Source organism: Corythoichthys intestinalis, unplaced genomic scaffold (assembly GCF_030265065.1).
Source record: "Corythoichthys intestinalis isolate RoL2023-P3 unplaced genomic scaffold, ASM3026506v1 HiC_scaffold_28, whole genome shotgun sequence".
In the NCBI taxonomy this organism is placed as follows: domain Eukaryota; kingdom Metazoa; phylum Chordata; class Actinopteri; order Syngnathiformes; family Syngnathidae; genus Corythoichthys; species Corythoichthys intestinalis.
Genome location: NW_026651597.1, coordinates 1 through 137,994, shown reverse-complemented (window position 1 = coordinate 137,994; position 137,994 = coordinate 1). Strand labels below are relative to the sequence as shown.

At 41.4% G+C, this 137,994-nt stretch overlaps 2 protein-coding genes across 2 annotated transcripts; both read left to right on the top strand.

Annotated features, from left to right (window-relative positions):
* Positions 1-81,509: 81,509 nt before the first annotated feature.
* On the top strand, positions 81,510-137,990 carry LOC130911336 (A disintegrin and metalloproteinase with thrombospondin motifs 12-like; the record flags this gene model as incomplete). Its single annotated transcript, XM_057829219.1, has 24 exons — positions 81,510-81,769; positions 81,910-81,996; positions 92,037-92,224; positions 92,972-93,321; positions 117,023-117,200; positions 123,647-123,837; positions 123,935-124,018; positions 124,093-124,217; positions 124,302-124,451; positions 125,216-125,359; positions 126,330-126,474; positions 126,544-126,636; positions 126,698-126,843; positions 126,918-127,087; positions 127,373-127,506; positions 127,660-127,780; positions 134,511-134,755; positions 134,895-135,036; positions 135,467-135,593; positions 135,673-135,883; positions 135,955-136,902; positions 137,484-137,636; positions 137,696-137,872; positions 137,940-137,990. Coding segments are annotated over exons 3-24 (4,179 nt in total), but the record flags the coding sequence as incomplete, so codon positions are not given.
* Positions 104,960-108,762, top strand: LOC130911341 (uncharacterized). Its single transcript, XM_057829223.1, has 2 exons — positions 104,960-107,485; positions 108,579-108,762. The coding sequence occupies exons 1-2, from the start codon at positions 105,380-105,382 to the stop codon at positions 108,606-108,608; spliced, it is 2,136 nt and encodes a 711-aa protein (XP_057685206.1). The 5' UTR covers positions 104,960-105,379; the 3' UTR covers positions 108,609-108,762.
* Positions 137,991-137,994: the final 4 nt, after the last annotated feature.

Sequence of the window (137,994 nt, the reverse complement as noted above, 5' to 3'; positions counted from 1 at the left end):
TGCTGGTGCTATCGTCAGTGAGATGTATTTCCGGTTTACACCATGTGGGGGCCTATTGGCCAGTGAAAGAGGGGGATTGGGGTGGGGGTGTCTATAAGCCTATAAGCCAAGTGATTGAAAGGGGTAGAGTGTACACAAATCAGTTCTGTGATCTAGAACCCAGTAATCGTGTGAATCTCTTATGAGTGTAAGCCCGTTGGCGACCAACCCTACGCCGCCGCATCGCCAATCCCGGCACGGGACCCCCAACCCGAGCATGCCCTACCACATCCAGCAGCACGCAAGCCCCACCAGGCGCGCGACAGCCACGCAGACGGGTGGAGAAGCCGCGCGGGCGCCAACCCAGGGCCACGGCCCGACCCAGCCAGCTCGGGGAGGGAGGGCGGGCGGGTGGCCGGGGGGCCAAGCGCGGCCCATCCCTCCTCCCGCAGCCCAGCAAAGGAGCCGTCGTTCCCCCCCCCCGGGACCCAGGGTGGTCCCCCGGGCCACCCGCGCACCCATCAACCGGCCTTCAGGGATGGCCGGAGGGGACACACCACCAACCCCACGCCTACCCCCAAGGGGCCACGAGCCACAGCCGCAGCCCCCCAACCGGCACAGCACGCCACGGGACCCCCAGCGGCCCACCAAGCCCCAGGCAAGGCAGGGTCCCCCCGCCGGTGCAGGCGACACCCCGCTGATACACCGGCGCCCAGCCAGCGACCCGCGACGGAGCGCAGGGCGGATGCCCAGCCAGAGAAGAGGGGGGGAGGCAGAGGCAGGAGAACGCCCAGGAACAGCCACGGGGCGATGCAAGATCGGAACCCCGACCCCCCAACCCACTCTTGCGGCCGGCAGCCCAGGCAGAAGGGAGGCCACACCCCAGGAGCCACGCCATATGGAAAAAGTGTGGGACCCACCTACCACCCTATTACTGTGGCTGCCAGGTTCCCGACTGGCAGCCATCACCCAGCACCGTGATGGGAATGTGAGGGGAGGGTAGTGCAATGTATGCATTAAAATAGGAGAGCTTGGCTTAGGGCATGGAGTTTCTGCCCAGCCGCCCGTCCCACCACCCTTTGCCGGAGCTCTCCTGTGGATGATGTGTGTGGTGCATTTAAAAAAGGTGCAGGGATGGCGGGGCCTGTGGTGAGGAGGCAACCGTGATGTACCCCCCCCAATAGGTCCCAACCATTCCACAACCTTGATTTGTGGTGCATTAAAAACAGTGGGGAAGCCGGGCCGGGACTGTAAAGCCAACTCTCTCCGGAGAAATGTATGAGCATGTAAGTGCCAGGGTGAAAAATATTTACAGTGCCGAAGTGAGAAGTGCGTGAGTTAAGAGGCAGGCTCCCGCGGGCGTGGCCCCGTCCACCAGAACCACCGGCCGCAGGGCGGAAGAAGCGTCAGGGCCCCAGACCACCCACGGTGCCTCCGCGACAGCCCCCCCACCGAGCACCCACCCCGCACCCCGAGCAGGCGCCACACCAAGCGCCGGCGACCAGGGGACGTCCGCCCCACCGGCAAGGGACAGCAAGCCCCACCCAAGGCCCCGTGGGCCCCAAGAGGCCCTGTCGACGACCCCGCCGGTCGGGGGGCAGCGGCGGCCGCCGCGGCCCAGGAAGAAGGACAGGGCCGGAAACAGACCAAGGGGACGGAAGCGCACCCCCCCGGGCCAGGAGGGGCGCGCGGTATGACACCAGAGGGCACCTCCCCGGCACCCGGTAAAGGGAGACGCGGCTCCGACTGGGCGGACCCGGGAGGGAACCATGGCCGCCGCATACACCCCCCAGCCCCCACCCCGGCTGGCCGGGGAAGGGCCGCGGCCCCGGACCGGCACCCGCGCGGCACCCCGACCCGCCCACGACACCAGCACGCGCCCGACAGGACCCCCGCACAACCAGATGCAACCAGACAAGCCCCGGCCGAAAATCCCGGGGGCCAAGACCGGCGACGGGATGGCCCAGGGCAGGACGCCAACAAACTCCACCTGTAAAGCTGACAGAAGAAGAGGTTTATTAACCCTTGAGAGTCGAAGGACGCGCCGGCGCGTCCTCAGCGCACGTCGTCTTTGAAGCGCCCTCACGTTTTAAATACGTCACCCACATGGCGTTGGTTGGTCTCGTTTTAAAGTGCGGAAGTTGCGGTTTACTCTCGTTATTATTTGAAGTCAATCGACCAATTAAAACATGAGATATTGTCATTTAAGTTTTATAGTTTTATTGTCCTCTCAAAAAAACATTAAAACGCTGCATGGATCATTTGTTTGTGTCTATATTTCCATCATTTCTTGTCCTTTTTCAAAACGGAAGCTCCATGAAAAAAACACAAATCAAACGAACCCTTTCGAAGTCACAGTGGACGCACTAAATGCGTTTTTTAAGTAAATATAACTGCCATGCGAGGTTCCACCGAACGAGAGGGAGGAGTGTTCTGAAGCAGCGAGGTGGCGAGCCGACGGCCGTTTGGATCGAGCAGCGACTTTGTGTGACTTTGAGAATGAACGGAAAACTAAATTTAGCGCAAGCAATTGTGCTATTTGATCAACTTGAGGAAGAGGATGGTCCAAATTCGTCATCGTCTTCTTCGGAAGAGTCCTCGAGTGAAGATAGTGACGTATTTGAACACGTGGGTGACGCCATCGACGAGCAGAGGTAAGCAAACTCACTTTTTTTTTTTTAGGCTGGAAAAAGTTTCTTTTGAAAGTTTCTTTTGATATTGCAAGACAAAGTTAATTTTGATGCAATATAAGTGTGTGTTTGTGTATATAATAATAAAATGTGCATATCAGATCAAAGTCGTACGTGAACTGTGTGTATCCAAGGCAGGAATTTATAATTGTGGTGATCTTCTTTCTATATGAAGATTAGGGATGTAGCACATATTCAGCTATGGTATTCTTTCTATTGTCATACATATAGATTTCCAATATTATTTATTGCTGTATATATTTTTATTTTATACTTTATTATTTTCATAAATACTGACTTTTTTTCATGTACATTTATAGTGACAATGAAAGTAAAGTGAAATGAAAATGGAAGGGTGGAAAGAGGACCAACACCCCATGGAAGTGTGGGCTGTGTGATGTCGCCCTGTTTCGAATTCCAGGACGAAACTGCTTTTCGGAGTGGCATGCCTGAAAAAAAATTAACTTGTTTATTGTAAATATTTTTGAAAATACTTTTTTCCCCCCCAATGTTATATATATATACATTTTTTCCCACAATCAGTCTTCTCAATTTGTGTATATAAATGTGTGTTCAAGAAGCTTGATTGTGTGTACATAGTTTTCATCAGGTGATGGGCCGCAATACCTAAACTCATAAAGAGATGGCCTCTAAACACTTTTTGTGTTAGATGGTATATATTTTTTCACTGTTCGGTCTGCTGTATATAACCTGTTTTGACTAGAGCATGTATAAAGGCAAAAAACGCCTATGCTATACCTGTTGTTTATGTTGAATTGTCAAATATAAGACTATTTATTCTAAATTTTTTTGGTTGAATGTTCATCCTAACATGTTGAATAAATATTACAAAGTTTCAAAACGGTTCGTTACGCATGTTTGGTTGTCAATTGGACATCAAAATTAAAAATTTTGACAAAACGATTGTGGAATTTTTGGTCTTTTTGGGCCCAAAATGATGATTTATAATTGGTCAGTGACGGAAACAACAGTTTGGACATGAAGTTCAAGGTGTCACAAAAAAAGGGACCAAACCAGGCCATCGTAAACAATTCTTTCTTTGAAACATAAAGGCAACTTCAAAGGCATGCAAAATCAGACAAAATAGGCCCAGACCTTAAAGGGTTAAACACCATTAGATGTATGCCAAGGACCGGTGAAGTGTATTATTTACGCATAGTTCCTTAATTGTACCAAGTCTGATAAGTAATATTTAGGGTGTTCCAAAAAAAAAAAAGTTGCATACGTTCCCCAGCAGCTGGAAACCAAATTGTCTATGGGTTTCTTTGTAAATGTTACGAGTACCCCTGGTGGTCAGGGGCCGCGGCGTAACATAAGACGGCAGGTGTGCAATGAGGAGGCAGTGACAAGTCAAAATTGCAAATAAAAAGTTTATTTAACAGAAAAGAAACAATGGACACAGAGCACACAAACATTTACCCAACCCCCTGCACTATGCAGCAAACACCAAATAAACAGTTCAAAAACCCCAACTAAACCTAGAACCCGAGCCTATACAAACACAACCGTCGAGCATAAAAGGTTCGTAAGAGGAACCCCCACCTTCATGTACTCGAACCGGTTCAGAGCGCACAGCGCATAACCCAATCGGGGAAGATTCAGGCTTACAGTCATCATTTTTCCGCTCTGGACAGTTGGCTATTAAATGATCATTTTTATGACAAAGAAAACAGCGACGTTCTGCCGAAGGAGGCGGCGACCCCCGCCCTGACCAAGACCGGCTTTTAAAACTCGATTTACTTTTGTCCCGTTTCTCAAAGTCATCTTTTTTGTCAATGCGCTGTCGGTGAGTAATCACATACTCATCTATCAGCACAGCTGCCTCGGACACATTAGTGACCTTCTGCTCATTTAAATAAGTAGCCAACCGATCCGATAGACTATTCTTAAAATCCTCCATCAAAATTAAATCACAGAGCGAATTGAAATCCGTGACTTCACTTGCCTTTAACCAACGATTGAAAAGAGTTTGCTTTTCACTAGCAAACTCAACAAATGTTTTCTCCGGGGCCTTCCTGTGAACACGGAAACGCTGTCTATATGCTTCAGGAACAAGGCTATATGAACGCAGGACAGTCTCTTTTAACGTAGCATAAACCATGCTATCCCTCAGAGGCATTTTATTCATCACGTCACGAGCTTTCCCAATCAACTTGCTCTGCAGCAAGGGCGCCCACGCCTCCGGTGGCCATTTAAAAGCCGTGGCTATTCTTTCGAAGGTCTCAAAATACTCGTCCACCTCCGACTCACGGAATTCGGGGACGAGACCAATTTGCCGACTAGCGTCAAATGGTTTATGTGATGAATTATCACCCTGTGTTGCGACCAAATTAGTTCCCGATGTTACATCAAGCCTCTTAATTTCCAGTTCCAATTCCTTCAATCGGACAGCATTTCTAGCCTCGAGTTCTAATTTATACAAGGCCTGCTGATGTTTGTACTCGAGCTCACGGTCCCTCTCCTCTTTCTCAAGCTTCAAACGAGCTAAGCGAACCCTTAACCGAGGGGACGAACCGGCTCCATCCAACGATGACCTACGGCTAGTGGGAGGAGTCGCACTCCCCACAACTCGAAAAACTGGAGGGACTTGAGAATCCGACAGACCCTCTACCCCCTCAACGGACACGCCCTCCATGACCAGCAACTCAACGACCGACGCCTTCAGCTGAGCCCAAGATTTAGACATGGGAAGCTCAACTCCAAAATGCGCACCGATTGCACAAAAATCCGCTTTTCTACAATGGTCCAATTGTCCCACCGTGGGACCCGCCAAGAAATCCTCAACACTAAAGCCTGTGGCCATCGTCTACCAGGGCGTGCAGGGAATTACCAAAAAAAGTTAAAGTTAAATAAACAAAACTCGCAATCCGACCGCCACTGCACACCAACACACCTGCCGCCCCCGCAGAACCACAAAGCTCCCGGACGAGCCCCCAAATGTTACGAGTACCCCTGGTGGTCAGGGGCCGCGGCGTAACATAAGACGGCAGGTGTGCAATGAGGAGGCAGTGACAAGTCAAAATTGCAAATAAAAAGTTTATTTAACAGAAAAGAAACAATGGACACAGAGCACACAAACATTTACCCAACCCCCTGCACTATGCAGCAAACACCAAATAAACAGTTCAAAAACCCCAACTAAACCTAGAACCCAAAACAACCCCCAAACTAAAACACTACAGTGACAGGCACCTATTGTGCCCCAAAATACATGGGTGGTGTTGCCGCTCTATCTAATGGACTAATACAGAGAGTTGGTACCTACGTGAGGTGGGAGACACGATGTAGACCTGCAGGTGTCTAACTAAAGTCCCTACCTCTGTGCTCTGCGCCAACCTAAAGAAAAAGACAAAAGAGATCATTAATAAACAAGTGGCAGAAAGCAAACTTCACAAACGGAATCAAAGTCAAATCATAACAGGCTTCAACAAACCAATACAACCAAAGTGAGAGCTGCCACCGCCTCTCTTGAACAGAGCAAACAATTCAACTTATATAGTGGCAGGACGAACAGATGATTGGATGATTGACTAATGAGGAAGTGGTTCCAGCTGTGGAGGCCTTCTGAGATCACACAGGTGGAAACTACTGCAAATGAAAAATACAGGTGAAAACCAACATAAACCAGTACAAAGTAAAAGGAAAAACATACATACCTGAACAAAAGGAAAAATTACTCCCCATCCGTAACAGTAAAATAAGCCCATTGACCGACTAAACTGTGACGGAAGAAAAATTATTTATTACATGCTGCTGGGAGTGTATAAAACAGTTCGGATTTAAACATGTCCAGTTTGCAGCTGCAGAAGGATGCATACAACTTCCCTGGACACCCCACATCAATTTATGTATACATTTTTATTATTTTTGTGGCATTCCATCGCAGGTGAGAGAGAATCCTTATTCTATGTTCATCATTCTTGCGACCGTTTCCCACTGTTGTTCGTATTTGTCCATTTTATTTGTCTGTTTGGCAGATATTTTCTCTAATGTTATATATTCAATGATTAGATTTAGCCATTGGTTAATGCTAATGTTTTGTTTGTTTTTCCAATTCAACAATATTGTGTTTTTTGGCTATCGTTAAACTTGCTAGTAGTAGACGGGTTTGATGGATAGAGATGTTCACTGTATTCAGATCGCCAAGCAGACAAGGAGTTGGAGACAATGGAATCCTGCAGTTCAATAGGAAAGAGAGTTTCTTCGTTACCTGTGCCCAGAAATCTTGTAATGGTTTACATTGCCAAAGAGCATGAACGTATGTATCTGAAGTATCTTCGTTGCAGCTTGTACATTTATCGGATTGGGAGAACCCCATTTTGTGCATTTTAGATGTAGTGAGTAATATGCCATCTGTGCAGTATTTTGAACTGTATAAGCTGAAGGTTCTTATTCTTTGTCATTATAAATGTATTTTTACAGATGTTGGACCAATAGTTATTATCTAATTTTACCGAAAGTTCATTATTCCATTTTTCGATTGGTAGGCAAGTAGAGTTGTTACATGAGAGGGCTTTATATACTTTTGAAAGTATTTTTTTTTTGTTGAGGATGTATATTTATTATTTTATTTACGAAAGGTGGTGGGTCTAACGTACCCGTTAGTGATGGAAATTTGCTTCTGATGGCTGCTCTGATTTTATTGTATTGAAGGAAATTGACCCCTTTGATCTGGAAATCCTTTATTATTTTTTCATATGACATGAATGTATTATCTTTAAACAAATGCTGTAACTGGTTTATTCCTGTATCATCCCCTGTGCTGAAATAGATAGGAATTTTATTAACGCCAAAGTCTGGGTTGTGCCAGATTGGTGAAAATTTACACAGGGCTTGTTGTGATTGCGTAATTTTCATACCTCTCCACCAGGCTTTCAAGGTACATGCTATCATTGGGTTTTTGAAGCAGCTATGGTATTTAATACTAGAACTAATAAAGGGGAGGTTTGCCAATTGTATTTGGTTGCAGTCTGTTTGCTCTAATTCTAGCCATGACTGTTGTTCAGTGTTAAGATATAACCACCTAATAAGATATTGTATTTGATTTGCGATATAATAGTGTTGGAAATTAGGGGCCTCTAGACACCCCTCTGGTTTATTTATTTGCAATTTGGCAAGGCTAATTCTGCTTTTCTTGTTTTTAAAGTAGAATTTTGTGACGGCTGAGTCTAGGTCTTGAAACCATTTTTGAGTGGGTTTAAAGGGGATCATTGAGAACAAATAGTTTATTTGTGGTAATACTTTCATTTTGACTGTTGCTATCCGGCCCAAAAGTGAGATGGGTAGATTATTCCAGTGTGTCAAATCTTCACATATTTTTGCTTAGAGGGGTGTATGATTTAGTTTAGTTAATTCGGTAAGTTTTGGTGAAATGTTGATTCCAAGATACTTTATATTCCTTATTGGAATATTGTGATTTTGATCTTGATCTGTGGGGTGGCGTGGCTCAGTGGTAGAGTAGTTGTCCCCCAAACCAGAGGTTGTGGGTTCAATTCTCCGCCCTGATGAACTCGCCTAAGTGTCCTTGAGCAAGATACTGAACCCCATGTTGCTCCTGGTGCTGCATCACCAGCAGGTGGATGGCGAGATAGTGTAAATCGCCTTGAAAGGTGGAAAAGCGCTATATAAGTATAACACCATTTACCATCTGCAGGATTCCATGAGTTTGTTGATAAGGTCATTATATTTGATTCTGATCAATTTATAGCATAATCTGATATTTGTGAAAATGTCTTTATTAGTTCAAAAGTCTCATGTAGGGAGGATTCTGTTTTTTCTATATATAATAGTATATCGTCTGCGTATTAATTAATTTTGTGTTCTGATGTTTGCGAGCAGATCCCTTTGATATTAGTCTTATTGCTAATGCAATTGCTAATGGTTCAATAAATAGAGCGAACAATAGGGGTGAGAGTGGACAGCCTTGTCGAGTTCCCCTTTGAAGACAGAAACTTTGTGAAATGACCCCGTTTGTGTTTACCGTGGCTTTTGGGGCGTTGTAGAATATTTTTATCCAACGGATAAATGGCTCACCGAAGCCAAATTTTTCCAAAATTTTGAAGAGAAAAATCCAGTTGACTTTGTCAAATGCTTTTTCTGCGTCCAAAGAGAGGATAATTGCTTTCTGTTTATACTTCTGTGCAATATTAATAAGATTTAACAAGCGTCTTATATTGTTTGTAGAGTTACGTCCTTTAATAAAGCCGGTCTGGTCTTTATGAATTATAGTGGGAAGAGTTTGTTCTAATCTAGTAGCTAAAGCCTTTGCAATAAGTTTTATTTTGGTTTCATCTGACCATAACACATTCTCCCAGTCCTCTTCTGGATCATCCAAATGCTCTCTAGCGAACCGCAGACGGGCCTGGACATGTATTTTCTTCAGTAGGGGGACACGTCTGGCAGTGCAGGATTTGAGTCCCTGGCGGCGCAATTGTGTTACTGATCGTAGCCTTTGTTACTGTGGTCCCAGCTCTCTGTAGGTCATTCACTAGGTCCCCCCGTGTGGTTCTGGGATTTTCGCTCACCGTTCTTGTTATCATTTTGACGCCACGGGGTGAGATCTTGCATGGCGCCCCAGATCGAGGGAGATTATCAATGGTCTTGTATGTCTTCCATTTTCTAATAATTGCTCCCACAGTTAATTTCTTTACACCAAGCATTTTACCAATTGCAGATTCAGTCTTCCCAGCCTGGTGCAGGTCTACAATTTTGTCTCTGGTGTCTTTCGACAGCTCTTTGGTCTTGGCCATAGTGGAGTTTGGAGCGTGACTGACTGAGGTTGAGGTATAGGTGTCTATTATACCGATAATGAGTTAAAACAGGTGCCATTACTACAGGTAACGAGTGGAGCCTCGTTAGACCTCGTTAGAAGAACTTAGACCTCTTTGACAGCCAGAAATCTTGCTTGTTTGTAGGAGACGAAATACTTATTTTCCACTCTAATTTGGAAACAAATTCTTTAAAAATCAAACAATGTGATTTTCTGTTTTTTTTCCCACATTCTGTCTCTCATGGTTGAGGTTTACCCATGTTGACAATTACAGGCCTCTCTAATCTTTTCAAGGAGGAGAACTTGCACAATTGGTGGTTGATTAAATACTTATTTGCCCCCCTGTACTTTGAGCAGGTTACAGTTTTCATTTTTGTGGTACTGTAAATCCACAATTCGGAATAAGTTCTGGCCAAGGTTGTTGAATATTAGTAGTAGACTTCTCTGACTACTCCCACACTCAAAACTATGCATTTTTACTGTACAAATATAATGCAAATTTGAATTAAAAGTAGTAAATGTGGACTTAGATTGGGTTCCAGGGTACAGCTCTCAGATTTGTGGTATTGTAAATCCACTGTTCTGAATAGGTTCTGGCCAAGGTTAGTTGATATTAAGCCTGTCGCAATATGCAATAATTCTATTTATCGCGCGATATATAAACATTAAGGCGGTAATTTTTCCGCTGCGATTTATCGCCTCACGTGCACGTGTGTGCGCGCGTGCGGCAGACGTGCTGTTAAAAGTTCGTTACCAACTGCGCAAAATGCATCTTCGTTCCAGGTCCGGCAAAAACTAGCGCCAGAGCCAATCTCTTCCCATTATATCTTATTGTTCAACGTATACCGGCCGCGTCAGTGCTCCGGAGTGACTGTGGACCATCTATGGCGCGCCGGTGTTGTTGACTGTGGGCGCTCCCGTCAGGAGTGACATTTCACGCGGGGCGGCTATTTTTCGGCACAACGCTGGATATTTACAACGAAGTCCGCCAAAACATTGTTACCGACTTGGCTGCTACGAATAACCTCACTTTGACAACGAACAGCTGAATGAAATTAAGAGCGCTGTGCTTCAAACTCGTCCTGTTTATGAAAGCCGTCATATGCTTGCGCGCACACACTAGATATCATGAAATGGCAAACTAGATGTGCTACGTCCCATGCCATTGGCTACGTGAGCCCAAGAGTGATTATGGGACATGTAGTCCATATACTACATCGATGAATTCTAAACTGTCATTTGTCACATGAGATTAAGAAGGCCAAATCAATCCATACCAGTGACTATAGATAATGTTGCAAATATTGCTAACTCAGTACGTGACACAGATGGATTCGGACCATAAATAGGATGTCTTGCTCATGTAGTAAACCTAGCTGCTAAGAGAGCTGTAGCAATCAACGGTGTGCCCTGCCTCACTTTACAAACAGTAAAGATTGTTCTCAGCACTTTTATACCATTTTTTTTCATATCAGTAAGAAGTAAGCACATAAATATTATGCACTAAAATGCATGTTTATATGATGGCAATTTAATTTTTGCTTGTTAGCAAAAAAAAAAAAAAAAAAAGAAACAAAAAATACAATTGTTATTTTTTTTTTTTACAGAGCATTAAATGTTTTGAATCGGCTCAAAAATCGTGTCCCCCGTATCAAAATTCGTACCGAACCATGACTTAACTGTATCGTTGCATTCCTATGGAACACCATTGCAGAAGCTCTGACTTGAAATTTTTTCATTTTCCTAAATGCCTAAGTTATTAAGTGCAATTTTTTTTTTTATTAAACACATTTATTCTGTGTTTCTGTGCGGTATCAATATTGTTGTTTTTTACTTAAGAGGCAGAGTCTATTGTTTTTAGTTGTGATTTCTTAAAAAGTGTATTTGAATTTAAGAGTAAATATTTATTGTGTTTAAATGGGTGTACTTGATCTATTAATATATACTGTATTCGCACTGTGTTATTGTAAATTGGTTAAAAAAAATTGGGGGGGGGGCGCAATAATATCGCATATCGCAATAATTTATGAGAATAATTATCGCACACTAAAATTTGTTATCGCGACAGGCCTAGTTGATATTAGTAGTGGACCTGTCTATGTTGCTGGTTGGATGGCTTCCAACACCATCCATGAAGTGGGCCGGTCTTTGTATGACTCCCGGATCACTTCGCACCTCCCAGTCCGCCGCTACCAGGGGTCGGCAACTCAAAATTTGAAAGAGCCATATTGAACCAAAAAAACAAATGTGTATGATGAAGGCAGCACAGGCTCTATGTACCTATATTAGGCTACGATCAAAATTACTAAATTGGCTACAAAAACATAATGAGACTTCATGATTAAATGTATATTTTCACGGCAGTGAATCCTAGAGAAGGATGTACCACATGACTCCTCTGTTGTATGATGCCGCCTGAAGTTTAAAGGGCAACTGAAGAGCTTTTCAGATTTCGCTCTTGAGTGTTTTACTCAGTTGAATTGTATTAAATGCATCATTCGCTGTCTCAAAAAGTCACATAAAAAAAAAATTATAATGACTGACTGCGTAGTTTTTGAGTTATGGCCATAGCAACACCATAGCAACGAGGGACGCGCCGCCCTGCCGACCGCTACCTGATGACGTAACTTCCAGGGAGCTTCGCCACCACTCTGAACACAGAAATATAGTACCATGCTATCCTCGCCATATATTGCAAACATTTGCTGGGTTTTACTCGCGAGATTCGTCATGCCATCTCGATGTGTAGCGATGCATTGCTCACAGGAAGACTCGAGACTCTATGAGTGGTCCAAAAAAACTTCTCCTGCAAAGGTTTGGACCGATTTTGTGAGCATGCATACAGGTCTCCAATCGGCTCATTGTTTTCATTATTTCAGCGACGACAGCTTTGAAAACCTAAAACAATGCAACCTTGGTTTTACAAAGACGTAAGTAGACCCTCTGATTCTAAAATTTGATGCACTTCTGTTGATAAATGAGGGGGACTCCTACTGCCTGTTTGTTGAAGCGCGACATTTTTTTTTTGTTGCTATTGCCCTGTCATAAGTAGATAGTAGGGTTGTTCCGATCATTTTTTTTTGCTCCCGATCCGATCGTTTTAGTTTGAGTATCTGCCCATCCCGATATTTCCCGATCCGATTGCTTTTTTTTTTTGCTCCCGATTCAATTCCAATCATTCCCGATAATTTTTCCCGATCATATACATTTTGGCAATGCATTAAAAAAAAATGAATAAAACTCGGACGAATATATTTCAACATACAGTACATAAGTACTGTATTTGTTTATTATGACAATAAATCCTCAAGATGGCATTTACATTATTAACATTCTTTCTGTGAGAGCGATCCACGGATAGAAAGACTTGTAATTCTTAAAGGATAAATGTGACTTTGTATATTGTGACTAAATATTGCCATCTAGTGTATTTGTTGAGCTTTCAGTAAATGATACTGTAGCCATTTAACTGTTATGCCCAAATGCATGATGGGAAGTGCAACCATTACTGTGCGTAGTGGTACCAATTGATGTATCTTCTCTGCGTTGGGAAATAATATAGGGTGTTAAGAAATAGATCAACTACTACCCTTCTTCCCCACATTGTTTCTCACGATATTTCTAATCGTTGGGAGAGGGATTGTAAGGCTTTAGCCAATTAGAAAAAGGCTCCAAAGGCTGCCATAATTCACTCTACTCATTTTACGCCGCCTTTTAGCTCTATATATTGGTAAAACGGCGCCATTATATATTGAATGTGACAATGCGTGAGTAGTGGGTCGTGCAGCGCATGCGTTAATTGCATTAAATATTTTAACGTGATAAATTTTTTGAAAATTTATTACTGTCATCAACGCAATAAATTTGATAACCCTACCTTAAGCCTAAACCAAAGACTCTGGATGGGTGTAACAATTTATGTCTGTAACGTTAAATACAATTAGAAAACGATTTAATTAAAAAACATATATACTGGACTGTCTCAGAAAATTAGAATACACAATATTCTAATTTTTTGAGACAGTCCTGTGTATATATACAGGACTGTCTCAGGAAATTAGAATACACAATATTCTAATTTCCTGAGACAGTCAGGAAATTAGAATATTGTGTATTCTAATTTCCTGAGACAGTCCTGTATATATACACAGGACTGTCTCAAAAAATTAGAATATTGTGTATTCTAATTTCCTGAGACAGTCCAGTATATTAAAAAAAGGCATGTCCGATATTTTTTTGCCGATTCCGATACTTTGAAAATGACGTGATCGGACCCGATCGATCGGGACGACCGGGGCATCTCTAATTTAAACCCTTGATGCCTATTTTCGCGAAATAGTGACATTACAGAACAAAAGATTCAATGGCTTTTAACCATGCTACGGAATTTATTAGTTTATGATGATGATGATGTCCCGATCGATCGGCATCCCGATCGATCGGGACATCTCTAGTAGATAGGTTTGCTGACAGGTCTACTCATGTGATTTTATTACTATATCAATAGGTATTATGTAAATTCAAATGTCCCCAGCACCAAATAGGTCCTTGGCTCGTTGTTTTTTGGCCTGTCATAAGGTAAATATAAAGCCTATATATAAAACTACCCACCTGCCAGGCCCTAATGTATCAAATACATCTCAATACAACAATAACTATTGTACTGCAACATCAAGGTCTGCCTATTTGAAGAGGGAACAATAGCATCAAATAGATGTTGCTTTGACTGGCGCATTATTATTTGATCACCAAGAAATTATTATGAAATTAAAATTAGGATTCATCCAATATTTTCATGCTGCTGTGATTTTTTTTTTCTCCACCAGTAAGCCAAACATAAAAAAATTAAGCGGCGGAAACCCAACATGATGAAAAAAGCGTTGCAAGTCAGTCGTCACCCAGTTTCCCAAACTCAAGAGGGAGTGGGTCGAGTCATATGATGACCCAAGTGATGCGGTGTCCAGCGATGACGACTGAAGAGATCCTATGAGGCCTGCCAGATGCTCAATTTCTTCCGACTGCGACATCAGATGACGATGACTTAGGAGAAATAAATGTAGCAAATTTTGATGACATGAAATCATAAACTAGTCATATATACAGTACAATTTTTTAAAAGAAAAATCTAGTTACCTTCATATTTTAATGATAATGATTTATCTTTGTACAGAGAACACTTAATGCTACAGAAAAGAGTAAATACATATTTCCCACTGCCATGATAATTTTTCAATGTTGCGCTAGTCCGTTGCTATCCTAACTTTGTATTGCTTACTAACTTAGTATTGTTTACTAAATTTATGTTCTTTGATGTGTGCTATTGTGTGCTTGATATAACTTAGCTTTCTATGTTGTGTCACAATCTGACAGCGAAAGCTGATGCTGATTCAACATAAATCTGTTATCATTTATTATTGGGGCCTATTGAATATTTTTTCAGAATGTAATATAATTATAATATATTATATGCCAATAGAATACATTAAACAGTCAACAAAATATGTCAGTTGTTTACAATTTATGGTTTTATTTTTTAAATGTAATTCATGCCCCTGTCAGTGCTTCAGCCTCCTCAAGTTTGGCTCTCACGTCTGGGATCTCCTGACGACACAGGCATACTCTTGGAAGGGTAATTACTTGACGGTTTACAGCAACACCTGAAAAATAAAAACATATCAAAAAATCAATAACATATAATTCATTTAGCCACATTTGGGCTAGCTTTACCATATTTAGATCGGTAGGAGCTGTCCCATTACCTAATATCCAGTTTTAGCTTTGTGGAGAGCATGGAAAAATATACAACCACGTAATCGCATTCTCTCAAATAAAAAATCACGATGCTGGACTTAGGCTTATCACTCACTCTCCCGTTCATGAAGTGTCAAGCTGTCAATTGGCGTCATGACGACATCTGCTGTGTCAAGTAAATCGCCGTCATCTGACGCCTCAGGTTCAAAATTGTAGGGATTAATTGTAGTTCATCTTTCCTGGGAGCCTTTGCCATCGGTAGCGTCACGAAAGAGCGATCCTGAATGGTTACCTTTGGTGGAAATATCACTTACATCGTTGCTGCTGCTATGCTAGCTGTGGATAGTCTTCTCTGTTGCGTCAGGGAAATATACGTCAGCGAAGGGACCATTAACGGACTGCAAAAAAACTAAAAAAAAAAAAAAACGCAAATTATCCTTGCAATTACGTGTTGATAATGTCATGGTTGTTTTGATGAACTCGTCCAAAGTTTATATTCGTAAAATTACACCAAAATCCGGAAAGGTCTTCAGTTGCCCTTTAACTTTATTACAATGTTAATGAATTAGAAGAATGTTTATGTCATGTTCGTCCTCCTACAGAACCATATTAAAACAAACAAACAAAAAATCTCTTTTTCCATTTTCAAATATTTTTGAAAAAGCTCCAGGGAGCCACTAGGGCAGCACGAAAGAGCCGTATGCGGCTGTAGAGCTGCGGGTTCCTGACCCCTGCTATAGGCTCTTTAAACTTATTGGGCAGAAACACTACCAATGGGGACTGTGTCAAAACTACTTGACAGGTTGGGACTAATGCGTGCTAGTATGCTTAATTAGATCAAATTTGGGCTAATAAACTGGACTTGACCATTTTCTCTGGACAGGCACTTTAACCCCTTTGTTATGTCCTCTGGTCGTATGTTGACTACTTTTTGGGTTTAATTTCTTTCTTAGATTGTACATTGTTCATCTGTCCACAGGATGTCGCTATTGTAACTCTGACTTTGCAGTTTTTCTTTGGTATTGCTGTGTGCGCTTGGCTTCCCCTAGTGGCGACTTGCTGTAAGCAGCAGGCAGAAAGAACTTTATTTCAGTTGTAAAAGAGGCTTTGAGGTGTTAAGACGTTACACACCTCCTCTGCACCATACATCGTTGGGAACCCTTGACAAAACAAAATCTGTAAGTTTGTACGTTTTAACAATGGGTTAGATGTAATTTTGTTGTCTCTATTCTGTTAATTTGTTGTTATTTATGTGGCGCGAACCCACACGTTTTTGTGCTAAGCTAAAGTAGTCACTTCATTTTATTAGCTCATAATTGAGCCAGTTTTCTGTTATTTACATAAACATGTTATTGTATAGAACCTTTTATATTGTGTATAACATTGGTGTTTTATGTATGTTTCAGTTTTACCACGCACACACACGTTCACACAAAGAAATAAATGAGAGGAAGGAGTTTGGGTCTCCATTTTTTTTGTCAGTTTAGCTCGCTGCCGAAGTCGAGTAGCCATACGCTCAACTGAGGGCAGAAGACCCTTTATGCCAAAATTAAAAAAGAAAACATGATTTAAAAATCTTTCACATAAAATCCAATTCAACTGGGATGACTGGCACTGACTAGCACATTTCACTGCCACTGACGGCAACAGACGTCCAATACAGTTTTACCTGACTCCCAGCCAAAATGGCTTGGTGTTATACTTGTATAGACCCTACTCACATGACGTCACAACCACGCCCCCGCGCCATATTGTCTGTCAACTCGTCACTGTTGATGCATTACCGCTACGTAAACTCCTCCTATTATGGCGTGTTTTTCTGCTCGTTAACATTAATAATCAAAATGGTGAAGGCGTGTGTGGCGGTCGGTTGCAATAACAGAGAAGATAGACGGAGAGACTTGAAGTTCTACCGGATTCCGAGAGACCCGGAGAGGAGAGCGAGATGGGCTGCTGCAATTCGACGAGAAAACTGGGCTCCAAACGATTACCACAGATTATGTAGTAGTCATTTTATATCTGGTAAGATGCATTTAATATATATTTAGAGGGTTTTGGGCCAACCACAATTAAGATCATTGCTAGGCTAATCGCCGACAACATACACTCAGACGTTGTAATTGAACTGAAAATATATAATTATAAGGGGATAATAAGACAGTTGTCATACAATTAATTTACAATTTCACTATTGAAGTCAAAAGCCAAAAAATAAATTCAACTAGGGACAATCTGGAGTAGTGCTATCGCACTTCATATTTATTACATATTATATATGTATGTAGTGAGAGTGCTATCGCTAAACCATATAAACATTAAAAGCCCTAGCTCCATTGACAAATGACATGAAATACATTGGACTTGACAGTGGATGTTAGCAAGAGCAAAAGATTTTGAATTGAAAATTTCGTAACTCACCTTCCCGAGCACAAGATAGATTCCTGCCGAATTTTCGTGGACGAGGACCTGTTTCCCCAGCAACAAAGTATTTATAAGCCTCCAAGCTCTTAAAGTTTTTCAAACTTTCGTGAGAATAGGCTGATTTTGTGTGGACAAGATAGTTGTAAATATCAGGGTAGCAGATGTCAGGCAGAGACAGCGGGTCGAAAAACATCGATTTAGGCATCAAATATGGATCTGGTCGAATGGATAAACTGAAGCTTTTCCACATAACGCCTTTTATGCAACGCATCAAGTGAGTTTACAGCGTCAGATAACACCGGGGCTTCCATGAATTGCTCTATAAATTGCACGACTAATTGAAACCATTGAGAATAGGGCTAAAAAATGATGGACAATATGGCGGCCAGATACAGCAACACGTCATTTTGTGACGTAGGTGAGTAGGGTCTATAGAATGGTGTTATACTTGTATGGAATTTCCACATTTCAAGGTGCTCAAAACGCTTTACACTACATTGCCTGGGTTGGGGGACAACTACTCTACCACTGAGCCACGCCACCCCATTTATGGATGGATGGATTCGACGTTTATTGCTGTCAATGAGGTACTCATCATCATCATCATGACATAAACTAATAAATTCCGTAGCATGGTTAAAAGCCATTGAATCTTTTGTTCTGTAATGTCACTATTTCGCGACAATATAGGCATCAAGGGTTTAAATTAGAGATGCCCCGATCGTCCCGATCGATCGGGTCCAATCACGTCATTTTCAAAGTATCGGAATCGGCAAAAAAAATATCGGACATGCCTTTTTTTAATATATATTTTTTAATTATATCGTTTTCTAATTGTATTTAACGTTACAGACTTAATATGTTACACTCATCCAGAGTTTAGTTTAGGCTTAAGGTAGAGTTATCAAATTTAACGCAATTAACGCATGCGCTGCACGACCCACGCACGCATTGTCGCGGTCAATCTGTAATGGCGCCGTTTTACCTATATAAAGAGCTAAAAGGCAGCGTGAAATGAGTAGAGTGAATTTTGGCAGCCTTTGGAGCCTTTTTTTAATTGGCTAAAGCCTTACAATCCCTCTACCTACGATTACAAATATCGTAGGAAGCAATGTGGGGAACAAAGGTAGTAATTGATCTTTTTCTTAACACCCTATGTTATTTCCCAACGCAGAGAAGATATATCAATTGGTACCACTACGCACATTCATGGTTGCATTTCCCATCATGCATTTGGGCATAACAGTTAAATGGCTACGGTATCATTTACTGAAAGCTCAACAAATACACTAGATGGCAATATTTAGTCACAATATACGAAGTCACATTTATCCTTTAAGAATTACAAGTCTTTCTATCCGTGGATCCCTCTCACAGAAAGAATGTTAATAATGTAAATGCCATTTTAAGGATTTATTGTCATAATAAACAAATACAGTACTTATGTACTGTATGTTGAATGTACAGTTGTGGTCAAAAGTTTACATACACTTGTGAAGAACATAATGTCATGGCTCTCTGGAGTTTCCAGTTATTACTACAACTCTGATTTTTCTCCGATAGAGTGATTGGAACAGATACTTCTTTGTCACAAAAAATATTCGTGAAGTTTGGTTCTTTTATGACTTTATTATGTATTTTATTTACTTTATTATATTAAATCTGCTGGGTCAAAAATATACATAGAGCAACACGAATTAGCAATTTTGACTTCTCTGAGGCCATTTAAATAGGGCTCACTGGATGCAAACGCCCACAAACGCTACAATGGGAAAGCTCAGCATGGATCTGAAAAAGCAAATCAATGACTTGAACAAGTCAGGAAAGTCACTTGGAGCCATTTCAAAGCAGCTGCAGGTCCCAAGAGCAACAGTGCAAACAATTGTTTGTAAGTATAAAGTGCATGGCACTGTTTTGTCACTGCCATGATCAGGAAGAAAACGCAAGCTATCACCTGCTGCTGAGAGAAAATTGGTCAGGAGGGTGAAGATTCAACCGAGAATCACCAAAAAGCAGATCTGCCAAGAATTAGAAGCTGCTGGAACACAGGTTTGTGTCCACAGTCAAGCATGTTTTGCATCTCCATGGACTGAGAGGCTGCCGTGCAAGAAGGAAGCCCTTGCTCCAAAAGCGGCACCTTAAGGCTCGACTGAAGTTTGCTTCTGATCACATGGACAAAGATAAGACCTTCTGGAGGAAAGTTCTGTGGTCAGACGAAACAAAAATCGAGCTTTGTGGCCACAATGCCCAGCAATATGTTTGGAGGAGAAAAGGTGAGGCCTTTAACCCCAAGTCCACCATGCCTATCGTCAAGCACGGTGATGGTAGTATTATGCTGTGGGGCTGTTTTGCTGCCAATGGAACTGGTGCTTTACAGAGAGTAAATGGGATAATAAAGAAGGAGGATTACCTTCAAATTCTTCAAGATAACCTAAAGTCATCAGCCCGAAGATTGAGTCTTGGGTACTATTGGGTGTTCCAACAGGACAATGACCCCAAACACACATCAAAAGTGGTAATGGAATGGCTAAATCAGGCTAGATTTAAGGTTTTCGAATGGCCTTCCCAAAGTCCTGACATAAACCCCATTGAGAACTTGTGGATAATGCTGAAGAAACAAGTCCATGTCAGAAAGCCATCAAATTTAACTGAACTGCACCAATTCTGTCAAGAGGAGTGGTCAAAGATTCAACCAGAAGCTTGCCAGAAGCTTGTGGATGGCTACCAAAAGCGCCTAATTGAAGTGAAAATGGCCAAGGGACATGTTACCAAATATTAGCGCTGCTGTATGTGTATTTTTGACCCAGCAGATTTGATCACTTTTTTCTGTTCACCCATAATAAAGTCATAAAAGAACCAAACTTCATGAATGTTTTTTGTGACAAAGTATCTGTTCCAATCACTCTATCAGAGAAAAATCAGAGTTGTAGAAATAACTGGAAACTCAAGAGAGCCATGACATTATGTTCTTCACAAGTGTATGTAAACTTTTGACCACAACTGTATATATTCGTCCGAGTTTTATTCATTTTTTTCTTAATGCATTTCCAAAATGGACAGTGAGGAGAACAAGTATTTGATACACTGCCAATGGGAAAATCCATTGGCAGTGTATCAAATACTTGTTCTCCCCACTGTATATGATCGGGAAAAATTATCGGGAATGATTGGAATTGAATCGGGAGCAAAAAAAAAAAAAAAAAAAAAAAAGCAATCGATCGGGAAATATCAGGATCGGCAGATACTCAAACTAAAACGATCGGGATTGGATCGGTGTCCTCATCAAATGGAATGCCCCCTCCCCCCAGTGTATACCATACAGTATGTGGTTAGTACATGACTACAGTACATCTTAGAGATGTCCTGATCCGATATTTGGATTGGATCGGATGCCGATATGGGCAAAAAAATGCGGATCGGTATCGGATCGGCCGACACGGAAAAATTCCGATCCAGACTTCCGATCCAGTTTTTTGGAAAATCCGGTCCGGTTTTTCCAGCACACCGATATACATAATCCATTCCAGTTTTTGCTTCGGTTTCCCTAAAATCCGATCCGCATTTTACGGCACTCCTTCAACACACTACATTACCGTCTCCCAATTTACCGAGAGACTTTATCGGTAAAAATGTCAGCTGTGTGGATCATTTCACCTTAAAGGACGACAAAGACGAAGAGGCAGAGTGCAACATATGCCACAATAAAGTCAAGCGTGGTGGTAAAGCTGTAAGAAGTTTTAATAGAACCAACGCAACTAACACTGGCAGAAACTTTTGCTATGCGTGACAAACTGGCACTCGACAGTCCCAAAGCCAAGGGAATAACAAGAGTCATTGCCGAAGAATTCATGATGGATGACAAGCCATTATCTCTCGTGAGTAAAGGCGCACCATCCAACACCTTTATGCTGCATTCCAGAGAAGTGGGAAGTCGGATTTATCCCACTCGGATGGTACCAGTTCCGACCTCAAAGCGTTCCAAGCAAATGTAAACAACAAAGATGGCTGATCGCGACGAGGTGTGTTTTATTTTGGCCATCCAAAGACATTTTGACCTCCAGCGAACCTGCCTTCCTATAAGCGATCAAATAGTAGAGGAAAAACGACGGCTGCATTATTGCCCACACTGTAAACTGCCTTTTTTTAGTTACATCCTTTGCTGATCGTCATTATAAAAACATGGCACAACAAAGATAATTCACTGTATGAGAAAAAATACATGGCATCTCAAATAAACTTGATTTACTTCATTATTGTGTTATCATTCAATACGTTTTCTTGAGCGCCATTTTGTCCAGTGACGTCAGATTGAAACAACTTGGAAGTCGGGGTAGTTATTTTTTCTCCGACTTTGCGACTTGGACCTCCCAGTTAGAGTGGCGTTCCAATGATATTTTCCTAGTCGGAAAAGTCCGACATCCCACTTTTCTGGAACGCAGCATTAGAACCACGGCACAACATGCCCAGGCGTCATTACGTCCTTCAGCGATTCAGCCGTGGAAGATTCGAGAACAATTCACAGACATCCAAATTCCGATTTTTGAAATATGTCAAGTAAAGCGGAACTAATACACAGTGCAGTCTTCGGGACACAATGCCGTCCATCATGCTTGTCTAATAGATATCATATGTATGTAGAACTAGATGCAAAATGACAGACTCGACACCGTTAGCAACACGTGCATTAAAAACTACGTGCGTTAGTAAACAGCCGCCATCTTAAAGCAGGAGACTTCCCTTGTAGGCTGTTGTAGTGAACCTTTCAAGCGAACGTAATTAACTATTTAAAATACTCCTAAATCCGCAAAATCTTGACTTGAATCTATCTTCAAAACAGTTTTAAAACTTTCACATGTTAAAAGTAGACAGAAGGGAAATTATGGAATAACGGGAGCAATTTTAACAACTTTAACAGTTGATTCGCAAAATTAAATTAATTGAATGTAATTTAAAGCTGCTGATACAGAATGGGGACTTGAGTATTTTATTTACCGTTTCAAAATGTTAACTTGATACTGAAATAGTCGTTTATTTAAACCTGAGAGGCTTTTTATACAATTATTGTAACTAATGCACGAAACATTAAAAGCATCTAATAGCTTGGGGGGGTTTGTGGGATTTTCCACTGACAGTTTACAATATTACTTGCACGTTTTATTATTATGTATTATGTATTATGTATGTATTATTATGTATTACTGACTGACTATGCCATTTCTGTTTGTTATTTATAATGTTTTGTGTTTGTCACTGAATAAACAGTTCAGTTTCTTGTTACCAATCATTGTGTGTTATTCAAACTCACCTAATTCAGCTGGCTAGTTGTTATCAAGAGTACTAAAACCCTTTTCAACATGAGTCTGACAACTAAGTAAGGAGGCTAAATAACTTTAAACTTTAATACATGCTCAGATAGGCTGGTATCGGTATCGGCCAGTATCGGTATCGGATCGGAAGTGCAAAAACCTGGATCGGGACATCCCTAGTACATCTATAATTCAATATGTACAGTATTATACAGTAAGTTTTATAAAGTGCTTTGAACAACATTTAATGTGTGTAAAAGCGATATATCAGCCTATGTGTATGGTACTCTGACAAAGTATGCTAATCTGGCAATACAATAAGAAATCTGGGACACCGACAGCATGGCAAAATCATATACTTTATCTAGGGAAAAAAAACAACGTCAACAACAACAAGCAGCACATAAATATCATCCTGCATCCAGTGTTTGTATCCATCATCTTCTACATATTTAATCCATGACATTTAACATCATGGCAAGCAAATATATGTAAAAATAGCAGCACATTCGCCATCCATCTCCTCATAAAGTTGACTATTGCACCTGCGAGTGTGTGGAGCAGGTCCACATCGTGAGGGAATAAGTTTCAAGTAAAGGCGATTGGTCCCCGCGATCAGTCGCTGTTACTGCTGCTGTCGTCTCCCACCACCATGTGGCTGTACTGCTTCTGTTGCTCCTCCTTGAACGACTCCTTCACTTTCGCTCGCTTCAGGCCTCCGTCCCTGCAGGTATTTTCTTCAATCAGTTACTTGCTTCGCTAATTGGAGAAAATTGGTATTGTGAGCTTAGGTTTAGCAGTATTTGTTCATTGTAGTTCTGTAACGATTAATCGATTGACTTGAGTAATTCGATTATTAAATAGCTTCGAATCGAATTGAGTATTCGTATAATTAGAGTGGCGTTGTAATGGTGTCTTTAGAAAGTGTTTGCATTTTGTTTCATACATTTGGGTGGATACTCTGCCCTTTAGTGGCAACAGTGAATATGACACAACTCATCTAACATGGCTGGATCCAGCTGCTCCCTGTTGAGACCAACATTGGTTTTAAGTTTTTGTTGGAGCTAATATGATTGTTTATGCATTCGTAACTTAGTTCGTAACTTCGTAACTTATTTTGCAGTTTTTTTGTGTAAATTGGCATTTGAACGATTTAAGAGCTTTTAAAAAATAAAGTTAGCATTTTAGCTAGCTGACTTTTGCTATGCAAGTTAGCCACTTGTTTTGTTGTACTTTGAGCCTCATGATTATTTATCACACCATATGAGGCTAAACTCAGGTATAGACCCTACCCACGTGACGTCACAACTCCTTCCTCCTGACTGGTGCCGCCCACTTGTCCGTCAACACATCATGTTTACCTGTTACGGCTACGTACATTCCTCCTATTTACGACGTGTTTTTCTGCTCGTTAACATTAATAATCAAAATGGTGAAGGCGTGTGTGGCGGTCGGTTGCAATAACAGAGAAGATAGACGGAGAAGACGGGGAGACTTGAAGTTCTACCGGATTCCGAGAGACCCGGAGAGAAGAGAGCGAGATGGGCTGCTGCAAATTGACGAGAAAACTGGGCTCCAAACGATTACCACAAATTATGTAGTAGTCATTTTATATCTGGTAAGATGCATTTAATATATATTTAGAGGGTTTTGGGCTGACAACCACAATTAAGATCATTGCTAGGCTAATCGCCGACAACATACACGTATGTATGTAGTGAGAGTGCTATCGCTAAACCATATAAACATTAAAAGCCCTAACTCCATTGACAAACGACATGAAATACATTAGACTTGACAGTGGATGTTAGCAATAACAAAAGATTTTGAATTGAAAATTTCGTAACTCACCTTTCCAAGCACAAGATACATTCCTGCCGAATTTTCGTGGACGAGGACCTGTTTCACCGAACCAGCAACGAAGTATTTATAGGCCTCCAAGCTCTTAAAGTTTTTCAAACTTTCGTGAGAATAGGCTGATTTTGTGTGGACAAGATAGTTGTACATATCAGGGTAGCTGGCAGATGTCAGGCAAATACGGCGGAGACAGCGGGTCGAAAAACATCGATTTAGGCTTCAAATATGGATCTGGCGAATGGATAAACTGAAGCTTTTCCACATAACGCCTTTTATGCAACGCATCAAGTGAGTTTACGGCATCCGAAAGCACCGGGTCTTCCATGAAATGCATTATAAATTGCTCGATCAATTGAGACCATTGATAATACAGACACAAAATGACGGACAAGGGGGCGGAACCATACAGCCAGCACGTGATTTTGTGACGTCGGTGGGTAGGGTCTATATTAATTTATCAGGCATGAAAATCTCTCACCTTTCGGCGAAATTCGCCGTTTTGAAGTCAAAAAGGGCGACCTACGTGAATTGCGTAGATCCGAGGAGAAATTCTTTTTGGGACGAGGGGGGGGGGGTCGGGAGGTTTTATTTAATTATTATTATTATCATCATGTGATTAACTTATTACGTAAACTGAGCACTTAAGAACACAGTCAGCAAATCCTTCTAGATGCTTCGCTGACGAGAACCAATCATCGGCCCAAGCTGCGTTCCATTATTCCAAACGCGCGCACTCCTTACGCGTGTACATGGAGTGCTCGGAGAGCCTTCGGTTGCATTGCAAAGCTAAAAAGCAGGCCTTATCCACATCGGGGCACACCAGAGCGCAGCATACACACTTGCCTGTATTTGCCAGCAGATTGAATTTGGTGAGTAATGGTTTCAATCGTTTTCACGTTTTGCGATATAAAAAAGTTACTGCCATTCGTTGCAGCTTGCGTTGAACACTGCCAGAGCTAGCCAAATCTCCCATGAAAAAAAATAGCTCCCGTTAAATTGGCGTCAAGCTTGTGTATTTAACGGTAATATAAACGAAGAAACACACTGTTGAGTCAAATTAAGCGGCATTCTCTCGGATGGAGGGGGCGCCTCACATCGCTCCCGTCGTCCGCCGGAGACTCGTTATTTTCGGCTTGGATTTGAGCTGACGGCCGGTGTCGGCACAACAGCGGCCCGACGAGTGGTGGGAATGAGTCCTGCTTCTTAAAGCTTTTCAGAAATACAGGGATCCCTCGTTCTTCGCGGTTAATGGGGACCAGAACCCGCCGCAATAAGTGAAAACCGCGAAGTAGCGCCCCCACCCCCCCACCCCATTTTTTTGTGCGTGTTCAATGCATTTATTCAGATTTTACATTGGAAAAAAGATACATATATATGACATGTTTTTTCACTTTTTTCACCAAAGTACCATTTATAAATGGTTTTCAAGCACTTCAAAATGTAAGAATTATGATAAGTTTTAAACATGTTACTGCCCCACCGAATTATTTTTAAACAAGAATAAAGTAGTTAGAAAATGCTTGGCTTTATTAAAAGCTTCATCGTGAGTCTACTCAAACCCTCTCAGGCTTTGGTAAACGGTGATTGGCACATGTGCAAAGTTTTTCTTTTTATATATATTTTTTTGTTTGAAGCAACTTATTTGATTGAATAATAAAGACACAAATGTCCTAGCCAAAATGTGGCCCAAACGCAAAACATTACTTAAATGGAAACATTTGTTTCAATCAAGAAAAATAGTTTTCAAATGCTTTTTTTGTCTCAAATTTATTATTGCAATCAAAAACTTTTTTTTTTATTGAAGCTACTTTTTGGGATTAAAAGTATATACTGTATTTTGATTGAAGCAACTTTGTTTTTGATAGAAATAACTTTGTTTTTTGATTGAATAATAAATACACAAATCTAACTCCATCGTTATTGAGTGAGAAAGAAATTAAGAAAGCTTTAAAACTAAAAGCCACCGGGGAGTCTGTTTGTTTTTTTAAATATTTATATTTCATTACATAGACATGCGTCGTAGGGAAGGGAGATTGAGGGATAAAAAAAAGGAGTTAGATGAGGCTGCTAAAGGCAGTGGATACCTCATCAGCTGGGTGAATAGCAGACCTGGTAAGAACAAGTTTGCAAGGATAGTCGGGTATTAAATCCAATTATAAACACAATTACAATGTTATTTTTCTATAAGATTTTTATGTCATTACTTTATTAATCATTAGGTGCTAGAGTTGTTAAGTATGGATAATAATGAAATAATAGTTTTAAGAAAACTGTGCTGTTGGTGGCTCAGTGACCATCTGATGTGGTTTGTTCTCAGATGAACAAGTTGAGGAAGGAAGTTTTGATGCAGAGGTTGAAGGAAGAAAAGAGGCAGACTGACTGAGTCACAGCCAGAAAGTGTGGATGACAGTTTTGATTTCTATTCACTGTTGCCCCCTCCCAATTAAAGTATGTCACAGTCGCAGCCAATTATTATCTAAAGCTGGTTAAAATTGAAGTTATGTTGTTTTAAGGTGTATTAAATACTTGTTCATGTGCCCCTTTTGATCTACGAGCACCCACCCCTCCACCGGTCTCTGCATGGCCCTGCTGAAACACAGTGTGGGTCGACAGAGCTCAATATTTTGTTGGGGTATACAATACAGTGTACTGGAATATATTTCCTCCACACCCTTCTCACCTTTTTAACCCCTGACCCATTTTCATGCCTGATTTATTTTAAAAGCATTTATCGCTCTTGTGAAATGAAAGTGCAATTCTGAAGTTTGAAACAACACTCGGGAATTTTATTTTGTTTTTGCATTTAATGCTCTTTTGACAGTGCAATCTTAGTAAACCTTTGTTTTACAGCTCCTAAAATGAATTCTGCAATGCATTAAATGTATCTAATCAGATTATGCGATTATTCGAACTAACTGAAAGATTAATCGATTAGTGAAATAATTGACAGCTGCAGCACTAGTTCATTTGGTTACCATTTGCTCTAGAAATTTCAAGTGCACTGACGGCGGCGTCTATCCGCATTACAATACATTAGTACTGGGTGCTGGGTTTTTTAAATCTACAATCTCAATCTTAAAGTCACTCAGGCCTACAATATGTTCCAAATTTGCTTTACTCTCACCATTGTAGGTCCACTAGTCCGCCCTGGTGAGCGATGGCTGACTTGACTCTGTTGGCAAACTGGACAGCATCTTCCCCCTCCTGTGTGACCGACTGAAATGAGCGTCTCAAGTGTACGCGTGCAGTAATAAAACAGTAGCGATGCAATGGTGGGACATGCGCCGAATTGACTGAATTGACCTGCTGGTGCATGGCGGGGAGATACCAGACATTGCAGACCAGGGCCCAGCTTGTCATCATTCTCAGAAGGTAGTTGACCATGCTGTACTTGGAACTGTTCCAAAAGGCGTCCCCAAACTTGGGGTCATACTGAGGCAAATGGATGAGAAAAAATATATATATAGCTGGGAAATGATTACACATTAAAATCGTGATTAATCGCATGAGAAAATAAGGTAACACTTTATTTAACAGCGGCATCATAAGACCATCATACAGTAATTATGACATGACACCATCATGAGCATTAATAATTGCTTATCGCAGATATCACTAAATGTGATTGAGCAAATTATCTCACATTTGAATGGATGTAAAAGATCTGGACTGGACATCAATTGACAAAATTTGCCGGATGATACTTAATGACATCTGTCATAAGCATTCATCAATGCTCATGAGGACTTTAAGCGGACGATCTTGTTGTTTTTGTCTGACTTATCTCGTTCCATTCCTGCAGCACTCATTGAATTAGGTGATTTTAGTAAACTTTCAGGTTATAAACTGAATTTGGGGAAGAGTGAAATATTTTCTTTAAATCAGCTAGTCAAGGTATACACATTAGAAATAAAATTCTATTTAAAGTAACTAAATCAGGTTTTGTTTATCTTGGGAGTTTATGTGGCGGACACATTGAGCAACCTTAATAAGATGAATATAAAATCGCTGCTTGTACAGCTCAAACAAGACTTCAAAAGATGGCCTTTGCTTAATCTATCTGTTCCGGCTGGGATAAATTCAGTTAAATTGAACAATCCCCCTCGTTTTCTGTATACGTGCCAGTGTATTCAGATTTTTTCCAATCGGTGGACTATTATATATACATATATATATTATATTATATTATATTATATTATATTATATTATATTATATGGGATTACGGATTTTATATGGAATAAAAAGAAACCCATATTGCGCTATCAAACACTACAAAGACCCAAAGAATGAGGTGGAATGGCTCTCCCAAACATTTTGTATTATTATTGGCCAGCTAACATTAAGAACTTGACATATTGGCTTCGCTGTGAGAATACTGATAGCCTCCCATTATTGTTTTCTGCTTGGAGATGAAATGCATGTGTGGCAGCTTTGTATTTAATTTTTTTTTTTTTTAAATAGCGTTTTGACAGTTGCCGTCATATTTTCGGAATCAAAGCACCGTGTACCGGAACAGCGTTCCGACCCTGAATCTTATACCAGAACTACGTTCCTGACCGTTCCCGCCCACTTTCACCCCTGAGTATATCTGAATTCAACCGTTGCTTCATTTCAACAACTAGCTAAAAAGTTTTCATTCCCTAAATGTCTTTTTTTTTTTTTTTTTTTTTTACAGATGTCTTATGTTCGCTCACTTTGGTTTCCCAGCACTCCCTGCTGCTTCTGTTTAGATTCAACTCTGATTCCACTTTAAACACCCTTAAAGCGGTTTGGAAGTCGGGTTTGGAAATGAGTACATCTGAAAAGGTCTGGAGAGAAACTTTTTGTACGACACACAAATCTTCAATCTGTGCTAAACCCTGTTTTACTCAGTGTAGGAGTCTATACAGAGCTTATTATACCAAAGCCAGGCCAGCCAAATTAATTGATGCAGTCTCCTCCACTTATGATCGATGTGAGCAGGCTTCAACCGATGATGTGCACGTGCATGACCTTGCATGAGAATGTTTTTTTTTTTTTTTATCATGTCAGAAGCACAGAGTGTCATCTTTGTAGATTGTTTGCCTGGGGAAAAAAAAAACAACACAATATACACATATACATATTTATATATATACAGGGGTGCACATAAGTGGTCCGCATGCGCGCATGTGTACTGGACGTAGACAAACGCGCTGGCCCTCAACGGCTTCCATACGTTTTTACGTACCGATGGCTGACCTCTCCGATTGCGGCGGACACGAGAAAATCACTTCTCAAAATGTCAAAGAGGCAGGCCCCACTGAGTAATTATTTACGTGTTCTCCCACCCCCGTCAAAAGACAGACAGACGACAGAGACGTCACCAGAGCTACCGGAAAAAAGGACTTTTGCTGAAAAGTGGCTGCAGGAGGTACCATGGCTAGAAGCAAATGATGCTCGCACGGAAATGTAGTGCAACATTTGCCGTGAGAATCCCAATGTCGTTAATAAGAGCAGGGCATTTTATGTAGGGTCAAAGAATTTTAGCCATCCAAACTTTGAAACGCACCAAAAAAAACAGAGCATGTGGCATTAAGCAAACTATCGATGCCAGACTCGCCCTGTGGACAAGTGGCGGAAAAAACTTATTGAAGAACAGCACCATGCACTGACAAACGTGTTTTTGCTCGCATTTCACAAAGCTAAACATGCACGTTCAATGAGCTCTTATGAGGAGGACATCCCACTTTTACAAAGGCTTGGAGTTAATGTGGGAGCCGCATATGAATGCCCTTTATTTTGAATTAGTGCTTTTATGTTTATTTCTTTACATTTCACTTCAAAGTCATGGCAATTTTGTAGTGCCACTTGATAATCAAGCATTAATTGTTAACATAATTAATTAAAGGTAATTGGCTCTAAGTAAAGCTTGTCATAATTTTATCGCATCAGGCGGGTCGGCTCTCAAGCTCAATGAGGACCAAGTCACATCTCCAGGTCCTCCTCTGAGAACCTGGGCAAAAAAAATATGTGCACCCCTGTGTATATATATATATATATATATATATATATATATATATATATATATATATATATATATATATATATATATATATATATGTTAGGGGTGTCAAACGATTAAAAAATTTTATCGAGTTAATTACAGCTTAAAAATTAATTAATCGCAATTCAAACCATCTATAAAATATGCCATATTTTTCTGTAAATTATTGTTGGAATGGAAAGATAAGACACAAGACGAATATATACATACAACATACTGTACATAAGTACTGTATTTGTTTATTGTAACAATAAATCCACAAATGGCATTATTAACATTCTTTCTGTTTAAGTGATCCACAGATAGAAAGACTTGTAGTTTTTTAAAAGACAAATGTTATAGTTACAAATTATAGTAATTTCATATTAAAACCCCTCTTCATGTTTTCATTTTAATAAAATTTGTAAAATTTTCAATCAAAAATAGAGTTAATATAATAATAATAAGAAGAATAAAAATAACAATAATAAGAATAGAGTGACCAAAGTCTGAGTAAGTTTTACGTGTATTTTGCATAGCTATTTTGATATGGAATGCCAGTTCATTTTGCATTGTTGTTTAACTGTGAGAATAGGGCCTCATTATTACTATAGACTGAAGTGCTTTTCTTTTTGTGAACATTATTTTTTATGAGAGAGATAGGAATATTATTTTTGTTGTGCTTTTATTAAACGATACTTATGTTTGTTGTGAAGGAGAAGGGTCAATAAACGGCGCGGTCCAAAGAACGCCTGTGTCCACTCGCCTTTATAAAATATATATCTCTGTACATATCTTACCCAAAATACAACACACAAGACACATAATTGCCACTAAAAGAAAGAAAACTTACCGAAAGATGTGTGGAGCACAAATAGCAATTTGCATTGCATTGTGCATACAGTATAAACATCTCACAACTACTAATTCTCCCACGTTTAGAAGAAATAACATTTGTATGGAACGGCGCTGCCCCCAAGCGGCCGGTGGCATTCTCTTCACTCTTAATGTCCATAAACGGCCTCATTGTAATCTGTTTAAGGCAATATGCGAGCTGGTCATTCAGTGCATGCGTTGACAGCCCTAATTATATATATATATATAAATATATATATATATATATATATATATATATATATATATTAGGGCTGTCAAAATTATCGCGTTAACGGGCGGCTAATTTTTTAAATTAATCACGTTAAAATATTTGACGAAATTAACGCACATGTCCCGCTCAGACAGTATTCTGCCTTTTGGTAAGTTTTACAGCAAGGCTTTTTGTGCTGTCTAACAGCGAACTCTTGTGGTCGCTTTGCGACATGGTTTATTGTTTTCTTGCAAGTTCAATATGGCTGCACGACGTCTCGGGCTGACGCCTACGTTGTAATGTTGTGCTTATATGATCCTTGGACAAGATTTGTCCGTAAGTATGGTTGTTGTAAAGAATGTACATATTATGTTAGTAAGCGAAATGTTATATTTTTTGTATCAGACGCTTTTTGTTTATGTCTAGTGAACCTGTATAGCGTGCTAAGCTAACCTTGTTGCTAATGCAATGCTTGTGTACTTTTTTTTGTAGTTTTACGATGGTCTAAAGAGGACACTTGTTTGAGGCCATTTTATTAATAAATCAGATGAAAAAGGAAGAAGTCTGATTATCAAGGCGTCGTTCATTAGCTGTCTAGCTTTGGAAAAAGTAGACGCTTCGGAGTGAGGACAGCATAGACAGATTTAAATGACAGTAGAGTGAAATGCCCACTACAGTCCTTATGTACCGTATGTTGAATGTATATATCCATCTTGTGTCTTATCTTTCCATTCCAACAATTTATTTTACAGAATATATATATGATTTACAGAAAAATATGGCATATTTTATAGATGGTTTGAATTGCGATTAATTGCGATTAATAAATTTTTAAGCAGTGATCAACTCGATTAAAAATTGTAATTGTTTGACAGCCCTAATATATAAATATACACACACACCGTCATTTCCCGAATATAAGGCGCACCCGTGTATAATGCGCACCCCAAATTTACTTGTAAAATCTAGGGAAAATTATTGTACGCGTGTATAACGCGCACCCTAATTTTAGCACCAATAAATAGAAGAATACAAGAAAACAGAGCTCGTGCACAGATACAGAAATGTAATTTTACTGACTGGTGAAACACAGCACAAGCATAGCACATTGGTAGTTCCAAACATTACCGTAAACTGACAATATGTACGGTAATAATATGATCTGATAACTTCTTCAACCTACCAGAATCCAGGAGAAAACAAAACAGATGTGACTTGTCTTTTAAAGGCTGCTGTATAACTTGCTCGTTTCATTATGATGAATAAATGTTTCTTCCATGGATTGATAAGGTAAAATAAAAGTGAGAATTTAAGCCGAAAATCGGAAAGAACGCATTGCTGTAGACGAGAATGTACCAATAGGAACAATTCTTATTTGGATTTGAGTTTCCCGAGGGACAGATATAGTTGACGGACACAGGAAGTCTGTGTTGTGTTACGTTTATTATGGTCCGAGTTGCGGAGCTCCAATAAACGTTGACTCAGATGAGTTCAAGAAACTAAATTCTGTGCTTTATGAAAAGTGAAAAAAGCAAAATTTAACACAGACGAAATCATTCGACCGACCAGAGTAAAGTATTACCGAAACAAAATGGTGACGTCACGTACCGTAATGGTCGGCAACGGATCGCCGCATACATTTCTTCAACACAACCTGGTTTATACATATATATATATATATATATATATATATATATATATATATATATATTTCTGTCTACATCCCTGTACCCGTGTATAATGTGCACCATGATTTTACAAGTTGATTTTGGGGGAAAAAAGTGCGTTATATTCGGGAAATTACGGTATGTATGTATTTTTTCTTGATCAGTGCCTTTTTCCCCTTTAAAGGGATCAAACTATACTTTTAAATAATATTAAAATGTTTTTGGAGATACAATATGTACCGTGGGTATTGGGGGGGAAGGTTTTTTTTATTCTTTTGGCTGAATGTTTCTTTTGTTGTTTGTTTGTTTTTATTGTTGTTTTTTTTTTGTTTGTTTGTTTTTGTTTGATATGTAAAAAATGTCGTTACCTCACTTGCTTTTACAGCATGGGATCAATAAAAAAAGTTTATTAAAAAAAATATATACAGTATATATTGTGCTCATTCAGGTCACAGTAGAGCTTGAATTCATCAAGATGAATTTTGGGTGAGAGAGAGTACTTTTTGGAGTAATTATCAATCTATATGCTGTATTGAGACTAGGGATGGGAATTGATACGATTTTTACGATTCCTATTCCATTATCGATATTGCTTAACGATTCTATTCTTTATCGATTCTCTTAACGATTCTAATTTGGTGAAAAAGAAGAACAAACATTTTGATTGGCATCGAGTTTGTTTAATCAGAAGTCACAACCTTACAAACTCACAACGAGGTCAAAAGAGGCCCAAAGCCTCAATGTTAACTGTGGCAATAAGTGGCAAATGCACAAGAATGTGTAACATTTTACTGAAACATTTGTCTAATAGAAATAAAAAATATTGGTATATATTGGCATATAGGTCGTTGTTCTGCCTTTTGCAATATGTGTTAAAGCAGGGGTCCCCAAACTTTTTCCTGTGAGGGCCACATAACCTTTCCCTTCTCTGATGAGGGGCCGGGGTCAGTTTGTAACAGAAAAAGTGTGACGATTGCAGGAGTGCCTAAATGTAAAAAATTATTTGTTTTTCAGAAAGCCACAATCAAATAACCCTTTCTGGAACCTTCACGGAACAAAAGTAAATAAAATAAAAATATTAATATAATATAATAGTAATAAATAATAATAACACTATTAATTAAATAGATAATAACCCTTTCTAAGTTCCCCATGGAAAAATGCCAGGAAATAAATAACACTATTGAGGAACAAAAAAAAAAAAAAAAAAATCAAAATGCTCTCTGGTATTGTTCAGGGGGCCGGACAAAATGTGGAGGCGGGCCGGATAGTTTGGGGACCCATGTGTTAAAGTGTATTATTTACCATTATATTGAAATGCATGTAGTTTTTATGGTGCTTTCACGCTCAAGTGGGGGCGCCCTTGCGCTTCCTCACGCAAAGAAGAACGCTCTCATGTGAAGAAGAGGGCGCTGACACGCAAAGAAGAAGTGCCGCATCCAAGCGAGTGAGCGAGTTAGTGAGAGAGGAAAACACTGCTACAAGCCTACGTTCTTTGTTAATGTTTGTAAAATATCTAGAGGCAACGCCTGTATGTATCATCTTTTGTGTTGTTGTTGTTTGTTTCCACTCGTGATCTTAAATCCAGTTGTGTAGTGGTTTGAACCATGTGCTAATGCTAGCGAATGCATGCTAACCATTTGTGTTATTATTGTATTAGCAGCTAATCATCGCTGATTTACGTTGATGCAAACCTGTTTGTTCTTGGGGAGGAAATTGATTTGTTTCATTTCTATTTTTAGTTTCACTCTTCAAGTGATGGTGTCATAACGACGGCTGAATAAAGTCAGCATATTATACCAACGTCTTCTGCATTGTCATTTGGGAGTTTAGCCCGCTGTATAGCAAGGACTGAGACTTGCGTCTCGGTGAGGACAGTACTGTCGTATTCCCTCCCGACGCAGTTATCTCCACCTTGCAATGACTGCAAGTCGCTTTGTTGAAATTTTTCTTCGTGAAGTGAAGACACACTTTCGAGCGTTTGAACCTACGTGCTGTCATTGTTATGTTTACGGCTGCAACGCTCGTGCTAAACCATCGTAACCTTTTATTTTCACCCTCTTTCCTGGTGAAGTGTAGCCAAACTTTGGAGCGAGTGGTTCTTGGCGCCATGCTAGTTTGATGCGTCTGGACAACAAGACACGTCACGACGCAATATGCGTCTTTAGGAATCGTTAAAGGGATTGTTAAGGCTTTTTCATTGGGATGTCAAGGCCTCGAAACACTAGGAACCGGTTCGGAATGGAATCGGATTTCGATTCCCATTCCTAATTGAGACCATGGAAAAAGTGCTTAGAAAATGAATTTCGTTCCACTATGCATTTTTTCATGCAAATGCAATGCATTTTATACTCTATAAATATGACGTGTTCTGTCCTCAATAAGCGTGAGGTTGTTCAGCTTTACAGACAGCAAATAGGGCAATTGTGCTTTTTGAAGCTTTTGACATCCTTCACCTTTGACCATTTGTAAAGCTGTAACACACATATGTACATTGATGTTCAAAACGACTGAACAACTAACAGCCTTATGTGGGCCAAACCAGAGCGCAGCTGTACTTTATCCATGTCAGACGAGTCTGGTCGTCAGTCATACAGTCCAGCTAGACCCAACGCTGCCACCAGTGAGCAGTGTATCTATCATTAAACCAAATACGATACTTTTGGCCTTTTTCGATAGCTTTTTTGTAGGGGTGCTTAACGGGTTAATTCCAACTTACACGGAAATTCGGGTTACGTCGCGAGTGTAGGAACAGAACTCGTTCGTAAGCCGGGTATAAAGTGGTCATGGTGAGTCAACCAAAGTCTTTCCAAACAGAGCTATTCAAGACATCTGCTGAAAATTATTCTAGTTATGATATCACAATATATATTGCATACCTCTAAAAAGTCGCAATGTCATTTTTTCCCAATAACTTGCAGCCCTTATGTGAATACACAAAAAAGAATCTGGTACTGCTGTTTTTGCTTGTTTTAGGTGCTATATTAATTCTGGTGACACAGAAGTTTTTTCTAATGTCATTAAAATGTCACATACTGTACACATAGGTGAATTCAGAGTGAGAAATGTAGCTAATTTCTTGAAGGAAACGCTTCAACATACAGCCATGTGAAAAAATTAGGACACCCTATATGGAAGCCTGTGTGTTTTGTAACATATTTGGTCATATGAATATTAAATATCAATTTTAACAATCTTAAGAAATTCATATAGAACAATTAAAACGGAAAAAAAGATTTTTTTATAACTTTATGTAAAATGTAATTTTAAATAGATGCAATTTCTGTTGAGGAATGAATTAGAACACCCCCACATTCAATCCCACTTAAAATGACTAAAATCACACATAGGGATATCACATCAGCTGCACATGATTAGAACATCATTACCCAGGGTTTTGAAGGAGGCTTGCCTTATTTAAACCTCACATTTAGTTTAATGTGCCCCTGACTATATAAGTGAGAGAAAACACCATGGTGAGATCAAAGTAGCTGTCTTCAGAAGGCAAGGCAAGGCAAAGAAGATTGTAGACGCTTTTGAGTCTGATAAGGGATTTCAAAAGAATATAAAATCAGCCATTCGACTGTCCAGAAAATAGTCTACAAGTGGAGGACATTCAAAGCAACTGCCAACATGCCCAGGTCTGGCCGTCCAGGCAAGTTCATCCCGAGAACAGACCGCAAGATGCTAAAAGAAGTCTCCAAAAAGCCTAAAATGTCACCACGGGATCTAGAGCAGGCTCTTGCTACTGATGATGTGAAAGTGCATGCCTCTACAATCAGAAAGAGACTTCACAAATTTAACCTTCATGCGAGGTGTGCAAGGAGGAAACATTTGCTCTCCAAGAAGAACATGAAGGCCAGACTGAAGTTTGCCAGAGTGAATGTAGACAAAGACCAGGATTTCTGGAATAATGTTCTTTGGACAGATGAATCTAAAACTGAATGATTTGGACACCAGAACAGAGGACATGTTTGGCGTAAATCCAATACAGCATTCCAGGAAAAGAACCTCATACCAACTGTGAAGGATGGAGGTGGAAGTGTCATGATTTGGGGATGTTTTGCTACAGCAGGACCTGGCCAGCTCACCACCATAGAATCCACCATGAATTCTATCGTGTATCAGAGGGTGCTTGAGGAACATGTGAGATCATCTGTGAAAAAGTTAAAGATGAAGCGAAACTGGACCCTGCAACATGAGAATGAAGCAAAACATAGCAGTAAATCCACAATGGAGAGTCCTGGAATGGCCGAGTCAAAGCCCAGATCTTAATCCCATTGAGATGCTGTGGGGTGACTTGAAACGGGCTGTACATGCAAGAAACCCCTCGAACATCTCACAGCTGAAAGTATTCTGCGTTGAGGAGTGGGACAAACTTTTTTCAGACAGATGTCAAAGACTGGTAGATGGCTACAAAAAGCGTCCCACGATATGTATATTGGACATTCCAGTTCTTTCTGTTTTGAGTACATTTGTCATTTGAATGTTTGAATAATTTTGTTTATTTTAGTTTTTAATTACACTTGTATGAGTTAAATGTTACTTAAAACATTGTCTGTAGAGTTAATAGATGTTTTATAATGAAAATAACATAACAAAATGTCTCTGACTTTGTTATGCTGTTACTATAATAGATTATAAAAGTGCTGAACAAAAAAAAAATGCCCATGACAGTGTCATGTCATAATTATGACAGTTTTATGACGCCACTGTGAAATAAAGTCATACTAAAAGTACAGCATGGATACAAATGTAATTTTACAGAGAAACATAATAAGCAGTGCAATTAATGTATACCATGTATTTATATACACACACGTATCCAAATAAGATAAGATGATGCATTCTTAAAACTAAAAGAGGAATATAAAAGGAGTTACAGAAATACCTTAATTGCCACGGGGTAAATTGTTGCTCCTATTTCAAAACTTCCCTTCTTAAACATCATGACTGACGTGTTATTAATGCAGGTTCCTATAGACACCGGAGAGCAGCAACATCCAAAAGGGAGTTAGTAGAATTGTGTGTGGTCTGCATAACTACCTACAGTTATATACTACACGGCAGAACCTGTCATCACTCATAAATCCAATAACACCACCATTAAAAAAAAAAAAAAAAAAAACATCGTGCTGATGTTTAAACTTACCCTCTGGAAATATCAATATGGGGAGTTTTGTCTTGTCATTCACGTGATCCTTTAACCTGCAGGTGACACAGAAACAAATGGATAAGACATCTAATGCTGACAATGACACATAAAGCTGCCACAAACAAATGTATAAATACAGGTTTTCCTAAAAAAAAATTAGCATATTGTGATAAAGTTCATTATTCGACTTTCATATACAGTGGGGCAAATAAGTATTTAGTCAACTACTAATTGTGCAAGTTCTCCCACTTGAAAATATTAGAGAGGCCTGTAATTGTCAACATGGGTAAACCTCAAACATAAGAGACAGAATGTTGAGAAAAAAAAAAAAAAACAGAAAATCACATTGTTTGATTTTTAAAAATTTTTTTGCAAATAATGGTGGAAAATAAGTATTTTGTCAATACCAAAAGTTCATCTCAACACTTTTTATGTACCCTTTGTTGGCAATAACTGAGACCAAACGTTTTCTGTAACTCTTCACAAGCTTTTCACACACTGTTGCTGGTATTTTGGCCCATTCCTCCATGCAGATCTCCTCAAGAGCAGTGATGTTTTGGGGCTGTCGTTGGGCAACACGGACTTTCAACTCCCTCCACAGATTTTTGTATGGGGTTGAGATCTGAAGACTGGCTAGGCGACTCCAGGACTTTGAAATGCTTCTTACGAAGCCACTCCTTTGTTGCCCTCGCTGTGTGTTTGGGATTGTCATGCTGAAAGACCCAGCCACGTCTCATCTTCAATGCCCTTGCTGATGGAAGGAGATTTTCACTCAAAATCTCTCGATACATGGCCCCATTCATTCTTTCCTTTACACAGATCAGTCGTCCTGGTCCCTTTGCAGAAAAACAGCCCCAAAGCATGATGTTTCCACCCCCATGCGTCACAGTGGGTATGGTGTTCTTCGGATGCAGTTCAGTATTCTTTCTCCTCCAAACACGAGAACCTGTGTTTCTACCAAAAAGTTCTATTTTGGTTTCATCTGACCATAACACATTCTCCCAGTCCTCTTCTGGATCATCCAAATGCTCTCTAGCGGACCGCAGACGGGCCTGGACGTGTACTGGCTTCAGTAGGGGGACACATCTGGCTGTGCAGGATTTGAGTCCCTGGCGGCGCATTGTGTTACTAATAGTAGCCTTTGTTACTGTGCTCCCAGCTATCTGTAGGTCATTCACTAGGTCTGGGATTTTTCCTCACCGTTCTTGTTATCATTTTGACGCCACGGGGTGAGATCTTGCATGGAGCCCCAGATCGAGGGAGATTATCAGTGGTCTTGTATGTCTTCCATTTTCTTATAATTGCTCCCACAGTTGATTTCTTTACACCAAGCGTTTTACCTATTGCAGATTCAGTCTTCCCAGCCTGGTGCAGGTCAGGTGCTGATAAAACGGGTAATGGAGGAGGGCAACCAAAAAGTGCTATGCATGGGTCCTCCCCCAGATCTGTGCCAGATACGGTTTCCAGTGTGTTGAAGATCTGCCGCCAAAAATTAGTGAGGTTAGGACAAGACCAAAACATATGTGTGTGATCAGCGGGTGATTGTTTACATCTATTGCAGCTATCAATGATAGTGGGGTAAATTTTTGCAAGTCGAGCATTGGTGTAATGTACTCTAAAAACGATTTTGCATTGCAATAGACCATGTCTGGCACAAATGGAGGAGGAGTGGACCAGCTTACAAATCTGCTTCCAGCGACTGTCCGATATTTCAGTCCCAATCTCGTTCTCCCACTTGTGTTTTAAGGAGTGAGAATATAAGGGGCTCTGACAAGCTGAGAAATTATAGATGGATGAAATGGTTTGTTTATGGGCATGGTCTAGGTTGAGCACGGAATCAATCAAGGAGGTTGGTGGCCGATTGGGAAAATTTGGATAAGTAGATTGAATGAAGTGCCTAATTTGTAAAAACCGGTAGAAATGGGATTGAGGTAGACTGAATTTCTTCGATAGCTCTTCGAAATTCATTAGGCGCCCATCAAGGTATAGGTCCTGAATATTTTTCAGGCCTCTATTGTGCCAGGTTACGAAGGTGGAGTCGAAGTTAGATGGAGGAAATAAATGATTTTTTGCTATTGGTGCAAGAATTGAAGGACCCGCTAAGCCATAGTTTTTACGAAACTGAATCCAAATTTTTAATGAATTTATGGCAACAAGGTTTTGGGAGAGATGGGCAGTCTTTAGAGGAAGCTTTGCAGTAAGAAGAGACTTCAGTGACAACCTGGAGGATCTTAACTCAAGCCTAGCCCATGAAGGGCAGAGGTCTATGTCTCCCAGTAGCCAATTATTTATTTTGACAATATTACATGCCCAGTAATAAAGAATGAAATTCGGAAGAGCGAGGCCTCCCTGGTTCTTGGGCAACCGCATAATTGTTTTATTGATCCGGGGGCGCTTATCTGGCCATAAGAAAGCAGAGATTAATTTGTCTAGATTGTGAAAAAAGGATTTCCTTAAAAAAATCGGGATGTGTTGAAACAGGTAGAGAAATTTAGGGAGTAAAACCATTTTAACCAAATTAACTCTGCCAGTCAGCGACAGTGGAAGCAGTGACCAGCGTGTCATGTCGAGCTTGCATTTATCAATTAATGGATGAAAATTACTCTTGAAAAGGTCAGCAAAGGAAGCAGGGATGAAAACACCCAGGTATCGAAACCCCTCAGCTGTAACTTTGAATGGAAAAGAGGATGCTGGTATCATTCTTGATAGGGTGTTAATTGGCAGAAGTTCACTTTTTCCAAAGTTTAATTTGTATCCGGAATATTTGCCAAACTGTGTTAAAATGTCAATGACGATCGGGATGGAAGAAACTGGGTTTGACAAATATAGTAACAAATCATCCGCATAAAGAGATAATTTATGGGTGACATCATTCCTCGTGATGCCCATTACTCGTGCTTCTTCACGAAACCACATAGCCAGTGGTTCCACTGCCAGAGTAAAAAGGAGGGGAGAAAGGGGGCAACCCTGCCTGGTGCCCCGATGAAGAGGGAATGAAGCTGACCGTACCCCGTTTGTAAGGACCTGAGCAGTTGGACACTGATAAAGCATTTTGATCCATTTAATAAAATCATCACTAAAACCAAACTTTGCTAAAATATAAAACAAATACTTCCATTCAACCCTGTCAAATGCTTTTTCAGCATCCAATGATATCACAACTTCAGGTACCTCAGAACCAGGAGAGCCAATAATGTTAATAAGTCTCCTTGTATTAAACGACGAGTCTCGGCCGGCCATGAACCCTGTCTGGTCAGCAGCGATGAGAGTAGGGAGGGCTTGCTGTAGACGCGTTGCTAGGACCTTAGCGAGTATCTTCTGATCCACGTTTAAAAGGCTTATGGGCCTATAGCTACCACACTCAACTGGGTCTTTTCCCTTTTTTAATAGAAGGGAAATGTTTGCCTCATAGAAAGTCGAGGGTAGTTTACCAGTAAAAAAGGCGTCGTTGTAGACCTTGACCAGTTGTGGACAAATTACATCTGAGTAGGTTTTGTAGAATTCCACCCCAAATCCATCTGGGCCAGGGGATTTCCCCTTCTGTAGTTGGCTAAGTGCATCTTGTACTTCCAGTAGTAAAATCGGCCCGCCCATTCCGCCAACCAACTCAGCATTCATTCTAGGGTAAGTAAGCCTCTCCAGCGGGTTATCCCCATCCCAGACCTCCGGTGAGTGGTCAGACGTATACAGATCTATATAAAAATTTTCAAAAGTTTTGTTCACGAGATTGGGATCTGACACTATTGACCCAGAGATTGATTTTATTCTTGGTATCAGTTTTGAAAGGGCAACTGATCTAGCTTGATGAGCAAGGAGTTTACCTGCCTTATCGCCCTGTTCGAAATAACGCTGTCTAGAGTGTAACAATTTAATTTCAACCTTTGCTGTTGACAGTAAATCATACTCAGCTTGCAATTTAAGACGTTCATCATAAAGAACATTAGTGGGGGCAACAGAATATTGTGCGTCAATTTTTAGTATCTGATTAGCAAGCCAAGTCATCCTAGCTGTGTCGGTCTTCTTCTGATAGGATGCAAATGAAATCGCTTGTCCCCTCAAATACGCCTTGCAGGCTTCCCATAGATTGCCTCTGGAGACCTCAGGAGTATCATTAATGTCAAAAAAAGTTGTAATTTCTTGCTGAAAAAATTGTTTGAATTGTGAGTTATTTAATAGAAAATAGGAAAGTTTCCATTGCGTACATGGAGGTGTGTAATTTGGAAAATGTATATCCAGTGAAAGCGGTGCGTGATCTGAAACAACTATACTGTGATAGTTGCTCAGGTTTACCCAGTCCAACAATCTGTTGTCCATTAAGAAAAAGTCAATTCTAGAGTAAGTGTGATGGACGTGGGAAAAAAATGAAAAAACTTTGTCAGATTGGTTAAGATGTCTCCAGGGGTCACTGAGTCCAAGCTGATCTGCAAACGCTTTTAATGTAGTAGCAGATTTAGATAGAGTGAGGGGTCTGGATGAAGACCTATCCAAAATCGGATCCTGAATAAGGTTAAAATCACCACCTATAATAGGGTAGCAAAACTCTATATCGGGCAAGGAGGAAAACAGACGTATTATGAACTGGGCATCGTCCCATACTGGTGCATAGACACTCACCAAAACTACCGGGATGTCAAATAGCCTGCCAGATACTGCAACAAATCGACCATTTGGATCTTCGGTTAACTTTTTGGGCTCAAAGGGAATATTTTTACCAATAATAATGGCTGTACCTCTTGACCTCGCCGAAAACTTTGAGTGATACACGTACTTCATCCATGGTTTCTTAAGACGGGAAACTTCAGATGCTTTAAGATGAGTTTCTTGAATAAAATAAATATCTCCACTTAGCTGTTTTAAGTGTGAGAGAACTTTGCCCCTTTTTATGGTATCATTAATGCCTCTAACATTCCAAGACACAAACCTGCAGCCCTTACTTTTATATGTAGGAATGATGGACATATTAATAAGTTATTGAAATAAACAAAGCCACATTGCCCTGCACAGGTGGGGAGGGGAGGGGGGGCACACAAAACTAATGAAAGAAAAACCCAAAACAAGACAAAACCGAAATGAAACAAAAATAAAAAATAAAAAAATTACTGCAACACCAAACATCAAACATACATCTATATAGCCTCCAGTTTCTACTGTACTCATTAGTTCCCATACCAATAACGCTCCCGCCGGACGTAAGGTTAACCCTGGTTCTCAACATGGTGCCCTCCCTCAGTAATAGTTTTGTCAAAAATGATTTTTATTTATTTATTTTATTTTTCTTTTTAATTTTTTTTTTTTTTCTCCTTTCCCTCCTCTTCTTCTTACCCTTCCTGTCCCCTCGTCTTTTTAAAAGGAGAGGGGGGGGGGGATAATAATAAAAAAATATATTAAATCTTAAAGTAAACAGCAAGGATCGAGCAAGGAAACGAGAACCAGTCCAAAAAAGTTGTACCATGCACGAAATTTCACAAGACGAGATCGAGGGGGGGAAAAAAAAAATCACTCTCTATAGTTATTTCCCGCTGTGTGTTAGAGTAAAAAATAGAAGAAAAATAGTTAACCCCAATGTTAACAGGGTGCTATCTTGAAAGCATACCACTCTAGCAGTCCAAGCCTAGCAAAGGCCATCCAGTCCGAAAACGAGGGAAACAAATATATTTAAACAGAGGTCAAGGATTTCAGGAAGGCAGTAGCCTCTTCGAGGGAGGAAAATCGCCGTCTATTACCGTCTTTCTTGACGATTTGTAGCTTCGCCGGGTAGAGTAGAGCTGGCCTGAGGCCCAAGTCGTACAGTTTCGCCATTATTTCTCGATAGGCCGAACGTTGCACCAAGACGTCGGGCGAATAGTCTTCATAAATCCGAATCGGCGAGTCACGATACCTCAACGTGTTCCTCCGTCGCCGGGCTTCTCGAACGATCAGCTCCTTAGTCTGATATCGAAGGAAGCTCACGATCACGGGTCTCGGTCTGTCCCCTTGTTTCGGCATTGGAGCGAAGGTGCGGTGAGCCCGGTCCAATTCCGGCGAGGACGGGAGCAGCTGTACCCCGAAAATCTCCTTCAGGGCTTGTGCGAAGAACTCCGTGGGTTTTGGACCTTCCACTGATTCTGGCAGACCGATGATCCGGATGTTGTTTCGCCTGCTTCGTGCCTCCAAGTCTGCGTTCCGGGCTTTAAGTTTTATGCAAGTGTCGGCTAGCGAGGCGCATGAAACTTCCAGAGTGTGGATGCGTTCTTCGGCTAGGCCAAAATTGCTCTCCAGGATAGTGATTCGCTCGCCAAAGTCATTCACGGTTAACTGTAGGGAGTCTAGTTTGGCGTCGAGGGAGGAAAATGCGGACTTGAGTTCTGCCGACATCGCGGCCGCAATGGATTGTCTATGGTCTTCCAGCAAGCTAGTCAACGCCGACATGCTAATGTGGCTAGCGGTGGATGGGTCCTCCTTCCTCGTGTCTTTTTCCCTCGCTTGTCTGGTCCCAGATGCCATCAGGTACGTCAGAAAGTGACCACTGCTGATTACTCAGTGTTTGAGCAGGCATGGGTTGTGAAAAGGTAGTTGAAATGTCAGTTCGGAGCGGGAGCGTTCAACGCCTACGACCTACTCCATTCTCCTCTCCACCGGAAGTCGCAGGTCTACAATTTTGTCTCTGGTGTCCTTCGACAGCTCTTTGGTCTTGGCCATAGTGGAGTTTGGAGTGTGACTGACTGAGTTTGTGGACAGGTGTCTTTTATACCGATAATGAGTTAAAACAGGTGCCATTAATACAGGTAACGAGTTGAGCCTCGTTAGACCTCGTTAACAGAAGTTAGACCTCTTTGACAGCCAGAAATCTTGCTTGTTTGTAGGTGACCAAATACTTATTTTCCACTCTAATTTGGAAACACATTCTTTAAAAATCAAACAATGTGATTTTCTGTTTTTTTTTTTTTTACCAAGGGGTGAAAAAGGAGGGGGGGGGGCAGACAGATATGTGATTGAGAGGAGTGGAGCGTATACAAATTAAGCAATTTGAGGTGTGAAACCCAGTATTATGTGAATCCCGTGTGCAATGTTCCCTCTCAGCTGTGCGCGTGCGCAATCGCGCACTGCTTGAACATACTCTGCGCACAAGAAAATCTATGCAGCGCACAAAATAAAATTCAACATAAACGTAATGTTGCGTCACTACTACTGTGCGCCACAGTAATGGTGTGTTCGATACAGCGATGCGACGCTCCTATTGTCGCGTTCGATACGGCAGCGCGACTCGGACAACTGTCCGCGCCACTGTAATGTGTCAGCGCGACACTCCTATTGGTGCGTTCGAAACGGCAACGCGGCGCTTCCATTAATGGTGAAAAGAGAGCTAGACTCCTGTGCTAATAATGCCAATCTTTGCAAGCGCTACAGTATAAATTAATATCTAATTTTAGAACTGATATAATCTAGTTAATCAAACCAACCGATCACCTTAGAAAATAAAAGGATCACCATAAGAGCTTTGCCTCTTCCAGAGGGGCCACGAGACTAGATCAAAACTGTCACAGTTAGCCGTCACTCATTTTGGCCCGCCTTCAAGTTACAACATTGCAAAACACACGGAACAAGAAATACACCAAAATAAAAGCGTAACAGGAAGTTATGGTGAATTACAAAATAAAATATGCTCGGGAGACAGAAATTAGGCTTTGGTTATTTACACTCCCACCAAAAGTATGCATACTATTAACAACAAAAAAATGAGTAATTTTCAACAATGAAATAACCACAATTCAGTAAGCTTTCAAACATTCCAACACAAGAATTAGCTTTTATATAGGATGCTCTACAACAGAAGGTTTGCGGTCAATACCAAAAGTGGTATTGCCCTTTGCAATTCAGTCTTTTATCCCAAAGGATAGTTTCACTTTCCGTAAAAGTCCATCCTTGTTCCAAGTTTGCTTTCAAATAATGTTTTGAACAATATCTATTCTTGAATTTCTGACAAACAAGCTTATTTTAAGACTATATATATTGTGACATCAGGCGGGGACAGGTAGTGGAGGGCCGTTACATTCCTTTTCCAGAGCAGAAGAATCAAGTCAAAATGGCCACCAGCCTAAAGACTACAATTCCCAGCATGCCGCACAACGCAGCCAGGTGTGGCTGCTTAAGCCACCTAATTGCAGCTGGCCTGGAGGACAAGATAAAAGACGACCAGATGAAGCAAAGGGGAAGGCGTAAGGAGATTGACAGAGAGACTTGGAAGAAAGTATTTTGAGAACAGACCTAAGTTGCCACTTGTAAGACATTTTGAGTATTTTGATGAGAACAGACCTAGGTTGCCATTTTTGAGACATTTTAGTTGATTGTTTGCTTTGTTACTGTTTGTGCCACATTTGGGCCTTTTTCTTTTGGGGAAACCCGCTGGTTTTGCTGATTAAAGAACTGTTTGGTTGGACACCTTGGCGTCTCAAGCTGCTTCCTGGCCAGGCCTAACTCGTGTGCGGTCACAGATGGTGGAGAATGAGGGCATGTGGGCCTAGGACCAGACTACAGAGACGGACGCCATAGACGAGTTATCCCAGCTTTTCTCCCAGCTTCACACCAACCAACAGCCCAGCGGAATGGAGCGGTTAATGCAGATGCTCTTGGAGGCCCAGAAGGCACAACAAGAAACCCAGGTGGCCTTGCTTCAACAGCAAATGAGGGCCAACCAGCTTAAAGAGCAAGAGCTTCACCAATTGGCCCGAGCTAAACCCAAGGCAAGTGAATTCATTCCCAAAATGTCAGTGTCTGATGATGTGGAGGCCTACCTCCATGCTTTTGAATCCACTGCTGTTCAAGAGCGATGGCCGAAACCCCAGTGGGGTAACCTATTAGCCCCTTTTCTCTCGGGGGAGGCACTGAACGCCTATCGAGATTTAGAGCCAGAAAGTGCACAAGATTATGACCAGCTAAAGGCCGAAATATTGAGCCGCCATGGCCTTACAAGGTTTGGCATGGCCCAGCGGTTTCATAGCTGGACCTTTCAAAATGGGCTCAACCCCCGCTCCCAGATGCACGAGTTGATTAGAATAACCAAGAAGTGGTTGGAGCCTGACAAAAAGACCCCAGCAGAAATGGTAGAGACTCTGGTGATTGACCGCTACTTACGAGCCCTGCCGTTCGACGCCAAGAAGGCAGTTAGTCAGCAGAAATTCACAACGACCCTAGAGCTAACTGAGGCGGTCGAACAATTTCACGCTGCTGCGGACATGCTTCGACAGCCCCGTAGTAAGCCTGCTGCCTCAACTCCCCAGCGAACCAGCAGCTCCAATCGTGATCGGGCCCCTCCAATAGACCCGGGACGAGGACTGCCTACACTAGAGCCGTCAAAAAGCGCCCTGGCTCCTGAGGCTCGTCGGTGTTACCGCTGCGGAGAGGTAGGACATATCTCGTGGCAGTGTGGAAAGTCTGACGTGCCCATGCCTACCGCAGAGTCTTCTGGCAGCACCCCCTCCCAGTTTGCAGCCCTCCTGGGGGAAAGTGAAAGCCCACGGCCTATGTGTCCAGTCACTGTCAACTGCCGGGATGTGGAAGCCCTGTTGGATTCAGGAAGCACGAGGACCCTGGTTCAGGAGTGGGTCCTGGAGGCCCCCAACCTGGAGCGAGGAGAAAAAGTACCAGTTGTCTGCGTCCATGGGGACACCCACGAATATCCGACCACCGAGGTGAGGCTCACTACTACCAAGGGCACGTTCAATGTGCGAGTGGGGGTTGTCAAGGCCCTTCCCGTGCCTGTCCTTATTGGCCGGGACTGCCCGGCCTTTCCTAAGTTGTGGCGGGAAGCCCACAAGAGGCTCGAGCGAAGACATCGCAAGGAGATCACCCCGGCTTTTGTCGCAGCAGACCGGGGCTCAAGATACAGGCCAGAAGACTCAACTGCCTCAAGTCCACAGTCTGCCTCCAGTGACGAGGAACGAGCGATCCCAGAGGCCGAATCCTCCTTAAAGGGTCAGTATGGCACTGCTCAATTACAAGAACCCACGTTTTGCAATGTTTTAAAAAACCTTCAGGTAATAGAGGGAACGTTGGTAGGGGACCGAACCACTCCTGCCTATCCCCACTTTGCGGTAAAAAATGGGCTTTTATACCAAGTGGTGAAAGTTAAAGACAAAATTGTTGAACAATTGCTTGTACCTCGCATGCACCGCCCCACTGTTCTGCAGTTAGCTCATACTCACGTAATGGGGGCTCATCTAGGGGTGGAGAAAACCAAAGAACGAGTATTGCAAAGGTTCTTTTGGCCAGGTGTTCACAAGGACATAGAAAATTATTGCCGCAGTTGCCCAGAGTGCCAGTTAAAAGCCCCCAAACAAGGGTACCGGAATCCCCTGGTGCCGTTGCCTATCATAGAAACCCCATTTGAAAGGGTGGGAATGGACATTGTAGGGCCTCTCCCTAAGAGCGCGCGAGGCCACCAGTACATCCTTGTAATTATAGACTATGCTACCCGGTATCCAGAGGCCATCCCATTACGAAAGGCCAACGCTAAGCACATTGCTCATGAACTTTTCCTCTTCAGCAGCAGAGTAGGTCTTCCTAAAGAAATTCTAACGGACCAGGGCACCCCATTTATGGCTCGGGTCACCCGAGAGATGTGTACGCTGTTAAGAGTGAAACAGTTGAGGACCTCTGTCTACCACCCTCAAACGGACGGGTTGGTGGAACGGTTCAACAAGACTCTGAAGGCGATGCTACGGAAGGCCATTGACAAGGACGGCCGGAACTGGGACCAGCTACTTCCCTATCTCCTGTTTGCGGTAAGAGAAGTACCTCAATCGTCGACAGGCTTTTCACCCTTCGATCTACTTTATTCCCACAAGCCCAGGGGTCTGCTGGATATCGCCAAGGAGACCTGGGAGGAGCAACCCTGCCCCCACCGAACCATGGTGGAACATGTAGGGGCCATGAGGGAAAGGATGTCAGCCGTTATGCCCATAGTGAAAGAACACATGGAAAAAGCCCAAAGAGAACAGAGGGGTACGTACAATCGGACAGCTCAACCGCGGGAATTCCAGCCCGGGGATCGAGTACTAGTGCTGGTCCCCACGGTAGAATGCAAGTTCTTGGCAACCTGGCAGGGACCCTTTGAAATAATTGAAAAAGTGGGGGAGGTTAATTACAAGGTGAGACAACCGGGCAAGCGGAAAGGTGAGCAAATCTACCATGTCAATCTGCTGAAAAAATGGCACGAGAGAGAAGTATTGTTCACATGCCTTCCCCCCAGAGACCTGGACACCCCGGCTCGGGAACAAGTGCAGTTTGGACCCGATCTGGATCCCAACCAACTGCAGCAGGCAAAAGAGCTTGTAGATGGCAACCAGGATGTATTTTCGGCGAGGCCAGGCTGCACGCACCTCATCGAACATGAAATCCGCACCCAGCCTGGGAAGAAGGTAAACCAGAAACCGTACCGAATACCTGAGGCTCGCAAGCAAATCGTGGAGGACGAAGTGAAGAAGATGCTAGACATGAAGGTAATCGAGCCATCTAAAAGCGCCTGGTCCAGCCCAATAGTGCTAATTGGAAAACCGGATAACACCATACGTTTCTGTAATGATTTCCGAAAAGTCAATGAAGTGTCAGAATTTGATGCCTACCCTATGCCGCGAGTGGATGAACTCATTGAGAATTTGGGAAACGCTCGCTTCATTACCACTCTTGATCTAACAAAAGGATATTGGCAAGTCCACCTTTCAGCAGAGTCCAAGGAGAAGACCGCCTTCGCCACTCCGGGAGGCCTTTGGCAGTACCGAATGATGCCGTTCGGCTTGTTCGGCGCTCCGGCCACTTTCCAGCGGCTGATGGATCAAGTCCTGCGACCTCATCAAGAATATGCTGCAGCCTACCTCGATGACGTGGTAATCCAAAGCTCTGACTGGGAAAGTCATCTTCCACGGGTGCAGAGGGTCCTGGACTCCCTCCGGCAAGCAGGGCTGACTGCGAACCCAAAGAAATGTAAGGTGGCGTGTAGTGAGACTAATTATCTGGGGTATACCATTGGGCGAGGTTTGGTAAAGCCTCAGGAGGCCAAGCTTGAGGCCATTCGGAGCTGGCCCAGACCAGTGACCAAGAAACAGGTTCGTTCGTTCCTGGGGTTGGCTAATTATTACCGCCGATTTATCTCTAATTTCGCTATGATAGCTGCCCCACTTACAGAGCTGACCACCAAGAGACACTCTCGGATGGTGAGCTGGAACACCAAAGCTGAAGCAGCATTTATTGACCTCAAGAGAGCCCTGTGTAGCGCACCGGTTCTGACGGCCCCAGATTTCACCAGGGAATTCGTGGTGCAGGCAGATGCCTCAGAGACCGGACTAGGAGCAGTACTGGCTCAGGTCAGTGGGGGTGAGGAACATCCCATCCTGTATTTGAGCCGGCAGCTGCTGCCAAGAGAGAAGAATTATGCCACGGTGGAGAAGGAGTGCCTGGCCATTAAATGGGCGCTGGAGACCCTGAAATACTACTTGTTGGGTCGGAGATTCACGCTGGTGACGGACCATTCCCCGCTGCAATGGATGGCAAAGAACAAGGAAACCAACAGCAGGGTAACGAGATGGTTCTTGAGCCTGCAGCCTTTCATGTTTTCTGTTGTGCACAGGGCCGGGAGCAAACACGGAAACGCTGATGCCCTGTCCCGCCGGGATGCCTTTTGGGCTTCCGTCGACCTGCCGAGGACGTCAGGCCCGGGGAGGGGGATGTGTGACATCAGGCGGGGACAGGTAGTGGAGGGCCGTTACATTCCTTTTCCAGAGCAGAAGAATCAAGTCAAAATGGCCGCCAGCCTAAAGACTACAATTCCCAGCATGCCGCACAACGCAGCCAGGTGTGGCTGCTTAAGCCACCTAATTGCAGCTGGCCTGGAGGACAAGATAAAAGACGACCAGATGAAGCAAAGGGGAAGGCGTAAGGAGATTGACAGAGAGACTTGGAAGAAAGTATTTTGAGAACAGACCTAAGTTGCCACTTGTAAGACATTTTGAGTATTTTGATGAGAACAGACCTAGGTTGCCATTTTTGAGACATTTTAGTTGATTGTTTGCTTTGTTACTGTTTGTGCCACATTTGGGCCTTTTTCTTTTGGGGAAACCCGCTGGTTTTGCTGATTAAAGAACTGTTTGGTTGGACACCTTGGCGTCTCAAGCTGCTTCCTGGCCAGGCCTAACTCGTGTGCGGTCACAATATATTCACTTAAGGGAAGTTTACTAGTTTTAAGGAGGCGTGTTTTTGCAGTGAAGCTGCAATAGGAATCTTGATTGTCCTTATTGTCTGAACAGTTTTAATGTGTGAGTATATTTTACTGTACTCCCATTGTGGTTGTTCATTATGTTTTATTTATTAAGTCATCTATGCCAGGGGTCCCCAACTGCCGGGCCGCAGACTGGTACATGTCCGTGGCGCATTTGCTACCGGGCTGCACAGAAATAATAATTTATTAATGACTGCATTGTGGCCCAATTAACTTTGACCTGTGCCCATTAACACTCCAATATCCCTGTCTACTCTAGATATAATACTACAGGATAGAATGTCGTCATAGAAATCCATTGATTGGACTGCTAGCAGTACATCTTGTTTTGTATATCTACGTGCGCTTGTCCTCGATAATAACGTATGACGTAGGGCGGGCGCATCACATTTGTTCCTGGACATAATTAGCCCCTACACTAGAATGACTGAAAAAAAAGATGTCTTTGGGCAGATTTTTTACGGGGAAAAGGGCACCTAACGAGCCAGAAGATGAGCCTACAACTTCGAAGAAAACAAAATCTACGGTACTTCCCAATCACGACAGACCTGCGAACTGCAAAGGAGTGGATTTGTGACCAGTTTGTGAATAAATTGAGTGATTCGAGCATATCTGTGCAACAGGAGGATCAGCTTGCAGAGATCACAAATGACGGGGACCTTAAATGTACTGTGCATTTGAGATAACAACTCTACCAAGGTTCTGGATTAAAGTCATTCCGGAATATCCTTACATCGCTACGAGAGCACTGAAAACCGTGCTACAATATCCAACATTGTATCTTTGTGAAGCGGGCGTCTTTCACTCTCCTATCACACCTAGATGGGACCATCTCGTCTCAACGAAACAAGCTCAGGCCTCCCACTGATTCAGCAGCTGAGTTATATTTTCCCTGCACTTACACGACGGGGCTAAAACAAATGTTATGTGATATTTGCTGTATTTTTCTGCCGCACATTGCCGGTGTTCTGACACATGCGTAACGTTAAAAATGGTCACGAATTCAACGATTCCAAAGTAAACACTACAAACTTTCTTTAAAGAAAGGACTACTAACTTATGTTTGATCATGGACGGACATGTAGAAAAGAGTCCAACTGAATATAAAAGGGCTTTTTCACCGCCACACAAGTTTTGGGAGCAAAATTTTATAAGGGAGCAAAATTTGACAGAGCACTGCTCCGTGAAAAAAAAACGACCCAAATCACACCGCTCCGTGGTGCAAAAAAGGTTGGGGACCCCTGATCTATGCCACAAGTGGACCTTACCCAGGTCAGAATTCTTCCTATGGTTAAAGCAGGTCTCTCACATATAACATAGTACACATCTCATGAACAACGAAATTTTTCTCTTTTTCTTTTTATGCGGGCCAAATCAATTATATTAAAAGTAAACTAATGAAAATTGCTGCTGTAGTTTCATTCTTTTGATAAGCCATGTAATTGCTATGATCCAGGGTTTTGAACAGGCGTGTGTACCCAAGGGTACACATCTGATGTTGCTCACCGTGGTCCGCAGTGTGCTCAGGGAGCTTGTGTGTCTGCTTAGACACATGAAAAATTAGAGGGAACATTCCACGTGTGGATATGTTGACATCCTATTGTATGCTGACTGATCACTAATCCTGGCACCGATAGTTTCTCTACTTGAGTGTGTCTAATTGCACCCAGTCATGCGTGAATCCTATCAGATATTTGATAGTAAACTAAATGAATGAAAATGATTATATTCATAGGGCACTCATTGAATTCACTGGCTGTCAGTGACGGCAGTCAACAGCACTGAAAGATGTTGAAATGAATCAGGGGTCTATTGTTGTCAGTAGCGGACAATGAGTTAAATCCAATGAAATGATAAAAATAAGTAAAATAAAAATCAAATTTGGCGTGTTACTGGAGGCCATAACCAGAATATATTTCTATTTTTATTAGGAATGGGAATTGATACGATTTTTACGATTTCGATTCCATTATCGATATTGCTTAACGAGTCGATTCTTTATCGATTCTCTTATCGATTCTAATTTGGGGGAAAAGAAGAACAAACATTTTGATTGGCATCGAGTTTGTTTAATCAGAAGTCGCAACCTTACAAACTCACAACGAGGTCAAAAGAGGCCCAAAGCCTCAATGTTAACTGTGGCAATAAGTGGCAAATGCAAAATAAAAAATATTGGTATATATTGGCATATAGGTCGTTGTTCTACCTTTGGCAATATGTGTTAAAGCAGGGGTCCCCAAAGTTTTTCCTGTGAGGGCCACATAACTTTTCCCTTCTGACGATTGCAGGAGTGCATAAATGTAAAAAAAAAAATTGTTTTTCAGAAAGTCACAATCAAATAACCCTCTGTGGATTCTTCACGGAACAAAAGTAAATAAAATAAAAATAATAATATACCATAATATTAATGGCACTATTAATTAAATAGATAATAACCAAATAACCCTCTCTGAGTTATTCACAGAAAAAGGCCATGAAATACATAACACTACTGAGAAAAAAAAAAAAAAAAAAAAAATCCTCTCTGGTATTGTTCAGGGGGCCGGACCAAATGTGGAGCCGCGGGCCGTAGTTTGGGGACCCCTGTGTTAAAGTTTACCATTATATTGAAATGCATGCCTTTTATTTTTTATGGAGCTTTCACGCTCAAGTGGGGGCGCCCTTGCACTTCCTCACGCGAAGAAGAACGCGCTCACGTGAAGAAGAGCGCGCTTACACGCGAAGTAGTCCAGCATCCAAGCGAGTGAGCGAGTTCGTGAGAAAGGGAAACACTGCCACGAGCCTACGTTCTTTGTTAATGTTTGTAAAATATCTACAGAGGCAACGCCTGTATGTATCATCTTTTGTGTTGTTGTTGTTGTGTGTTTCCACTCGCGATCGGACACTTAAATCCAGTTGTGTAGTGGTTTGAACGATGTGCTAATGCTAGCGAACGCATGCTAACTGTTTGTTATTACTGTATTAGCAGCTAATTATCGCTGATTTACGTTGATGCAAACCTGTTTGTTATTGGGGACGAAATTGATTTGTTTCATTTCTATTTTTAGTTTCACTCTTCAAGTGATGGTTGAATAAAGTCAGCAAATTATACCAACATCTTCTGCATCGTCATTTGGGAGTTTAGCTAGCTGTATAGCCAGGACTGAGCCTTAGCGTCTCAGTGAGGACAGTGCAGTCTATTCCCTCCCGATGCAGTTATCTCCACCTTGCAATGACTGCAAGTAAGCCTGTCGCAATATGCAATAATTCCATTTATCGCACGATAAATAAAAATGAAGGCGGTAATTTTTCCGCTGCGATTTATTGCCTCCCGTGCACGTGTGTGCGCGCGTGGGTGCGCCAGATGTTGCTGTTAAAAGTTCGGATTCCTTGTTACCAACTACGCAAAATGCATCTTCGCTCCAGATCCAGCAAAAAGTAGCGCCGGAGCCAATCGTTCCCATTATATCCTATTGTTCAACGTATACCGGCCGCGTCAGTGCTCTGGATTGACTGCGGATCATCTCTGCCGTGCCGGTGTTGTTGACGTGTGGGCGCGCCCGTCAGGGGTGGCCTTTCACGCGGGGCGGCTATTTTTCGGCATAACACCGGATATTTACAACGAAGTCCGCCAAAACATTGTTACTGACTTGGCTGTTACGAACAACCTCGGTTTGACAACAGACAGCTGACATGAGGAACATTGAGTGGTAAATAAAGAGCGCTGTGCTTCAAACTCGTCCTGTTTATGAAAGTCGATTGTCATATGCTGGTGTTGTTGTGCAGTAATGAGCAGACGTGAATGTGGCGTTTGCTAACTTTTTTATGCGCGCACACACTAGATATCATGAACTAGCAAACTAGATGTGCTACGTCCCGTGCCATGGCTACGTGAGCCCAGAGTCATTATGGGACACGTAGTCCATATACTACATGAATTATAAAGCACCATGACTGAATGGAAGTTAAGAAGGCCAAATCAATCCATATCAGTGACTATAGATAATGCTGCTGATATTGTTAATTCAGTACGTGACACAGATGGATTCGGACCACAAATATGATGTCTTGCTCATGTAGTAAACCTAGCTGCTACGAGAGCTGTAGCAATCAACAGTGTCAGTGTCGCCTCACTTTACAAACAGTAAAGATTGTTCTCACCACTTTTATACAAAATTTCTTCAGATCAGTAAGAAGTAAGCACATAAATATTATGCACTAAAATGCATGTTTATATGATGGCAATTTAATCTTTGCTCGTTAGCAAAAAAAGAAAAAAAGAAACAAAAAATACAATTTGTTAGTTTTTTTTTTCCAGAGCATTAAATGTATTGAATCGGATCGAAAATTGTGTCCCCGTATCAAAAATCGTACCGAACGGTGACTTAACTGTATCGTTGCATCCCAATGGAACACCATAGCAGAAGCTATGAGGGGGAAAGTTTTCATTTGCCTAAATGCTTAAGTTATTAAGTGCAATTTTATCTTTTCTTCTTGAAAAACATATTTTATTTATTCTGTGTTTCTGTGCGGTCTTAATATTGTTGTCTTTTACTTAAGAGGCATGGTCTATTGTTTTTAGTTGTGATTTGTTAAAAAGTATTTTTGAATTTAAGAGTAAATATTTATCGCGTTTAAATGGGTGTACTTGATCTATTACAGGGGTGTCCAAACTTTTTGCAAAGGGGGCCAGATTTGGTGTGGTAAAAATGTGGAGGGCCGACCTTGGCTGACGTCCTTTACGTAGAACAATATATTTATGCAAATTTTAGCAAGCCATTCTGTGTGTCACATTTGCTTTATTATTTTTTTTAAAACTAATTTAGGGCTGTCAAAATTATGGTATTAACAGGCGGTTTTTAATTTTTTAAATTAATCACGTTAAAATATTTGACGCAATTAACGCACATGCCCCGCTCAAACGGATTAAAATGACAGCACAGTGTCATGTCCACTTGTTACTTGTGTTTTTTGGTGTTTTGTCGCCCTCTGCTGGCGCTTGGGTGCAACTGAGCTTATGGGTTTCAGCACCATGAGCATTGTGTAATTATTGACATCAACAATGGTGAGCTACTAGTTTATTTTTTTGATTGAAAATTTTACAAATTTTATTAAAACGAAAACATTAAGAGGGGTTTTAATATAAAATTTCTATAACTTGTACTAACATTTTATCTTTTAAGAACTATTAGTCTTTCAATCCATGGATCGCTTTAACAGAATGTTAATGTTAATGTTAATGCCATCTTGTTGATTTATTGTTATAATAAACAAATACAGTACTTATGTACAGTATGTTGAATGTATATATCTGTCTTGCGTCTTATCTTGTCATTCTAACAGTAATTTACAGAAAAATATGGCATATTTTATAGATGCTTTGAATTGCGATTAATTATGATTAATTAATTTTTTAGCTGTGATTAACTCGATTAAAAATTTTAATCGTTTGACAGCCCTAAATTAATTATTTCAACAATCACGCAACTAGCCTTTGTGGCGTTCTCTTTCGACTCTCGGGCTCTTGCGAAATACTGCTGCTGTAAAATTAAACTAGCTTCAAGTTGCTTCAATTTCTCGCTACGTATCTTCCCTGTAATCTTGTCGTACATGTCAGCGTGTCTTGTTTGGTAATATCGCCTCACATTGAACTCTTTAAAAACAGCGACTGTCTCTTTGCAAATGACGCAGACACAGTTGTTGCGTATTTTAGAGAAGAAATAGTCCAATTTCCACCTATCCTTGAAGCGTCGGCCGTCACAGTCAACTTTCTTTTTTTTGTCGATTGTCGCCATTTTAGAAATGGGGAATAAAGGGTAACACGGGTAATGTCGCTTAGAGTGCTGCTGCCTTTTAGTGGGTAAATGAGGAGCAGCATTTAGTGTGTAAGCTACTTCATATGCTGGTAGCAGTACTGCTGACCAATTTATTAAGTCTGTGTGCGGGCCAGACGCTATTGATTTTATGACAGAGGCTGGGGGCCGGATGAAATTTGACCACGGGCCGCATTTGGCCCCCGGGCCGGACTTTGGACATGTCTGATCTATTGATATATATACTGTATTCTCACTGTGTTATTGTAAATTGGTTTTTAAAAAAAATTGCGGGGGCGCAATAATATCGCATATCGCAATAATTTATGAGATAAATTATCGCACACTAAAATTTGTTATCGCGACAGGCCTAACTGCAAGTCGCTTTGTTGTAATTTTTCCTCGTGAAGTGAACACACTTTCGAGCGTTTGAACCTACGTGCTGTCATTGTTATGTTTACGGCGGCAATGCTCATGCTAAACTATCGTAACCTTTCATTTTCACCCTCTTTCCTGGTGAAGTGTAGCCAAACTTTGGAGCGAGTGGTTCTTGGCGCCATGCTAGTTCTGGACAACAAGACACGTCACGCCGCAATATGCGTCTTTAGGATCGTTAAAGGGATCATTAAGGCTTTTTCATTGTGATGTCGAGGCCTCGAAACACTCGGAACCGATTCGGAATTGGAATCGGATTTTGATTCCCTCTTTGTTTTTGTTTTTTTGTTTTTATTACCAAAATAGTCAATTAGCCTATAAAGGGTTAAGAGGGTTAAAAAAGAGAACTCTGACATAAAGTGTCTCTCTACGAGTAATCGACCATCAAAATAGTTGTTGTTTCATTTCCCAAATTTCCCCACTATGTGTTAACATTGTGACTTCAAACACTGCACTATTTCAGGACAGACTTCTTTTTGCACCGCGTCGGTCAAGTGCTATACAATCATATTGGTTCATTCGTGGAGGGCGAAACGTGAACCACTGACCTCTTGGTCACCAGGTGGCGATCTTTCATCTCAGCTCGCTCAAACCACACGTGGGGACAGGACCGCACCATTGCCCGCTGGACAACACCCATTAGACCTCCATGCACTTGGCCCACCTGACACAAACCAGTTCATTCACGACTACAAAAATGTCCGCAGGTGTGTCGGGTATTGCTTTTCCTACCATAGCATAGCAGGCATCATTGCAAAGTATGACAATGTCAATAGGGGTGGTGTGATTAGCCACGCAGATGCCGCCTTTTTTCGGTATATTTTCCCTAACGGGTCAAAAGCAAAGCAGCAAAATTCTAAGTCAAAAAAAGACCACATTTTCCTGCATTTGTCTGGATTTGTCGTACCTGTTGTGATAGCGGATGGCGGCAGAGAGGCCTCGGGCACAGATTCTGTAGCACATGACGTGGACCCACTCACTGAGCCAGAATTTCATCCTGATGACAAAAGTGGAGCACTCAACATGAAAAGTCAAATGAAGGCTTTCCAGTGTGGTTCGTGAGTGATTCGTGATTACCTCGAGTTGGGAAGCAGCCCCACTGCCGATGTGCCCATGACCAGCCAGGTGAGACCAATACAGGCTAGAGTTATCCTGAGGGGGAACACAACACATGATTTGCAACACTGACAGTTTAGTGCAATTTGGGCAATACTTTCGTATTCTTCCTGTAATCTTGAAACGGGCATGCCTAAATTAACTCATTGGCTGCTATTGATAGCGACAGATGTCCAAAGTCCATTTAAACTGGGACGGGTGGCAACACTCCCACTTTGAATGGATTGAACGTCGACTAGCGACAAACTCATTTAACACACACGCTCACACACACACACACACACACATCAGAAGAATGAAAAGAACTATATGACTGGACGTCTATGATTATCAACGACATAAACAGTTAAACATGTCATTAAATATCTATATTTTTAAGATTTATTTTTGTGTTTATTTCCATTTAATTTATTTAAAAGTTGATCATTAAAATGCATATTTACTGACAATTCAAAAAACAAAAAACCTCGGTTTTATGATCCCCACACCGAAGAGCACCAGAAGTGTACTTTGTAGACCCAGCAGCACTGCATGCGCCTCATGTTATACTGCATATTTACTGATTTCAACATTTATTTATTTTTTCATTTTTAGTCATTTTTTCAGCTTTTATTTATCTATTTCTGACCAGTTCACACCAATTTAGTTTAAGGTGTGAATAACATAAAATTATTTCATTCTACGCAAGGGAGCAAAAGTGTAAAAATAAAATCCAAATTTAATGAATAGATACACAAAAGTTAAAATAACTATATAAAAATTGAAATCAATGAAATAGATTTTTAAGATGGGGTTTAGTCTCATTGAAACTCAATGATTCTTACTTATCAACATTGTGACTACATTCAAGTTTTTTTTCCCCCCATAAAAAGTAATGGGTAACATTTTGGGGCATTTTTTGAGGTGTTATTAAACTCCTTGATAGACTAACTTATTCAAATACGAACTACTTGGAAAAAGACGATTTTCTATTATACGTCCTCTTATGTTCAAACTTGATAAAGTCAATCTTAATTGTATTTCCAAGGAATAAACCTAGAAATAGCAATATCTGGAAAAATTTGGGTGACTTCCTATTGATTTTGGGGAAATTCTGGATCACTTACTGTTGATTTTGTCTTAAACTGTCGATTTTGGAGCATTTCCGGTTCAATTCCTATTGATTTTAGATAATTAGGGCCCGAGCACTAGGCGTGCGAAGGCCCTATTGTTTTGCAAAGGATTATTATTATTTTTTTTTTTTTTCAGGGCAAATGAAAACGGCCAATTTGGAGGCCTGAACATGCGCGAAAAGTCACCAAAATTTGCACATACGTGCGGAAAATTGTAAATTTCGATAATTTAACAACGTTGCAAAAAAATGTAACAAAATGGCTCAGTGGCGCCCCCTTGAAATTTTAAAATTGGCCTATAACATTAGGGTTTGTCAGCCTAGAGCAATGAAATTTGGGGAGTCTATACCTTGTCTAAAACCGCTTCAAAAAAGCATTGGCACCCATATTCCAAACCCAACAGGAAATCGGTTATTTTGGATCGAATATGAAATTTTTATCGATTTACAGGGTGCACATTTGAGACCTTTTCGCCGAGGGAGTTAGTTGGATCATCTTCAAAATTGGTGAGACCGTTCAGGAGACATATGAGATCTTAAGTTTCTAAAATGGTGTGTTTTCATTCACGGGTCTGACCTGGGCGTGGTGCCAAAGTCGGCCATTTTTTCGGCAAAACACCAAATTCAGTAAATGGCTAATAATTCCTTGACACAACTTTCAATCTTTTTCATATCTGCCATGTATATGCGGTATCCCAGCCTGAACACGAGTGCATTGAAATATTACCCATTAGGCCTAGCGCCCCCTAGTGAGAACAGGAAATGCCTTTTTTTACGAGACAGGTTCCTCCTCCAAGGGAAAAAAATCTGTTGACCTCAAACCTGCATCAGGGGAGCCTTAAGACCTGTGTTCAGGTGCCTGATGAAAAATATTGAGGTTTCGTTGAAGCGGAGGGGTCCAAACATGAAAGTGAAAATGATCGTCAACAATTTGTCTCGCAAAATACTTTGAACAGTCATAACTCAGCAGATATACAACATATCTGCGCCAAACTTCCCATGCTTGTTGAGAGTCATACCCTGAAGGTTCCTGTAGGGGTCATTTGCATCAACTCTACAGTGCCAACTAGTGGCGACAGAAAGGAGTTTTAAAAAAGGCCTTTCCTATTGGGTTTTTTCAACGTAGAGCAATGAAATTTGGGGAGTAGATACCTTATGCCTAACTGCTCAAAAAAGCCTCTTGCACCCATATTCCAAATCCAACAGAAAATCGGGTATTTTGGATCGAATGTGAAATTTCTGTCCATTTCTAGTACAGTTTACATTTGGAGGCCTGGACATGCACGAAAACTCACCAAATTTTGCACATACATGCGGCTTTGTGTGGATTTCGATAATCTTGCAACGTTACAAAAAAATGTAACAAAATGGCTCAGTGGCGCCCCCTTGAATTTTTCAAAAAGGCGTTTCCTATTAGTTTTTTTTAACGTAGAGCAATGAAATTTGGGGAGTCGATACCTTGTGCAAAACTGCTCCAAAAAGTCTCTTGCACCCATATTCCAAACCCAACAGGAAATCAGGTATTTTGGATCGAATGTGAAATTTTTATCAATTAACAGGGTGCACATTTGAGACCTTGTCACAGAGGGAATCAGTTGGATCATCTTCAAAATTGGTTAGACAATTCAGGAGACCTATGAAATCTAAACTTTTCAAAATGGTGCGTTTTCATTCATGGGTCTGACCTGGGCGTGGTGCCAAAGTCGGCCATTTTTTCGGCAAAATGACAAATTCAGTAAAGGACTAATAGCTCCTTGAAACAACGTTCAATCTTTTTCATATCTGGCATGTATGTGCGGGATCCCACCCTTAACACGAGTGCATTGAAATATTACTCATTAGGCCTAGCGCCCCCTAGTGAGAACAGGAAATGCCTTTTTTACTAAACAGGCTCCTCCTCCAAGGAAAAAAAATCTATTCACCTCAAACCTGCATCAGGGGAGCCTGAAGACATGTGTTCAGGTGCCTGATGAAAAATACTGAGGTTTGGTTGAAGCAGAAGGGTCCAACAGGAGAAGTAAAAATGACTGAAGCCATTTCGTCTCACCACAAGTTTTGAACAGTCATAACTTCTACAACATATCTGCGCCAAACATATCGTGCTTGTTGAGTCATAGTCTGAAGGGTCCTGTAGGGGTCATTTGCATCAACCCTACAGCGCCAACTAGTGGCAATAGAAAGTCACTCATTTTTAAAAATATATGTCCAGTTCTTTTCAGGTTGGTCATTGTAGTTTCAAGACCTTTTAAAATACTTATTTTACGGCCCATGTCCACATTTCTCTGTCTGTTGCTGTGATGACCCTTTATTCGCTCCTTTTTTGTAGTCCTCTGTCCAATAGGGGTTTTTATCTCTTAGGTGTGTGAATGTAAAGAGGCAACTTTCGCGCATGTTAGGTTCTAATGAGATGATTAGAGAGGACGATCTGCCACCACCCTGACCTTCACACTGTCCGAGTTGCATGACGTCCGAGTTGCGCTAGATTGCGAGGGCCCGTTCAGTCCTGCTTGCAGGCCTAGTTACATGTTGGTTTTGGGGGCATTTCTGGGTCACTTCCAGTTCATTTATTTTTGGGCCCATTAATGGACATTTTTTGTGCGTCCGAGTTGAAAGTCAATATGAGTGAATGGATAATTTCTCGTGGGTGCTAATCAGTGACAATGAGAATTGAATTAGCAATGTCAATGTATTTTATATTTAAATGTGCCATGCAACAACACAATCGGCATGTTTTCGTTCACTATACCTGAGAGGTGCGAGAATACAGTATCTGACAAATATGCCGAGACCATAGACCAGGGTTAACCTCAGACTGATGTATTGGAAGTCATTGTTGGTGCGAGTGAGGAGATTCCAAGACAATAGCTCCTCTGAAGAGAACCGCTGAGTCACCTTGATCAAAAGTTGATTCAAAATACAAGTGTTATTATTGATGAAGAAAAAATAAAAATAAAAAAGTAACGTCATCGTACCTCATCCTCTACAATGCTCTCAATCCCTCTGCGGGTGAAATAGAAACAGTCGCTAAGTGTAAAATCGCCACCAACTGGAGGTTTGGGGCGACTTCGTCTTAATTCTTCTAACTCTTTCTCCATGGAGCCATCTTCCCTCTGGATGAGAGCTCAGACACAAATATGTACAAATGCAATAAGCAAATCTGTGGTCTACCTAGAATCATGCAATTAAGGCTGCAACAACTAATCAATTAAAATATATTAATAAATTAGTTGCCAACTAATTTAATAATCGATTTTTGGCCCATTTGGGTCCTAGTTTGTGTGTAATGTGTGGCTGCGCGCGCGTCAGTGATTAGAGCAAGGGAGAGAAAGTTCCCTGCTGCAACTGCTTTAGCAACTACTGCTGATGCTGTTGGGTTGCTGAATCCATAATATTACAAAGTGTCGAGAGTTAAAATGTCTTGTGTTGTTGGATCCAGTGTGCCTCAGTCAGAGGTGAGTATATAAAGCCAATTGTATTGTTTGTATTCTTTGTTGATGATACATTACTACTTAGCACGGAGCGCTAAGCTAGTTAGCAATTATGCTGATTAGTGTCTTCAGTGTTTGTTTATATTGTGTTTTGGAGAAGCATATTAGCACCTGAGTTATTGTTTGAGAGTAAAATTGTGTCATTTCTTTTTATAAAGAAATCACACAAATAACCATTTCATATAACATCTTCGAGTCTCATTACAAACTCAAACGAAATTGTCATACAAATGCTTCGAAATTGGATTTGGATTGTATTTAAGAACAACTATTAGATAAAGAAAACTGATTCATTAGTCTACCTCCTCCTTATTCAATCTTGTTGTTTAGTTTGTATAAAGAAATGAGTCATTGACACACTTCATATCAGCGCTTTGCCCACAAGAAAAAAAAAACTTAATTTTTTTTTTTTTTTTAATTTGAATGAACAGGATTTTTTTCTGATTTGTGTACAGAGAAATTCTTTTCATGTTTCATCCTCAAAACCTTTATTAAAAACCTTGTTTTATTTATTTAAAACAGTACAGTTGTAGACTACAGCTAAGTCAGGAAGCTGTGATAAAATATTTTAGAAAGAAATAGTCATCCGTTTTGTCTTCATTGTTACTTACAACATGCCTTCAAGTTAAATTGTGAAGGTAATTGAAAATAGTGACATTTCTCCGATTAATGTATTAATCTTCTGATTAATCGATTATAGAATTGTTAGTTGCAGCCCTACATGCAATCATGTCACTAAATGTCATCTTGATCTAACATACTATAATGTGATGGTCCACTTAAGAGTTAATCACAAAACTGATCTGGTTTCAACTGATAAGATAAAGGGCAAAATCCAAGATTAAAGATAAGCGCATGTTTTACAAATACAGTGATACCTCAGCTCACGAACATAATTGGTTCCCAGAAAGTGTAAGGCGAAAAGTTCGTCTTCCGAACATTTATTTCCCATAAGAAACCATTAAAATGAGAATAATCCGTTCCCAGGTCCTCATTAAACATAATTTTCTACTAAATAAGCCTTAAAACTACACAAAAATATACCTTATTTTCTTTAATGTCTTCTGAGGCTTAACACTAGCCTGTGGTGGGGTCTTTTTCGGTCCCATAATAGCAAAAGTACACTCAATATGGTCCAAAATGTCTATCAAACACAAACCACGTCCGCACTCAACGAAAGGGAGGGGACGAACTGGGACGCCGTGAGCGTGCGTCAGCTTCTCGTGGCACTGTTCGACCGCGTGGATTGGTTCGTCCGCCGAAAACTAGTTCGTCAGCAGAGACTATATGCTCGCGAATTTAATGTTCTTGAGGCGAAAAATTCGTGAGCTTAAGCGTTCGTGAGCTGAGGTATCACTGTACTCACACAAATGTACAATATGTGGGAGACTACTGCCTCTGAAGCGTTCAAAGTTTTTATACTGACTGAAGTCTAGATTACGTAATGATGAATATAACAGTGACACACTTTGCAAACACTGGATGCTGACGTAGCTTGTTTCTATTTTACAGCAAGGGTGGAGAAATTAGAATACATCATTTATAGCCATGCCATGCAATTCGAAGAACAAATAAAACCAAAAGGAAAAAAAAAAAAAAAAAACTACAAAATAAAATGGTATTCTCACATTGTTAAATGGCTCTCTGTGCTTTTACGGGTTATGTCTTTTTGTCATAGGGGCTTGTTGGTTGTAATACTAGTGTGGTGCAAAATGCCTGGGACAAAATTCTTTAAGTGTTTTCTAACTGCAAAAAATCAGCACATTATTATTTATTTTCTTTTTAGAGTAATTTGAATGACCGTTGAACATTTTCCTGCTTTCCCGATGTTAAGGGTCTTCCAAACCAAGCGTGATAAGAAAAATATCATTTTGTGAGATAGTTGCGATAGTTTCCTCAGCAACTTGGCCCTGTAGCCGATCATAAACGTATATGGTGACCTATGTTTATTGTGTATGACGATAGCCACATTCATTGCTACATCTTGCTTTTTGTGGTCGTTCATTTCAGCATTCTTTGCCTGACTTTAACCGCATGAGGAAATGACACGTTGCAGCATGCCTGTCGTCAAAGCTCTGTTTTTCAAAAGTGAATACATAAAGTCGAAACGCCTTTCATCAAACAATATTTTTTGTGACATTAACAAGAACGTGTGTGCAATTTGAGGCTGAAAGCTGCCCTCTATTGCCTAATTTGTCACCTACAGGTAACAATAATTCAGCACTGCCTTCTACTGGCAAATTCCTAACCTACAGAGTGCTGCCCTGAACCGACAAACTCCTAACTATAATTCAGAAATTAATTAATTAGCTACGATTAAAAAATATATTTTATAAAAAAAAATCAGGCTCCGAGGACCAATAGATACTGGCTCATTCTACATAGCTACCAAGTTTCAAGACAATTGGTTCACGAATGACGAAGGACTTGTACTCCAAAGTTAGTATCCACGAGAACTAAAACAACAGCCTGAGTGCCAACTTGACAGGACTTCAGCCTGTAAAAACAATTAGACCAAGATCAATTTCATGGAATGGATTTTCTCTGATTGCGCAATTTTGCCATTGGGAAGCATAGAGCCATTGACAGATACTGTAACCATACTGTACATCGACATAAAGGGGGTAGATGTAGTAGTCAAGATTTAGCTTTTTGATAAAATTTGTTTTTGGCGGCATACGAAGCGCATATGTCAGTAAAGGTTGTTGTTTTTCTTGTCCGTGAATGAACCGCTTTTGTTTGACAATTGTTTTGAGAGTTAAATATTGAGACATGATGCCAATTTTTTGTTACCGCGTCCATTGCCACTGCCCCACACTAGCATTAAGCTTGCGGAATTTTAAGGAACAAAAGAAAACAAAGGGTTTTCTTTGTTTTTCGATTTTCTTTTTTGTGTGCTTTTCATTTAAACCTTAACTGGCATGTTAGAAACAACTTGAAAACCATCAACATTGGATTATCTCTAAAGATGCACGATAATATCGGTTACAGATAATTATCGGCCGATAATGGAATCCGATAATTAGATACTTGATTTGGTCTCCAATTGTGAGCAATCGAAGCAGTTTTATCCAATTCTGCACCGCCGCCTCCTCATTTCCTCCACCCTCGGAAGCCCCTGTTGCATGAGTGACGCGTTACACGACATGGTTGAGGCAGTTGGATATCATGGCGGCTCTGTCACCAGCGTTGGTAGATTTTTCTGTGTGTGAAACAAACGGTGCGCTCGCCATCTGCAAAACATGCACTGCAGAAGTTCCACGAGGCAGAAAGAAAGCCTCCTCATTCAACACCACTAACCTGATCAGACATTTAAAGCTGCATCACAAAAATATTTGGAACGAATACGAGGCGGCTGCTAGCGCGAAGGCTAAAGCTCGGTCGGACGAGAGACTTTTTTTTTTTTACAGAAGTGACCCGAGAGCCAAAGCCCCGGATGAAAAAATAATGCAGTTTAAACGATCACCATTCTTCGTGAAAAATATGCCGATCACATCAGTTTCACCATGGACATTTGGACAAGTGATGTCAAGTAAGCATGCTTATCTGGACGGCCCAGTGGTTAGATGATAATTTCAACATGCACCAAACCACACTTACAAGAAGTCAGTCAGTCAGTGATGCATTCAGTAAACTATAAATTTATGACGTCTTCATCAGATAATTTTTCTTAAATCTAGACAAATATTTTTTTCTCCATCTTGTTTTGAGTGTTATAGACTAATTAACAGATGAATGGGCCAGATTATTCCACTTCCTTGAAGTAAATATTAGCATTTGTTCTTATCAAGCTTACCATTGCACAATGTCAGACAATCTGTCATTATTTAGATGTTGGAATTTACTACTTGTTCGCATTTGATGTTGACAAAACGAGCAATATATTTTATTTCTGCAAAGTAACATTTGCTCTTGTGTATACTTTAAAATTTTACATATACCTTTTAATAGAATTATCAGCTTGACATTATCGGTCATCGGCTGGGACAAGGAGGAAATGATCGGTATCGGTTGAAAAATCTATCATCGTGCATCACTAATTATCTCTGATCAGGGAGGTGAGATTGCAGACTTTTTAAAAAAACAGATCACACCCAATTTCCGACCACGTCATTGGATCGTAACATCTCTTGATTCTATTTTTTAGTAGTGATGCACGATAATACATTTTTCAACCGATACCGATAACCGATAATTTCCTCCTCATTCCAACCGATAACCGATAATGTCAAGCCGATAATTCTATTAAAAGATTTATGTAAAATTTTAAAGTACACACAAAAGAAAATATCACTGTGCAAAAATATAATTTATTGCTCTTTTTTTCAATATAAAATATGAACAAGTCGTCAATTCAAACATCTAAATAATGACAGATTGTCCGACATTGTGTAATGGTAAACTTTTGGCAACAATTACTTAAAGAGTAAATACCTAAGTTGCACAAAAATGCCTTTAAAAGTAAGCCATTCCTAACATATATAATATTAATACATTGCAAAACACACCTCCTTAAAACTAGTCAGTTTTAAGTGTAAATCTATTGGCAATAAGTGAAATTATCTGCCATCGCTTCAAGTGTATTTCTCTCAGATTTCTTGGAAGAAAAATAGCTAGCTGAAAATCTTAACAGCTTTGTTTTAAGCAATACATTATTATACTTAATCCTAAAAAAAAAAAAAAAAAAACTTAGAAGGAAAGATTTTGAATAATATTTGTGGCTACAGAATATAGATTTAAGAATTTGATTATCTACTGTGACTGTAATTGATCAGAGAAATAAGTTAAATAATTTGAAAAGTGATTGCTAATGTTATATGCTTTGTTGCACACTGAGAAAATGATTAACTCAAAAGAGCGAGATGTCATGTACCCATTCTGCAGCGCTTTGTTTACATTTGCGGCTTTCACGACATTTGCTTTACAGCAGCTAAACTGATACACGGCAGTACTATTTGGACAGAGTTGGAGCTCGCATCCGCGTGCGTGTTGTTTTGTGCCTGAGTTTTGTTAAGCCGAAAATAAAGGCAGCGTTACAAAGTCAACTGACCGCTCGTCATTTTACATTCTGAATGTATTATTGACTGGCTGACTTCGTTTTCTCCATGTTTAAATTACCATCTAATAGGAGTGGGAACCTCAGGGCACCTCACGATACGATACGATTCGCGATACAAGGCTCACGATAACGATTATATCACGATACAGCGATTATCGATGTATTGGTCAGAAATTGGATACATGAAATTCTACGATACAACTGTTGAAACGAAAAAAAGATATTTGAAAATAGAAAAAAATACTGTTTAAGTCATTTATTAAACAGTGACACCTTTTCTGTGCAACATTGCTGTAAAATATAAATCTACTGCAAATTGTGCCCCTGCACATATAGAGGAAACCAACCACGACCACTGATATCGCTTGGAGAGATAAAAAAATAAAAAGTGCCGTAGGTGTCAGCAGTTGAGCTTGGAGTGGGGCAATGATAAAATTGGTGGGTCTTTTCTTCGTATATGAACTTTGTTGCTTGGTTTGAGCACTTCCGCTATCTGCTTCAGCAATTAAGATGTCAGACTTGCTCAGTCACAGTCTTCCTCACCTTAAAAACAACAAAATATTAGCTACTTCATAGTGTTTGAGTTGAAATCCTGATTTTTTTTTTTTGTGTTGGAAGTATTGAATTAAAAAAAATATGAATTGAATGTATAGAAATTAAAAATTCAATAATTACCTATTTTTAATATGTAGGCTACATCAATAATTACCTATTTTTAATATGTAGGCTACATTAATTATCATGCACATCACTTTATATATCTTGGAACCTATTCAAACCATTTTTATAGCTTATTGTATCAAAATGACAGTAATAACAGTTTGTGTAGTAAACTAGATGGAAATTGGTTCTCAAATAAATCTGTAAATTCATGTGGGCTTGTTCGATATTCATTTTCATCCAGTTTAGGGTCCTGGTTTATTTTATATCATTCAACACCAAATGTCATCAAAATAATACATGTAAATTAAAAAGTCAATTACATTGCAAAACTTTCTTACCTCAAGTGATGAAAGCAAAACTCACAAACTCCAGTGTCCACTACGTCACCAGCTCCCAGTGAAACTTATTTTTCTTAGACAATTCTTGCATACAGCAAAGTCCTTGTTCACCTTGCTTCCTTTCTTGTTGGTGTAAAATCTAAAGTGTGTCCCCATGTGTGATTTGTAGCAATATTTTTCTCATTTTTTCCCTCCACCGTTCTCACGGAGCTTTTTTATTTTTTCAACCCACTTGGAGCTTCTCTTCTTCTCTAGACAACTTGTGCGCACTTTACCCTCACCGCCACTCCCGAGCGCCCCTAGTGGACCGCCAAGGAATTGCTCAACAAACATTGAGCAGTTTACAGCATCCATACTCCATTGTATGGCCAATATGTTAAATAAAAGTATCGATTCTTGGCGGGAGCATATCGATAACCCATCGGGTTGCAAAATATCGCGATATATCGCTGTATCGAGATATTGTCACACTCTTACCATCTAACCACTGTGCCGTCATGATAAGCTTGCTTACTGGACATCACTTTTTCATGAAAAATGGTGGTCGTATAAACTGCATTATTTTTTTTATCCAGGACTTTGGTTCTCGGGTCATTTAGGTATAAAAAAAAAAAAAAAACGTGTCTCGTCTCGGCGGCAACTACGTTCGTACCGGATAATCCGCCCGCCCCAGCCGGTTCGCCGCGGCGTATTCGGGTCCTGGCTCTGCTCGCACGCCGTGGGGGAACGCTCGAGAAACCGGGGTGTCCGCCGGAGGTCCCGAAGCCGGGGAACCGCACTCGGCCCACCCCGGCTACGGCGAGGCGGTGGCGGCCTGAGCGAGAGCCAGAGCGGGGGGCTCCGTCGGAAGACGGCTACTTGCCGACTAGCGGTCTCCAGTCGTGCCGGTGTTTAGCCTTAGATGCGAATTTACCACCTGCCTTGGCCTGCATTCCCAAACAGCCCGACTCTGTATCGTCACAAGCCCTGTAGTTTAACCCTTGAGAGTCGAAGGACGCGCCGGCGCGTCCTCAGCGCACGTCGTCTTTGAAGCACCCTCGCGTTTTAATTACGTCACCCACATGCCGTTGGTTGGTCTCGTTTTAAAGTGCGGAAGTTGCGGTTTACTCTCGTTGTTATTTGAAGTCAATCGACCACCTAAAACGTGAGATATTGTCATTTAAGTTTTATAGTTTTATTGTCCTCTCAAAAAACATTAAAACGCTGCATGGATCATTTGTTTATGTCTATAATTCCATCATTTCTTGTCCTTTTTCAAAACGGAAGCTCCATGAAAAAAACACAAATCAAACGAACCCTTTCGAAGTCACAGTGGAAGCACAAAATGCGTTGTTTTTTTTTTAATCAATATAACTGCCGTGCGAGGTTCCACCGAACGAGAGGCAGGAGTGTTCTGAAGCAGCGAGGGGGGAGCGACGGCCGTTTGAATCAAGCAAGCGAGCGAGCGACTTTGTGTGACTTTGAGGATGAACGGAAAACTAAATTTAGCGCAAGCAATTGTGCTTTTTGATCAACTTGAGGAAGAGGGTGGTCCAAATTCGTCATCATCGTCTTCTTCGGAAGAGTCCTCGAGTGAAGATAGTGACGGATTTGAACACGTGGGTGACGCCATCGACGAGCAGAGGTAAGCCAACTCGCTTTTTTTTTTTTTTTTTTTTAATGCTGTAAAAGTTTCTTTTGATATTGCAAGACAAAGTTAATTTTGATGCAATATAAGTGCGTGTTTGTGTATGTAATAATAAAATGTGCATATCAGATCAAAGTATAATTTGTGGTCTTCTTTCTATATGAAGATTAGGGATGTAGCACATATTCAGCTACGGTATTCTTTCTATTGTCATACATATAGATTTCCATTATTATTTATTGCTGTATATATTTTATTTTATACTTTATTATTTTCATAAATACTGACTTTTGTTTCATGTACATTTATAGTGACAATGAAAGTAAAGTGAAATGAAAATGGAAGGGTGGAAAGAGGACCGACACCCCATGGAAGTGTGGGCTGTGATGTAGCCCTGTGTCTAATTCCAGGACGAAACTGCTTTTCGGAGTGGCATGCCTGAAAAAAATTTAACTTGTTTATTGTAAATATTTTTGAAAATACTTTTTTCCCCAATGTTATATATATATATTTTTTTCCCACAATCAGTCTTCTCAATTTGTGTATATAAATGTGTGTTCAAGAACCTTGATTGTGTGTACATAGTTTTCATCAGGTGATGGGCCGCAATACCTAAACTCATAAAGAGATGGCCTCTAAACACTTTTTGTGTTAGATGGTATATTTTTTCACTGTTCTTCACTGTTTGGTCTGCTGTATATAACCTGTTTTGACTAGAGCATGTATAAATGCAAAAAACGCCAATGGCTATACCTGTTGTTTATGTTGAATTGTCAAATAAAAGACTATTTATTCTAATTTTTTTTGGTTGAATGTTCATCCTAACATGTTGAATAAATATTACAAAGTTTCAAAACGGTTCGTTACGCATGTTTGGTTGTCAATTGGACATCAATATTAAAAATTTTGACAAAACGATTTTGGAATTTTTGGTCTTTTTGGGCCCAAAATTATGATTTATAATTGGTCAGTGAAGGAAAAAACAGTTTGGACATGAAGTTCAAGTTGTCACAAAAAAAGGGACCAAACCAGGCCATCGTAAACAATTCTGTCTTTGAAATATAAAGGCAACTTCAAGGGCATGCAAAATCAGACAAAATAGGCCCAGACCTTAAAGGGTTAACTTAGTGTTTACAATAGCTTTAGCATTCCCGCTAGCAGCATCCTCGTATTCATTCCAAAAATCTTTGTGGAGCAGTTTTAAATGGCTGCTGGGTTAGTGGTTTTGAATGAGGACGCTTTCTTTCTGCCTCGTGGAACTTCTACGGTACATGTTCCGCAGATGGCGAGAGCGTCGTTTTTTTTTTTTTTTAGTAACAGCCGCCATAATATTCAACTACTTCTTGTCGTGTAACTCCGCCTCCTCAACCCCTCCTCCCTCAGGGGCTTCAGAGAGGGGAGGGGTTGAGGAGGCGGCGTGCTGAATTCTTCGGTTGCGCACATTTGGAAGCTAAATCAAATATATAATTATCGGATTGCATTATCGGTTGAATTTTTTTATTATCTGGATTATCTGTGTGACGTCATAATTGCCATTATCGGCCGATAATTATCGGTGACTGATATTATCGTGTATCTTTATTTTTGAGTGATTTAGTTTTACTTCCCTTCGAACTCCCAAAATACTACTTGAAAATGACAGTTTCTAGTAATTAATAAATGGAAAAAAGTTTTGAGATTAAAACTTGGTCTCATTTTCATTCCAAAATCTGTATTTTAACAGCGTGTATACTTTTTCTACCAACAGTCCACATCTGTTGCAGGCCCGGATCTAGGTTTACCCACCAGAGTGGGCACAATGAAATCTTGAGGTGTCACCCCAATGCAGGCTTTTTTTTACCCTCTGCATTTCTCCAGGCTTGCGACCGGCGCAAGTAGGACACTGGCTTGTGTCCCATTGAGGCTGCATAAATTTTTGGGGGGGTTATTTATTTATTCCCCCCCCCATCTATCTACTTATTCTCGCAGTCGGCGTGATGTCATGATGACGTCATCTCGCATAGCAACGTGTCGCCATTTTGAGATGGGGGCACGCACAGGTAAACATCTGTAGGAAAACGTCTGAAATTCATATATTTCAGCTGTGTATTTTCATAAAAACGTCTTAAACATGACTTATTATTATCACGAGTCACTGCCGACAGACGAGAGGAGGCAATACAACTTAAAATTAGCGTGTATTGGCCTGCAAATCTGCCTATACAAAGTCGCAGCTGATAGCTGGATGAACAATCCAAAGGAATTGCCTGCAGTGGAGTTCGGAAACATCTACAACTACCTCATAAAGTCACCCAGTAAGTTGACCTTCATCAATTACGTGGAATATGTACTGTGTGGAACTAAGAAAACTGGTAGTATATACGGAGTGATTATTTCTGCTGTAACCGGTAATTCGCCTCCAAGCGTTATTTAGCCGTGAACACGTCACGGCAAAATAACCAATTCCCACCAGGCCAATAATATACCGATTGACCGATCAGAGCAGTTCACGGCAAAAGAAAAATAACGCTTTGCGAGTTGTCGGTTACGGTAATAATAACCACTGCCTAGTCTACTGAATCCTAGCAGCTAATTGGGACAAAAAAACAAACAAAAAAAAAATCGATTAAAGTTTACTAACCAGTAATAAAATGTCAGCTGCAAACGTAAATGTGCCTGGATTTAGGTTCCCACTGGCGAGAATGGTCCACTAAGCCGCCTTCTTTTACTGTTCCTTGATTGATTGCTTTCAGCCATTTGCTAGTCCTTTTCTTCTCATGAGGAAGAATGAAGAACTTCAAATGCGGCTACGAACTCTTCCTTGTGTTACAACCCGCAACACGGCAACTTTTAGTCATTCCGACGGTAAAAAGACCGCAAATAAGACAAAAGTTCAACGCGTTTGTACTACAATGCACAACAGAGCAACTGCTTGTGACCCGTATTTTGCCCCCACTTCAATATGGCGACGCTTTGTTGTGGCTGGAGACGTCATTAATGCCCGGATGTCCGATTGCGAGAATGTGTCTGGAGGAGAGAGAGGAAGCGCGCGGATAACAAACGAGGTTGGAAAAACAGCTTGTTTTGGTGATTGCTTGTTCGCCATGGTTGCGGCCAACAGTAACCGTTAATCCTGCAATAAAAAAGTAGGTGAGGCCAACTCTCCGTACGTTCTCTATATCCAGTGCAACGCTACAATAGATATTCCCGACATTTTGATTGGGTGGGCATGACTCATGTCTGGGTGGGCCGGGCCCACCCCGGCCCCCCCATACATCCGGCCCCGATCTGTTGTACTTACCACTAGATGAAGATGCTTTGAGTGTTTGTTCTTCTGTGCTTGCCTTCTGTAATTTTAGTGTGGCCCACTAATAGATAAAAAGAATAACATTCTTACGCCATCGAACCATCCCCATACTTATTTGAAGACTAGAGCCTGGATGGATTTGAAATAAAGTAGATTACCTCCAATGTTTTGACCAGGATGTCCATGTAGGCCTCCGAAATGCCCAGTGAGAAACCAAACATGGCAGGGATCATGATCAGGCAGACTATGAGGCACAACCATATCCTCCCAACCCAAACTACTGCCGCCCAGAAGTCCTCCATCTTCACCTTTTCTTAAAGCCTGCTGGAAGCAGAGTCATACTGTACTGCATTCAGAAATGGCTGAATGACATATTAATGGCCACCATTGCCGTCCAATCCATTTGCTGGCAACATCATTCACCATCAGTAGTAGACGAGTTAAGTGGTCCTAAAATTCCTAATTGTGAGATATAAAATGTCATTGTTCATTTATTTAAGATTTTCTATGGAATAGTCCAGATTTCACAGTTAATTGGGAAATTTTCCACCTTGGGGTGAGTGCATTAGTTCAGTGTACGCGTACTGCTTGCTTAATACTTTTATTTTTTAATTAAAAAAAAAAAAAAAAAAACACTTTACGGCTAGTACTTTTAAATATTTTCTTTAGCTTTTCATGAACAAATAGAGCACATTATCTACACAGAGCCAGTAAATGTTGTAGTTTTAACTATTTTGTGATTTTCCTATAGAGTATATAAGAGCCGCAGTGTTTATGTTGACACAATTATTATTTAGGAAAGAACCTTTACCTAATGTCTATGAACCTCCGTTTCATTTTTAGTCATTTTTGTTTGTGGTATGCCCAAAAGACTTTTTCATAAGTATAATTTGTGCCAAGACGCGACAGAGAAAAGTTGTGAAACACTTCTGTGAACATTTTGTCACTTGAGACGGATCAACCTTGCGATCACTTTATAAACCAATAAAACATGCAAAATTTCGCCCAACAGATCGTCAACACGTTGACCAGTGAACGTGTTTGCAATGTTTCCTACCTCGGGTTGTCCCTGGCAGCGAAAAGCGTCATTATTTTGGGAAGAAACAGCGATTCGGCTTGCTTTTGTGGTCCTTTCTTGTCCCTCTCGAGTGGAGAGAGACAAGAGTGCACATTAAGCGGACTCGCCACGCCCATTTTGCTAACTAGTGTACCAAAGTTCAACGAGTTGCGTTTAAAGGCGTCATCAGCAACCGCTACCTTACTGGTGCGAAATTAAATAAACAAACTAACAAATATTTGAATGTTGTGAACGATATATTTGATAAAGCCGATTCTACTTACGATAATCCCCCACCAAAATTTGTTTTTACCACAATGTCCTGCATTATTACTTTTATAAATCCATTAATTACAACAACAACAACAACAACAACAACAAAATTGTTCATAAATCTTTTTTTTATTATTATTATTATTCTGAATGTCACTCATGGCAAGAAGAAAATGGATTTTAATGATGGGTCGACAATTTGGGGGTCTCGTGTTTATAAAACAAAAACTTTATTTCACCAAGCAAGGCTCACGTAACAGGACTTTAAAAAATGTACATACATAGATACATACATAGATAGATACATACATACATACATACATACATACATACATACATAACATTTTAACAGTCAATGGGGTTTTTAAATTGAGCTAAATTAATAGTTTCTTATTAAAGAATTAATAAATACAATAAAAATCAATGTCCCCCCCCCACCCCCCACCCCCACCCCCCAAATTCCACGTTACAGTGGCTTGTAGGTAAGCACAATACAGCTCTCCAATACAGCCATTACATTGTTTAAAAAAAATTATTAAAAAATCCCCGAACACATGACATACCCAAACTGTCGTAAAAAGGTCGCATATCAACGCATGCACGGTTAGCGTAAGCATGTACTACGCATGCGCCAGTCACATTCTGTCGGAACTCCCATTGGGTTGCGACAGCCAAGCGCTGCAAGTCAGCCACCATTTTGGAGCGGTACTATCGAATTGTTTATAGTGTATAGACTTTATTTTACGTATTGTATTTTTAAACAAAATGACAGTATGCCACAGTATTGTGCTGCAATGGGATGCTTAAATAAGTGCATAGCGGATACAAAAGCCAAGAGAATCACATTCCATAAGTAAGTAGTGTTTATAAAACGGTCAGAACTCAGAAGATTTGTTATTATACTATTCAGGGCAGAACTAGAGGAAACTATCAGAAAACCGAGGGTGAGCCAAAAATATTACTCATTAATTCTTTTTTGTTTTAATTCAACAACAAACATTTACCAGCGTCTAAATGAACAAAATAATGATAAAAAGTCACAAATTGAAATAGCTTCTGAAAAAAAGAACTTTCCCATTGTAAAGAAAAGTCCTCCTCTATCTTAATGATAACAGAAGGACTGAGAGAGAGCAGATACAGGATAGGTATTGAATAGTCTCTGGGTCGATTCAACTCATGCAGGCTTTGTTTTTCCTTTTTCTCTCTTCGAAACAAAACTTCAAGAGTAACGCTGGAAGTTATGACACGGACTGGGGACAAACAGACAGCGTTGTCAGATGGAAGGACGATATCCAGCCCAATCACACCGTAAAATCTGCACTGCTCAATAAAAATCATCCCAAATGACAACCTATTATCCCGTTGAAAATAAGATGTTTCCCTTTACAATGCTACATACTGTATTTTCCGCACTATAAGGTGCACCAAAAACCTTTTGTGTTCTCAAAAGCTGACAGTGCACCTTATAATCTGATGAGCCTTATATACAGTATGGACCAATATTGTTCATCTTGGCATGAGCGCAGCTTTATCAAGTGGATGCATAAGACAAGCCTAACCACCACCACTACTACTACTACTACTCCTGCTGTGCCTTATAATGCGGTGGGCCCCATATACGAATGCAGTTTTACGATAGGCCATTCGTTGAAGCCTTATTACTCTGATGCGCTTTATAGTCCGAAAAATCAGTATGTGTTCGTATGACATCCCCCCTAAAAATAAGTCACCGGTGGTGGACATGTTATAGTGGAATGTTTCATCGATAAGCATCATGTGAGATTTAGTTCTTCTATGAAAAGATTTTAACTATTAAGTTAAAAAGTTAACTACCGTATTGGCCCGAATATAAGACGACCCCGATTATAAGACGACCCCCTCTTTTTCAAGACTTAAGTTTGAAAAAAGACTTTTTGAACACCAAATTAATTTTTATACAGAAACGACCACGGAAAGCTTTTCTCTGACTGAGCATTTTTTAGGCGATCTTTTTGAGCTCTCCATCTCCGTACATTACACTCTGTGACACCATATTTCACAGCCGCTTTGCAGTTGTTTGAAGACACCGCCTCATTTATCACCATCAACTTGAAGTTTGCGTCATAACTTCTCCTCAGCTGCCGGTGTTCTGCCAAAATGTCCTACATCGGCGAAACGTCCTACATTAGTCGAATTTGACACCTAAATTACTACCGTGCGCTCTAAACTTGTTTTGTTTAGATGCATACAGGAATAACGTACTAAAGAAATGCCTGCAGAAAATACTTAAATGTAGTTATGTCAAATAAGGACGATTTAAATACGCTACGTGACTAATGTGGTCAACTGCTTCAAAGCTAACACAAAAAAACACAATGGTTAAAAGTATGAGAGGGTAATACATGCAAAAAGTATCTTTGAGGCTGTGAAAAGGTTCTAAATAACTAAATAAAAACAAAAATAGTGAGTACTCGCCGCTTCCAACCGATGTGCGCATGCGTGTGAATGCATATGCAAGCGCCCTGAGCATTGTGTAGGACGTTTCGCCGCGTAGTAAGGAATGGCCAAACACCGGTTAACCTGGCCAATCTTCGACCCACTTTTCTCCAAATTGTCGCGAAGTTTCTCCATTTTCGGTTATCTCTTCTATTACTGGTATTTTCTTCTCTTTTCCTTCTTACCACTTTCTTCTTCGTGTCAGGGGTTCCCTTTGGCCGCCCGAGTCGCGTTCAGCATTTGATTCATTGATGACTGGCGCCATCAAGCGTCGTGAATGGGTATATGTCTAGGCCGCAGTTTTTTTTTTTTTTTTTTTTTTAGACCGCAGTTATAAGACGACCTCCTCTTTTTCAATCTTATTTCAGTGCAAAAAACATCGTCTTATATTCGGGCCAATACGGTATTTCAGTTTTAATAAACAAACTACCGTATTGGCCCGAATATAAGACGGCCCTGATTATAAGACAACCCCCTCTTTTTCAAGACTCAAGTTTGAACTAGGCCTGCAAGCAGGACTGAACGGGCCCTCGCAATCTAGCGCAACTCGGATGTCATGCAACTCGGACAGTGTGCAGGTCAGGGTGGTGGCAGATCGTCCTCTCTAATCATCTCATTAGAACCTAACATGCGCGAAAGTTGCCTCTTTACATTCACACACCTAAGAGATAAAAACCCCTATTGGACAGAGGACTACAAAAAAGGAGCGAATAAAGGGTCATCACAGCAACAGACAGAGACATGTGGACATGGGCCGTAAAATAAGTATTTTAAAAGGTCTTGAAACTACAATGACCAACCTGAAAAGAACTGGACATATATTTTAAAAAATGAGTGACTTTCTATTGCCACTAGTTGGCGCTGTAGGGTTGATGCAAATGACCCCTACAGGACCCTTCAGACTATGACTCAACAAGCACGATATGTTTGGCGCAGATATGTTGTAGAAGTTATGACTGTTCAAAACTTGTGGTGAGACGAAATGGCTTCAGTCATTTTTACTTCTCCTGTTGGACCCTTCGACTTCAACCAAACCTCAGTATTTTTCATCAGGCACCTGAACACATGTCTTAAGGCTCCCCTGATGCAGGTTTGAGGTGAATAGATTTTTTTTCCTTGGAGGAGGAGCCTGTTTCGTAAAAAAGGCATTTCCTGTTCCCACTAGGGGGCGCTAGACCTAATGAGTAATATTTCAATGCACTCGTGTTAAGGGTGGGATGCCGCATATACATGCCAGATATGAAAAAGATTGAACGTTGTTTCAAGGAGCTATTAGTCCTTTACTGAATTTGTCATTTTGCCGAAAAAATGGCCGACTTTGGCACCACGCCCAGGTCAGACCCATGAATGAAAACGCACCATTTTGAAAAGTTTAGATTTCATATGTCTCCTGAATTGTCTAACCAATTTTGAAGATGATCCAACTGATTCCCTCTGTGACAAGGTCTCAAATGTGCACCCTGTTAATTGATAAAAATTTCACAAGCGATCCAAAATACCCGATTTCCTGTTGGGTTTGGAATATGGGTGCAGAGACTTTTTGGAGCAGTTTTGCACAAGGTATCGACTCCCCAAATTTCATTGCTCTACGTTAAAAAAACCTAATAGGAAACGCCTTTTTGAAAAATTCAAGGGGGCGCCACTGAGCCATTTTGTTACATTTTTTTGTAACGTTGCAAGATTATCGAAATCCACACAAAGCCGCATGTATGTGCAAAATTTGGTGAGTTTTCGTGCATATCCAGGCCTCCAAATGTAAACTGTACTAGAAATGGACAGAAATTTCACATTCGATCCAAAATACCCAATTTTCTGTTGGATTTGGAATATGGGTGCAAGAGGCTTTTTTGAGCAGTTAGGCTTAAGGTATCTACTCCCCGAATTTCATTGCTCTACGTTGAAAAAACCCAATAAGAAAGGCCTTTTTTAAAACTCCTTTCTGTCGCCACTAGTTGGCACTGTAGAGTTGATGCAAATGACCCCTACAGAACCCTTCAGGGTATGACTCTCAACAAGCATGGGAAGTTTGGCGCAGATATGTTGTATATCTGCTGAGTTATGACTGTTCAAAGTATTTTGCGAGACAAATTGTTGACGATCATTTTCACTTTCATGTTTGGACCCCTCCGCAAAGTATCGGTGTTACGTCCCACGGACGGCTCGCTACGAACGTAACATAAAACGAGCCACACGAGTTCACAAGTGGCACAATTTATTTACAATCATCAAAATCACAATGAACAAAATATACAAAATGCAGAAAAAGCTGGCTTCAGTGTATGAAAATGAATCTACACTTCAACCCCACCCGCTAACTAAACCTTGATCTTAAAAAAAAAGAACGAAAAGACAGGCACTACCCTGGCTTCCTACACTAAACAAAACAGGCGAAAACGGGTTGAACAGAAATGGCAGCTTACCCCTACTGCTTCGTTGCTCTCTATGTACAATGTGAACAAAAAAACGATCCAATAACGAACAAACACAAAGACCTCACCGGAAAACGCAGGAGTGTAACGAGCAAGTGATCAAAATCACAAGTGAATGAATGGTGAGCAAACAGCTGCAGAGGAGGACCGCGGCACAAACGCTGTCAATGCGACCTCCCCAAGTGTTGACAGCGGCTGACTTTTGAAGTTGGCGGCGTCCTTTGGTGGCCAATCAGCGGCGGCCACGACGTCTACCCATTTGGTGTTGAGCAGCACACGTCACGCTGGGAGGGTAGGCAGCCAGCTGGCAAAGGAGACGATCAGCTGACTGGAGGCTTCTCAAAATAAAACAACAGTTAAACGGCCAGGGCCGTCACAATCGCGATACATCACCGTCGAATTACAGTGTCACAGCCCTAAACATGTACAGTACATGTTATCCGGACGAATTATGAGTTCATATTTGCAGATTTCCTAAAGAGAAGCAATTGAGAAGGCAGTGGGAAGTGACTGTCAAGAGGAAAGCCTTCTCCACCACCAAGTTGTCGGTCCTGTGCAGTGAACATTTCAAACCTGAAGACATTGACACAACAAGTCAGACCGCCAGAATTAGGGAGGGTTGCCAAACCATCTGTCTTCAGCTTCCACTCTTCTCTCCAAAAAGTAGGTGACTAAAGTCTCCTGGAAGATTGGCTTCCTGTAAACTCATCTTACCTTTGCAACCATTTGATGGATTCGCAACAAAACCATCCCTTGTTGGAGCAAGATCCCTTTTACTTTATTTTTTCCTCTTGCCGTTTCAGCCTATTTTTACCAGGACAACACATATCGCCAAAAATGCTCAAGAGCCAGTGGCTAAACCACAACCACTATCACCCCTTCCTAATGTGGTAAGTACAGTGTTAGACCCGCTTATAACATGTTGTATGGAACCCCAAAAGGGTCAAAATTAGAAAAATAAATTAAATAACGTCTTACCCAGATGTAACAGGAGTATATCAAACTTGCAAATATTGTATGTTTCTATTTTATAACTACACAAAATTTGGTAGTTTTCATATTTTGTATTTTATTTCCGTCAATCCTCCTTCAAAGTTGGAAGTTTTTGCTTGTATGTTGTATGTTTTCCCTATGTCAGTTATTAACGCGACACCACCTCCTTTAAGCTGGGTGCACTTTATTAGTTCTGCGCTTTTCTGTATGGATGTCGATGGGGAGGGGCACATTGTTATCGCCGAGTTTAACGGGAGGATCACGACTTTTTGTGTTTTATCAGATTAAAAGCACATCACACCGCACTCTCGACCCCCGTCGTCATTTCAAGCTAAACAATACAACGCAGAGTTGTAAACCGGTCACAACACACAGAGATGGTCCAAAAATATGAACAATTCTGTAAGTAACAGATGTTTTTGTTTTATGAATATATATATATCTTAAGGGTGTAACGGTACATGTATTTGTATTGAACCGTTTCGGTACGTGGTCCACGGTTCGGAACGGAGTCGTACCAAACGAGTTTCTGACGTAATGTAAAGTGCTGTCAAATTTAGCGCGTTAACGGGCGGTAATTAATTTTTTAAATTAATCACGTTGAAATATTTGACGCATTTAACGCAACATTTAACCCCACCCGCTAAGTAAAACCTGATCTTTTAAAAAGGAATAACAGGACAGCCACTACCCTGGCTTCTACACTAAACAAAACGGGTTGAACGAAAGCGGCAGTTTACCTCTACTGCTGTGGTGCTCTTATTTACAGTGGTGAACAATTTCAATTCAATTCAATTCAATTTTATTTGTATAGCCCTAAATCCCAACAGATGTCTCAAAGGGCTTTGCAGAGGCAATATGATACACAATTAGAAATGAAGCAACAAAGATGAATAGATACAGTTCAAGTACTGGGTATCCCCTATCTTTAAGACCCTCCAAGGAAAAACTCCAAAAACTCCAGAGTCAATTGAGAGAAAAATGAGAAACCTCGGGGAGTACCACAGTCAGGAGAGATCCACTCCCAGGACGGATAGACAGGAACCCCAGAACTGCTAAGGGGAATTAGCAGGCGAAGTTACAGTCCGTAAAAATGCAGTGGAGTAAAGGAGCAAGAAGAGGTCCATTTAGCCAGATGAGACGGGGGTAGCAGCGAGGACGTCTATCCAGCCAGGGGTCCGGACAGTCAGGAGGTTGCAGCTGAAAAATAGCCCCTCCACAGAGGGGAGGGGGGAAAGGGGACACTAGTGGGTGACTAGTGATGAAGAGACTAGACAACTAGATATTAACATTGGAAAATAGAAATAAAGTAAGACAAGTGGTAGGTAGAGTAAGAAAAGGAGATAGAACTCAGCGGCTGTACTTCCCCCAGCATTATAGCTTCTAGTGCAGCTTAGACTAAACTGTGAGTCTACTCCGACTTCAACTAGCCTAACCATAAGCTTTGTCGAATAGGAACGTTTTTAATCTAATCTTAAATGTGCAGACTGTCTCGGCTTCTTTAATACTAGCTGGAAGCTGATTCCATAAAACAGGGGCTTGGTGGCTGAAGGCTCTAGCTCCGACAGTACTTTTAGAAACCCTGGGAACTACCAGTAGACCTGCATTCTGAGATCGGAGTGTTCTGTTGGGGCGGTATGGAACCAGAGCATCGGTGAGATAAGATGGCCCCAACCCATTAATGGTCTTAAATGTAAGAAGGAGTATTTTAAATTTAATTCTAAACTCGACTGGAAGCCAGTGAAGTGCCTGGAGCACAGGCGTGATGTGCTCTCTTCTATTGGTTCCTGTTAAAAGTCTTGCTGCTGCGTTTTGGACTAGCTGAAGACCTTTTAGAGAACTTTTAGGACAAGCTGCAAGTAGGGAGTCACAGTAATCCAATCTCGATGTAACGAACACGTGAATTAATTTTTCTGCATCGCTTTTAGATAAAATATTTCTAATTTTGGCGATGTTGCGCAGGTGAAAGAAAGCCGTTCTACAGGTTTGTTTAATGTGTTCTTTAAACGATAAGTCAGGGTCAAATAAAACTCCTAGGTTTTAAACTGTGGTGCTGGAGGCTACACTTACATTGTCCAGAGTGACTATCTGGGCAGCTAAAGAGTCTCTCACACTTTTCGGGCCTATTATAAGGACTTCTGTCTTTTCAGGGTTAAGTAAAAGATAGTTAGTGCTCATCCAGGTATTTACAGTATATCTCGGACGCAGGTGCTTACTTTTTCCACTTGCCTGACCTGCTCAGGTTTAATTGATAAATCCAGTTGTGTGTCGTCAGCGTAACAATGAAAGTTAATGCTATGTTTTCTGATGATATTACCTAGAGGAAGCATATACAGCGTAAACAAGATGGGCCCGAGGACCGATCCTTGCGGCACACCATAACTAACTCTAGAGTACGATGATGATTGCTGGTTTACATTGACAAACTGGTACCTATTAGATAAATATGATTTAAACCAGCAGAGGGCTGCTTCTCTAATGCCTATGTCACATTCTAGTCTCTGCAATAAGATATTATGGTCGATTGTGTCAAAGGCTGCACTCAGGTCCAACAGAACCAGGATCGAGACTAATCCAACGTCAGCGGCTAGTAACAAGTCATTAGTTACTTTAACTAATGCAGTTTCAGTGCTATGATGAGCTTGAAAGCCAGACTGGAAATGTTCAAATAAACTATTGTCCTGTAGGTGCTGACAGAGCTGTTTAATTACCACTCTTTCAAGGACTTTGGAGAGAAATGGTAAGTTAGAAATAGGTCTATAATTGGCCAAAATATCAGGATCAAGAGTAGGTTTTTTCAAGAGCGGTTTAATAACTGCATATTTAAAGGACTGCGGCACGTAGCCAGTAACTAATGAGGTATTTATTATATTTAAGATAATGTCAATAGTTAGAGGCAGGGTCTCTTTAAAAAGTTTGGTTGGGATTGGGTCTAGGAGGCACGTTAATGGTTTGGAGGACATTATAATTGAAATTACATCGATTTGGTCTACAATAGTAAAGTTATTTAATATTTTAGAGGGGTTTATAGGAGATTCTGAATTCTTTGTCTGCACTTTATCAGACCTAATAACTGGAAGTGATTCATTTATTTTATTTCTAATAGTTGCGATTTTATTGTTAAAAAATTATAGGAAGTCATCACAGCTAAGGGTGGTTGGGATATAAGGTTCTATTGAGCTGTGACTGTCAGCCTTGCTACAGTGCTGAACAGAAACCTAGGATTAGTTTTGTTTTCATTTATTAAGGATGAGTAATATCTGGTTTTAGTCGTACGCAAGGCCTGCTTATATGTCACTAAACTGTGTTTCCAGGCAGAGACAGTGTGCTCTGTGTTGGAACGGCGGCAAAGTCTTTCTAATTTACGTGTCAATTGTTTAAGAGAGCGTGTTTCAGCATTATACCAGGGAGAGGCTCGTCTCGGCTTGACAAACTTTAATTTGGGGGGAGCGACGACATCGAGGGTAGTACGAAGCGTAAGCATAACACGATCAACAAACTCGTCATTAACAGCAAGGCCGGACATTATTCCTTCATAATTAGATGACATGGAGGCAAATATAGGCTGAATTATCTGTTTATACTCTGAAACAGAGCGATCACATAATGTCCTTTTCATCTGAGTTCTAGTCACTAGTGGCGGATTATCTTGAAGCACAAACTGAAAGGTAATTAGAAAATGATCAGACAGTACGGGGTTGTGGGGATGGACACTAAGATCACTAATCTCCGTACCGTAGGTTAAAATCAAGTCCAGGGTGTGCTTGTGACTATGAGTTGGTTTATTTACATTTTGAATGAAGCCCGTCCCATCTAGTAGGTCATTAAAGGCCTTACCAAGGGAGTCACCTTCATCATCAACATCTATATTAAAATCCCCTACAATTATAATTCTATCCCAGCTTAGCAAAATACTGGATAAAAACTCAGAGAAATCTAACAAAAACTGTGAGTAGGGACCAGGGGTAAACCACTATGAAAAGAACTGGTTTTTGGTTCTTCCAGTTAGCATCTATAATTGATAGTGCTAGACTTTCAAAGGAGTTATAAATGTAAGTAGCTTTACTTTTTGGGCTCATACCTAAACAAGAGTGTGATATTACTGCCACCCCCCCCCCCCCCCCCCTCCACGGCCCGTACTTCTAGCTGTGTGAAAATTCACGTGACTTGGGGGTGTGGATTCATTAAGTCTAACAAAGTCATCCTGCTGAAGCCAAGTTTCAGTCAGGGCCAAAATATGAATATTATAATCCCCAATTAAGTCATTAACTAACAGAGATTTGGGCGAGATTGACCTGATGTTTAATAATCCGCATTTTATATATTTATTAAGAGTTATTTTATTTTCACAGCTATCAGGGGCTATATGTATTAAATTCTTTGGTCTCGTTCCTATAGTACTCTGTTTTCTCCTGTTCACTATACGAGGCACGGACACAGTCTCTATCCTCTGTCCTGAATGTTGGATTTGTGACAGCTCGGAAAGAGGCGAGTGATCACTGCTAACAGAGTTGTGTTTTACACTACAACACTGCGCCCGGGCCCCCACTCTGAAGTGTCACTTTGGGGGACTAAGTTTGGAGGCCAAATTTCGAGTTAAGAGAGCAGCACCGTCCCAAGTCGGATGAATGCCGTCTCGGCGCATAAGCCTGGACTTGCCCCAAAATGCGTGCCAGTTATCAATAAAGACTATATCGTTTTCTGGGCACCAGCTAGACAACCAGCGGTTAAATGATGAGAATCTAGAGTACATCTCATCATTGACCAAATTAGGCAGAGGACCAGAGAAAACTACAGTGTCCGCCATCGACTTAGCAAGTTTACACACCGAGGCTACATTTAATTTAAGCACCTCAGACTGTCTCCGCCGGGCGTCGTTACCGCCTGCGTGAATCACGATATGGCGGAACCTCTTCCTACTCTGCTTTAAGAGCCTGAGGTTTCCTTCGATGTCACTGACTCTGGCCCCTGGGTAGCACCTGACAGACACCGCCGGGTGCTTCACGTCTCTAACTATGGAGCTTCCAATTACGAGAGTGTCTGGTTCAGCCGGTGTGTCGCTGAGGGGGTCAAACCTATTGCTGACGTGAAGCTGCTGGTGCACTAAGGTTGTGCGTTTACCACTGCGCTTCCCCCGTACAGTCACAAATCCGTCCTTAATTTCCCCCGGCTGCACGGGGCTCGCTGGGGGGCTAACTGCGCTAGCATTCCTACTACTGCAAGCACGACCTGCGGGCCCTGCCACTACCTGGCTATAGCTCGGACTAGCTTTCGTCTCTAGAGTGCAGAGCCGTGCTTCTAGCTCAGAAACCCTGGTCTCCAACCCTGAGACTAAGCTACACTTCCTACAGCTACTACTGTCCTCGACGAAGGAGTCAGGGTGCTCGCTATACATACAGCACACTGAGCAGAAAAGACGGGAGGAAGAAGGCAGAGGGCTAGCCATAGCTCGGATAAGCTAGGCTAGCAAGATAGAGCTAAAGAGGAGAGTAGAGTAGTTTTAATCCACGACCTGTTAAATCGTGGGATAAAACAAATTAAGGAGCACTAGGAGAGCCGAAGCAGCCTAGGATCGATTCTCCGATGTGTCCGTGGGATAAAACCAATTGAGGAGCACTAGGAGATTAGCGACTAGTAGCAGCGCTAACAAACAAACGATACACTCACCGGATGTGACGTCAACTTCCTCGTCCAAAAACGATCCAATAACGAATGAAAACAAAATACCCCACCGAAAAAGCGAGAGTGTAACAAAATAGCGATCAAATGCACAGGTGAATGAATGGCGAGCAAACAGCTGGCGAGGAGGTATGCGGCACGTGTGCTGTCAAATGCGAAGTTGCGAACTCTCAAAGACTGTAAAATGACGAGCGGTCAGATGACTTTTGTTAACGCTGCCTTTATTTGGTTAACAAGACTCAGGCACAATACAACACACTCGCGGGGATGCGAGCTCAAGCTACCTTGTATTGGCTTAGCTGCCGTAAAGCAAGTGTCGTTATTGCCGCAAATGTAAACAAAGCGCTGCACAATGGATACATGACAGACAGAGGCTAGTTTTTGAAGTTGGCACCCTTCCTCTGGCCCATCAGCCGGCCACCAGAGGAAGAGGGCCACATTTATGTGTACACTACACGCACTTTGCACACATTATAAATAATACTGTTTCTGTTCCTGTTCTAAGGCTCTGTTGTGTGTTTGTTTTGGGATTTATTGTTTTAATCAACAAATACAGTACTTATGTACAGTATGTAGAATGTATACGTCTTGTGTCTAATCTTTCCATTCCAAAAATAATTTACAGAAAAATCTGGCATATTTTAGAGATGGTTTGAACTGCGATTAATTACGATTAATTAATTTTTAAGCTGTGATTAACTCGATTAAAATTTTTAATCGTTTGACCGCCCTAATAACCCTTTTCAAGGCTGTGGTCATGAAGTTAATATGAGAAACTTGAAACTGTTCAGTGTTGCAACTGTTCAATTTTGCACATCAGATATTTTTTTTAAGTCTTAGCCAAAGTTATTTATTTTTATTTTGTTTTTCAAAATACCTACATTTCAGAATATTGTATTTTCTTTTTTGAGCAGAATTCTAGCTTTTGCTTTGTATGCCAATTTTAATTTTCATCAGCACAAATGTCTCAGATTTTCTTTTCCCAATTTGTTCTTCAGTGTTATTTTTGAACAGCCTTGAGAGCTTGCCTCATCTGAAAAGTTCTCACAAATTGCAATGAAATGGCCCAAGCAAACCAGACATGTTCCTCTGCACAACCCAGGGACGCCTTGATGTATAACGTGGCCACCAACTTCTTGAGTGAGAACGAAAGCCACCTAAGACGAACAAAAGCTCCCGATTATTTCCCAGGTTCAGATATTTCACAGTCTACTGCACATTACTGTAACAGCAGGGCTTTGTGGATGTCCCTTTGGGTTCAATCTGTGGGCGTAATAAAGAGGACCAAGGGAAGTATTCATTTTCTATTTGCTAGTACTTGTTGGGGTATTTGGCATGTAGGACTTGTTGTTTTTGTCATAGTTTATGGACAGGAAGGAAGAGGTCACAAAGGGTCTGACCTTACTTGTAGTTCACATTTGGTGATATTGTTCCAACACTTGAATTTCCCCGAATGTATGTATCATAAGCAAAAAAACTGCAGCCAACGCACTGTGTTACATATACAGTAAGAAAGTGTTTTTGGTCCAAGCAAACTGTTGACCGAATGAGAAAAACGTGTTTAGTCAAAGCAAACTGTGGAAGGAATGAGGATAAATTGTCCGGCAAAATAAATTGGAAATGTTGCACTGATTTTAGCTCATTTGACATTTCGTTCACCAGAAATGCAGTTTATGCTTTTGTACCGTCACAAATAAAAATTTGGAATAGGAGGGCCAATTTAAGTCCATCTGGGCAGAATATAAAATTTCGCAACCCAGATACAACGAAGTTAGGACATCGTGGCAGAATGGATTGGACATCTATTGCTGTCAATGGCAAGAGTTTCTATAATACCAAAATAACACACTTGCATTGTATATAACAACATGGGAAAACACATTTTAAAAGAATTCAGCTAACATAGGATTTAAAACAACATTGTAATGCAAATTTTTTAATTACGGTAACCGTTTCGTTTCACTATAACTATATAGATATTTTATATTGTAGTATCGTCAAAGTAGCCACCCTTTGCTCCGATTACATTTTTGCAAACTCTTGGCATTCTCTGGATGAGCTTCAAGAGGTAGTCACCTGAAATGGTTTTCGATTTACAGGTATGCCTTATTAGTTGAATTTCATGCTTTTATCAATGGGACTGGGCCATTCACTTGTGTTGCATTGAATAAGGTGTGTCCAAACCTGTGGCCTGTACCGCACATCTTGTTCGTGTTCAATCCTCGTTTCAAGCTCAGTTGTTGTTGAAGCTTTTGAAAGCTTAGGTTTAAAGAAATTCTAAATATCCAACTCACCTCCTCAGGTGTAGTTTTGGCTAAGCAAAGCAAAGGAACGTCTCTACGTATAGACAACATTTTAACATCTTGGCCTTTATTTAAAAGGAGAAGTTCAGGATTTTTGCCACTAGGCTTAATCTTCGAGTTAGCGGGGATGTAAATAGTCGGCGGAGTTAATTTTTAAAAAAAATCCCTGTGATTTTATTTCTTAGTGTGTCAATAAAACGAAATTAACAGATGTGACATAGTGAAATAAATTCAAAATGCAGATCATTGTTGGAAATACCCTTGTTGCCAAAACAATGTGACACCAAACTGCCGTAATTCATTTCATTCTGCGGGACAATTTTTTGGATGCGTAATGCGACTAAATTAGAGAGGAGCGCTTTGACCACTCGTGCTCAGTCTGCTGGGGAGTCCCTTTCGATCACACACACACACAAAAAAAAAAAACAATCAGCGGTAAAAAAGCCGATGTGATATCACTCCGCCCTGCTTGCCTAGACAGCCTGTTCCCTGCAGAGCTGCTGGATTACAAATGTTGCTGTTCAAACAGTTATTGACATTCAATGGTAAGTTTTAAATACTTTATCCTGAAAACATCGCCAACACTATTGATTGCATGGGTCATCATGATTCTCATGCGCATATGTTGTTTTTTATTGGTATGCTAAGCAGGCACCATTGACTTGCGGTAGCTTAGCCACTCCGGAGCCCTGAAACTAACAAATAACTAACAGACTGCTCGAAATTTGTTGAAATCAACTCCACCGAGTAATTAAAGCCTTATGTCAGAAATTCCGAACCTACCCTTAAGTTCATTTATAGGAACGTTAATTACATGCAATGACATTTTTCGGCCACCGGGCGGGGGGGAGCACTGCACCCCGTCGCCTCTCAATCTCCGCCTATGTTTCACCATTGAAAAAAACTCATGCACATGAATTTTGGATGAATTGATAATATATTCAAGGAGCTATATTCAATATCTTAAGCCATAGCTCATGATATACAATATATAGTACTATAAAGATAATGCATACACTTTAATATTCCATGTTACTCCCGGGTTTATAGACCTAAACAAGTATTTTCTCTTTTTTTTTTTTTTCCCTAATTTGATACGAAATATACTCAAACGTGTACATAGAACTAGCAAAATCAGAACAAAAGTAATTTTACCTACCAGTACTTACATTTCAAAATTTTTATTCTTTTGAATAAAATTCAAAATCATAAGTGATCCAATTAAATATATTTGAATATAAAATGTGAATATACCAGTTTGAATACAGTGCACATAAAGTCTACACACCCCTTTTTAAATGTAAGGGGGGAAAGTTTTTGAAACTGAGATGAACTCAAAACATTAAACCATGACAAATTTCTTAACATTATTTAAACCCTTTAGGGCAACTGTGGACACCATGTTTCAATTACAACTTATTGTTTTTCTTATATTAGCTGTTTTATACTGTATAATTTTATTAATAAAAACAATACAATGTTAATAAATACTATAATTTATATGATAAATAAATGGTTATGGCCCTAAATAACACCCTTAAGTTCATTTTATTTTTTAAAATTTCGTAGTATTTGATTCTTTGCCTGCCACTGACAGCGATAGACATCCAATTCATTTAAACAGGAGGATTGGCTATGAATGTTCATCTTTCAGTGTGGCAGCCAATGGGTGCCTTGTAAATACACGGTATTAGTATACTGTATTGACTTTTTTGAGTTAGTGTGAAGCCACGCAAGTAGTGAAAAGCTAAACTTCATTACATGCAGCTGTGTGTCTGAGGAGCTTGCAAGTTGAGGCAAGGTTGGAACCCACGTAGCTCCTTCCCCACGTTGCTTCTCTAAGAAGGAAAACAGACACCAGCTCCAGCAGAAGAACCCTCCTCCGTCCCTCCCTTCTTTCTTTCCTCCCTCCCTCCTCACGAGAGCCTCAGCTTTCTCCTTTCTTTCACGCACAGCCAACCTGGGGTCCCCTGATGAGGCAGGACGCACTCGCTCCAAACACCCCCGTGGACTCCTTTTCCACAGCTTGGAGTTGGCTTCCATGAAATAATGCCATGGTTGCAGGACTGCACGCTTCTTCTGTTGCTGCAACACTTTGTTTTTGGCCATGGAGACTTGGACCTTTCTGTCTTTTCAGGACAAGGTCAGTGTACTGCTTGTTTGCACCTCAAGTCAATGCACCACATAGTAAACCTGCAGTCTGTCATGCCCTCGCATATGGGCAAGGAGAGCAGCGATCGCAGATAGTTATTTTATGATCTGTTAAATTTCTCTTTTTTTCTCACCATCAATCCCTCAAAAAGAAAAGTGTCCTGTGTTTGAGGTAACATTGTTTAGTCGTTACATTGTTGTAACATTGTTCATAAAATCAGTTAATGTTTCAAACAGACTTCAACATATACAGTCCAAGCCATTTTTCTTCTGCTGTATATGAATCTAGTCAGTAAAAGACAATCAATCCCTCAACTCAATCAAAAGGCAACTCGATAACAAAAAAAAAAAAAAATGAATAATTAACAAGTCATAATTAACGCAGTAAATTGGTACCCCTGCTGGGTGGTTTTCATGTGGATAATACAGTATTTAACCCTTTCAGGGACAGTGGTGACTACAGTAGAGTAGAAAAGTTATCATTAGCTCAGCCCATTTACTGCCAGCCCAGAGTATGTGTTGTGGTAGTTAGTTAAAGAGCAATATACAATATTACAATATTATATATATATATATATATATATATATATATATGTGTGTGTGTGTGTGTGTGTGTGTGTGTGTGTGTGTGTGTGTGTGTGTGTGTGTGTGTGTTTTCTATTTGGTTTGAACAATTCCCCCCATATAATACATAATGATAATCTTCAGAGTGCATATAACCCTGTCTTTCATTCAACAGGCGGTGCCCCCCAATCAGGGTCCATCGTCCATCCAGTGAAAACCAACGCTGACGGAGAGTTCCTCTCCCATTCTCTGTCTCACCACTTCCAGCATGGACGAGTCAAGCGAGATCTCAGCTTATTGGCATGCGTTTACTACAAGCTCAACTATACTGGTGGCTCTTTGACCCTCAATTTGACGGAAAACCATCAGCTGCTTTCCGACGACTACATCCTGGAGAGTCGCAATGGCAGCGCCAGCCAGACAGAGAGCCGGCGGACGCCATCGGGGACGTCCTGTCACCTTCTTGGCACTGTGGAGGTGTCAGATGTGAAAGGAACTGCTGCTATCAGCACATGTAATGGACTGGTAAGGAATCACACACATACAAATATTGTAGTTCTGATTGTGATTTGAGTAGAGACCAGTCCAGTATTCAAGCCACCAAAAGTAATGATTAATAGATTTCTTTTTTTTTTTTACCATAATGACACAGTGGTAAAGTCATTGCTTTGACAAATGTACTAATCAAACATCTCATGCACTTTTAATCCAGTTTTTCTTGCGAAAACTTATGACCAACGAAAAAGAGGGTACCCAATTTCTTACCAAACTCACCTGTGAAATCTAGCTCAGTTGGGATCCTGGAAAAATGGATAGATTGTTCGACTTGTGCGCCATTGACATTAATTTGTCAAATTTATTTTAGGGATTGGAAAAGTCAATTTTGGTTATGTTTTTAAGGCTGAGTAGGCAATAACCTTAATTACACTAAATAGATCACGCATGAAAAATGGGTCCTAGTAAGGGGAAAGACAACTAGTATAAATGACCTTCATGTGAAAGACGGTTGCTGCTTGATCTAATAATTAGACCTCTGATATTGAAGAAAATATTCTCTAACCTTTTATAGAGCTAGTGGCTGTTATTGGTTATAATTATAAACATTTAATTAATAAATAAATACCTTAAACCTATTGTCCACATAATGTATGTGGACAATGGACATCATATTTTGGGTAATGGAGGCAGAGAAAAAAAAGTAAAAAATAAAAAAAGATAATTAATAGCATGCTAATACAAAACAAAATTAGTACAATTAATATGGGGAAAAAAATAACAACTACACTCTGGTTTTGGCCCTAACAAATGTTACTCATTGACTACCATTTACAATGATAGAATTCCAGTTCATTTAAACCGGGCGGACTGATATTAAATCAAGGGCGTAGGTGCATAGGGACGGTTGGGACAAAACACTACCTTTTATATTGTCTATTTACCTCCTTACTATCTTTCTTCTGTCTTTATGTTGGTATGTTGTATTATGTTTGTTTTAGTGTGTGAATTTTCAATATAAGAATTTATTCTTTCTTTTATATACAGTATAGCCTATGTTGATTAGTATGTTGATGTCTTGTCTGTTTTATGTTTTGTGTGGACCCCAGGAAGAGTAGCGGATGTTTTCATCACCTAATGAGGATCCTAATAAAATACAAAAATACAAATACACTACCAACTTTTTAGGATGCTCAAATTGTCCCCACCAACTTTTAAGCAACCTTATTTGCGTTATGTAATGACTTCAGGTATATAGGTCATTTATATTGTCTTCCTGTCACGGGGGGGGGAAATGTGAGAAACCGGGTGGAGAGCGACACCATGGGACCAAGGAGATACTCGAGACTGCACAGTTCACAATATTTATTTAAATTTCGAAAAACTAAAAAGGCTAAAAAATGCTAAAGGGCTAAAACCATAAAAGTCACAAGCCAACAATTGGAGGAGGGCACTCGAAGTTGATCTTGGCCAGGTGGAGTCCAACGTCCTTTGGGCGGTCGCTCTTGTCTCTCCACTGTCTGCAAACAGCCGAGGCAGGGCCTGTCACCCTGCCGCTGCGGTTGTCTCAGGTCGTGACACGTCGGCCAGGGCCTTCCGGTGATCGTCTCCAGTCTGCCTGGTCATTCCAGTGCCTCTCGTCAGGACTTGACTTGAGACTCGGCGTCCTCCTGGCCCTGAGCTCTCGTGGCCCTGAGCCGTCGTGGCCCTGTGCTCTCGTGGCCCTGTGCTCTCGTGGCTCTGTCTCTCGTGGCTCTGTCTCTCGTGGCTCTCTCTCCCCTGTGTCCACGTCACCTCGCCTTTTATTGACCAGTGGTACTGCTTTTGTCCCGCCCCGTCATACTCCAATTGGCTTAGTCCTCCATTTTGTTATCTTGACCAGAGTGTTACAGGTGTCCTGCGTAAGTGTTCTGATTGGTGTCAATTAGGTTGGAAGTTAAAACTACAAACAATGAATCTAAAAGCAACCCACAGCACACAATATTAAAACAAATCAAAATATTAAAACACTTCCACCTTGTGACATCCCCCCACACTTTAATGTTGGCAGTCCCTGCAACATTTAGTCTGTACCGTTTTGGAGGATTTCCGAAGTTGGCCCCAGCTGAACGTCACGGACCAAGAACCAACTCCTCTTACCTGGAGGGTTAACTGCAGTGGTCGGAAAAAACCCAGAGACCAAAGGGGAGGTTTCCCCCTTGGGTTGCTGTGCTCAGTAACTAATTGTTCATTTCTGCTGAGGCGGCTACATACCTTCACCTTTTGTTACTTTCAACGCCGCAGAGGCATGCAGATTTCTAATTGTTAATGTTCTGCACAACGTAAGGACGCTTCTCCAGCTGTCTAAATAGGGTAGGCCATCACATTCGTCTCAATACTAAGGGGTTTGTACAATTGGCAACTTTCACAATCACCACTCCACGACTCAATAGCTCAACGCCTTCAACTTCCAGATCCAACACCGCATAGCTTGCGTAAAGGATCACTAGGCCATTGGCTGTTCGCAACTCAAATACTACCGGGGCCTTTTCCCGCTTAGCTAAGGAAAAGTATTGGTCCAAAAGACAATTGCATCAATGCGACCCCGTGACTAACAGTCCAAACTACTACACCCCCTTTTTAATTGGTGGGCATTGCCCAATGAATGCTGTGGCCCTTGTCACCTCTGGTGCACATTCTACCCCGTCCCTTGCTACCTCAGTAACGGGGACTACTAGTTCAAAGCCGATGTGGAGAGGCCACTGGCCCCTTGCAACCGGCTATGCGGCCTGCCAGTCCCCATTGGCAGCAGATGGGCAGAACTCGTTTATCTCATTGATTGTTCAGTGACCCAATCTTCCCCGGCTGAGTTGGTCTTACAACGCAGTGTCGGAAGGGGAAGATCATCCCAGTCAGGGTGCTGCAGCCTGCAATACAACTCATAATCTTAAAATAATGAAGGTACAATCTCATCGGGTTTTTTTGAGCACAGCTAAAAACAAAACCTCAAAAAGGCACAAGGGTCCTAAGCCCATAAAATGAATCTTAAAAAAATTAAAATTTTCCAGACCTGATCTCACTCCTCAATCCTCCAGAACAGTCATTTAGCATTTTGTCTCTTCAAACAATGCGCCTAGCACAATTTCAACTTGAGCCTCTGTTAATTCATTGGATCCATTAAACTTGGGCAGCCTAGGGGCACCAGGGTACATGATTTCTATAAATCTCCTTGGTCACAAAGGTGCTCTCAAGACCCGGTCCGGCCAACAGCGCCAAATTTTCAGGTCTTGTCACGGGGGGGAAATGTGAGAAACCGGGTGGAGAGCGACACCATGGGACCAAGGAGATACTCGAGACTTCACAGTTCACAATATTTATTTAAATTTCAAAAAACTAAAAAGGCTAAAAGACTAAAGGGCTAAAACCATAAAAGTCACAAGCCAACAATTGGAGGAGGGCACTCGAAGTTGATCTTGGCCAGGTGGAGTCCAACGTCCTTTGGGCGGTCGCTCTTGTCTCTCCACTGTCTGCAAACAGCCGAGGCAGGGCCTGTCACCCTGCCGCTGCGGTTGTCTCAGGTCGTGACACGTCGGACAGGGCCTTCCGGTGATCGTCTCCAGTCTGCCTGGTCATTCCAGTGCCTCTCGTCAGGACTTGACTTGAGACTCGGCGTCCTCCTGGCCCTGAGCTCTCGCGGCCCTGAGCTTTCGTGGCCCTGAGCTGTCGTGGCCCTGTGCTCTCGTGGCTCTCGTGGCCCTGTGCTCTCGTGGCCCTGTGCTCTCGTGGCTCTGTCTCCCCTGTGTCCACGTCACCTCGCCTTTTATTGACAAGTGGCACTGCTTTTGTCCCGCCCCGTCATACTCCAACTGGCTTAGTCCTCCATTTTGTTATCTTGACCAGAGTATTACAGGTGTCCTGCGTAAGTGTTCTGATTGGTGTCAATTAGGTTGGAAGTTAAAACTACAAACAATGAATCTAAAAGCAACCCACAGCACACAATATTAAAACAAATCAAAATATTAAAACACTTCCACCTTGTGACATCCCCATATGTTTTAATAGTTGTAAATAACCCCCCCCCCCCCCCCCCCCCCCATTAAGTGAATTATTTTCCATTATGTTTAGATTTACATGTAAATCTTTTCACTTGTTGAATGTGCCGGTCCATTTTTTCCTTCTGAACGCACATTTGATTGGCTGGTGACTTGACCCTCACACACACGCACATTAGGTATTCGAGATATGAGAAGTTGTTGTTTTTTTTTTTAGCCAGCAGCAGCCCTTGTTAGATTTTTTTTTCAGCCAGCAGCAGCCCTTGTTAGAAATGTAAAAAGACATCATTGTTTTGGAAGTGGGGAACACATCATTAATTTTGCTACTGTAGGTCCAACCTGCATCAGTGTTAGCAAAACATTAAACTGTGTGAACTTGCTAACCTGCAAATCTCAAGTAGGAAGTTGCTTCGAGAGAAGTGTCCTTCTCTTTGTGTTTTCTACAGTTAACATTAAATAAACTGTGAGAAATGTAGTGAAGTTTCCTGGAAACTATGGAACTAGAAAAACGTTAGCAAGAAGCTGTTTAGAGAGAGAGGGGTGCTGCATAACCTCATATGAAGCTCACAAGACACAACATACACTCAAACAATCTTAATTAATTATGTACATTTTTTTTTTTTAAGTGTTTTGGGGGGGGATGCCGCGAGCTACCCACACTAGCTTTCCGATTGACTGGTCGATTGTGATCGACGTCATGAGCACCCCTGATTTAGCATATCAATTAATTAGGTTTATATTCGTGAGAAATGTAGCCCTGACCCCCGTTCAACCAATCTGTTTGGCCTTATTAATGTCACACAGGTTATGCTGTAATATCGTCCCTACCAATGTTGAGACCAAACCTACGCCCTTGCATTAAATGCTCATGTTTCAGTGCAATTGACGGTGCTAGACGTCCAATCCATTTTGACTGGATTTGAATTGAACGTCTAGTGCGTCAATACCAGCCAATTACCCAAAAAGCGTACTCTATAAAGGGTTGAAAGGACAAAGAACACATTATAAATGCCCTTCATGTGAAATATGATTGCTCAAAGTTTTCATGTAGGCAAATCTCAAATTTCATAGAACTCTGATAATAGAGAAAAATCATGATTAAACACAAAACAATGATATGGCTTACAAGCGCAGACATTTTGTGGCAGGGATGCTGAAAGTCACTCAAAGCATGGGGTGATGAGTATCTTTTTCCCATCAAAAAACAGCCGTTTCGGTCCAAATTTGTCAGGCTCGCGCGTTCTCTCCATAAACGTGTGCACAATGGCAGTACACACGCATGCTGAATACTTTATGTACAACTACTAGACTACAACAAAGACAGCGTTCTATTTCATGTACAGTGTATGTTGTAGTTTTTGTGTCCGAAAGACAGCACAATGATCCAGGAACACATTTTAAAACTAAGGCTAGGTTCATACCGCAGGTCTTAATGCATGAGTCTGATTTTTTCGTGTTTTTCTGACTCGAGTGAGGCATCAACTTGACGGTCTGAACATGACAAGTTGCATAGAAATGAACCGTTTCAAAAATCCGTTCTGGGTCACTTTCGTATGTGGGTAAAATCCAATTTGGGCCACATTTTTCCAGAATGTCGCGACGGTCTGTACTGTCAAGTCTCCCAAATCGGAATTCATGCAGCAATTACGTCATTAAAGAGCAAGAAAGACGCTACGGTAGCGGTGCAGCTGTGCGTTATTAGCGCCTAACTTGTATTGAACACGGCTTTTGGGGAGGGGACGGGCTTGACAACAGTCATAAAAAAATAAAAATGGGTTGAGGATAAGCCTGAGAATGTTTTCTCTCTGCTCTATATGAGCAATATTTCAACATTGCTTACACGGCCGAGAGTCCGGGCAAACTGCCCGTATGTGTGTGTGACATGCACGTACAGTGCGTGCATGCTATCGATCCATGAATATAAGCCTAAATGGGGATTATTTATGCCTGATATTTGTGTTCTCTTTTTGAAAAGCAAAATATGATATCCCTGGAATGACGGATGACAGCCAGCATGTGTGGTCATTTGTTTTGATGCTACTGCGCATGCGGGTCTTCTTGCGCAGCGCGTGTCGGACTGCGAATTAGTGCGCATGCGTAGTACTTGAACGGTCTCAATGGACAAAGGCAGTCTGAACAGGCACACCAAAATAACAGATATGAAAAAAAAATCGGATTTGTGCATTAAGACAAGTGGTATGAACCTAGCCTGTTTTTGTTTTGATGCTTCTGCCCATGCGGGTCAGTTTGCTCCGAATTAATGTGGATGTGTAATAATTGAATGGCCTCAATGGACAAAGGCAGTCTAAATGGGCCTGCAGTATGAACCCAGCCTAAAAGGGCCAATATTGCCTCGCTTTAACACCCTGTTTCAACAATACTCAAATAAATTGCACATAAACATCCAACACAACAGCGCTCTGCTCGACGGCAGCTCAACAGCAACAACATGCAATGCAAGCGTGTCTGACCTATTTGAAGACACCAAAGGACATTCATCTTCATTTTCGACCTCGAATTGAATTTTACAAAATTTCACTGTTTTTGTAAAGAAAAAAATGCTAATTCGCTTGTCAACCTAACCTCTGTGAATAGTTTTCTTTTCCGTTCCAATAGAGCCTTATTCAGCGTGACACGGTAGCAAGCAAGGTGTCAGGTGGTGTTAATAACTTTTTTTTTTCAACATATATGATTGATCTCCATATGCATTTAATTCCCAAAGTTAAATACGCTATTGTTCGTGTTTTATTTATTTATGAATTTTTAACAGCAACAACAATAAAGGAATGTACCGAAACACTTTTTTTCCCTCCCCAACACCAAGGGGTGTTGCAGCACCCTCAGCACCCCACTTCCCTTGCCACTGTTTTGTGGCGTCAGTTATGTCCACGCACATACACTTTTATACACTCAAGCGCAGGTGCATTTGACAATGAGTATTATGACATCACGAGGAAGGGCAGGTAATCTGGAATACTCGCTTTTGATTGGCTAAAATAGTATCAGCATTGAAAAAATGGCTGCCCCCACAGACCATTATCACTCGGTGAAAATGTGGACTTTTATCGAGCTTTTTCTCTACTATTATACATTAAAAAATGAGGTTCTGACTGAAAGTGGACTTTTGGAGAGAGGTGTAATGCGGTTGAGGCTCCAAATACAGTGTCTCCATTGACATTGTCTTGTCTGTTAGTTTGCCTTTCAAAGACTTCCCGACACTGTTTGCAAAGCGGTTGCCCTGCAGACCTGCCGGCGGCTGCTGCTGATCCTCATCATCTCGCCATGAGACCATTTCCTGTCTTCTTTGTGTCACATTAAATCTGATACAGCCCTGTCATTGAACTCCCTCATAGTGTCAACCCCTGGGGGATGGTTTCACTTGGAGCTTGTTTTTAAAACTTGGATAGATGGGAGAACTAAGGTTGAACTTGAGGGTTTCAGACCATGCAGCCATCTCGTTTCCGGAGTGTTTGTCCTTTGGGTGGACTTATCGCCGCTCTGAAAATCCCAACCAAAGAAATATTACATTGAATTTCACATTCTGTCTTGTTTTTGCGTATTTTGTTGCATCACAGCAACAAGTGTCTTCTGTTATTTTAGCGTGGCTTACATTGCCTCTCCCTGCCGAGCCTCATTTGTTATAGCTGACTCTTTAGCCAAGTTAATGACAGCCTGTCCTGCCGCGGCATAATTTACAACTGACCCACTTTAAACCCTGCCCAATTGTCCGGCCCAGTGCTCGTATGACACTGTACATGTCACTCAAAACGCATATCTTCAAGATGGAATTTCAGTACTTTTTACCATCCCTTCTTTCAAACTCAAGGGAATCCATTTTTTATATATTATCCATAATTTTCACTGTAGTAAAAACTTTGCCCCAGAGAGTCCAATTTATAGGCAGATGTGGAGCGGAAACATTTCCAGCTGCAGTCTCAGGAAACAAATCAACACAGATTTGAATTAAATTTAGACAACATCAGCAGAAAGAATCTTGTTTAAAAAATTTTACCTAGGACAGAATTGAATTATTCCGATGGGTAATAGTATAGAAAAAACCATAATTAAAAAGCTATGAAGTGGTTGCATGATATGCGGGCATTTTAGCCAATGAAAAATGCATGTATCACAGACTACTCTCCCATTCCTGATGACATCATTAATAATTACGGTATTATTCCATGGACCTGTGCACAAGTTGATCAGTGTTTATGTGCATGGGTATAATTGATGTCACAAAATGGCCGTGTGCATTGGGGTGTCATTGTTTTGTTTTTGTTTTTTTGTTTTTATAGCTAAACATTATTTGAACCATTAGGAGACGTCTTATAATTTCACGATTTGTCCGTGGTTCTGCGGGAAGACCATCCATTCATATAAGAAATTTGCCGTCAAGCTTTAGCCTTTCCCTGAGGCATGAGGACAAACAAGTTCAGACCTATTGTCCTTTTTTAGCTCTCCTCACTCAAACTCAAAAGAAAAGAGATTTTGACCCAACATAAAGGAATTCTCTTGAATTGGGAGAAAGTTGAAAGGTAGTTTTTTTGTATGACAAGCAACCGCCACTCCTTTACCTGTTTGCTACTAATAAGTTTTAGAAGGTCACCAACAGTAGAGACTTTATTGCGGTCACACTACAACCCACAGAAGCAGGAAAGAGCTGTAAAGCAGTCCCACATGGCCGTTGTATTTACAACATTGACCCATGTTATGGTAACCTCCTGTGGTACTTGTACCTCATATTTAAAAAACATTTCGAAGTGGTAACGGGATTCAGAGATATTGCTAGCTTAAAGGGACAGACACCTAGAATTAAATTCACTTCATGTGAAAGACGGTTCCTGTACCGTCATTTTCGGACTATAAACTCCTACTTTTTGTCATGCAATTAACGAGATCTCTGTCGTTGTTTTACATGCTTTTTTTTGGTCGCCATAACACAACTGTTCTTCATGCCTTGAGGCTGCTTAGCCCCTCCCCTCTTACAGATGTCTTATAGACCCTACCCACCGACGTCACAAAATCACGTGATCGCTGTATTGTTCCGCCCCATTGTCCGTCATTTTGTGTCTGTATTATCAATGGTCTCAATTGATCGAGCAATTTATAATGCATTTCATGGAAGACCCGGTGCTTTCGGATGCCGTAAACTCACTGGATGTGTTGCATAAAAGGCGTTATGTGGAAAAGCTTCGTTCTATACAGTCGCCAGATCCATATTTAATGCCCAAATCGATATTTTTGGACCCGCTGTCTTCGCCGTCTCTGCCTGACATCTGCTACCCTGATATCTACAATTATCTTATCCACACAAAATCAGCATATTCTCACAAAAGTTTGAAAAACTTTAAGAGCTTGGAGGCTTATAAATACTTCGTTGCTGGTTGGGTGAAACAGGTCCTCGTCCACGAAAATTCGGCAGGAATCTATCTTGTGCTTGGAAAGGTGAGTTACAAAATTTTCAATTCAAAATCTTTTGTTCTTGCTAACATCCACTGTCAAGTCTAATGTATTTCATGTCATTTGTCAATGGAGCTAGGGCTTTTAATGTTTATATGGTTTAGCGATAGCACTCTCACTACATACATACGTGTATGTTGTCAGCCCAAAACCCTCTAAATATATATTAAATGCATCTTACCAGATATAAAATGACTACTACATAATCTGTGGTAATCGTTTGGAGCCCAGTTTTCTCTTCGAATTGCAGCAGCCCATCTCGCTCTCCTCTCCAGGTCTCTCGGAATCCGGTAGAACTTCAAGTCTCTCCGTCTATATTCTCTGTTATTGCAACCGACTGCCACACACGCCTTCACCATTTTGATTATTAATGTTAACGAGCAGAAAAACACGCCGTAAATAGGAGGAATGTACGTAGCCGTAACAGGTAAACACGATGTGTTGACGGACAATTGGGCGGCACCAGTCAGGAGGGCGGAGTTGTGACGTCACGTGAGTAGGGTCTATACGGCAAGGATGTGATAGTTCCTTGACACTTTTTTCCCTCATTTTGAATCTTATAGTCCAGTGCGGCTAATTTGTTGATTTATTTGGGTTAGTAGGTAACACTTTTTTTGACAGCGGCGTCATAAGACTGTCATAATTATGACATAACACTGTCAAGGGCATTAATGAAATCTTATGATATATGTTATTAAGTTTCATCCGGCAAATTTTGTCACTAACTCCATTTATGTCCAGCTCGGATCTTTTACAATATTCAACAGTGAGATAATTTACCGATGTCACTAAATGATATCTGTCATAAGCATTCATTAATGCTCATGACAGTGTAATATCTTATAATGCTGCTGTCAAATAAAGTCTTACCTGCTAATAAATACAGTGAGGACAGCTGCGGCTTATAATCAGGTGCGGCTTATCTGTGAACAAATGCCGTTTTCGTGCCAAATTTTGTGGGTGGCGGCTTATAGTCAGGTACGCCTTATAATCTGAAAATTACAGTAAGTATACAAATCAAGGATTTCTTTGGCTCCTGGTAATGGAAATGATGTTTAACTCCTTGCCTGCCATTGACAATAATAGGCATCAAATTCATTTAAAGTGGGAGGACTGGCTTTGAATGCTTAAGTTTTAGTGCCATTGACGATTTGTTCATTCGTCCCTCCCAGTCAAAATGGATTGGACGTCTAGCGCTGTCAATGGCAGTGTAGGGCCTGCAAATGCGTAAACAAAGAGACAACAACTGAGGGATGCGTTCAAGGATTTATTAAATACAAACAAAACAAACACGCGATTGCGGAAAAGGAGGAATAACAAAACAGGTCCGTGACAGAAGTTCAAAGGGGATCAATACTACTAACCCGAGGGTAACCAAGGTGGTCGGCAGACAGCCAGTAAGATAACTAGATAAAACTCTCAAATACCTGTACAAAGTAGAGGAATTCAAGACGAAAGCAGCAGATGATCAAAACCCAAAGCAGGGGCGAAATCAGCAAATGCAATACGACTCGAAAGTACAAGATGTCAAATGGCGACCAGCAAGTTCCTATCTCGGGACCCTTCAGTTGGATCGCCTGAGTTTAAATACAGTCTTGATAAGCTTGAATTGGCTGCAGGTCCGACGTTGGGAACGCTCCCACAACCAGCTCTGTAACAAAACACTATCTGTACAACAGAGTGTGACAGGGAGCCAATGAGTTAAACAACAAAAAATTACATTGCTTATGAGCGCAGCCATTTTGTCATATCAGTTATACCCACACACAAGACTCTTTCCACTGGGGTGAGCATAATAAAGGTGTTGTCTGTCCCATTTTAATTTTTTTCTGCTGAAAAAACACATTTATTGCAGAAAATATACCAAACTTTCTTTGCTAAGAAGCAATTTAACATCAGCTGGGATAGGCTTCAACTTACTAGAAGTCTAGATAATGGATGAATGAATTTTTGCAATACCCGACTTGATAACTTGGCACAGTGAGAAAGAAATGCTTTGTAGACAAAAAATAGTTTCCTATTCTACCCATTTCGTGCCCAAGAAATCTTTTATGTCTTACATATTTTCATAGGGAGGGGTGTAGAAATGTCTAAGGACGCGCCACTGTGAATTGATAGTTCATTGACCTGGTTAACTCATTAGCCGTCATTGTTATGTCCTCTGGTCTTATGTTGACTACTTTTTGGGTTTCTTTCTAAGATTGTATATTGTTCATCCGTCCACAGGATGTCGCTATTCTAACTCAGAATCTTAAGTTTTTCTTTGGTATTGCTGTTTGCGCTCGGCTTCCCCTAGTGGCGACTTGCTGTAAGCAGCAGGCAGAAAGAACTTTTTATTTCAGTTGGAAAAGAGGCCTTGAGGTGTTAAGACGTTACACACCTCCTCTGCACCATACATCGTTGGGAACCCTTGACAAAACAAAATCTTTTTGCCACACACACACACGCGCACACGTTCACGCGAAGAAATAAATGAGAGGAAGGAGTTTGGGCCTCCATTTTTCTTTGTTGGTTTAGCTCGCTGCCAAAGTCGAGTAGCCATACGCTCGGCTGAGGGCAGAAGAGTAAAAAGATTTTCAACACATCAAGCACCCAAGATGTCTCAGCAAGAAGTTTCACCACCTATCAGCCAAGTGGTCACCAGGTCGGAGGCCAGTCATTCTCATTCTTCACGCCGGTCCAGAACGAGTCAAGCTGCTGCACAAGCACGAGCAGACGCCGAAGCTGCCTACGCCAGAGCACGGTACGCCAAACGCCAAATCGACATGGAGGTCGAGAAGGCACGCATCGAGGCAACACTACACGCTCTGAAGACGGAAGGTGAAGCAGAAGCAGCGCTCGCCGCAGCTAAAGTTTGGGAGGCGACTTTCGAAGAAGAGGAGCGCGCCAAAGTCGACCTCAGCGAGCAAGGGGTATTTTCCAAGACACCCCCCTCCATCAGGCGTGCACAAGAGTATGTGCATGCTCACTTTGACGACCAGCGTGTGCAAGCAGATGGCACACAAACGCCAAACACTGAGCACCTGGTTAGGCACAATGACTCTCAACAACCAGAAAATAGCCCAAAATCAGCTGGTGCTTTTCCACATGTGCGTCACATCGACATCGCTGACGAAGAGCATCTCCAATCTCATCGTGGGAGAACGGACATCTCACACCAGCCTACACCTTCAGCAACCCCACAAAGTGAACTGTCCAATTTAGCAGCCTATCTAGCACGGCGTGATCTGCTGACATCGGGGTTCAAGGTTTTCGACAACCGGCCAGAGTCCTACCTGTCCTGGAAGTCCATGTTCTGCAACGCGACGGAAGGCCTCAATCTCAAGCCCAGCGAAGAGCTCGACCTTCTCACCAAGTGGCTCGGCGGGGAGTCTCTTCAACACGCTCAGAGGATCAGGGCGGTCCACGTGAGTAATCCACAGGCAGGTCTCCAACGTCTGTGGCAGCGGCTAGACAAGACTTATGGCTCTCCAGAGGTAATTGAATCCTCACTCTTCCAACGGTTGCAGACTTTTCCAAGAATCTCCAACAAAGACACTCACTTACTGCAGGAGCTTGCTGATCTTCTGTTAGAGCTATCGTATGCCAAAAGTGAAAGTTATTTGCCGGGTCTTAGCTTTCTCGACACACCAAGGGGCATAAACCCGATAGTTGAAAAACTCCCATATGGACTCCAGGAGTCATGGGTTACACAAGGTACCAAATACAAAAGGGAAAACGGTGCAGTCTATCCACCTTTTTCGTATTTTGTGCGGTTCGTAAATGACTACGCTGAAATGAGAACAGACCCTAGCTTTATGTTACAGTGTTCAAACGTAATAAATCCAAGGGTTGATAAGACATCAGTAAGACGAGACAAATACAGAGTTCCACTAGCAGTGAATAAAATAGAGATCAGTCCGGCTAAATTGACAGCACTCGATCCAGACAAACAATGTCCTATCCACCAAAAACCTCATTCACTCGTCAAATGCAGGGGGTTTAGAATGAAAACACTAGACGAAAGAAAGAACATTCTCAAAGAGCACGCCATTTGTTTTAAATGTTGTGCGTCCACAAATCACAGGGCTCGAGACTGTAAAGCTATTATCCAATGCTCAGAATGTGATAGCGATGCTCATGTGTCTGCCATGCATGTCGGTCCACCTCCATGGACACCTCAAGACTTTAATCCCCCAACCCAGAGTCACGGCGGGGAGTCTGAGGGCCCAAATCCTGTGAACACAGCCAGTTGCACAGAAGTATGTGGGCAAGGCGTAAAAGGAAAATCATGCTCAAAGATCTGTTTAGTTAATGTATATCGCCGAACTTCTCCAGAAAAGAAAAAGAGGGTATATGCCATGTTGGATGATCAGAGCAATTCATCCTTAGCCAGATCTGCGTTTTTTGACATGTTTAATGTGCAAAGTACCATATTCCCATACACCATGAGAACATGTGCAGGTTTATCAGAGACACGAGGTCGCAAAGCTGATGGCTTTGTTGTAGAAGATGTAGATGGTAAGGTCTCCATGATGCTGCCTACAATAACAGAATGTGATCAGATTCCAGATAATAGAGACGAAATTCCCAGCCCTGAGGTAGCAGCAGCTCACCCTCATTTGCGATCAATCGCTTCACAGATTCCTCCTCTCGACCCATCGGCAGACATTCTTCTGCTCCTGGGAAGGGACATCATTCAGGCTCATAAAGTTCGTGGTCAGGTAAATGGGCCAAACAATGCACCTCATGCCCAGCGTCTCGATTTAGGATGGGTTGTCATAGGTGATGTCTGTCTCTCTGGAGCTCATAAACCCACATTGAACTCATTTAAGACGAACGTTCTAAACAGTGGACGTCCCACGTTCCTCAGTCCTTGCGAAAACACAATCGTTATCAAAGAGAAATACACCAAAAACGATCCACTAAACACACAAGCGGAACTAGGACAACATATTTTCCAACAAACAACAAATGACGACAAAGTTGCACTTTCGGCAGAAGATGCGTTGTTCCTAGACATTATGCACAACAACTTTGCTAAAGATGAGGCGAATAACTGGGTAGCTCCACTTCCATTCCGCTCACCTAGGCGGCGCCTACCTGACAATCGGGAGCAGGCCTACAATCGTTTAATGTCGCTCCGCAAAACGCTGAGAAGAAAACCTGAAATGAGAGCGCATTACGCTGAGTTTATGGAGAAAATATTCAGCAAGGGCCATGCCGAACCAGCGCCCGCACTGGCGCCAGATCAAGAGTGCTGGTATCTCCCTAGTTTTGGCGTTTACCACCCGCAAAAGCCAGAAAAAATTAGGGTAGTCTTTGATTCGAGTGCTCAACTTGACAATGTTTCTCTCAATGACGTGCTCCTCAAGGGACCAGATCTTAACAACACTCTCGTAGGAGTTCTGATGCGGTTTAGGTCCGACCCATACGCCGTTATGGCAGATGTGGAGCATATGTTTCACAACTTTGTAGTACGAGAAGACCACCGTAACTACCTTCGTTTCTTGTGGTTCCAAAATCATGACCTTGATGGAAAAGTGCAAGAATTTAGGATGACTGTCCATGTGTTTGGTAATTGTCCTTCCCCATCAGTCGCCATCTTTGGACTGAAAAGAACAGCCATAGAAGGAGAAATGGAATTTGGCAGTGACGCAAAAGAATTCATTGAACGGCACTTCTATGTAGATGATGGGCTAAAGTCATTCTCTTCCATAGAGCAGGCCATTGATGTTCTTAGTAGGGCACAGAAGATGCTGGCTCAGTGTAACATACGCCTGCACAAAATCTCATCCAATTGTCCTCTCATAACAGGAGCCTTTCCAACCGAAGATCGTGCTGTAGGCATGCAAGGTCTTGACATTGGGCAGACTACCCCACCAATGCAGCGCAGTTTGGGCTTAGGATGGGAGCTGTTGACTGACCAATTCAAGTTCCAAGTAAGAGTAAATGAAAGGCCGTTCACAAAAAGGGGAGTTCTGTCAGTTATCAACAGTGTGTTCGACCCACTTGGTTTTGCTATTCCAGTAATCGTAGGGGGTAGAACCATACTCAGAGACATTTCCACAAATGTTTCAGAGTGGGACACTGAACTGCCAAAAGACAAATTAGAACAGTGGCAAAAGTGGAAAAGTTCCCTCGAACACCTACAACATCTTGAAATTCCCAGAATGTACACTTCAATACCGCTGTCTGCAGCCCAAAGAATAGAGATTGACGTTTTTTGTGATGCTTCCACAAAAGCCGTAGGTGCGGTAGCCTACCTCAAACTCACAAATGAGGACGGACACAGCGAAGTGGGATTCCTCCTCGGCAAAGCACGTTTAGCTCCTAAACCAGACATCACCATACCCCGACTTGAACTCTGTGCAGCAGTCCTGGCCGTGGAAGTAGCAGAGTTGGTTCTAGAGGAGCTGGATGTCACAGTCGATCAGGTGAATCTTTACACAGACTCAAAGGTAGTGCTTGGGTACATCTCAAACACCAAGAGACGCTTTCACGTTTATGTGCACAACAGAGTCGAACGCATCAGGCGCTTTGCACAAACTCACCAGTGGCATTACGTGCCCACACACTTAAATCCGGCAGACCATGCCACACGAGCGTTGCCCGCTGAGCAGCTCTCCAGCTCCACCTGGCTCAGAGGCCCAGCTTTCCTCTCCAGGTTGGACCAAAGTCAAGTTCGAAGTCAAACCTTCGATCTCATAGACCCAGAGACTGACTGTGAGTTGCGTCCTGAGGTAACAACTTGCACTACCACCCTATCAAAAGGCCAGTTTAATAGTGCCAGATTTGAAAGGTTTTCAAGTTGGAAGGTGCTGCAAAAGGCTATTGCCAAACTCCTACATATAGCTCAATCATTCAAGAACAACTCTGAGGTTTCCTGTCGTGGCTGGCACAACTGCAACAAACATTTAACTGAAAAGTCACTGCAACTAGCCAAGACCACGATCATTCGCACCGTTCAAAGAGAGGTCTTCGCAGAAGATATTGGATGCATTGAAAAAGGCACAGCTCTAAAAAACTCAAGTCCACTCAGCAAACTGAATCCATTTGTTGACACGCAAGGGCTCCTTAAAGTTGGAGGCCGACTAAAGAAAGCACAGTTGTCTGCAGAAGAAACCAATCCCATACTCGTCCCTGGAAAGCATCATCTTGCTCAGCTCATAATAAGACACTTTCACGAAAAATTATGTCACCAGGGAAGGCATTTCACGGAGGGAGCAGTCAGAGCAGGGGGCTTTTGGATTGTGGGAGGAAAAAGAGCAGTAAGCAGTGTGATTTTCAAGTGCATCACATGCCGCAAATTAAGGGGCAGGCAACCTGAACAGATAATGGCTGAACTTCCTGAGGACAGGCTGTCCACGGACCCTCCTTTCACAAATGTAGGCCTTGATGTGTTCGGTCCCTGGTCCGTTACAGTGAGAAAAACGCGTGGTGCTAATGCAGATGCTAAAAGATGGGCAGTCATATTCACCTGCATGAGTACACGTGCAATTCATATTGAAGTGATTGAGTCAATGGACACATCGTCATTCATTAATGCACTGCGTCGTTTCTTTGCCATCCGAGGTGGTGCCAAACTCTTGAGATCTGATTGTGGGACAAATTTTGTGAGTGCCTGCAAAGAGCTCCAAATAGACAAACTAGGCTGTCACAATGACAAAATAGGCACATTCTTGAAAGACAGTGCGTGCAAATGGCAGTTTAATCCTCCACATGCATCCCATATGGCTGGTTCCTGGGAACGCATGATCGGCGTCACCCGAAAAATCCTCAATGCAATGCTCCTTGAACATCCATATGGGAAGCTCACACATGAAGTACTCGTAACATTGTTAGCTGAAGTCACCGCAATTGTAAATGCCCGTCCGCTAACAGCTGTTTCTACAGATCCCGAAAACCCAGTCATTCTTACTCCTGCGATGCTACTCACGCAAAAGGTTGGCACACCACCGATTCCACCAGGGCAGTTTCAGACCAGTGACCTATTCAAAGCCCAATGGAAGCGCGTGCAGTACTTAGCTAATGTTTTCTGGAGTCGTTGGCAGAAAGAATACATCGCAGGCTTGCAGGTTCGTCGCAAGTGGAAAATAAAAAAGCCGAACCTTCAAATGGGCGACGTTGTTTTAATGAGGGAGTCTCTGGAACATAGGAATAATTGGCCACTCGGACTGATCACAAAATCTTTCCCAAGTGAGGACGGTAATGTCAGAAAAGTTGAGGTTAAGATTTGCCGAAACGGCGAGAATAGGTTTTACATTCGCCCAATTCGTGAAGTTGTGCTTTTGATGTCTAAGGATAGCATGTAAAACGAGTTATTGTTGTGTATCGTTCATTAGTTAAGAGCTGACATCTTGCAGATGTCAGGCGGGGAGTGTTATGTCCTCTGGTCTTATGTTGACTACTTTTTGGGTTTCTTTCTAAGATTGTATATTGTTCATCCGTCCACAGGATGTCGCTATTCTAACTCAGAATCTTAAGTTTTTCTTTGGTATTGCTGTTTGCGCTCGGCTTCCCCTAGTGGCGACTTGCTGTAAGCAGCAGGCAGAAAGAACTTTTTATTTCAGTTGGAAAAGAGGCCTTGAGGTGTTAAGACGTTACACACCTCCTCTGCACCATACATCGTTGGGAACCCTTGACAAAACAAAATCTTTTTGCCACACACACACACGCGCACACGTTCACGCGAAGAAATAAATGAGAGGAAGGAGTTTGGGCCTCCATTTTTCTTTGTTGGTTTAGCTCGCTGCCAAAGTCGAGTAGCCATACGCTCGGCTGAGGGCAGAAGAGTCATTGACAGTGATACCTGATCAAACAGATTGGACGTCCATCGCTACCAAAGGCAGCCAATGAGTTAAAACAGAGATATGTAATAATTTAATATCATCATCTAGTATCCTTCTGTCTACATGTCTTCACATGTTGGACCATTAAAATATATCCGCTTAATGCCTGCGGTGGCTGGAATGTATCTCGGCAGGTTGTCGCGACAACGAGGTCTTCTAAAGCTTTTACTCTGCATCACATCTTCAAAATTCTGCATCATTCTCAATTTTTTCCACGTTGTCAGCAGTTATCATAAAACATGTCTTAAGCATTTAGAAATTAATCCTGTTTAAGTGCAGTGGCAACACGTTCATTTGCAGCGCACAGATAGTATAAATGTGAGTGCTGATGTCCGACATGTTTGCGTTCAGATCATATGAATCATGCGGCGTGATGCATGTTTGGATGGGCCTCCCTGTAGCATTCATTCCTGGACCATCTGCTCTCCACCACCTGCTTTGCACTTTGGAAGTTATATAGGAGATGATATTGAGGTATGACAGCTAGAAAATTAGCAAGCACATTGTGTTTGCATGTGTTAAAAAAAAAAAGAAAAGGAAAAAAAAAAGAAGTGCAAGAGCGGTGAAATGAGTTGTAAGTTGTGCACAGAGCTTCTGGGAATGTCCGTCACTTTTCTGGGGATGTATCAACTTACGTCCTTTGTGGATGAGTCCATCAACACTTGTAGCCAAAGGACATTCTCTAAATATTTTCTTCACGATTTAATTTCTTCTCACTTTGGGTGGAGATTTGAAAAATATGTCAATTGGGAAAGAAGCTTGTAGAGCCCTGCAGCAGGGAATCATGTTTCATTGACAGTGACGACGCTTGGGAGGACTGCCAGCTCCTTCAAGTGAAAATGGGTTGACGTCTATCGCATCAGTGACATCCAATGAGTTAAACACCATCTCTTCAGTCACCTAAAGATAACGGAAAAGCACGTTATGTCCTTACTATGCAAGTCCCTGCCCACTTTGTGGTTCCTACACGCCCACTCACCAAGACAAATACTTTAAATTTAACTATGGACTATTGAAATTCAATCCAAATTGGATATTGATAAAAGGTAAGCAAAAAGAACCAACTAAAATAACCTGAAAGGGGACATTTTGGACATTATTAGGGGTGGGAACCTCTTGTTACCGCACGATACAATACGATTTAAAATGCAAAGCTCACAATAACAATGTTCTCACGGTATGGCGAAACAACGATTATCGATACATTGGTCAGGATATCGTGCTACAAAACACCTAATAAACAGGAAAAACAAGCTATTTTGATCAATCTGCTGTGAGTTTATCACTGGTAGACGTCCAATCCATTTGAACTAGGACAATGGCATCCGTCCGTCTGTCAGTCCGATTGTCCATCCATCATCTACCGCTTAATCCGGTGTCGGGTCGTGGGGGCAGTCGCTTTAGCAGGGAAGCCCAAACTTCCTTCTCCCCAGCCACTTCAACCAGCTCCTCCAGCGGGATCCTAAGGGGTTCCAGGCCAGCCGAGAAACATAACCTCTCCAGCGTGTCCTGGGTTATCCCCAGGGCCTCCCGCCGGTGGGACATGCCCGGAACATCTCTCCACGGAAGTGTCCAGGAGTCATCCGAACCAGATGCCCGAGCCACATGACCTGGCTCCTCTTAATGCGGAGGAGTAATGGCTCGATGCAGAGTCCCTCCCGGATGACCGAGCTTCTCACCCTACCTCTAAGGGAGAGCTCGGGCATCCTGTGGAGGAAACTCATTTCGGCCGCTTGTATCCGGGATCTTGTTCTTCTAGTCACGACCCAGAGCTTGTGACCATAAGTGAGGGTAGGAACATAGATCGACTGGTAAATCGAGAGCTTCATCTGTCTCTTGTCGATCTTCCGCTCCCCCCTACCCTCACTCGTAAACAAGACCCCAAGATACTTAGACTCCCCCACTTGGGGCAGGATTTCATCCCCGACCCGGAGCAGGCACGCTTTGCTTTTCCGGCTGAGGACCATGGTCTCGGATTTCGAGGTGCTGATCTTCATCCCAACCGCTTCACACTCGGCTACGTACCGCTCCAGTGAGAGTTCACGGCTTGATAAACCCAACAGCAACACATCATCAGCAAAAATCAGAGATGATATGCTGAAGCCACCAAACTGGAGCCCCTTAACGCTTCAGCTGCGCCTAGAAATTCTGTCCATAAAAGTTATGAACAGAATCACTGAACAGAATCATCAACCTTGGCGGAGTCCAACCATCAATGGGAACGGATTGACTTACTGCCGGCAACGCGGACCAAACTCTGACAACGGTCGTACAGGGACCGAACAACCCTTACCAAGGGGCTCGGAACCCCGTAATTCCGAAGCACCCCCACAGGACTCCCTGAAGGACACGGTCGAACGCCTTCTCCAAATCCACTAAACACAAGTAGACCGACTGGGCGAACTCTCATGCACCTTCAAGGACCCTGCTGTTCCACTGTTCCACGGCCGAGACGAAAACCACACTGCTCCTCCTGAATCCGAGATTCGACTTCCCGACGGACCCTCCTCTCTAGCACCCCTGAATAGACTTTCCCGGGGAGGCTGAGGAGTGCGATCCATCTGTAAATCGTCCCCGCACCCGAAGGCGGAGGAAGGCTATCCTCTCGTCTACCGGGGCAAACCCCAACATACGGGCGCCAAACCATTGGGCAAAAGGTATGCCCACACCTGCTCTGCGCCTCTCACCGTGGGCAACTGCCACAACCCACACTGTGTGTGGAGGCGAGTCCAACTATATCTAGTCCATGGGAAGGGGGGGGGCCCATGTTGCCTTTTCGGGCTGTGCCCAGCAGGGGTCCATGGGTACAGGCCCAGCCACCAGAAGGGGGCCTCTGTAACCCGCGTCCTGGCATGGGAAACCTGGATCCATTCATTTTTTTTGTCAAAAGGGGTCTTTTGAGCCATGCTTAGTCTTGCCCCTCACCTAGGACCTGTTTGCCACCCTGCAAGCGGCATAAAGCTCCAGACAACATAGTTCCTAGGATCACTGGGACACACAAACCCCTCCACCACAATAAGGTGATGACTCACGCAGGAGGAAAATGGCAACCAATAAGTTTAATTTGGGGCATTAATGGGTCAATTGTTACAGAACAGAAACTCACCCGGGAATCTCCCCATATGAATAGGCAATGACTAAAAACTCAACAGTAAGTGACCTGTAAATTCCCTAAAATAAACAAAAAGTTAACTATAAAAGCCCCAAAAATCGGAAAGATGGGCTGCGAATCCTTTGGTTTCAAATGAACGAAAGTTCATTCACCTCTTCCCGTCTAAATGGATTGGGGGTCTAGCGCCGTCAGTTGCAATCAGTTAACAGAGACACTATTATGGTGGCAACTTTTTTTTTTTTTTTTGTTAAACATTCACACCTTTTAAAAACGATCAATCGATTCTTTGCAGGAGCATATCGATAACCTTTTGGGATACAAGGTATTTCGATGTATCACTATTTCGATATTTTGTTACACCCTTAGACTTAATGCACATTGTTTTGCAAACCTGATAAAATGACATCAAAGCTAAAAAAAAATGATTACAAATTTTAATCACAATTAGTAGAATGAGTTTCCTGAAATGAACTGTGCTTCATCACATTGTCATACAAATGAAACAATAATGAATGTTTAAGAAATATATACAGTGGTAATAGTCTGTCCTGACTTTCTCTTCCTGTGCTATTTGTTATTAGGTTTAGCCTACAAAATATAGTCGTAACGAATACTCATAGCTAAGTAGTAATACAAATCATACATTCTGAGTGAGCTTACACTCTACCACCACCACTCTAAACAGCACTCTGAACTGACGTTTGGTTCTGCAGTGTAATGAGGCATGCTCTTCTCCATTGAATCTGTTCAGAATACAGACTCAAACTACAGAAGCATCCTGAGAGAGCAGACTTCCTTCTAAGCAGCCAAATTCAAAGCATCACTATATTTATGCCCTCTGTGGCCTTTGACCGTCGAGTCTTTCCTTTCTCATTTTATCTCCTACCATGAAAATTTAGGTTAAATAGACTAATCCAGGCGTCTCCAAACCGGTCCTCGAGGGCCGCTATGGGCCCTGGTTTTTGTTCATACCGATCAAGCACAGACCTTTTAACCAATGTGGTTTGTACTAAAACAAGCAGCACCTGACTGCAATCAACTGATTACACTTTTAAAACATCAGATTGGTGATAAGGTGTGGTCTTGTTGTGGTGGTGTGAAATCCTGTACCCACTGCGGCCCTATGTGGAATAGTGTGGAGACCACTGGACTAATCCATTAGGAATTTATCCCAAAATTCAATTTCTGACCTTTTGTGATGTTTGACCTCATTACCCCAAACTCTTATCATCACTTCCGTTTCAGATTACAAACATATCATGCACATTTCATAATAATCCTTTCATTCGTTTTTGAGTTGTCCAGAACAAAAAACATATACAGACAGGCAAACAAACAAACAGACAGAGACAGATATATTGCTCCGCTTGTGTAGGTTTCACCTACCTGAAGCAGACTAAAGACTTAACTTATTCTTTAATACTTCTGATGTTAATACATGATTAAAATAGATAATTGAATTAATTGATTGTGGGTTAACTCGGAGTAAATTCGTTAACTTGCCTAGCCTTAAAAAGTTAATGCAAAAAAAAAAAAACTCATGCTTTTGCTATGGTGGCCTATTTTCCAAAGTTCAGTGCAACAAGTGGGTTTAAAAAGGTTTCTCCCCATTTGAACTCTGTGAACCCCCCATTCCCTAAAAGCAAACATGATATCCTGTGCACGGTGTTGAATGAACATTTTTGGGGATTTTTTTTCTCCCCCCTGCTTATGAAAGTGGTCAACATGACCTAGAAATTGGAACTGTGCATAGCCAGAGCACTACAGAACCGCAGGATCTGGCATATCGCCTGATTTCTCACAGCTGTTTTAAGCACACTGGAGAAACTGGCCAATCGGACGCAAGAATAAGAATAATTTATAGACACCTTTTTGTTTAATTTGAAACATAAAAACATGAATATTCAGTACCGGTCCTGTCACATCTAATAAATCGGACGTCAATCGCATCAGTGGCAGCCAATGAGTTAAAAGAAAAACTATCCAGGACCTTCTTTTTTTTTTTTTTTTTTCCGTCTTTAATACCTGTTTGTGCTGGAGGGTGTGTTTCACCGTAGGAAAGTGCTTCACCAGTAAGAACTTGCATGGCATACTTGGCAAGATGTCTCTTTTTTGCAGACAGAATCTGCCTGCAGGGTAAAAAGAAGAAAGAGAATGTTTACAAGCTCGCCTGATGAATAATGATGAAATTAAGAAAGAAATTTTTATCTGCTGGTACTTTGAGGCAGTGTCAAACTTGGTGTTGTAAAACATAAATCATGTAACCAAGTGGTGTCTTATGCTTTTTTCCGCGATAGAGAGGCTTCTTCTCCCTCCCTGAGGGACACTTTTTCATCGAGCCACTCCCAAAATCTGCAAGCAATCCCGCAGGTTCCCCAGAGCCGCACATCATCTCGCAGAGAGTTACCACGGTAACGCACAGGGAAAAACGCAGCGCCAAAGGAAAACAGACACCAAGTCCGTGTGGAGTATCAGGTATATGTTTCCTTTTCATTTAAAGCTCAACATTACCATAACCCAACCCTTTTCTTAATATATATCTATATATTTTATTTTTTTAATTTAAAAAAAAAAAAAAAGATTTGATTTGGGGTGGATAGTAATGCGTTACATGTACTCCGTTACATTTACAAGAGTAACTTTTTGAGAAAAATGTACTTCTAAGAGTAGTTTTACTAAGGTTTTTACTAGGGTTGTTCCGATCATGATTTTTTTCTCCCGATCCGATCCCGATCGTTTTAGTTTGAGTATCTGCCGATCCCGATATTTCCCGATATTTCCCAATCCGATTGTTTTTTTTTTAATTTCCCGATTCAATTCCAATCATTCCCGATAATTTTTCCCGATCATATACATTTTGGCAATGCATTAAGAAAAAAATGAATAAAACTATATACATTCAACATGCAGTACATAAGTACTGTATTTGTTTATTATGACAATAAATCCTCAAGATGGCATTTACATTATTAACATTCTTTCTGTGAGAGGGATCCACGGATAGAAAGACTTGTAATTCTTAAAGGATAAATGTGACTTTGTAAATTGTGACTAAATATTGCCATCTAGTGTATTTCTTGAGCTTTCAGTAAATGATACTCTAGCCATTTAACTTCTGCCCAAATGCATGATGGGAAGTGCAACCATGACTGTGCGTCGTGGTACCAATTGATATATCTTCTCTGCATTGAGAAATTACATATGGTGTTAAGAAAAAGATCAACTACTGCCTTTTTTTCCCCACATTGCTTCCAACAATTATTCTAATCATTGGGAGAGGGTTTGAAAGGCTTTAGCCAATTAAAAAAAGGTTCCAAAGGCTGCCAAAATTCACTCTACTCATTTTACGCTGCCTTTTAGCTCTATATACTGCATGGATAAAACGGTGCCATTATAGATTGAACGCGACAATGCGTGAGTGAGTCGTGCAACGCATTCGTTAATTGCAATTAATATTATAACTAGGGCTGTCAAAATTATCGCGTTAACGCACGGTAATTAATTTTTTTAATTAAACACGTTAAAATATTTGACGCAATTAACGCACATGTCCCGCTCGGACAGTATTCTGCCTTTTGGTAAGTTTTACTGCAAGGTTTTTTTGTGCTGTCTAACAGCGAACTCTTGTGGTCGCTTTGCGACATGGTTTATTGCTTTCTTGCCAGTTCAATATGGCTGCATGACGTCTCTGGCTGACGCCTACGTTGTAATGTTGTGCTTATATGATCCTTGGACAAGATTTGAATGTAAGTATGGTTGTTGTAAAGAATGTATATATTATGTTAGTAAGCGAAATGTTATATTTTTTGTATGAGACACTTTTTGTTTATGTTTAGTGAACCTGTATAGCGTGCTAAGCTAACGTTGTTGCTAATGCAATGCTTGTGTACTTTTTTTTGTAGTTTCACTACGGTCTAAAGAGGACAGTGGTTTGAGGCCATTTTATTAATAAATCTGATGAAAAAGGAAGAAGTCTGATTATTAAGGCGTCGTTCACTAGCTGTCTAGCTTTGGAAAAAGTAGACGCTTCGGAGTGAGGACAGCATAGACAGATTTAAATGACAGTAGAGTGAAATGCCCACTACAGTCCTTATGTACCGTATGTTGAATGTATATATCCATCTTGTTTCTTATCTTTCCATTCCGACAAATTATTTTACAGAATATATATATAATTTACAGAAAAATATGGCATATTTTATAGATGGTTTGAATTCCGATTAATTGCGATTAATTACGATTAATTAATTTTTAAGCTGTAATTACCTCGATTAAAAATTTTAATCGTTTGACAGCCCTAATATATATATATATATATATATATATTTTTTTTTTTTTTAATTAAAATAAAAATTTAAAAAATTAATTACTGCGCGTTAATGCGATAATTTTGACAGCCCTAATATATATATAGATATAGATAGATAGATAGATAGATAGATAGATAGATAGATAGATAGATAGATAGATAGATAGATAGATAGATAGATAGATAGATAGATAGATAGATAGATAGATAGATAGATAGATAGATAGATAGATAGATAGATAGATAGATAGATAGATAGATAGATAGATAGATAGATATATATATATTAGGGCTGTCAAAATTATCGCATTAACGCGCAGTAATTAATTTTTTTAATTAATCACGTCAAAATATTTGACGCAATTAACGCACATGTCCTGCTCAGACAGTATTCTGCCTTTTGGTAAGTTTTACAGCAAGGTTTTTTTGTGCTGGCTAACAGCGAACTCTTGTGGGCGCTTTGCGACATGGTTTATTGCTTTCTTGCCAGTTCAATATGGCTGCACGACGTCTCTGGCTGACGCCTACGTTGCAATGTTGTGCTTATATGATCCTTGGACAAGATTTGAACGTAAGTATGGTTGTTGTAAAGAATGTACATATTATGTTAGTAAGCGAAATGTTATATTTTTTGTATGAGACGCTTTTTGTTTATGTTTAGTGAACCTGTATAGCGTGCTAAGCTAACGTTGTTGCTAATGCAATGCTTGTGTACTTTTTTTTGTAGTTTCACTACGGTCTAAAGAGGACAGTGGTTTGAGGCCATTTTATTAATAAATCTGATGAAAAAGGAAGAAGTCTGATTATTAAGGCGTCGTTCACTAGCTGTCTAGCTTTGGAAAAAGTAGACGCTTCGGAGTGAGGACAGCATAGACAGATTTAAATGACAGTAGAGTGAAATGCCCACTACAGTCCTTATGTACCGTATGTTGAATGTATATATCCATCTTGTGTCTTATCTTTCCATTTCAACAAATTATTTTACAGAATATATATATAATTTACAGAAAAATATGGCATATTTTATAGATGGTTTGAATTGCGATTAATTGCGATTAATTACGATTAATTAATTTTTAAGCTGTAATTAACTCGATTAAAAAATTTTATCGTTTGACAGCCCTAATTGTAACATGATAAATGTAAAAAATATTAATTCTCGCCGTTAACGCGATAAATTTGATAATCCTACCTTAAGCTTATACTAAAGACTCTGGAAGAGTGTAACACATTATGTCTGTAACATTAAATACAATTAGAAAACGATTTAATTAAAAAAATATATATACAGTATATTAAAAAAAGGCCGATTCCGATACTTTGAAGATGACGTGATCGGACCTGATCGATCAGAGCTACCAGGGTAGCTCTATCGATTTCACCAATGAGACGTCACAACAATAATCACATGACTCTATTATACCAATCAGACACAAGCTTGCAGTTCTAGGATCACGCCAGCATGTTCAATCACGTGGCAACTTTAAAGCACCGTAAAAAATGAAGTATTTGATATAGAGCGCTGCCATCAACATGACTCGAAAGCGCGGATTTTAACCTCTCTCCCAGTTTTAATTATTCTATTATGAATTATTCTATTCTTTCTTTCATCGGGATTTAATGGTGTTTTTTTCCCCTTTGGCTTAATGTGGTTATATATTGGGTTATTGTACAGTATCATTATAACAACAATCTATATACTGTAGATAATGTTGTGCTCAGGAAAAAATACCATTATTTAAAAAAAAAAATTATATGTATATATACAGTGGGGAGAACAAGTATTTGCCAATGGGAAAACCTATTGGCAGTGTATGAAATACTTGTTCTCACCACTGTGTGTATATATATATATATATATATATATATATATATATATATATATATATATATATATATATATATATATATATATATATATATATATATATATATATATATACACATATATATATACATTAAGAGTGTGACAATATCTCGATACTGCGATATATCGCGATATTTTGCAACCCGATCGGTTATCGATATGCTCCCGCCAAGCATCGATACTTTTATTTGACATATTGGCCATACAATGGAGTATGGATGCTGTAAACTGCTCAATGTTTGTTGAGCAATTCCTTGGCGGTCCACTAGGGGCGCTCAACAGTGACGGTGAAGGTAAAGTGCGCACAAGTCGCCTAGAGAAAAAGAGTGGTCCCAAGTGGGTTGAAAAAAATAAAAAAGCTTCGTGAGAACGGTGGAGGAAAAAGTGAGAAAAATATTGCTGAAAATCACACATGTGGACACACTTTGGATTTTACACCAACAATAAAGGAAGTAAGGTGAACAAGGACTTTGCTGTATGCAAGAATTGTCTAATAAAATAAGGTTCACTGGCAGCTGGTGACTAATTGGAAACCGGATTTCTATGGAGCATCACTTGAGGTAAGAAAGTTTTGCAATGTACTAGTAATTGAGTTTTTCATTTAAATGTATTATTTTGATGACATATTTGAGAACCACTTTCATCTAGTTTACTACACAAACTGTTATGACTGCCATTTTGATACAATAAGCTATAAAAACGGTTTGAATAGCTTCCAAGATATATAAGGTGACGTGCATGATAATTAATGTGTCCTACATATTAAAAACGGGTAATTATTGCATTTTTAATTTCTATTCATTCAATTCATATTTTTTTTTAATTCACTCAATACTTCCAACACACACAAAAAATCAGAATTTCAACTCAAAAGCTATTGAGTAGGTAATATTTTTTATTTATTTTGTTGTTTTTAAGGTGAGGAAGAATGTAACTGACTGAGTCTGACATCACAAATGCTGAAGCAGATGGTGGAAGTGCTCAAACCAATGCTTTTGACAACAAAGGTCATATACAAAGAAAAGACCCACCAATTTTATCATTGCCCCACTCCAAGCTCAACTGCTGATTGACACTTAAAGCACTGTTAAAAATTTTCAAAAGATTTAAAACTTAAGAAATTAAGGGTGCCATTCATCATGATTTCGCCAAGAAATATCAGTGGTTGTGGTTTGTTTCCTCTATATGTGCAGGTACACAATTATCAGTAGATTTATATTTTACAACAATGTTGCACTGAAAAGGTGTCACTGTTTAATAAATGACTTAAACAGTATTTTTTCTATTTATTTTTCGTTTCAACAGTTGTATCGTAGAATATCATGTATTTGCTGTATCGTGATATCGTGAGACAATCGTTATCGTGAGCCTTGTATCGCAAATCGTATCGTATCGTGAGGTGCCTTGAGGTTCCCATTCCTGATATACATATATATATATAAAAGTAGTTACTCACAACGTTACTCATTACTTGAGTATTCTTTTTACCAAATACTTTTCTACGTGTACTTGAGTACATTTTTTGGACGACTACTTTTACTTTGAGTAATATTATTTTGAAGTAACGCTACTCTTACTTGACTAAAACTCTACCCACCTCTGCTTATGACAAGCTGTCAAATAAAGTGTTACCTATTAACCCAAATCAACAAATAAGCCGCAGGATTCAAAATGAGGGAAAAAAGTAGTGTCTTATCAGGTTTCCGCAAGGATTTTTTTAAGCTGTAGTGGTGGGGCTGCATCGGAGTCGGACAGCCTCACCGTGTCGTTTTTTTTTTTTTTTTTTTTTTCCAAATTTTAGAACAATAACAAAGATCTATTTAAAACATTTCGCATCGAGGTACCATTTAGCTTAGCTAGGAGAGGTATGAGAGCCATTTTTCGAGTGTCCCAGAGCTCGTGAAACTTGAAAAAAAGCGCATTTTTCAAGGTTTCGTCAGCCAAGATTGCGTATATCCGTCTACCGAAACAGCCTGATAGCACAGATTTAAGAACGCCTACCCCTCTGCTATTGAATGCGTTGTTGACGTTAGCGCGGCGGCGCTCTGAAATAGAGCAAGGCTCTATTTTGGGCCCCGCCTCTCGGCGCAAATTCATTCAAACTTGCCGTTATGTCCAAGACGGCCGTCCACCACTCACTTTCGCCGAAAAGTCCGATCCAAAATACTGTAATGCCCAGGATGGGGGGAAGAAGGAGAGGAGTCGGTATTGGCTTACCCACTTTATTGTGGCAACAATAATAAAGAAAAACAATAACAAAATAACACCGGGTTGCCGGACATGTGACCACTTTCTCTCGCTATCTTGCCCGTTCTCCTTCTCGCTTCCCTTTGCGGCACAGCTCGTCTTTAGGGGACCGCGCGAAGTTATGGACATTACAATACAAAATGAATAGGTTGCTGCTGAACCCTTCACACTAGGCTACTGCTAGTTTGAAAATGCCTTAAAGAAAAACATCTCTTATGCAAGGCGTGGCGCCTTTTATTTTGTTGTGGCTGTGCACCACAATGTTTATATATTATTATATATTAAACCCTGCTTATAGTCCGAATATTACAGTAGTACAAAAGAAGGAGGAAAGTTAAAACAGGTTTTATTTGGCTAAATGCTGAAATCTGTCTCCCCGTAATAACTGCCCAAAGAAACAAAGGCAAACTCATTCCCCTTCTGGTTCATCAATAATGACAATTAAAAACGCCTGCTGAGAAAATCACTGTCAAGAACTTTACTACATCTCTTCCTCAGATGCCGACTCAGTGCAGCAAGAAAGAGAGCGGGAGGAGTGGGAGATGGATCAGGGTTCAACCCGGTCCCGGCCCCGGCGCTCAGTCAGCAGAGAGCGCTGGGTGGAGACCATGGTGGTTGCCGATTCCAAGCTCATCGAATACCACGGAAGCGATAATGTGGAGTCCTACATTTTCACCATCATGAATATGGTGAGCTTTGACCTCAAGTGACTTAGCTATTTTTACAGAAGCAATGAAAAAGTCAAGGTTTCCATAATATTTTCTCTGATCTACGTGTATTTACTAGGTGGCCGGCATCTTCCATGATGCCAGCATTGGGAACGCTATCCATGTCCTCCTGGTTCGTCTGATTCTACTACAGGGGGAAGAGGTATAGACACTGATGTGTGTATAAAAGAAAAACTAAACAAAAAAATCATTATGCTCTGAATATTGACCACACAGAAAGACCTAAAGATTGTCCACCATGCAGACACCACTCTGTCTAGCTTCTGTGCCTGGCAGAAGAATTTAAATCCACAGAGTGACACGCACCCCGCCCATCATGACCTGGCTGTGTTGGTTACTAGGCAAGAAATACACAAGTACAAAGTACAAAGTATGTTAAAACCGTTAAGAGTCAAATGTTCCTCGGTTTGTGTTTGAACTCCCAGGAAGGACATCTGCGCTGGAATGAACCAACCCTGCGAGACCTTGGGCCTGTCTCATCTTTCTGGCATGTGTCAACCGCACCGAAGTTGCAACATTAATGAGGATTCAGGTTTACCGGTGGCATTCACAATCGCCCACGAGATGGGTCATAGGTGTGAATTTGTGGGTTATGTTTATTGTGTGAATGCGTCCCCCCAAAAATTAATTATTCCAGCCTCTTTTTCGGTGCTAAACCATAATAACAACAAAAGCGTCATGTATTTCCCATTCCATTTGATTGTTATTCATATTATTCCCACTTCAACAAATTAGACAATTAACATTCTTCATATGTCCCCATATTTTTACCAAACCAACAATTCAAATACAAGGTGCACATCTTTTTACATTGTCTGTATTTCAAAATAGTACCGCAAAAATTGACACTTTATATGTATATATATATCTATATTCACAGTATTCAAGTTTGTCATTCATGTTTTTTAAAACCAAGGTTGTGCTGTGTATGCACAGTCCCCCTTAAGACGTGCTGTGTATGATGGTGGCTTTGGAGAATTTTTTTTTGTGGCTGGAACTGGGGCTTCAGTCAAAATTCACTGTTCCAAATAGCAGTTAGTGTGAGTTTAAAACCTTTACGTTTCTCCTAGAAAGCTCACAATAATAGGGAAAAGCCTACCGGTACTTGAACATTTGAAAAGTTTTGGTGTTATTAATCTTAATCGCATTTTTTTTTTAATCTCACAAAAACCTGAAATTCAAGGCTATAGGTTTAAAGGCACACTCAATGAGGTATTTGGCATAGAATGCCAAATAGCATGAGAAATAATGTTTACTACTATTGAAATGAGCGTATGAAAAAAAACTCTGATAAACTACACAAACTGTGGCTCTGATTGTCGGTTGTGGTTAAGCGCAGCTTTGGAATCCATCACGATGGCCAAGGGAACGACTGCGAGGTTGGAGGGAGGCACCCCTTCATCATGTCCAGACAGCTGATGTACGACAGTTCGCCTCTCACTTGGTCGTCCTGCTCCAAAGACTACATCACACGCTTCCTTGAGTGAGGGGCTATTCACATTCTTGCCTCATTTTCTGACCCTACAGCCAAATAAGTATTGATAATAATAATAATAATGCATTTAATTTCAAGTACCTTTCAAAACACCCAAGGACACTCTGCAAGAGACACCAGATTAAAATTAATAAACACAGATTAAAAGACGGATAAAAGTGTTAAAACAAAACAGAGCTAAAGGTCAAGTTGGGTAAGAAAGATTAAACAGATGTGTTTTGAGTCGGGATTTGAAAAAAGAAAGAGCTGATACGTTGCGAAGGTCAGGGGATAAGGAGTCCCAGAGTTGGGGGTCACAGTGACTAAACGCTCTCGAACCAAAAGTTGTGAGACAGACATGAGGGACAGAAAAAGGTGGAGGGTAGAAGAAGAGCAAAGTGAACGGTTGCGGTGTTAATACAGAGGAGATTTCATAAATAGGCTGCGGCAGGGCCATGAAGTGCTTTGAAGCTAATGAGGAGGATCTTGGACTTAATTCTTTAACTGGGAGCCAGTGAAGTTGACGTAGGGTGGGTATGATGTTTGTGGTGGGGGTTCCCGTGATGAGGGGTGCTGCTGAGTTTTGGAGGAGCTGCAGTTTCTGGAGGGACTTATTTGGGAGACTAAAGAGCAGTGAGTTACAATAATCAAGCCGGGAGGTGATTAGACTGCAAAAGAGATTGGAAGCGGTGGAGAGTGAGAGAAGGGAAGTGGCGAGAAATATTTCAAAGGTGGAAGTAGGCTGATCTGCTGATATTGTTAATATGACAGCGGAAGGAGAGCGTGCTGTCGAGGATGACACCTAACCTCTTAACCTGAGTGGAATGAGAGATACGTACATTGTTGATGGTTGTAGAGAAGTTATTGTCATTAGTGAACATGGAGGAGGTACCTACAAGAAGGACTACAAGAAGTGTCCGTCTTGTTAGGTCTCTTAGTGTCAAAATGTTGTACACCATCATACTGTTCTTTCTGGCAGTCGCGGTTGGGGTTTCTGTCTGGATGATCGGCCTTCCAAAAGAGATCTGACCACCCCTTTGGCACGCCTCGGTGTTCGTTACACCCCGCACCACCAGTGCCAGCTCCAGTACGGGCCCAACGCCACATTCTGCCATGAGGTGGATGTGAGTATCGCAACGTGGTCCATTTGAAAGTGACCTGCAGTCATTAAATTTACTTTTGTCATTATTTAGAACATTTGCCAGATTCTTTGGTGCTCTGTGAATGGCTCTTGTCGCTCCAAACTGGACTCGCCTATTGACGGGACTCGCTGTGGACCAGAGAAGGTATAAGAGGCGAAGCTGACTTGTTTTTGTCCTCTCATAACCAGGTGTCATGTGCTTTCAGTGGTGTATCTCAGGCGAGTGTGTAATTGTGGGCAAACTTCCCGAGACGGTCAATGGAGGCTGGGGACAATGGACAACATGGTCTCATTGCTCCAGGACTTGTGGAACAGGGGTTCAGTCAGCAGAGAGAGAGTGTAATGACCCCAAGTAAGGGCTTATTTGACACAATCTATGTTCATAGTTCAAAGTCTGTGCTCTATGAAATACTTTGTTGCCCACAGGCCAGAGTTCGGGGGGAAGTACTGCACCGGGGAGAGGAAGCGCTATCGGACATGTAACACAAGACCCTGCCAGAAGGACAGTCCAACTTTTAGAGAGATGCTATGCAGCGAGTTTGATTCTGTGCCCTACCATAACGAGCTCTACAAGTGGATTCCTGTGGCTAACCCCAGTAAGTACTTGCAGAGGTTTCTGTGTCTGCTGTCTGTGTTCTTTCCACTAGGGGGCAGCATTTACAATGGAATACCCATACCTTAAAACTATTCTAGCATGGGCATATTCACCTCTTTTGGACTCTTAATTCATTTTTAGCGCTCATGAAATACGTTAACAACAGGGTGTTAGCCAATTGCTAGCAAATCGCAGGGCACAATTATTCACACTGCTGTCTACTTTTGTCTCTATATTCATGAAAAACACATGTAATATACATGAAAAGGTCATTTCCTTTCTGCAGTGAACCCCTGCGAGCTTCACTGCAGGCCCGACACAGAGTACTTTTCAGAGAAAATGCTCGACACTGTGACTGATGGAACCCCGTGCTTCATGAACAACAACTCCAGAAACATCTGCGTCAACGGAGTGTGCAAGGTAGTGTGGCTGGGTAAGAGACTCAGAGAGACTGGGGAGGTATAGCAATTTATGAAACACCTTGCACCATTACTACAGATTCACAGAGTATTTTTTTTTCTTACTGTTATGAGTTTGAGCCGACGTGTATAATGTATGCATTTTTTGTCCAAGGAGGTGGGCTGTGATTATGGTATCGACTCAAACGCAGTGGAGGATCGTTGTGGCGTGTGCTTGGGTGATGGCACTAGTTGCAAGACAGTCTACAAGTCATTTGAGAAGGGAGAAGGCTTTGGTGAGTGCATTGCATATCATAGCAAGAATGAGCAGCGCCACATTCAAAGGGAATGCAGAACTGACTGTTGTTAGGCTCTACAAGAAATTGTTAACGTTCACTCCTAAAGTACGACAAAAGGCAGAAGCAGACAAAACTTGGTCTAGACCAGTACTTCTCAAATAGTGGGGCGCGCCCCCCCAGGGGGGCGCAGAACGATGCCAGGGGTGGCGCGTGTGACCTCGGGGAACATGTTGTTTTTTTTGCCGTACTACAATAAAGTGTACTTGCACATCCACTCAGTTGGTGGCAGTGGCGCTCTCATTTTCAAAGTGCGCACAGTGTTTTTGAAGTAAGCAAGAGCACACAGAAGAAACTCATGAAGAGCTGGAGAGCTGTGCGCTGTTTTCAAAAGCCGTTTTCCGGCCAGACTCACGCAGCGACCCACTGTCTTCTCCGGTTCTCACGTGACCGCCCGAGAAGTGCCATTTTCGGCTTGGGATCATCACGACGCCCGCCCTCATCTACGGTTCTCCCTCGGCCGCCGAGAATGCGCTTTTTTTGGGCCGGTTGCCTTTTGGCTTTGACATTTAATACAGTGGTAGACGAGGAAAGACCACTGTTTACTGTGTCTAAAAATGATTATAGCGGACAGCCGGAAGCCAAATCAAGTAAGACGCCACTTAAAGACATTAGACCCCAATCTCATTGATAAGCCGCTTGGTTGTTTTTCAGCGAAAACGTGCCAAATATTGCCAACAATCGTCCCGCTTTGTCAGTGTTATATCAGTGAGCACTGTTAGCATGCTCGGTGCAATATAACCCCTCATCATTGCAAACTGGAGGTGACACTGGGAGCAGCGAAAATAAAAACTTCTTCTGTCCAATGACACTTTTTTTCTTCTTCTTATATTCAGTTTTGTTTTTTCGGTCAAATTTTTTGGCATATTGTCCTCATGAGTTAATGTTTATAATCAATTTGAATTTGTTATTATTTACTGATTTTATTTTTCAGTATCAAATGGTCAAAAAATGTACCTTGAGTGTATTTTTACAGTTTGGATGTGATTTTTTAAATTTATTTATTTTTAATTCAGGCAAATTGATGCGCGTTGTCTTTTCTGTTACAAACAAAACAATGTTAATAAAGTTATACTTTATAAGTTGATCTGTTATTTTCCCTAATAGAAAAAACAAATGTGAGGCAGAGGCGTACTTATAATAGTAATATTATAAACAAATGATACTATTTACAGTGACAGCAGAGTTTGGGGGGGGGGCGCGAAACATTTACGTCTTCCTTGGGGGGGCGTAACAGAAAATAATTGAAAAGCACTGGTCTAGACCAAGGGGTGAAAGTGGCTAGAATTTCTTGCCGGAACTCCCCGACGTGAAGGTTGCCACGGAGCCAGAAATTTATTGATTATTTTTTTATGTTTATTTAGTTTAATCATTTATTTATTTATTTATTTTCATTTTGTGGGTCAAACCTCCTAAAACAACTGAAATGCAAAGAAAAGTGTTTTGGCACAGTTATTTCTATAACACATGCAAAAACTGATTTTTCATTCAAAATTTTATTTTTTCAATGATTTGCAAAATAAAAGTTAACAAAAACAGCAATAACCCCAACCTACATCTCCTAATTTTTATTTTCCCTCATTTCCTCACATACTAAATGCCAAATCTCATTTTAATTACTTAAGAACTTAGGATGTATATTAAAATTGAAGTTAATGTAAACATTTACTTTTGCTTTCTTTCTTTTTTTTTTCATAATAAAGATATTTGTACCATACATTTAGAAAAATAAATCCAAATGACTTATATTACGCAGAGTGAAATTGAATATATTTTGAAGATCTTGCAAACATTGACTTTTTTAAATCATAAGGAAATGAATAAGTAGCCTAAGATAAATGAAAAAATATAAGTCCAAAGTGCACATTGGCAGCTAAGATGTTCGGAACCTCCCCATCAGAGCAAATAAAACTAAATATGATAAATAAGCCTCCTCAACTCTTTCCTTGCTTTTAAAGATTTGATCCATTTTATGTTGCATTGCCCTTTTTTGTCGCATCAATTCGAAAACCTTTTTTTGTTGTTGTTGTTGTTCAAGAAAACATGCACATTTGAACCAATCAGAGCTAACTACAGTATCTCTGCTGATCACATGTCAGCCAATTAAACGGATAAATGAGTCCAGGCATTTTGTTTTGCTGCGTGCATTCGCACATTGACGTGACTCATCAACATCAGACTCAGATAACTGCACAGCTGGGGAAAAGGCCATGCCGTCCGTGGAATAAAGTAAATAATAAATATTGGTGGAAACAGATTACGTGACACAAGCACTCTATTATGCTTGTTGTTAACACTTGTGTATGTAATCTGATGTTGGTAGATTGTTTTCTTCTTGGAAATGAAATGCATGTGTGGCATCTAAGCATTTTTTTTTTTTTTACATAGCGTTTTGACAGTTGCCGTCATATTTTTGGAATCAAAGCACCGTGTACCATTCTGGCCCTGAATCTTATATCGGAACTGCGTTCCGGCCCTGAATCTTATACTGGAACTGTGTTCCTGACCGTTCTGGCCTACTTTCACCCCTGCCTAGACCACAGAAAACGCACAATGTCACGTCCCAATAGAAGGCTCGCTAAGGACGCAACATAAATCGAGCCACGAGTTTACAAGTTGACACAATTTATTTACACATCCAAATCACAACAAACAGTGAATACAAAATTTCATCAACAGAAGAAGCTTGCCTTCAGTGGCCTATACTACGAACTGAGTTCAACCTCCCCAGAAGTAATCCAGTTTACCAGAGGATAACCGGAGTTGACAAAACCTGGTTGTCTAGTTTGTGGTCAGTCGGTGCTACGACGCTGATTATGAGGTTGATTAGTCGAACCTGTGTCAACCCAGTCAGAGTTACTGCGCGTTCACATGAAAGGGGGCGGAGACCAGAGTCAAACACTACTTGTGACGATGGCACGGGCACCTTACTTCATGGAGGAGGAATGCGCGATGATCATACGGAGTTATGAGGAATTAAAATCCACCCTCACCGCGAAATCAAACACCGTTTCAGCGAGTAGAACGCAACGGGTCTGTTGACAGCGAATTTACAGATCGTGTGATTTGTGAATGCGTCAATATGCCAGTTTACTTATGTCCATGCAAAGAAATAAAGCCTGCTGTCAGGACAATAAAATAAGATTTGGTACGTTAACAGTAAGAAATAATTTATGGCACATCATCACATGAAGCAGGATAATTGTATGTTTAGTCCCATTGACTGTATGACTGTTTTTTTTTTTTTTTTTCCTTAGTTTGGGCCTAAAAAAATCAAGCCCGACCCGAGCCCAATCAATTAACTTTATTTGCAGGCCCGAGAACGAACCGACCCCCCCCCCCTCCATAATTTTATGTTATCTTTGTGAGGACTCAGTAGAAGAAGGAAATGCGGGGATGCCATGCGTTGTTGCGTGAATTAAAGCCCGTCTTTTGTAACGAATTTTCACAGTTAAACAAGACTGTAAGATGAGTATTCAATAAACATTTATATCTTTTATATTTGTGCGTCTGTCCTATCAGTGGATTTGACATTTAATTTAATCTCTTCGAGTTGGCAGAAAAAAAACGCAAGTTTTCTCAATGTTTAAATAGTCTACATATTTCTATGGTTATTATTAACTCATTTACACAACGAAATAACGCTGGAAAAGTTCGTTAAATATATTTCTTGTATATGAGAGCAAAGCTCCGCATTCGTTTACATTCAGCAATTTCAACGATCAATTTGAAGCGTTTCCATACCCCACTTCGAATCGCACGGCATACAGTGTTCTTACGCAGATATTCAGCATCACCATTGGAAAGCATATATTGTCCCTGGCGAAAGAGCGCACGGAGAGGCACACAATCTGCCCGTTTGTGAGGGCCTGACTTCGGCGGGTTACATTATAGTGATGTCCGCCTCGATCAGTTGGCACAGGTAAAGAATTCCCTCAGCTGAAAATCTTTCATGGAGAACATCTTCCGGGTACGCCAGCGGATTCTGGCGGTCTCCAAAAACCCGTGCACTCCGAAGAGAGCCCCTCACAATCCGCGCGCCAATGTCGTATGGGTCGTCCAGGTACACTGTCATTGTCAGGAGGACACGTCCGCGGAGGAGTGTTTAATTATTGCGTGGTTAATTAGAATTCTGGGGTTAAGCAAGATCTAACTCTGAGACGACCAGGTTTGGCGTGTGGCGTGTGTTGCCATGGCAACACTTCTTGGTTCCAACATATCCACCTTTCGTAGTCTCGCTTAGCTGCGAATTTAGGTCGGACGTGATGAAGTTACTCTCGAAGTTACCCTGCTAAGCCAGAAAACTGGCTTCGTAGTATAGGCCACAGGTTAAGCCCAGACCAAAACAACAAATAAAACGAATCTACACTTAAACCCCACCCGCTAACTAAACCCTGATTTAAAAAAAAAAGGAAACAACAAAAAGACAGCCACTACCCTGGCTCCCTACCATAAACAAAACAGGAGAAAACGAGTGGCAGCTTCCTCTTACTGCTTCGTGCTCTTATGTACAGTGTCGAACAAAAATGATATAATAATGGCAAAACACAAAAGACCTCACCAAAACGTGGAAATGTAACAAACTCTAGATGGAATGCTAAAGTGGATGTACGGCGAGCAAAAGCAGCTGCCGAGGAGTTATGTGACGGCTGTCAAATGCAACCTTGCTCACCGTTGACAGCGGCTGATATTTGAAGTTTGGAGACCTCCCTCCGTAGCCACGTCATCTGCCCATTTAATGTTGCTCAGCGTACGCCACGGTGGGAGGGGAAGGAACCAGCTGGCGGAGGCCATAAGCTGACTGGCGATGTCTCAAACAAAACAAAACAACAATTAAACGGCCAGAGCCAACACCCCCACCTCCAAAAAAAACCCATATACCCCCTGTAATAGCCGTGCACATGGGTCCTAATTAACAGGGGCGTGTGCTCGGGATAGAGCATCAGCAATTACATTGTCGGTACCTTTCTCGTGACGAATGTCCAGGTTGAAGTCCTGAATCAACACGAAGCACCGCATTAGCCGCTGGTTGTTGTTACGAATTTGTCCGAGAAACACTGAGGGGTTATGGTCAGTATACACTGCTATCAGTTGTGGGCTTGACCCCAAGTAAACTTCAAAATGTTGGAGGGCCAATAACAATGATAGGGCCGCTTTTTGGTCGAGTGGGCGTGCACATTAATGTCAGCAGGTTTTGGTGGCCCCGCCTTTGTTTTAGGAAGGGGACCCACACAATCAATGGTACGGGTTTCAAAAGGCCCCCCATAACGATAATGGGCTGCAAGGGAGCTGGAGGAATAACCTGGTTAGGCCTTCCACTAACTTGGCACACATGTCATGAGTGACAAAATTTTACAACAGTGGATTTCAAACCAGGCCCCAAAAAAATAACAGAATTTTGTCATACATTTTACGAATCCCCAAATGACTAGCGACTGCGTCATGGGCGAGGCGGAGGCAGGCAAGGCAGCTGCTTTCAAACACGAACTTAAGACTCATGAAAGTATCACTGTCCACATCAAATTTCAATTCAATTCCACCAGGTAGCAGCTCAGCACTCTTAACTTTATAGTCAGATAACTTTGGCACTGCCGACGTACCCTCCACACAGAGGAATAGAGGATTCGGCATCCGCCATTTTGTGCACTTGTGCTCTTGTCACCACACATGACGGGAATAATTTTGGGGCGCCCTCAGAAATGGACAGCACCGACTCACATACAGTGTTATTGCTAACTTCTAGGACTGGGAAAACTTTGTCCCGCTAGATCGTTTCCCAAAATAACATGAACCCCGTCAAAAGGTAACTGCTCACGCACGGCGACCTTTACAGGGCCGACGACTAGTGGACAATGTAAATATACGTTATGCAATGGTGCCCGAAATGGAACTGTTCCAATTCCCCATACTAACATATCTGTTTCACAACAACAAACATCAGTTAAACGGCCAGGGCCATCACACACAAGTTTCAACCTGCGTGGGATATAAAAATAGAGCCCGACATGCTTAAATAATTTGGGGCTTAAGTTGCCAAGCACCTATGCATACAACTATAACGACAAAAAAAACCAAAAAACTTTCATATTCACGACTATGGACAATGTTGACCCTTTAATGAACCCCAGGAAACAGGATAATTAACAGGCTAGTAAATCTATTTTTTCCACAATAGAAATCAAGTATAGCTCTATCTACGTTGTGCAAAGGCAGCATGCAAGCTAAAAAGGCCATTAAGGGATAAAGATGATCCCTCATGCCTATGTTCTCTACCTCCTTTGTCAGGCACAGCATCCTTCCCAGATAACCAGCCAGATGTGTAACACTTCAAAAAGTCTAGACATAAGTCTAACCCTCCTCGGCAGCACAAACACAGAAAGACACACACCTTCCCACAAACATCATTAAACTCCACAGAGCCACTCACAGTTGCTTACTCCTCCGCCATTACGGCCCCCTCCTCCCCCACCTACAGACAATAAAAAGCAGAGACAGGGCAGTGCCCCCCACGCCGAACACACACATGCCAACCAGCCCCGCAGACTGCGCCCACCCTCTATTAAAGATCAGAGAGAAGCTGTGGTAGCCTGGATATGCGTACACCAGCAGCCGTGGTGGGCCATCTCCCACCTTGCTGTGACTCCGACGCCCCACCTCCCATCTCTTGCAGGCTACGTGGATGTGGGGGTGATACCTGAGGGGGCCCGGGACATCCTGGTGAAGGAAACTGAAGAGGCAGGTAATTTCCTGGCTCTGAGGAGACAAGGATCAGAAGACTACTTCCTCAACGGCAACTATATCATCCAATGGAATGGGGAGTACCAAGCCGGTGGGACCACCTTCTATTATGAACGTGATGGGAACATGGAGAACCTTACTGCACCTGGACCCACCAAAGAGCCGGTCATACTCCAGGTATGCCCATTCAGAGAAACTACTTTTTTAAAGTTTTTAAGAACTGCCATTTCAAATCACAGCTTAGCATCTGTTCTGCTAGTGAATTGACAAAGATCCCTGCCTGATTCTTTTCACCATAGTCTCTGCGATTGTCCAGCTGTTGTTTCAGGAAAAGAACCCTGGCCTTAAGTATGAGTACACTATTAAGAAAAGCAAAGAGACAGGAAATGAGGTCATCAAATCCGTGTACAAGTGGAAACATGGCGCATGGACTGACTGCAGCACCACCTGTGGATTAGGTTCATCCTCTGTTTAATATACATTTGTTTACGAGTAGTGTGTTTCAACCAGTAAACATCAGAACAAAGGTGTTGTTTGACAGCTATTTAGCATCAGTATAATGGAAATGGGCATATTTAGGTAAATATTTCTGTATGATCTACAATTTTAGATCTTCATCCAGATCTGATATCAATTCTGGATCTATAGTGTAAACAATACTGGATCCAGGCATGTATCACAGAAACTCAGGGTGCAGGGTGATGCATGGCCTGGTGCTGGTATTGTTTTTTTGTCTAGCTTTGTTTTGCATCACTTATCTACTAGTAAGAGGATTGTGATTATTCTTTTCAAAGGCTAAATTAGAAAATACATTATTTTTTAAAGGTTAAATTAGACAATAGACCTCATAACTGTCTGTCTGTCTGTCTGTCTGTCTGTCGGTCTTAGGTGAACAACACCAGCCTGCACGGTGCTTTGAGATTGATGTGGGCGTTGTGGATGAATCTCTCTGTGACCCAGAGATGCGTCCAGAAGACAGACATAGGAAGTGCAAGAACATGGATTGCCCTGCCAGGTTTGTTCAATCAAATCCTCTTGTTTAGTGTCGTGTTCTCAACAGTCTTTGCACAGTTTTAATTTCCCTTCATCTTCAGATGGTGGGTCGGAGGCTGGCAACAGTGCACTGCCGCCTGTGGATCGGAAGGCTTGAGAACGCGCACGGTGCTCTGTGTCCGCACGGTGTTGAGTGAGGAAAGGGTGCTCCATCCTGTGGAGTGCAAGCATCTCCTGAAACCCAAACCTGTTGTACCGTGTAACAGGGATGTACCATGCGGACAGGACTGGGTTGTTGGAGTTTGGGAAGAAGTAAGTCTTACTTTTAGGAAATTTCATTGCCTTTTGACCACATCACAATCTTTCTTTATTCTTCTGTCTAGTGTCCAGTGACATGTGGGGGAGGTGTTCGCTCTCGTACAGTGACATGTGCATTAGCACCCCAAAAAACCTGCGACCTCGTTACCAAACCACGCACCCGATCACTTTGCGCTCTGCATAGCTGCCCCAGTTCGAGTCTTCAGCGTCGACCTGGGCCTCCTCCTAAATACCGTCGTGTTTACCCTCCAAAGAGAAACACAACTCAGACTTCCTCTACACCCAGGACTCCCACAAGTACCTCAGCCACAGCTACAACTACCACTACATATTCAACCGCTAAAATCCCTCCCCTGAATCATGAAGATCCTTGTGAATTAAAAACAGAAACAGAAGAGGGAATGGACACCGAAGATGGAAGCACACCCAACGTGGTAATGAGCGTTCCTGGTTATGACTACATCACAGAAGACAGGGCACGAGAAGAGGAGGGGATCATTGACCTGGACGTCAGTACTACTTGGTTGAAAAGTCCTCTTAAATCAACCACATCAGTGCCGCAAGTAATCATCACACCCAGTTTACAAACAAGTGGCTCTGGCTTGCACACAACCATAGAAGCCACCACATCCTCCTTTACCACACATGCTACTGCCAAGATCAGTCATCACAGCACTCTTCGCATCACTCCATACACCCACAGGATGCATGGCATTCCTCTAACTACTCCCATGTTGAAGTCACATTTGGTTCCACCCAAAAGCGGCCTCCACACAACACAAGCTCCCTCAACGAACCTTAGCACTGCATCATGGCCCCAGACCACAATAAAGGTTATTAAAACGAAAAAGCCTGCTTTGACAACCAAGAAAAATGTCTCGGCAAAAAAAACCTCCATCCGGTCCAAAGGTAACCATTCCAAGAGCCAGAATAAATCGGCTCCCCATCCCGCTCCGGACAAAAATGAGGCAGTCAACATGGATGTGTTCTGGCTTGTAGGAAACTGGAGTGAGGTGGGTGCGAAATGTTAGGATCATTATACATCATCTAAATAATACATTTTTGAATGCCACAGTATTCCAAGCCCTTAACAACACCCCCTATGTTTTCAGGCTGGCCACAATCCATATTTGTTATAATATCGTACTGACGTTTTGCAGTCATAAAACCTGCGTTTTTAAGTTTTACCACAAAACCCAATGCAAAAAACATATATTTCTATTCAATATATTTCTATTCATCATGAGACCATTCATTGACCAACATTTTAAAAATGTATCTATAGTATATAACCTTTTGCTCTTTTAGCCAACATTCTCCCCAAGCATATTTGACAATTATGCGAGTCCTATTTTCAGAAAGAAGCGTCACAGACAGACAGATTCTTGCCAATTATAGTGTAAATATCTTTCCGGGTTTCAGAAAATGATTGTTCACTAATATACTGTATGTATTTTCTAAAAACATTAGATACGCTATGTCAAAGGTGTACAGTAAAAAAAAAAAAAAAAAAGATGACTAAAGTGACAAATGTAATCTGTTGCCTGAGCATACATTGTTTGAAAATCAAACATGACGTTGTGTCCCTAAGCAGTGCTCAACCACATGTGGAATTGGAGCAATATGGAGGACTGTAACATGCAGTTCCCAGAAGGATGAAGACTGTGTCAGTATCAAGAAACCTGAACCTGCTCGCACCTGTCATCTTCAGCCATGTGCCACCTGGCAAAGTGGCAGCTGGAGCAAGGTAACACACGTCCTCGAATAAGTCATCTGTCAATGAGTTTGAACTGCGAATGTCCACAGTGTCCAGAAATATGTGCTGTGGTGGGAAAGAGGTATCGGGATATCCAGTGTGTGGATACCCAGAATCATCGTCCTCTACGTCCCTTCCATTGTCAGGCAGTGTCCAGCAAACCCGTCAGCACTTTGACCTGCCCTCAAAAGGCTTGCTCGAACTGGAGTGTGTCACCCTGGGGCCCGGTAAAAATCTTTGCTCTCTTAATTCTTGGTACGGCCTTCTCAAGAAAAATCTTCCTATCTACTTCAGTGCTCCGGGAGCTGCGGTGAGGGAATGCGTGAGCGGCTAGTGTACTGTCCGGTGC

Excerpts from the sequence above, each read along its gene's own strand:
- LOC130911341 (XM_057829223.1), top strand. The coding sequence starts at position 105,380 with ATGTCTCAGCAAGAAGTTTCACCACCTATCAGCCAAGTGGTCACCAGG. Across the intron at positions 107,486-108,578 it reads CTCATAAAGTTCGTGGTCAG|GAGCCTTTCCAACCGAAGAT; the intron begins GTAAATGGGCCA and ends CTCTCATAACAG.